A 141,236-nucleotide genomic window follows, 5' to 3' on the forward strand; every position below is an offset into this window, starting at 1 on the left:
CGGCAATGTTCGCAGACTTGTCTAATTTCGCTCCGGCTCACTTTGTTTTGCGTAACGCTCCACAAGTAATTCTACTGAATATAAATGAAGTTTCCCTTGTTCTATGAATAACATTTGCTAAGAGCGCAATTTACATTTTATTTAAAGCCGTTGCTGTGTATTGTATTCTAATAGCATATTTTTTTCAGGTTGAGCTTGTGAAGACGCCATTTCACCTTGTTACAACTAGAATATTTTGCCGCATTGAAGCTTTTGTGGAGCACAAAAATTACTTGTCTGAGAAATGCCCTGCTTTTATTAACATCTAAAAATATTGCCGAGTGGAGTGAACACGCCCATGATGAGACCGACGAGATTACCTGTGACGTTTTTCAAAGAAGAAAATAAAAATACATTTATCATAGTCATTTAGCAGAATAATGGGTTTTTAAAAATTAAAGCTTTTATACATTGTCAAGCTGAAGCAGATTTAACAATCGAAATGTTTAACAGACAGCGTAAATAAATATCTTCCGTTACTTCAGACGCGCTGAATATCTCGACTCTATTGTTATCTTTGTCTTTGAGAATTATACTCCATTAAAAGATGAATATTGTAACTTTCTCCCAAATACGTAATTGTGTAAAACCCTCAGCTTTCTTGTGTGGCTTGACTCGATCCTTCCGCGTCATAAGTTTTAATGATGGCTGAAATTATTCTAAAGATGATCACCTGCATGCAAATTATGATCGTCCTTTTACAGTTATTCCAAATTTTATTCGGAAACATTTTCGTAAATTCGCATTCGAGGCATATCCTTATTTTTTACGAAAAGAAAAAGTTAAAAATATCTCTTTGCTTAGAGATAAATTAATTTTGCGTTTTAATGCTCCGTCTTTTTTAGGTAGTCGAGTGTCTACTTAAAATCCGGTTTAATGTTTCGTAGCCTTCGTTCTTCCATTTCTTCTCAAATTACGGTGGCATTAGACTGAAATTACCTTACTTAGGTAACAATGTCCCGTTAATTAATCCGAAGCTTACAGTAAGCATTAAAAATACATAACTGCTGCTATTTTGTCTTATGAAACAAATTAATTTATTTCGAATGAAGCATTTTTATTATTTCAAGATATCAATAGTTTTGCGAGAGAGCCACAATTTGATCCGACACATGTCGATTAAAAACATACATTCCGAATGATTTCAGCGGCCCACACTATAAACAAATGTTATTGTGAAACTCGACGCTATGAATTATTCACGTGGGAAAGGTTACCGACGACGAACAACTGTAACAACCAACGATTCCTAACAAAAACTTTACAGTTTTGCTCTGAAACAATTATTTTATTCTGACAAATGTTATATCAAATAGACAATGGTATTATTAAAACAACTCAAATTGCTTTTTCCAGCAACAACTATTATTTTATTTTCCTTTTAATGTTTTAGACCTACCTACAATTCTGTTTCGCAAAATAATTGAAACTAGTTGACAATACAATAATATATAGCTTTCATTATTTTTTTATAGCAATCGATATACTTAAATAATAAAGCGTATTCGATAAAATGCTGTCGATATCGAACCGCTTCGATAAACCTTTCAATACGAGAAATTGCTACGATTTGCTATCGAGTCCGTAAGCTCTGTTTAACATTTTCAGAACTCTTAAATTCCATCTGTTGTTCTTAGATAACCACATTCAAGTACAACTAAGCTTATCTTCCATCTCAAATATTCATCTAATTTTATTTCCCAGAGAATTAGAATATTTCGACTAGCGTATTCCACGAACTCTATTCAATTTATCTAGACTGACAATAAACGGTCAAAGTTCGCCGTTCGGTCCTTATTTTATTTCCCTTAACACTTCAAAGGTCACCTAGTAGTGCAGTCATTGAAGCGAAAAATACGGTCTAACCTCCGAATTTTTTTACTGTGAACCGATTTGCATGAAATTTTGGAATTAGGTTCATCTTACCCTTAACTTCAAAAGTGAATATGATTTGAACTCCGCCACCCCCCCTGGGGGTGGTTGACACCCCTTCTTTGGGGTGAATATTTTTTTTGCAAAATAACCTCGGATATCGATAGAAGACCTAATTTTAAGCTAAAGTTGTCTTTAAAGTTTTCAAAAAAATCCAATACTTTTCAAGTTATTGGCAATTGAAAATTCGCAATTTTTTTACGTTTTTCATCGGTTTTTTGCAAATATCTGCAAAAATATAGGTTTTATCGAAAATTTATAAAGAACAAAATTGTAGCAGGTAAAACAATGAACAATTTGTTTTTTTATAAAAGGTCCTAAGTGCAATATTAAGCTAGATATTAAAGATCAAAGCCGTTTTTTATTTTGTCTGAAATTTAATCGACGTAGTTTATGCCATCTATTATTTTAGTAAGTTGATCAATTTACCAGTTTTATTATTTTCCGGTGACATATATACACATTACAATAGTTGTGACTCTTTATTATACTGCCTACTTTCACATTGCTCCAAATATTGACACTCCGAAGTTTTCAGTTACTAAGTAGAAAAAATTTGACAAGTTTTTGGACCGTAACTCCTTCAATTTTCATGCTATCACAATTTATAAAAAACCACTGTAAAAGTAATTAAGAGAGCTACAACATCCATCATTGCAATATATAGTAAAGAACTTTTTTCTAAAACGGTGAAGGGTTAAAGGGCTTAAGAGAGGTTGTGATTGCGCTGCCACGCGCTCTTTAAACAATCATATCTCCGTCAATTTTTGTTCGACAGAAAAAACAAATAAACCAAATTGTTTGTCAGAAAAATACCTATTTTTTTATCAGTACACTTTTATACGTATCTGTCGTAATTTTGAGATATTATGAAAAACAAGTGGGTTTTCTTTAATTTGAAATTTAGTTTTTTTCGTTAATCGTGACTTTTTTGAAAAATATCTGTCCTGAAGCAGCCAAACTGATACTATCTATCAAACTCTTCATAATAAAGTTAATCCTAGGCGGAATACGATTAATTTTAATTTTGGTGGAAATGGCACTTATGAAACCCATTGATTTAAAAGAAAAAATATAAGATGCTCCCCTTATTTGCAATACAGCTCACTTATTTTACGTGCAAAAGACTTTTAATAGTGCTCATCTTAAAGCTTATTTCAAGCACTACAAAACCCATTTGTATTAGAATGTATAAAATGCATCTACTCGCCGCTACATGGCATTGACCACAACGATTAAATTTCAGACAAAATAAAAAACGGCTTTGATCTTTAATATCTAGCTTAATATTGCACTTAGGACCTTTTATAAAAAAACAAATTGTTCGTTGTTTTACCTGCTACAATTTTGTTCTTTATAAATTTTCGATAAAACCTATATTTTTGCAGATATTTGCAAAAAACCGATGAAAAACGTGAAAAAATTGCGAATTTTCAATTGCCAATAACTTGAAAAGTATTGGATATTTTTGAAAACTTTAAAGACAACTTTAGCTTAAAATTAGGTCTTCTATCGATATCCGAGGTTATTTTGCAAAAAAATATTCACCCCAAAGAAGGGGTGTCAACCATCCCCAGGGGGGGGTGGCGGAGTTCAAATCATTTTCACTTTTAAAGTTAAGGGTAAGATGAACCTAATTCCAAAATTTCATGCAAATCGGTTCACAGTAAAAAAAATCGTTGCAATAATGCTTCAATGACTGCACTATAGTAGAACTATCGACAATTGTTTTGTATTCCCGTCATAAATCCCCTACACGTGTCTCACTTGTGCCTATATTTAATAAAAGCCGGGGAGGTACTTAGGATTTGGAATACGTACATGTAGGTAATCCACCCGAAGCTGACTGTCGATCCGAGCATGAAGTGCTCTGTCGCAATGATAAACCTTTGTTCTCTGTGACGAGTTTTTAGAATTGTTATCGGGTCTATTGTGGGCGGTAATGAATGTCGTTCCGCAGAAATTGCTCGAACACTGAGCAGAGATAAGTAGACGAGAACCGAGGTGAATATTGGGTAATTGCAGCTTTACTGAAAGCTATTGTTTATTCTGATAAATTAATATTATGTTTCAAAGTCGTGTTTAACAGCGGGCGTTCCGTGAACTCCCTTTGCCTTTATTAGCAGTTTCCTTGAAGTCTTGGAAAATACATTGTTTCGTGATGCAAACTTCCATTTACGGTGAGCAGTGTTACCAAATAATATTTAATTAAATGCCTTGCACAAATAGACACAAATAGTTTCGAATAAAATATTCTTTTAAAAATGGTTCCATACGGTTAAATAATTCCTAAATATAAAACATCGTCCATTTAAGAGGACAGAATATTGTGTAAGTACATTACGCACGATAAAACAAGACAAAGCGCCCTGTACCTAAACAAAGTGAAAAGTCAGCTACATTTGGGGGTTGGTTATTGTAGTGAACCATAATTCAGTTGGAGGGTAGATAACTTCCAGCGGTAAATATACTCGAGGGCCTGATACCGCTACTGCGATACAAATGAAATAATCTTTGACGAAATTCTGCTGTATTTCGCTCTCATCTAATAGCTTTAACCTTTATACTGTTTTTCAAGAAAATACTTCATAACTCATCTTTCACTACTTATTTTAAGACCTTTTTAGCATAAAAGCTTGTGTCTTTCAATTACAACTATAAGCAGACCTCAACAAACCCCCTAAAATCGATAATAGTATTACATATCTGAGAACCTACATATCCAGTTGACAAAAACATGGTTTCCAATAACCTCTCAGTCTGTGGCGAACTGATACCATTATCACTGATACGAAATAGGAAACAGGCCACTCAAACGACTCGATTGCAGGTCCCGAGAGAGACGGGCGCGCGGCTCGGGCGTCACAAAGGGCATGTGTGCAAGCAAACGACGCAACAGTCGCGAGAGGGACGTGCCTCGCATCCTACCTGACTGACCTGTCCGCCTCGCACGACCCACCACCGCTCTTAAAGGAGATTAGTTTCCCCTTTGCCTTTTCACAGCGCTAGATAAGTATCTGCGACGAGGAAACTTTGTGGCTAGTCAAGATTTTAAGTACGTTGAATTGAATTTTAACAAAAGAATACGCATTGCGCATGTTTCAGTGCTTGTTATCGACAATTTTAATCTGTGATTAATTGTTATTTCAAAGTTATGGAAATATAATAATTTTTTTGGATCACATACCATTATATTAATTTCCTCCCTGTAATACAATTTTTATTGAGTCTACAAATTGAAGCTGAAGAGTAAATGCGCTGTGAAAACACAATATCCTTTTAAACTTTCCTAAGAAGCAGTGTTTGTCTTAGTTTACAGCTAACAATATAACTGCATCTTCTTTATTACGAATTCTACATGCGTAAACTTACAGAAGCGACGAGGAGGCAGACTAATTAAATTTTCATAATACCTCAAACATTCTGCTCCAGTGAACTCAAGGAACGTGTGACACCTTCACCACATACAGAACCCTATTGAAGTAATGAAATTTAATTAATAACAACAACAAAATGTCCATAAATATTACCTTAATTTTTAGGTCGTTACGTTCAAAATACATGTTACAATATACGCTTGGCGGATCCCTGAAAGCTTACTGCGGCACCCGAACAATTTAATAAATCCTAGTCCAAAGTGTTTAGGATATAAAGCCACTTCAAAATAAAATAAGAAGGGCTAAACCTACTCGTAACTTATTCAAATGACATGTGGATGGGATAATGTACAAAAATATCGCTCGACGTTCCGTGATAAGCCTATTTTATAGATACCCTTCCAATTTTTGTATTCGTTTCCAAGACGTGTTTATCCCGTACAACAAAATATGAAGAAGTAGAAATTTATACCTAAGTAGCAAAACATTCAATGGAGATAAGTCTTAAAAAGTCCAAACTATTTTCATAAGATCAATGAACTTTAAGAGAGTAAACAAAAACAGTGTACTATAGACCCCCAATGAAAAACCATTAACAATGACACAAAAAAGTTTGAGACAACTTGCTGCAAAAGCAAGGATTTCCAAGAAAGTAAGGATTTGGGTTCAATAACAATCTCAATTCACAAATGGAAAAGCTCACAACCGAGGACTAGATAATGAAAAAAAATATAAGAGAGCCTCAATGGGCGAATCTTTTTAACAAAACTTCGTCCAACAGACATGTTTCAGTTCAATTGAACTTGAGATTCAATGAAAAACGCTCATTATTGGAGCCTTCTGAAAATATTGTACTTTGTATTTTAGTTTTAAAATAACCTATAGGATATAGCTACTTATTATTCGTAGCCTGTAAGTGATTAAAAATATATTTCGGTTAACCTGAACTTTTGATGTTTAAGGAAACTACTTTTTTTCAATTATAATTACAGGTATATCAAATATCTCGGTTGGAAGACATTTTCCAGAAAATTTTCATAATGAAAGAAGAGATAGCATGAACTCGTGGAAGCTCGTTTTAATCATATTTTTCTTAAGAATTTTTTAAATTCGCACTAAGATGTGTTAATTACACTAGCTTCGTTAATGAGTTCAAATAAAAGCAATAGCAATAGACATTAATTCGAATTAGTTTTGTAAGTGCGTTACTAAAACATTTTTTCCTAATATTTTTCTCTCTAAACCTAATAACAAAAATTGGTTCGCAAAAACCTGTTCCGGCCGATATTCATGACGATGGTGTTTTAGAGCAATTCTTATAACGAAGGGTATGACTTATTCATGCTCAGGAAGGTAGACGCAATAAGTTCGAAGACTTCAGATGGCGAGCTGTATAATAAACGAGACAATAACGAACGCTGAGTGTCCTGACGACGCGCCACGCGACTCATCGCAAGGAGGGGCCTACTTCACCGCTTACTACACTCAGATATATTATTATGTTAATGTAATCAAGATAAACAATAACAAAACGATTCATGTATCAAATATTCACTTTTAATTCGATTTTTTACCTGATTATTTTTCCGACCCAAATATCGACCAATAGACTTGCACCATTCGACGTCACGTGGTACAACCTACATGGTATTATACTGATAATTTTTTTTGAATATTTTCTCTGGTCGTTGCTACGTCAAACTGACAGGTTGTGGCCGACATTTGGGACGGAAAAATAATCTCCCGAATACCACACGAGCTTCATAATTATCTGGCATTTCCCTCAAGGTTCCCTGCAAACAAATAAAGTCGTCAAGTTTTTCAGGAAAAATCACTCGCGCTTCGCGCTCGTGATTTTTTAACCTGAAAAACTTGACTCCTTCATTTGTTTGCAACGAACCTATCGGGAAATACCCGATAATTTTGAAGCTCTTGTGGTATTATAAGTGAAAATCTGTCATTTGAAAGAAATAGAACCAACAATTTGTAAAACTTGAACGGTGAATATAGGTACTAATCTTATTGATTGGGTATCGGTATGTGAATTTGCCAAATATTATTTGGTAACTCCCGTCCATAAACGTCGAGACATGTTTTTATCAGAGGGGCGCAAACCTGCAATTAAATCCATTTAATTATTTCAAAATAAATCTTTTCACGTCAAATACAAATTTGGCGTCTATTACTAACTTTTCCATAGAATCCCATAGCCCAATGGCCCACATTAATGCCTAAATTACGATTTGTAGAACAATGATTTATAACGATATCTTTGTTGACCTGAAAATAAAGACGTTACGTTAATTGAATTCCGGCTTTTAAGGATCTCGTATTTAATATCAAAGGAAATATTACAAGTTGTAATTTACGTTGATGCTTGGTAAATACATAATAGCCTACAAAAATAATGGACTACGTAATTTCTTATTTGAATAATCATATTATGAGAAGTTGTTACCATAATGTGTGTGCCTTCTTGTTCAAACCTAGTGATATTGGGTTGCTGGATAGGCAACACTCTCCATCGCGTATTGGACACAAAATGCTTGCTCAGGTATAGTGAAAACATACCGCACAAGCCCGGGACAGGATCCGGATCATACCTTATGTATAAGGGCTGAAACACAACGCACCTTTCACAAAAACTTGCGTATCAGGTATATAAGAAGGGACAGAGCTTATTGACATGAATGGAATTTTCGTCCCTTACAAAATGTATGGTTCTCATCTCAAGATTAAATTTTTCCGGATCCTAGCAAATTTTGTTTTCCTTGTTTTGTTATTCTTGGTTTTCTGTTTTATTGGATAAACTGATTTTGATGAAGAGGTCCTAATCTCAGATCTGGGGAATATAGACGAAGTGAAAACTAAAAAACCCATCGATACCTCTTTCTTGAGAGATGAGGAGAGTGTTAAAAGGAATTCCTGATTATATTTCAAGGGTTCGCCTGTACGGTCACAGTAGTCGGCGCTGGTTATTACGAAGGTGTGTCTTTCAGCGGGTTCAGTATAGGGTAGTCCCACGACAGAGCAACCGTCCTCTAGTTCTTGTGAATACGTTATATCGTTTGAAGAAATGCGACCGCCCAAGAGAAGACCTGTCTTGCCTTCAACGGGGGGATCCGTGGCTGCAACAGGAGTTAATATCTTTAACTTTTTAATAGTAGTTATAATTTATTCTTCTTTTTATAGGTAGTTATTTTATAGCACTATATTAAAACCAAGGTACAAAAGTAACAGTCCAAGTACAAAAATTAATGTAATTACAAGGTACGTGCGGCGCTAGCAATGATATTTTCGATCCAAAGGCGATGCTTCCCGATGACTGAGTCAGTATGGTAGGCTTATTCAGATTCTCGGACATCTTTCGGAACCGCGCCAGCATGAGATCGCCTTTCTTCATTTGCTCAAGGAATATGTTGAGCTTGTACTGTAAGAAATCAACTTATTACATCATGGGGAAGCAATTTAAAAAACTGTTCTGAATTCTATCATTCTAAATAGTTCAGGAATTTCGGGGCTACATTATGTTTTTTTTCCCATCCCATCAATTACTGCTGAAATAAAGGGTCGTGACAGACGGACAATAAAGTGCTCTTATAAAAAACCCGAGCTTATAAGGTACAAAACCCTTAAAGTGAGTTCATCTTTATGTAACGTAGTAAATGTAGATAAAGTTCACCTCTTCCAATGTGGCCGCCTCATACCAGTTGCCGACGCGAACTCTGTTGCAATAAACAATACCTTTATCAGCTTCGATCGAAGACATTTTTGTAAATTAATATGTAATTATGCAATAAAAAACACAAAGAAAGTTTGTCGCGCTTTCAAAACACTAATGCAATGCATAGATCAAAGATTGAAAAAAAAAGACATTTCAAATGACGCAAACTGTCAAAAAAAGAGGTTTTACTGTGGACTTACTTAATGTCCATTTTATTATAAACTTTTTTTCAACCAGAACTCATTTATCGAAGCTCCTGGGCAAGCCCTACATCAGTGTGTAGGGCAGTAGTGTAAAAAAAATGGTTAAATTAGTACAAAACGAAAGAAGATATAAATTGCAACAGGCCCTATAAGATTTACCATTTACTGTACCTATGTATTCATATTCTGTGGTTAGGTGGTAACCACTAACGATCAGAAGGCGGTGGAATCAACGATGCGTAGATAGTATAACAGGCACATAGCCGCCTTTACCAAAAGCCAAGGATGCCGTAAGAATTTGGGACGTAGTGGGAACAACGTCAACAACGCGTGTACCTAACCGAAGTGTTACGGTGTTAATTTAATATAATTATGTATTATAATCCATTATATACTTAGGTAGGTACTTCCTTGACATATTTTAAATGCAAAAATATCTTTTAAACGGGGATCATATCTTACTATAAAACATTAATTGAAAAGCTTCGTTCGATATGAAGTAAACGAAACGGAAAGTAAGTAAGCATAAGTTGTTACAATAAAATTATATTTTATAAGAAGTACAGACATATTCTTATAATACTTCAGGCATTTATAATACATATTTCTGTACTGTTGATTTTGAATTGAATTTGCCCATTTTTATTTTATTACCTACATTTCGGTTCAGGCATCCATCCGTCCAATCCGTTGTCCAATTTGTACTAGTCAAACCATTGACTATATCCAGATCTAATTAGTCAGACTATAATAGCTATGTACACAATAATGAGCGAAATTAATTAATACCAGTACCCAATCATTTATTACAGGGTATACGTATCAAGTTCTGATAGGTCTGTAATGCAATCCACTAATGTGATTCAATATGGATTTAATTCATTCAAAATTATATCCTAAACGAAGTCTCAGCATTAATTAGGAACGTAATTTATCTGCAAAAAAATGAATGAAATTTTAGTAAGACTATTTAGTTTATGTTGTGTGTGTGTTTAAGTCCAATTTTTGATGCTTCGTCCTGATAATAAAACACCAAGAACAGTCAACACCAAGTTTCTATTTCGAAACCGTATCCACTAACACAAATACAATAAATTAACAAGCAAAAGTAACCTAATGAAATATTACAAATGGTAAAAAGCACGAAACATAAGTAGTACCTAATTAGTTCAAAAACCATTCGTGAAAACAATAACATTTAACAATAATTAGTAAATATTCAACTAATCTTTGGTTTTGGTCTCGACATCACTGACCAAAGTGAACACATTTTCCGCAGTATATCTTCCGTGAATATCTATGTAGTTACGGCAAGTCACTCCACACTCCTGTTAACATAGAGAGAGGTGTTTTGTAGAAATACATAAAGCTATTACTTAAAAAAGCTTTCACACTAGCAGATTTTCCGCTCGGCTTTACGGATGTATCAATTAATGTAGGTAGCTACCTGTTTATGCGATAACAATAGAAATCTTTTTTTTTTTCGAGGGAAATGAGTCGTGGATAGAAAAACCGCGCGATAAAATCCGCTAGTTTGAAAGTGGTCAAACGGGAAACTTCATAGAATGATAAAAAAATGTGGAGCCACATAAGGTTCGTGGTTGCAAGGTAAAAGTACCTAGATACATTTAATGTAGATATTTGGCAATGTTAGATTTAACTCACAGGTCCAAAAAATGTCTGCATCCAATTCTGATTCATGACGCATAAACTCTTGTCTGCGACACAGTTTTTAATGACAAGCTTGGCACCAGTCTAAAAAATATTACGAATTATATTGTTATAAATTTCTCTACAAACCATTGGTAACTCCATTTACACCCTTAATGAATATAGAAATAGCTAAGTAAAGAAAAGCTAAAAAATACCTTAACAGGGCTACCTAATCCTTCAAGCCGATCGCATGGCAAAAGCGGCATGGTAGTGAACCGGCAGTTGCTGTCTTTTGTAGTGCTCAGCCGCATCGGCATGCGGTCTGCTGGAGCGGGCGAGCTGGACGGCGAGTACCTCACGTACAGTGGAGCTGCCTGTCAAACAAACGTTAAAACTGTTCTACTACTACGTGAAAACAAACAAAGGTACCTACACAAAGCTCACGATGCAGTTACTACTAAGCCGCGAACCCTTCTCAAAATCATAGCTCTATTCAAATAAATTAACCTCAGGCTCTCCATAATTCTCAGCCTTCAACAGAAATTCATCACCATATTTCATTTCCTTCCCGCGAACTTGTTCATTTTTAGCACTGGAAGTAAAAGGAATTCTTTGTAAAGTAAAGAGCTCATATCATAATGAAACATAGGCGCTCCGATGAAATGTGTTAGCTACATGTCAGAGGCAAAAACATGCGTGTCTTGCTCAAAAGTTCACTTGACACGAAATTCTAACAAGATTTACATTTTAACGTGAGAAAATTTTATGCAGCTCTAGAAAACGAAACAAAAATCGGAACATTATAGGACAAAATTAGGCGATTCCCCAATAAGACTTCTTGTTACCTAATGATAACGAAAGTGTTCCGACAGCACGGCGTGACGATAGGCGACATGGTCATGAGACAACCATCGCATATATTCTGCACATAGTCCACCTGCCGCTCCCGCACCAGAATCGACATGGCCAACCCGTATTGCTGCTTGCCGTTCGCCATCTTCGCTTTCGCTAACAAAATAAGGAATGGCAACTCAAATCCAAAGTAACTCTGAATCATTGTAGCGTAATGCAGTAATGGTTGTAATATTATACCTGGCATATCCGACGCGACTACTTGTACATTAAATCCATATTGAACGTAAGTACCACTTATTGCCAAAGGTCTCTGCGAAATCATAAAAATTACCTACCTATTTATTAATGCCACAAAAACGCTATAATTTTTGAAGAAGGGCTTTAGATTTACCGTATTTTGTCTCTGTTTTGACCAGAGATCTGGTTCTCTTTCTTTCGGGCCTAATTTGCTAAATCAACAAACAACTGCAAATTATTTTCTTACGATGTTAACTACATATTTCTTCAAACTTTTACGTTTATAAAACAACCAATAATAGGTTACAATAATTAGGAAACTAGTAGGTAAAATACATACTTCTCTCAGTAGATTGCTGAACAACGTTCTAGACCTTTGTAGTAATAGTTCCCGCCTGTCACGTTTTCTGAGAAATAGTTTAAATTCATACTGCAACAAAAATACATTAACATGCTGTTTAACAAACCAGACTAGAAAATTCTATAGTAGGTATATAGTAGATGCACCTAGGTGCTCTCCGTAATCTCAGTAACAACCGTTCAGGGTGTCTTCACTTTGTGTCAAAACGATGGGTCTCAGAATGGTAGTTTTTAATGCTCTCTTGGTTGTAGATGCACGACTAAGACGACTCACTGACCAAGACATCAACACGCCTATTACTTCTACGCTACAGGGTCGAACTCAATAAACGATCGGCAAATTGTTAGCGACAGGTTACTCATTCATTATTTTAGGTTTAGCTTACCTCGTTCTTTAATCTCTCCTCGCTCCAGTTTCCAATTAATACTGAATTACTGTAATTCATAATTAAGTATTAAAATTTCATATAACCATTTAACTATGTGTAGCTGATTTTAATCATGATAATAAACTAAGTTACGGTAAAATTGCGTATTATTTAAAATTTCAACATGAACTTGTCATGAAAACTGATGTATGTAAAATGTATCACCCAAAGTGAAGAATACTTTAACATTTGACCTTCATGACCATGACATATTTATTTGTCTACGGTCGCGGTAGTGAGAAACATTAAAAACTTTTTTCAAAGCGTAGCATTTGTTGACGAGTACTTCGCCACGTAGGCGATCGTAGCAATAGCATAGAGTTTACGTAGCAAAATGCTTGCTACGCCAACTCATTATTGGATATTACTCTCGTCAAATAACTCCTTACACATTTCTTCCTACAAAGGCTAATTTTGATTTTTACCAATATGTAGGTATCATTCTGGGATTTCTAAAAAAGGTGTCCATTCAGCCTCTCATTATGATCAAGGATAAGCAACAACAAATTCCAAAAAAGGGAAAATAAATACAAAATCTGTATTAAACACCGCGATACAATTTTGCTTTAAAAAGTTTTAAGCTTCACTTACAATACTACCTACACCTACACTCCAAAAATATACTAGCAACCCAGGCACTACGTCTATGCCCAGTACGTGCTTCGCTACGTAAAATGTGATAAATAATGAAAAACCGCTCGAACGATTTTGTGCAAACTTCACATAAACCATCTAGGTACTAAAAAGTCCAAAAAAGGCCTAATTATTTTGTTGTATAGGTGAACCCGTTCTTGAGTTATATAATTAAGAGAAGAGATATTAATTTGCCAACTAAATACGTAGACAATGAGAGGTTTTCTTAAAAAAAAAATTGTTTCCAAGAAAATGATAGATGGCGTTGTACCTACTACGTGACTGGGCCTTTGTAAGGTTAAAAAAAACATTGCGCCTAGCCCTTTAAGTAACTTGGTTTTCAAAAACATTCGGATAATGACGTTCCTGTTCCTTCCAGTAACGTACCAAGATCAGCGCCATCTAGGCATCAGCTAGGGAAACCACTTGCTCTTACAACACCTTCAAACCATTTTAAGTTAAAAATGTACATTTCTCAACATATTCAAAATTGGCTTTACAAAAAAAAATTGAGAGGTAAATAGTAATCTGGCAAGTGGGAAATTCCCTGTATACGAGATGCAGAAACCATAAAAATTAACAAAATATTATATGATCTTAAAGCAAGTCATAGTTTTCCGCAGGACAACAGTTATTTATGCAAGCACATATTTTTCTGACAGTTGTATTTCGTTACATTAAAAAAATATATTAATTATTATTGTTATATACGTGACAACATTCCGCTCATTTGCGGGGTAAACATGGACTGCGCTTTCGCTGTTCAGAGTTTGGATTGGAATCCTGAAATTGAAATCAAAGATTTTAAAGATTTTAATTATGTGTATGAAAAAAAAAGTTGAGGAGACTTCTTGTTTATGATAGCGACGACTGTTGACGTTTATAATCTTTTTAATATGTCGTCAATTGTCAAAGTTGAAAGTTCATCAAAGTTCATCGGCACATTATTTTTTGGCAATGAGGCAGTTTGCCATCATTTCGTTTGTATTTTAGCACACACGCGTATTAATTCGTTGTGTCCTGTTTTTGAGTAAAAATGGCATCGCTGAAGGTTTATTTAATGGTTATATCAGTTTTTATGTGTGGAATACAAATTGGTGTTTGTATCACACCAACTTCACTGGATAAAACTTTTCAAAAAGGTATAAAAGCTTACTCGGACGAAAGATGGTCCTTGTGTATTGAAAAATTTGAAGAAGCTTTACATTTGTATAAACTATACAAGTCTGTTGTAATAAACTGTAGAATTAAGTGTAACTCACAAGTTTATGAATCCCAAGTTAAAGAAGATATTGATGATCTAAGTATATTCGAAATGTATTTCAATAAGCGTGACTGTTTAAATAGATGTCAAGATAAAGAGTTTGCTAATATGAACCTAAATAAAACACTTGATGAGTCTACTCTTCATGATATGCAGTCCAAGAAACCTTATGAGTATCTACATGTATGCTATTTCCAACAACGCATGTTTCAAAAAGCTGTCTCAGCTGCATACACATACCTGGTTGCCAATCCCAATGATGAAACAATGAAAAACAATGTAAAATACTACATCGAGCAGCCGGAAGTAGACATGAATGACATAATTGATATGGAGAGTGAAGACTATGTTATAATGTATAACTTGGGGAAGAAATCATACAAACAAGAAAATTGGGGTGAAACTGCAGCAAACATGGAAGAAGTCTTAAAAGGTTACTTTGCATCAGAAAACAATTGTCGGGCAGAATGTGAAAGGCAGCCCGGACAAGAATGGTCTGCAGAATTTGTCATTACCATGTCAAATAATATGGCATCTCTCTTACATTGCCGACAACAATGCCAAGACAAGCTTAGACCTCTCAATTATAATTCTGGAGTGGAGTTTATTGCTGATGTGCTTAATTATCTGCAAGTGGCCTATTATCATCTTGAGAAACTGAATGATGCTGCTCAGGCTGTTGCAAGTTATTTGGCCTTGATGCCTGAAGATGAAGATATGCTTGAAAATATTAAATTTTATAGTAAACAAGTTGACAAAAAAGCTTTTGTGCAGAGATCTGAAGTAGTTCATTACTTGAAACGTGATACTTACGAAAAGAATATACTGATCTTTTTTCACCAAGGACATAAGCATGACATTGATTTTGACTCCATTCTTAACTCTTATAATTTTTTGAAGTAGTCTAAAACATACTACTTCCATATTTGGTGCTATTGATTGATACAGTCTGTATTCAGTCTAATTTGATGTTCCTAATCTTAATAATAACAAGTAAGAAGTAGCATATTTTATATTGATATATTTTTTTACCTTTTTTGCATTTTTATAAAAACATTAATAAACTAAATTATAGTTACAGCTTATCTAAGGTGGAATTCTGCTCCACACTACCCCATTTATCACACAAGCAATGCACAATGCTATCATTTCAGCTTAGACAAGCTTAAAATTATGTACATGTCTACATAAGTAACAAGTGCGTTGTTAGTAAGTAAGGATAAAATAAAAGTGCCATAATTAATAACTTTGTAAGACCAAAGAATAATTATTAAATTTTTCTATGCATATTTTAAAATCTGGTTTCTTTCTCTACCAACACCTGTGTACGTCAGTATATTATTTGCTATTTATCAATTAATCTCGAAAACCATTGGTTTTGTTCGTGTTAAATCTTTCTTTTCACACACTGAAGAGGTGTTAAATTGACCTCACATTGGGCATAAGTGTCCTTCGGGCGCCGCGAGCGCGCAGCGTGAGCGTCGCAATCCCTTGAGCGCCACCGCTCGCTCGCTGGGCAAACGGCGCCAAAATGCAGCACGAACACGCTCGAGGAACGCGTGCGCCTAATTTGGGGGAGGTCTTCAGTACTAAACACAGATTATCATGTGTAGCAAGCTAGTACTAAAAAGTTGTGCGCAAGATTTTGAAGTGTACCTAGTCTGTGAAACCACAGTTCTTTTATACGTGGCGCTAGTGTCGACAAACAAACTCAACATCTCCTAAAGTTGCCCCGTGGAAGGGCGAAACATGTGTCGAGCATAGGTTCTTCGGTTGCATGTCAACTGTGTATTGTGCATATGGATTACCTATTCTGCATGGGCATATGCATAGGAGTATTACAACATCCTGCATCGAACCTTCGATTTATTGTCTCGCAGAGAGAACACTACATATTTTTACTAACATTTTATTTAATGGATTTCCGCAAAGTTGCGTCCGATTCCATAACACAGATGTCATCATCAGCGCTGTCCTTCCACATATTTCGCAAGGAGGGAATAGCAATTTTCATCTTAAGGTCATTAAGTACCTACCGGATTACATCTCATGGTCACCGATAGCAAGTACCTACCTACCTATTAAAACATATTTTATTATTCCGACTATTATTATGCCGAGACCCCAGCGAAAACGACGTGCAAAAGTGATGTAATGTCCAGCTTGCAAAATAAACGATTTCATTTCATTTCCCAACCTATTTTTTTAAGGAAATTACTAACATGATTTTAGCAAGCAATCCCATCATTGATACTTTTTATAAAGCATATAGCAACACCACGTTGCGGAATTATTTATAGGGGCCCAACAGGGCCAAGGTCTGCCGGGGCTGCGGGATGGCGGGATTGTTCGAAAGAGTTACCGCGGCCCTGATACATTAAAGGACTACGACGGAACACGACGATTTTTAGTCAGTAAGAGTCTGACACTCCCTCAACGCTGCTAACCCACAGCGGGTGCAAAAAATGGTAACACAGTTCTTTTTGTTAAAATAATATTTTATGAAATAATAATTATTTCTGTAAAAGTTCCTAAATTAGGAATAGTTAATAGGTTTATTATAGCAATCTTTATTTTATTGACTGAAATTAGTACTTTTATCATCACTTTTAACTACAAAGCGTGATAGCAGCGTAGGTAAATGTGATTCCAATGTTGAGATTTATGCAATTATCAAACCCAAAATGATAAGATGTGTATTACTTTCAATCATTATACGATTTAATGCCATCGAATCATTATTTGGCAGACCATTCGAGTATAATTTCTACTGACTGGCAACACCAAAAATTTTTCAGTACTGGCGATACTTTCCCCGTCTTGAGCTCGTCAGAGGGCGTTTTTGTGTTTCTGTCAATTGATGTTAAAATGGATAAAAGCTGTCGTTTGTGAATAATTTAGAAAAAACTGAAAGTCGAGATTCAAGGTAAAGGAATATTTTCATGATTTGGACTTGGTTTTAGCTATGGCACAAATGTCGTATACTTAAAAACCTAATAGTCAATAGGTATTGCCATGTTCCATACGTAATGGTTGCGTTGTTGTGCGCATGTTGTATATCCTGTCCGGATATGGTAAACGATGTAGTCGATAGATAGCTACTATGTATCTTCTAAGTATATTGATAATAATGATGGATACCTTAATAGCAATGAATTTAATGTTCTTTAATCATAGTACAGAAAGGACCTCTGCATTCCTTTTAAGAAATATCTTAGTCTACTTATGTACATATACCATGTAGGCATCAGTAGGTAGTATATTAATTTGGATGATTGTCATAACATATATAGAGTGCCAAGTCCGGTCCAATTAAGTATTTTCCTTAGACAGATGTAAGAAAATAAATAACTTTTACTCGCACTGCAATTATAGTAATAGGAACCAACTTAATGTACCTCATGATATACCTAATTTATTAACTATGATACCTGCATAAAATAAATTCAAGTAAAAATCGTAGAAAAATCATCAAAATATGTGTTTATTATTAAATTAAAAATTAAAATATTTTTTCAGAAAAATATATAAAAATGGATGTGGCAAATGACAAGCTGAGTATAAAAAATCTCCTGTTCACAAAAGCAATTCCAAACCATGTGATATCAGATCCTGTGGATGGTCATAAAATATTTTCATGTACGGACTGTGGTGACAAGTAAGTTTTTTCTCAATAAAAATATATTTAGGTACATTTGTACACTATAATTCCATAATTGTAAGTTGGATGGTCTATTAAGGATAAGATTCAGCAGGTATGGGTTGGAATAAAACAGTCAATGTTGGCAAGTCATATAATCTTAAAGAAAAAATTAATATGTGCTGTAGTTGTGTGCCGTAATAACCGCAAATGCTAGCCCTGATGTTTTTTTAAACTCGACTAGCTGTTTTCCCTCGGTTTCACCCGCGTCCCGCGGGAACTATTGTAGTTAAAATATAGCCTATGTTACTTGGGAAGAGTAGCTTTTCAAAAGTAAAATAAATTTTCAAATCAGTTTATTAGTTTCAGAGCCTTTACAAACAAACTAAATGTTTCTCTTTATTGTATTAGTATAGAATTATAGATGTAGATAAGAATCAGAAAAGCTCATGGTAAACTGGTAGTTTGCAGATAGTCCTAGGTAAAGCTTAAAGAACGTCTACTAGATGATGTGCATGTTTTTAAGTAGTTTAATTAAACTAATAGTCACAGAACACCTGATATTTTGAGTTTTGAACTAACGTTAAGTACTGTAATTTTATGCAAGATACCTACATAGAAAGGTTTACTTAACAAAGTTAATACACAGTAAAAAAGCTAAAGTTTTTGTGTGTGTATTTACTACTACATTTCTCGAAAATGGCTGACTGGTTTTTTAATGCAATTTGACAGTAAAATAGCTCATGCCTGTATCATATATCATTTTTTATTATTGGCTACTTTTTATCTGGGTTTCCTCGAAACACGAGTGAAACCATGTGGGAATGTTAAAGGCAAAACTTAAAGTAGGGTAAATACGCCAAATGTAGGGGCCCCTTTAGCGATTTTCTGACTGCGGTTCGCTATAGCACCGTCAGTTTCCAACGAAAGATAGTTTCTGATGCGGTTTTGGATAGTTTGATTAATCTATTTCATGTTTAAAGGCATAAGATTGATATTTCTACGAAAATAAAAAAGTAATAAGGCTTAGATGCGTCGAGAACAGAAAAACCCTAAAGTCGGCCATTCAGTGCCCAAGGTCGGTCGCGTTTTTTCCAAATGTCGGCCGGGTATGGGGTGTTTCAAATTAAGGCAGTGACAAATATTATTAACATGATTTATTTTGGCAGAATTCGAATATAATACTAAGTATACATTTGTAATTGTTTAATAGTAAAATATTTTTTTGTTTTCCCTAAACAAAAAAAGTCGTATTCACGACCAACCATTTATATTTTTTAAACTAATAAGATCGGTTTAATAGATAGCAAGTCCCAAACCATAAAGCTACCATAAACATGCCTACAATACATTTAAACTTAACTTCTTTACAATATAATAAATTATAATAAATAAATAATTTCGAGAGAAAAATTTAGAGAAAATGAAAAAAACATAAAAGTATTTTTTCATCAGCCTGTATAGTGGCGCTCGGGTTCGAGGCTGGTCGACATTACGATCTTTAATATTTCTAATGTCGGCCCCTATTTCTTGTACCTTATTTCTCGAGATTCGACTAATATCACCCCGGCCGTTATTAGGCTATTAAACGTCAAATAGATCTATTTGCCTATAAGTTTTGCAAATTCTCTTGTTAAGCCAACGGAATTAGTACAATAGGAATTTATTAAATAGACTGCATTTACTTTAAGTCGGCCACGGCCGAGAATCCGGTTTCAAGTCAAAACTGTTGTCCTAATGGCGGCCTCCTATTTTTCCTTGAAAAAATACGCAAAACGCTGAAAAAAACTATCTTAAAATATAGTAAAAATAACCCATTAATGATAATCAAGCTTAAAACAAAAATAAATAAATGTTTTATCGTTCTAATATCAATCCCCAAAATGTGAGTTTTCACTTCGAGTAAGCTACTTTACATGTTTTGATGTTTGAACGGCGCAATCGCTACTGACGCTCAGTGTGAGAAGAGTAAGTGGCAGAATCGGATAGTAACGATTTGTACGTATAGAGTATAAATCAAGGTTGCAATTCGAGGAGCAAAACTGACACTTAATTACCTTTTGAATGAATGCAAGCTGAAAATGTACAGACGGCCGAAGTTTGGGGGGAGGCCGACATTTGGCGTATCTACCCTAGGTAATAAAGATTGTGCTAGTATGTATAAAAATAACGCCATTTTTTTCTCGGTGTGTGAATACGACCCCCGAGACGGGGGTAAAATCGCTGGAAAAAGCTTGTTTAAAATCAGAAGTCGGTTTTATGTAGAGTTATTTATGTACCAACAACAGAAGATCAACCTACCTCAATCTGACAAATTGTCTTCACTAGACTTTCAACTTTATCACAATGGTCTACTGTCGTCATAAAGTTTAAGTTCGATTGGTAAAATTTTACAAATTCGGGTACGTTGACCTGCTGGCTGTACTTACACTGATTTCATACAATTCTCGTTGGTCAAGCTTTCGCAACCGCGGCTGCTGTGCACGCGGTCTCGGGTTCGATTTCTGGGTTGGGCGAAAATCGCGGGTTTTAGAAATATTCACGAAGCAGCTCAAAGGCTAAAAGTTGGTAATTAATACACCTGTGCATACGTACCTGCACCTGATCTCTCATTCTCTCTCCGTTCGTGTCGAATTACCGTCCCACCGGGTCATAAGGGTGAAGGAATGGTGATCACCTGTGTCTGCACAATAATATGTCCAGCACAGCTGGCTGATCTCATTATACGAGAACAGCTGACGAGGCCGATAGTCAGCTAGGAGGACATCAGTAGTTCGCACGTACCTAATATGTAGTTGTAATCCCCCTCTTAACATAACCCGTTCATACAAAATATTAAAAATCCCGGAAAGATCGATGCAAGTAAATATCGGGTGTGTCGTACCTTATCACATTAAATTAAATACGTAAGTAAAAATAAAATAAAAATAATTTTGCAAACAAAGTAAATAGAATAAAAATATACGAGAATTAGAACACCATATTATAAGTCATTCACAAACAACTGAAATTCTCCCTTGAAAACTGACAGCTGTAAACTGGTCAAAACATCCAATACTCCTAACTTTATTTCTGCTTTACCTACACATTATGATGTTATAAATTATGTAAAACGAAATATGACGAAAAGTATTTTTTTACAATTCGTCATAGAATATCATAAAGTACATTTGATAGGATTTAATGTGATTAGGAACGACACACCCGATATATGTAGGTACCTTTATTCCGACCTATGTTTAATGCCTTACACCTACCTATACCGTGCAAAACCGGAACGGGTCGTTGGTTTTAATATAGGTACCTTAGGTATACATTTTTCTCTGTAAGCGTGCTGCGTTCACACAAAAAGTCAAAATTTCAGGATCGTTTATATTTATATGGTTCATTATGGATGTAATGTTACCGCGTTCCTTATACTTATTATTATTGTGTGAACGCTCACTTAGGATCTGTGATTTTTTATGAGTCAATTATAAAATCTATGACAAGTCAATTAACATATTTATTTCTATCTTTTACAGGTTCATCTTTGAATCCAGTTTTCATGATCACGTCAATCGCCAATCTATGAAGATTACTTACATGTGCCGGCACTGTAATCAAACGAGAACGTTTTTCAATAGATGTAATTTACTGTTTCATATAAGATCTCACGTTTTCAAAACTGCGACAATCAATGTTACTGACTTAAAAATAGAACCCTTACCATTGAGTAATTTCATGATTCTTCCTACGCCACCCCGAACCACCCCGACCAAGATTGTAGACGTTGCAACACCTCAGGGAAACTCGTCACAAAATGCTACAGTTTGCTTGGAGTGCAAAGTAGTTTTAGATAACACAGGAATCGCGTATAAAGATCGAGCCGATCATTACATGCAATATTCAAACGAAGTCTATTCATGTCCTATTTGCTTATTCGCACTGCCAACTACATGCGCAGTGAGAACACATTTGCGTTTGCACTTAAAATGTCCTCCATATTACTGTCCAGAGTGCGGTTCTCATTTGCTGGCTCACAAACATATACATTATCCGTACAACCATGATTGTGAAGGTTTTAAGATGATGCGGGCAACAGCCAGATTAGCTTGTTCCATTCGTGAATGCCGTGTTTTCCATCCTAATGATTACAAATCGCACGTGAAAGAGTATCACATGAAGAAAGTTTACAAATGTCCGTACTGCGTTGTGGCTTGTTTCAATGAAGGCAGTATGCAAAGCCATTTAAAAACCCACCAAACAGACACAAAAGCACTCGTCTTTTACAAATGCGAAATGTGTCCAGGAAAATTTGTGTTGCAAAGTCGCATGGAGAGCCACTTGAAAAGTCACAAGCTCACTTGCGTTTACCCGTGTTGGCCTTGCGGCGTCGTTTTTAAAGATTTATCCATTTTACTTAAACACTTCATGGAAAATCACAATAAAAATGAAACCATGGCAAATATTTTAAACAGTATTTTGAATGAAAATGATCTGTCTGAAAAGAATTCAAAGAAGTTGAAAAGAATATATAGAGTTGTTAAAAGATGTGACCAGTGTCGGAGAAGTTTCACCTACCGTTGTCAATATGATGAAATACACAATCTACCTAACGAATGTCCATACAAATGTTCTTCCACATTTGAGTGCTCCGGGGAATTTGATGTTATGAATGAAAAAAACAATACATGCATCACGTGCTGGATTTGTAAAGCAACCGTATCTCAAGACTGGAATGCAATCAAAAAACATTACGCTTCTCTTCATAAATCGCATAAGTGTCTGGATGCTAAAATAGTCCTCAAGAGACTTGATGTTTCAAAATACATATCTCAACAGAACATTTTAGGCACCAAAAATGATAGCATAAAAACTACTGATAGGAAAATATCCAGAAGAATCCAGAGGCGTCGATATAATAGAAACTCGGTGGCCGATCATGTCCCGCTCGACACACAAACAAGTGAGCGTCAAGCTTCTGGCAAACAATACGTTTGTAACATATGCGGAGACGGTTTTAAACAAAAGCCATTATTAGAAAAACATATGGTATCTCATCGGGATCCATGCATGGCTTATCAGTGCATGGAATGTGGGCAAAGTTTTGTTGTTAAACCCACTTTTTCGAAACACATGTTGTTAGAGCATGATATATCAGATGTAGAAAAGTATATTAAAGAAAAAAATTGTTATAATGTCAATGCTCTCATAAAGTACCAAAGCAGCGAAGTTATTTCCAATGAGCCACTTCGTGAAAATCAGTGCACAATTTGTCGAGAAGACTTCGAAGGTCCAGAAGAATTAGCGAAACATTTCAGAGTTCACGGTATGGCGTTCTTAATGAAAAACAATTCGAATAAGAGTGAATGAAATGCAGCATCATCATCCTCCGAGCCTTTTTCCCAACTATGTTGGGGTCGGCTTCCAGTCTAACCGGATGTAGCTGAGTACCAGTGCTTTACAAGGAGCGACTGCCCTATCTGACCTCCCCAACCCAGTTACCCGGGCAACCCAATACCTCTTGGTTGGGCTGCGTGTCCACCAGAGCGGATCTAGGCTGCGGAGTGGAGAAACTGAGAAATATTAACCAATAGGATTGAAGAGCGTAGATTTTGTGCAATCTATTGGTTAATATTACTCAGTTTCTCCACTCCGCAGCCTAGCTCCGCTCCGGTGGACAGGCAGCCTTACACTGGTGTTAGACTTACTGGCTTACTAAAACCATCATCACACGGAAGGACGGTGAGCCACCCAGAACCCACCGCCTGCAGATCCGCGCATAAAATGGCCCGGATTCGTCTCGCGACACCCGGTGCCCATGATGCTTCCCACGTTTACAGCGGCGGCTGGGTTGAGAGGTGCGGTCTCTCAATTGAGACGTCGGCATCCCTCTCGCTCCAACCATAGCTTGAACAGAAGATAAGGCGGTGATCCTCCTAGGCAGGTCTTATTTAGTTAAGAAATTTTCACAAAGCTATCTTTCATGGAGAAAGCCGGGTTGATCTTACTTTTAAATCCAGAGATGTTGGCATTTTTTCTTTCTTTCGGTTGATATTAAGATATCAATGTAATAATAATAACAAAGACAGGCGATAAGCAGAAATATATTTAGGTATGTAATTATTATCTTTACGACTGAGTAGTAACAAGTGTCTATTTTAATAATGAATGTGTAATTGAAAAAATAAAAATTACTATTAATGATATCAGTCTTTATTTCAACACCCTAAAAACTTTTAAAACAAGAAAGTAAAAGACGAATTTTATTCTGTTCCAATTCCAAGCCAGAACATAAAACCAGTAATTCTTAAAAGTAGCCCATTCAATCAAATAAGCTGCTCAGTTTTGTACAATTTTATAAAGAGGAAAACTTTGTTTGTTTGGTTGTAATGGATAAACTCAAAAACTACTGGACCGATTTTAAATATTCTTTCACCATTAGAAAGCTATATTATCTGCGAGTAACATAAGCTATATTTTATCCCGGTGTAGACAGTAGCTACGGGACGCGGGTGAAACCGCGGGAAAACGGCTAGTATAACAATAAACATGAAAGTCAGGGCTTAAGTTATAGGTCCAGGTTCACAGACAGCATCATTTTAGCAGCATTAAATTTCTTAAAAAAAAAACTACTATGAATTTTCGCAATCGCTTTTAAAGGTAAACAGGTTTTTAAGAGAAATAGATGTATATTGTATGTGATGATGTGTAGGGAAAATGGACCTCAATCATCTAGATTTCATAAAAACCTAAGTTTGGCCATTAATCAACATTTTCCATGAACAAAAATAGGTACTTTTTACAATGATTTTGACTATATAGGGCCCGGATCAATATGTAAATACTTACATATTTTTAATTTACGCGATTTTCGGTCTTGAATGTGTTTTCTACATGTTATCGTATTTAGACTGTGAAAAACCAAGTTTTATTTTCCATATTTCCCATTTTTCAAGGTTAAGTCCATATTTTGCAAGAAAACGTCACAATCCATATATTCACAAAAATATATAGATTTACGGTCCAGCCATCACACGGCTGTGCGTATTTCGTTACTCTCGTAATTTTTTAATTTAATTTTGATACCTTAAAAAATATCTAAATTCTGTGCAGAAGTTTTTAGGGCAATGTAGACTGACTTACTCAATTACCGAATTATGCATGTTTATAAATGCAGCCGAGATCATTTAGAACATATGTTTAACACTATTCAGAAAAGATTCAGGCCAAATCGTCAGTTTTAGTTTTGATAATTTAAAGAAGTATGTCATTGTGTATTGCAACCAATTTCATAAGGCTAATGTAATTGAATAAAACTATTCATAGTTATAATTTTTCACAATACTACCTACCTATACATGTTTAATTATGAAGTCTCAGATCTTTGATCTGAGTGAAAAGTGTTGTTATTTTATACTATATTTTAGATTTTTTCGTCCATATTTTATATTTTCTAATACATATTTATCCGGGCCCTTGTGGCAATAGAATATTACAAATCATCTAAAATTAATTTTGTGTAATGAATGATGCCATTGATCCATTAATAAATTGTGCATTTTGTAGGCAAGTAAAGAAAGGGGAAACTCTTAAATGGTACTGATACACAATTGGGAAGGCTACAGTCCTAGCAGAAAGTAACTAGTATAGCATTTAATTATATTAATAAGCCATGAAATTGGCTAGTCAGTTACTAATGGTCTCTGCACACAGCGGGCGCGGCGCGACGGGACGGGACGGCGACGCGACGCTGAACAGTTGTAATGTACTAGATATTACGGACGACATTACACAGAGCCGTCCCGCTCGGCGCGACGCGACGCGACGATCTAGTACATTGTGTCACGTCGCCGTCCCGTCCCGCCGCGCCGCGCCCGCTGTGTACAGAGACCTTAAATGTGTGTTCAAATCGGCGATTTGACAACCGAAAGTCATTTCGTTATAGTTAAATGGTGCAACTCACCCCAAGGCTAGTACTGTTATAAAGTCAAAAGTGTACAAATTAATAAAAAAAACTAATCAGTCTTAAATATAACTTACTATATACATTCATGAATAATAATCTTTTCCTAACTATGCATGCTGTAGTGAACAAGAAATGAGAAACACCCTTATTTGTTTTGAGGTTCAGAGTTCGCCCACAGTGTATCTAATTGGTTGTTCACCACTGTATATTGTTGCAAATAAATATAAGAAAACATTGTAACAAATTAAAAATATTATTAAAACTATTATAAATAACTTACTAATTCTAATGATTGCATTTCATGGAACTTGTGGCAAATGTTCCGTGGAATATGAAAATATATTACTGAAGTTAACACATCACATGCAAGAATATTTTTTGCAAGTATAGCATTGGTAGGTTGTACATTTTGACTATGTGTGTGGTCAGTTTCTATAAAAAACTTTTTATAGATAAAGAGCATGGTATGCAGAAGATCCCTTTAAACTTTGTCGACAAGTGGGACATTTCTTTTGAATTTTAAGATATCCCTCTATACATTTCATACAGTACACATGTCCACATTTAGTAGATGCCAAAGGGTTTTTACCTAATTCGTCCCAACATATGGGACAGCCTCCAAACTTTTTGCTTGTTCCAGGTAATGAAGATCTCTGAAACATAAATAATATAGTCAGCTTTTGATATAGTTGGCAAGTTTGGCAAATTTAGGGATTAATCATTAAAATAGTCTGTGGGTGGAATGTGGAAAATTAATATTTTACCAGGTATTTTAAATTTATGTACTTGACCATGAACAAGCGGCCATTTCCATTACTTGGCCATAAAAATTGTTAAAGGTTTTTTAATTACCAAAATTAGGTACTAATTGTTTCCTGTGGTGTCACCCGCATTTCGGCTGAACTTTTTCCCATAGGCAGTTAAAATAAAGCTTGTAGCTTGTTCCAATGATTTCACAACTGTGAAACAGTGAAATCGGCTCAACAGTTTTGAGCCTTTATAATACAAATAAACAAACAATCCAATAATGTTTCCTCATTATTGTAGTAGTGTACAGACAAGTAAAAGTAGTCCATGAATTAGTGTAGATTTTCAAAATTTACCTCTTTTGCCTTTATGGAGGTAGGTGATTTCTGTTTTGCTTTTTTCTTTTTATTTGTGTTTTCAATTGCAGTTAGTCGTAATGATGGTTTAGCACCTTTCGCAAAGCACTGGGTATTAACCGCCCCTAAGACGACCCACTGACCAACAGATGCTCTGTCGTCACGTCGGTCAGTGTCTACTGAAAAATACAAGAATTCAATAGATTAGGTAAATACATAACTATGATAATAATTGTGTTCCCTGACTGCCCTGCTGTATGATATATTGTGGATCTATATCAGATCTATATCTGTATAGTATATCATTTTTATCTATCTTTTAAGTATATACTTAATTAATACATTTAGAAAAAAATAAAATAACAAACTTACCACAGAACGAATCATCTGAGTCCAAGTCAATTATAACGTTAGGTATACCACAATGATCAGCTAAAACAAAAGAATTCGTCAAATCAATAACATCGTCTGAATTAGACATTGTTTACATCAAAATAATTCGGTTCGGCTAAAACTTTCTTACAACAATTTTTATTTTAACGTTTTTTGGACTGTATGAATAGACCATAGAGTAAAGTACTAGTTTGGGACATATAATGTACTCTGTGGTTTGGGATGATTAGAAAATAAAATAGTAATATATAAACTAATGATAAAAATGTAAAAGATGTATGTTTGTTATTCTTTCACGCAAAAATGGCTGGACCGATTTATGTATGTACATAGTTGATACTCTGGATTAACACACAGGCTACTTTTTATCAACACACCACGCGGGCAAAGCCGTGGGCAGAAGCTAACTAAATAAAATAAATGAGGTATTTGTTTTCTTCTTTAGATAAATCTCTAAGTTCAATGTGCCTTTTGGCAAACGCCTCCTCTAAAGTTTTCCTGCATCCTGTATTCTACTATCTCTGGCAGCCCTCCTCCAGTAAGGCCCCGCGCTGTAAACTCATTTTGCCATTTCTTGTTGATGGCGTGTAGTGGCCACGCCTGGGGCAATGTGTACTGGGGGCTTAGATATGATATCGTTCCTTGCAGTAACATAATATAACATAACAAGATCGATATCACCTAGAAAGCGACATCAGCAGCACAGGCAGTAGTCGGTAGTTGCAGTCTCAGCAGCTCGCTTCCAAAACCATAGACGTATTATAGCTAAACGTAACTTTACACCTTTCATATTTTTTTACTTTGTGTTGACAGTTAGCTGTCAGTGTCAGTTCATTTTATCAGGGTTGGTTGAGTACTCTTTGACTCATCCATCATTCATTGTATAAATATTATTTTGATATTTAATGTTCAAATAATTAGCTATTCTCAGTTTTTTGGTACTTTGCAGAGCGGAATATAATTAGATATTGAATTATGAAACTGGCAGTTGTGCACGATTATTGGTGTTGTTAAAACAGTGTCTACAAGTAGACCTTAGAAGTGTTAATAAATATAGAAAAAACATATATGCTTTATTTTTACACATAAAGCTATTAACTGCAGACTGCAAGAGCTCCAAGAACAAAAATTTCGTAAAGTAGGATAATCTTTGAAATAATCCTCATTGTTTATATACACTTTTTGCGTACATATCTTAAACAAAAGTATTATGAAATTTTCAGAATGCATCTCGGAGTTAACATATCGAATGCTCTGCAACAATTAGAAAGCGTAAAAGCAGCTGTAGATCAGAGTGATGATCCTAAGTTAAAGGTAAATCAAGTTTTCTCTTAGTTAACAAGACAACACAATTCACAATGATTATTCATGTTAAGTTGCACCTGAGCACTTCAACATTTGCAACCCTTGCCTGTAAGTTATTCATGTAACATTCAAGTTCTTGGTTGTCCAATCCCTTAAATTCTTTCACTTAACAGGTATAGATGTACATTCTCCATTGTATTTATAATGTGTTATATTTTCAAGTATTATAAGTCACTTTTTGTTGTTGTTACTTAAAACAGGCTGCAACCAATGATGACTTGAATATGCTGATTAATTTGTTGGAAAGTCCCATACTGAAAAGCATAGCAACATTGCATGACTCTGTTGGAATGCTTGCAACGCAGGTTGCTCATCACCCTTCCATAATTCCTGGTGACTTTGACATCACTCCAGCAGGTAACACTTTATCAAATATATTTAAGAACTCAATTTCTAACATACAAAAGTGGCCATCTTGTTTGCATTTGTTGTATAATTGTGTCAACTATATGTACAACTGTATTTTTCCTTTTAATGGAATGAAGGTGATGCAAGATGTTGTATTTCTAACTAAAGAAATCCCACACTACTTTGAATGTTTTCCTTGCATGTTCGTATTTTGGACCATTTTATTATGGATTTTAGGTGACCTTGCTCTTCAAGCAAGGAACTTGTATGGAGGGCATGAGGGGGAAGAGGAGCAGCGTGTGCCTCAGGTGTCACCACCTCACAGCCTGGAGTTTGGCTCTAGCTCTGATAATGAGCGCATACTGGGGCTTGACAGTGGCTCTGTCGACTCCAATATGTCTCCTAAACAGGTATTTAGGTTTTACATCTCAGTTAAGAAACTTGACAAATAACACAACAGCTTTTTCCAGTTCCTCTTATAATTAACAAAATTAAATGTGTTTATACTTTTTTTCAGACTCGTGGCTTACTGGACCTGTCAAGGACTGATGAATCCCTCGGTTCTATGTCACACAGTATTGTGGGCAGTGACTGGGCGCAGGTTGAAATCATTAACCTTGTTAATGATGGCACAGGATTGGGATTTGGTAATGACCTTCAATTTATGTCAATGTTTTACTATATTAAATCAGTGTATTGTTTTTTTAAAGGCTACTGCTTTGTAGTATCAGTTTTCCCTATAAATTCTTCATTGTTCTGTATTGCTAATGTTTCCACGCGCTGTCAAGGTTGTTTGTAACACAATAAAAAGTATTTATGACAAATATTGACCAGCTTTATGTTTCAGGTATAATTGGCGCAAGGACGAGTGGCGTTATTGTTAAAACCATTTTAGCGGGAGGCGTCGCAGACAGGGATGGCCGTCTGAAATCTGGTGATCATATATTGCAGATAGGTGATGTAAGTAGTGGTTATTCGTAATACTATCGTTGGTAATAAAAAAAAATATATATGTACAACATGTAATTAAATAAGTAGAAAGTATACTTGCCTTTACAAGCCTTATAACTCTTTGTATTACTAGAAAAATTTCATTGGTAAACCCTCTCTAAATTAGCGCCCAAGATACAGGCTTTGCCTAGTTTGGGCCTAATCATAACAGAAAATGTACCTTTTTGGAAATAAATTTCTTATTCTTATTCTAATATATTTGATGTATTAGTTGTTATGTGTTGTTATGTATGCTATCTATTTATTTGTATTTCTATGAGCCCTACTTGTCGGAAGTATAGGAATAAATAAATAAAAACTACATGTAATATATGTCTACATATGATGTGGTGTATCAGGCGCACCTGATGGAGATGGGGTCGGAGCAGGTGGCGGGCGTGCTGCGCGCCTCCGGCTCGCGAGTCCGCCTCGTGGTGGCGCGCGCCGCCGACCCCGCCGCGCCGCCCGTCCACGCTGCGCATGCTCACCATCCCGCGCCGCTCGTGCCTGCAAGGTAGGGTAGCTAGCCAGAACACACCAAAAGTTACCAGCCCTATGAACATGCCCATGCCATCTTCTTTTGCCCTTTTTCACCAACAATCTTTTAACGTTTCCCTAAGTGTCACTAAAAAAGCTAAAGGTTATAAGGGACACTTAAACTTTGGTGAAAACGAAAGTCGTATTAAATGTTCCCTAAATGCTCTTAGGGGATCCCTAAATTTAGGTTTGTTTGTTGGTGAAAATGGGCATCGTAAAAATGCCAACATCCATATCCATCCAACCATCTATCCAAACTCAAACTCAAAAGGTTTATTCAAAGCAGGCTTATAAATCAACACTTTTCAAACGTTAGAAACAAATACAACAGACTTCCCCCAAAACGCCTCCCTTTCACCACTTCCTATGTGTTTTTGCTGGGAAGACGAAGTGGCGCAACAAACTTCCCAACAACACATGTACCACTTATCCATCACCTTAGTGTCCACTTATCAATCACCTTTATCTCATGAACTATAACAGTTTTCCCGATGGTATACATGTCGCATTTACTCTGCTGTTGCTAAGAAGTCTGGAGATTGAGTTTTTATCAAAAACAACCTGCAAGATAATGTTCTTGAATTTATAGATTGCTCTCAGACCCCGAGGCTCTGGACCGCTACCTACTGGATGCTGGCTTCGAGCAAGTGTTCCATACTCAACCTACACCAGTTCCTCACAACTCCAACGCGTCGCGATTCGTATTCGACCGCTCCATTACTCCACCACCTGAAGCAGGTAAAAACACGAAGAAGTTCTTAATGAATCATTAAAAAATGTAAAGTGGTATTTTTTACTGAAATATAAGTTTATTCACAGACGCCGAATCACCTGAGGTTGATAGATTCACGGTGCAGCTGAAGAAAGATGAAAATGGACTTGGAATCACCATAGCAGGTAAATAGTTTTTTATGAATATTTTTCACGGTCTGTGCCACGTTAAGAGCGTTTCAGCGTGTGTTAAAAAAAAAAAGTGCGGTAAAGCTAAATCTTTACAAACCACTTCCAACAAAGGACCATGGGCAAAAATGTATGAAGCCTGGGCTCACCCACCAACAGAGATGAGACCACTTTGAATATACTTGTAAAGCACTAAATATAAAGATTTAAACTCATTTTTGAGAAGAATCCATGGGGTTATTTTGCTATAAATATTTTTCTCCGACCATAAATAAACTAATATTCTGCAAAAAGTTGTGCTGTTATGGCATTGTAGGTTTTGTTATTGAACGCCTTTAACTAGTTTTAATTCCAGGTTTAATGTATACATGAAAAAAAAAACAGCTGCTATCAGTTAAAAATATTTTTGTTAACATTTCAATCAATATCAATAATAATGTCACCTAAATATCCTGCCGGTGGATTAAATTGTGTGTGCCTGCCTAACCCTAGATATCATATTATTGAAATGATATGAGCACAACTTCCTACTGTGCGTCTACCTATTAGACACGAGCAGTAATACTGAGCGATGGCATCTCGACACATTTCGTTTCTGTTAACCAGAATGTATACGTAATATGAACGTGCACGAACATGTCTTGACTATATCCTTCCTCTTAATAGCCAAATCGGTCTAGGAGTCTCCGAGTAATCGGTGAACATACAAAAAGAAAAAAAGATCTTGACGAATTGAGAACCTCCTCCTTTTTAAGAAGTCGGTTAATAATATAAATCCTGCGAATTAAGCGCACTACGACTCCTAACAATCGTCTTTTTCTACAAAACCTATTTAGGTACATATCTTTTTTTTGCCATGGAATTGAAGGTAGTGCCCATAGTAACAATTTTAGTACAAACAAAAACCTTCACAACGGCATATGCTATAACTCTGTTGGACAATGAGCCCAATTTGTCTCATGGTCCTTTGCTCTTTTGAAAGGCTAAAGTTATATTCGTGAACTGTACTTCTTAGCCAGGTTCAGACACAGTTACTTGTCAAGAGTACTACTGAGTGGGCGGAGACAAGATCTTTGAACATCGAAATTGTATTCGATGTTTAAAAGTTTATTTTTTCACGATTTTTTGGTGTCTGTGCCTGAATTATATGTAGCAACCAATATAAAATATTTTTTTCTCCCACAGGCTACGTATGCGAGAAAGAGGAGCTATCAGGTATATTCGTGAAGTCCGTGACGCCGGGCAGTGCTGCGGCGCTGAGCGGCAAGGTACGCGTCAACGACCGCATCGTCGCCGTCGACGGCGTGTCGCTCGCCGGCAAGTCTAATCAGAGAGCCGTCGATGCCTTGAAGCAGAGTGGGAATATTGTTACGTTGGAGTTAGAGAGGTTTGTCCAATTTAGTGCTAAGATTAGTAAATAAGACGTGACTAAGGGGCGGATCCAGCCCTAAAAAAAGCTGTGGGAACATTTACCAGATATAGCTAGAAAACATACTTTATAAAATTCAGGTATAATAAAGTGTACACAGGGAAAAATTAAAAGGGAGTACATGGGGGTAGTACATAAGAAAGGGGATTATGTGGGGGGAGTACATGAAAGAGTAAATTAAAAATTACCTAAGGGTGCATACATAAGGGACACAAAAAAGAGAGGAAACTACATAAGGGAAGTCTATACTCACCTTATGTATTTCCTTACGACCACCAATGTAATAGAGAGAGCCCCTTATGTAAAAGAGAGAGATTTTTTATTTGATTGGTTCCAAATTATAACCCATGTGTCTAATAACAGCAGTGTCCCATATAAACTTAATCCACATTGTTCCCAGATATCTCCGCGGTCCGAAGTTCGAGCAGCTCCAGCAAGCGATAGCGGCGGGCGAGTCGGCGGCCACCGCCGCGCCGCCACACAACCCCTTCCTGCACATGCACCGCCCCGACTCGATGGCGTCGCCCGAACATGATATACCTATGGCGCAGCTGCATAACACGTAAGCAAAACGACATTATTAACTATGTATTCGTTGGTCGGATGTAGTTAAGTACCAGTGTTTTACATAGAGCGACTGCGTATCTGACTTCCATAATCCAGTTTTCTGGGCCATGCGATACATCTTGGTCAGACTTCTGACTGCCAAAGATGTGTTAAAGCCAGGCGTGACCAACCATTTTATTGTGTCTTTTAAAACACAGAAGAACACCTCATGACAAAATGGTCACTCATCCAAGGACCGACTACGCCACGACAAGTGTTGCTTAACCTAATGATCGATCGATCCGCGCTGTTTTGACTTTACCCACGAGCTGGTCCCACTCCACTTCAAAGTGATACCTCAAACAAATCGAATAACTCTGATCGAATCATAAATTAGGGGTAGTGGTTCAAATAAGGCTTGCCTCAAAGATGTGTCCCCCGTCCTCCCCCTCCCTTAGTCGAGCTAACTATAACTAAAATAGTAAGTTATAAATAAATCCATGCTTCTTTGTTCAGCATTTCAGTGGAAAGTGCAGTAGAAGAGGCGGGTAGTTCGTCTCCGCCGGCTGCGCCTGTGGTGACGCGAGCGCAGCCCGCCTTCGAGATGCCGCGCACTCATGAGCAGAAGGAGGCCATCAGGAGGAAGTGGCAAGCTATACTCGGTATGAAACTAGTTGTTTTTTTCATCATTTATCATATAGAAATATAGAGTGAACCATGTGATAAAAAAAATACTACACTGGGTCGGCCTTGTCGGAATGGCTCATCCCGTGCACATTAGAGTAAAAAGTAAATAATATACGCACCTTGTAGATACAAGCCATTTGGTGTCAAGGCATAAGATTGTGTTATCTGGAGGAAGGCGTGCCAAATATCCAAAATTTTTAGATTTTTTTTTTTATTCTTTAATAATGTTTCAGTTCAAATTATTCAATACAATATTATTAGTTTGTGCTTGTGCTTGCTAAGCCTGGTTTGGCTACACAACTATTTCAAATTAAGAACACAAACAAACAAACAAGTGGGTATGTCGTTTCTCGCCGGTTCTTCTCCAAAAGACCTACTCTTCCTTCAATCTTGATGCGTGAAGAAGTGACATATTATAAGTGTGATAGCATAACCAATAATAACCATACTTACATCATTTTGTCTTCTCAGGTGACGAGGTGGAGATAGTGGTGGGCGTGGTGGTCCGCGGCGGCGGCGGGCTGGGCATCTCGCTGGAGGGCACGGTGGACGTGGAGGGCGGGCGCGAGGTGCGGCCGCACCACTACGTGCGCTCCGTGCTGCCCGAGGGACCCGTCGGCCGCGCCGGCGTGCATCGACCCGGGGATGAGCTGCTCGGTAACATTATAATCTATACTTCTATGCTTTGTTACAGCCTTTTTAACGTCCCACTGCTGGGCACAGGCCTCCTTTCACGGCTTTCACACGGAGAAAGATTGAGCGTTAATCACCACGCTTGCTCAATGCGGGTTGGTGATTTCAAACTTTATAGTCCAGGTTTCTTCGTGATGTTTTCCTTCACCTTTTTATCAGCCATTGGTGGTCTTCTATAGTCTATTTTTAACCAAAGAGTCTGTTTTAACAGATTTTCACTGGGTTTCTATTGTTAACGGTGAAGTTACATGGTGACGCCCATTTATTGTTTATTGGTTGTTGATCTCTTTTACGTTGCCAGATTTCTGGCTTCTACCTGTGATGACTGGTGAATGTTAAAGATATACAAATGAAAGCTGCCTTCCAACTTCCAACAACATATGGAGGCCTTCCAAAACGTAGAGATACTCTTTATGACAGAAAGTCAGCCATTCACGACCGCACCAAGAATTTTTTAATTTTCTTTTTCTCTTTTTAGTCAGCTATTATCTTTCCCTCCATCCTAAAGTCAAAATTCTTAACATACTCTTCACAGAGGTGAACGGGCACCGGCTCTTGGGCATGAACCACCTAGAAGTGGTGTCGATCCTGAAGGAGCTATCGAGCGAAGTGTGCATGGTGTGCGCGAGACCTCGTCCCGCGCCGCCTATCGATCTGGCGCCGCCCGCCGCCACACTCGTCAAGGTAAAATTATTTTTTAAAGTTATGTACAGACTTTAAATAACAATTAGAAACGGCATCATACAATTGAGTAGCTTAAAGCTTATTTCTAAAGGAATTCCTACTAGCGGACATAAAATTTTTTGTCAAATAAGTTTTCCTCTCTGAAGTAAGCCATGCGATGTCTTGCATGTCTCTTAACGCATGCGGCGTTGTAGTGTTTTGTTCGGACATTTTGACTGCAGCGCGCAAACTTGAGCTTAAGCTGACAGTACTACTGGCGGATCTACCCTAGCGGGCACTCTAAGCATGCCACTGTAGATAATCGTATTTTACTTATGGCACCAAACTTCTCGTGTACTCTCTTACATATTCCTCTTATACACTCTCTTATGTACATCCCTATAAGTTTTCTCATATACTCCTTCCATATAATCCCTTATGTACCTTCCCTATTTACTAAATAAATAATCGGTAGTTTCAAACTAACCAAAGTCCTCCTTTCAAAACAACAATATTTCAGGCGAAGTCAGACGGTAGTCTAGCGGGCGCGGGCGCGGAGGAGGGCGGGTCGCTGTCGGCGGGCGGCAAGGTGCGCTCGCGCAGCCTCGAGCCGCTCACTGGACTTGCTATGTGGTCCTCGGAACCACAAATTATTGGTAAGTCCTTAGTAGTTAACAATTTATCCGTTTCAAAGATGGCTTAAATTCTGCTATGGTATAAAAAATTTAGATAATAATTTGTCTTTGAAACTATTTTGATTTATATTCTATCGCGTGAACGGCTACAGAACTGTAGTCAGGTTCAGGTCATGGCTTTTTTTGCGTTTAATCGTGCATTCCTTGTCCATCGCGGCTGGCTCGGTCCAGTCGTATCACTACTGAAAGCCAATTATATTTTTTTGACAGTTTTGTGAATTGAACAGGATAATTTTATTGTACCTTATGTACATTATTGTACCTTATATTTTACTCTGCACTCTTTATTGTATTATGTACTCATACTGTATTGTCCCATAACCCTAATTTAACTTTCACCCAACAGAACTCGTGAAAGGCGAGCGCGGCCTCGGGTTCTCGATCCTGGACTATCAGGACCCGCTGCGGCCATCACACACGCTGGTGGTCATCCGCTCGCTGGTGCCGGGCGGCGTCGCGCAGCAGGACGGCCGCCTCATACCCGGGGATAGACTGCTCTTTGTTAACGATCAGGTAACTGGGGTTTACTTTAAAAATATAAATAAACGTTCATGACTTTTGTAGACGTTACATAGGTGTATTGCTAGCGAGACTTTGTAGGCAAACTAAGGTTACAGCAGTTCTGGATTATAGGGAACGACATGTACACTATGAAGTTTAGCAAGAATGGCGAATATTAGTTTTTAGAAGTTAAGAATTATTATACCAAACCTAGTGATGATGTGTACCTAGGGCTGCCATCCGTCCGGGTTTCCCCGGATTTGTCCTCGTTTCCGGGGGCCGTCCGGGCGGGGTTTCAAGAAGTGTCCGGGGAAAACCCGGACACTTTTCATATAAGGAAGCACCTCATTGAATTTAAGTATATGTCAATAGTAAATGGATTACAAATTAGGTATTATTTAGTTTTAAAAAAATCGTACTCGTTCGGGAAAAAATGCGATTTACGTAAAATGTCCGGGTTTTTTTAATATTTGTCCGGGTTTGGCGAAATTCGAGATGGCAGCCCTATGTGTACCTCCAGGACATCTTTCGACTGAAGATTGCCTAAAACGAGCAAGTTACAATCTTATTATAACTTTTACATTTGAGACTTCACACCAGCTTTTACTAGACGCCTTACTCTACCCAACATTACTAAACTATAATCTCACCACCTACAGAACCTAGAAGACGCGAGCTTAGAACAAGCAGTGGCAGCTCTGAAGGGAGCACCTCGCGGCGTGGTCCGCATCGGCGTGGCCAAGCCGCTGCCGCTCGCCGACGCGCCGCCGCCGCTGCCGCATACCGCGCCGCCCACACAGCCTTAGAGACACACGGAAGACGATACACGACAATGCAGAAGCCGACCTTGAAAGAGAAAGGTAAGGAATATAGCATTTTATGGGGTTGAAACACGGTAAAAAATAATCAATAAACGTTTCAAACATAATTTTCTTGTCGCTGGTTTGTTTAAAAAAAAAAAAGTTTTGAAAAACAACACGCTAGTCATGTATTGTCATCAGAACTCAGAGCGTGTGCAAAATTTCATCCGTATAGAAAACCGGGAAGTGGGTCAAATAAAGATTCTTACATACATATTTACAAGCGAAGCTAATATAAACGTGTTCAAAAATCCATCACCATATTCTAATCGACTAGGTCGAATTTGTACTAGGTCAGGCTTCTGCATATTTACGTTTTCAAAATATTTGCTCATTTAGACATTCCGATATCGGAGAGAGTTGTCATTAAAAGACAGATTTTATTAATTCTGCACTACCACCCATCTCTCTCTACCGATGCTATTTATATTAATAGTCTTATTATTTACTGCGATATATTACTGTAAGTTTAAATGTTTATTCTCTTTATTCTCTTTCGTGGCTAGTGTTTTATTATGAACATTACTTGTGTGTATTGTGGTTATAAAATACTTTGAAGCCTATATGTGAACAATGTATTACTTTCTGTAAGCACGTGTTGAGTGCTGAAACCTTTTGACCACCTGTAACAGTCATAACCTGCATTTTATTGTGCTATAAAGCCCAGATTGTAGGTATTTTTAAACTGTCATACATAGTTGTTTAAAAATGTCATTACAGTTGCGTACACTAGCAACAATTCGAAAACTAGCGATTGGTCGATAGGACCAAGATCGGCTAAATATTGTCAAAAGGTTAATTTTTATTTATCTTCAGCATTCCATTAAAATTAAAATCATGACTTAAACGTAATTGTGACAATATTGTATGATAATGAAGTTGTACTTAATCTACCTTTCTTGAGTAGAGGACATAGTAAGCGTTGGAATACACTGGATGAGCGGTGTAATGAGAAAAGACGAGTAAGGAAAATGAAGGCCTTTCTAAATTGTATTCATCCGATGATATCATTGGGATAGGAATTCGATTTTGATGTCCAGATAATCGAATAGATATCGATGACGGTTTTATTTACCTTTTCTCGTTGCTCCCCTCCTCCATTCTATCCCAAAGCTAATGTAGCTATGATAACCCGCCTTAAACTTAAATCAGCTTGCAAATAGACTTCTCGTTCATGTACTTAATTGAATGATATGATAGTATTATTCGTGTGATTTTGTATTCCATATAAGAAATACTCGTAAAATGTGATTCAAGTCGTTTATTTATAGACATATCAAAAGTTTACATAAATTGATCTTAACATTCTGTGATGCATTCCGACACTTTATGTACTTAACTGCCAATCATAGAATTTGAACAAGCCTTTGTCAATTTATAAAATGTTTAAAGTTGTTTTATTAATTAGATAGGTAATCATTACTTAAATGTATTGAATTTATTCATAGTATTTTAATGTTAGTTTATTTAAAAGTATTACAAAATATCTACCTGAATTGATTAAATTTTTCTCATTATCTTGATGTTAATTCCTTTACAAATATCATCGTCCATTCCAATTTTATTGGTATATGTAACTTGAGGAATAAATAAAACTTAATATTACAGTTTTTTGTTTTATTAAAACAACCTTTAGATTTTATAAAATTTTATATATTTTTTGTAACAAAAATATAACCTATTTACACCTTTGCGTAAAGTACTATCAATCACATTGATTCCGATGCACTAGTCCCTAGTTGAGCAATAACAAATTAAGTTAACAATAATTATTACGTTGTCCCTCGCCCTAAACACTAAGCTTATATTTTACTCTTTATAAAAGTCTTCTATGATGTCTTTGTACTTTTCGTAAACGACGTTTCTCTTGATTTTCAACGTTGGCCCTGTGAACAAATAACGCAGATTATAAACATGAGTAATTAACTGGGATATCCTAGGTTTACACGTTTTTTGAGACTTTGAACCATAAAGAAAGTTTCAAGGCTTATAATAATGAATTTTCTTATATAAATAAGTACATAATATTACATTGCTACATACCTAATTCTCCAGAATGCACTGAGAAGTCTTTAGGAAGGATAGCGAACTTCTGGATTTTCTGTGCGTTTGATATCGCGTGTTTGTTGGCCCGAGTTATACCCTCCTCAATGGCTTTGTATACCTGAAAAAATAAATTGATTTTTAATCATTCGTTCCTAGAATTTCTATAAAGAAAAGGTATATACTTCGGGGCCACTTACTGCAGCATCCTTGGTGTTCACAATTTCACTGATTTTGGTAGCTTTACTGCCGAGGCTGGCAACCCATTTCCTCGTCTCGTTGTCCAAATCGTCAGTTGCTTCACTTGTTTCAGAGTTCACTTTAGCCTGAAAGCAGATAAAAGTGAACAGTTACACACTGTGGTACACAATAATGCGTTTATCTTCTTTGTAAAAAAATATTAAATAAAAAAATAAATATTCTTCTTAAAGTCAAGCAATGCACATTATTTGATGGATATTTTAGTTTGAGACACTGATATTCAATAGTTACCTAGATGCAAATAAAATAAAGAAAACATTCTTTTGTTTGTACCCTGAAGGCTCCGAAATTGCTGAACCGATCTTAAAAAGGCTATCTCGGTACGGGAAGTTTCCCCGGGATGTGGACGAAACTTCGGCAAACAGTATTAGTACGTACCCTATAAGTACCTTCGAGCATTCTTAATGACAAAAGCAGTTCACATCCAAAAATAAACCTTACTACGAATACTAAGTACTTGATTTTCAACGTGTTAAGAATTTTCTCTTCTCTCCGAGCCGGTCTGTCTGAACGGACCCTAAAGCTGCCCCAACAGGTTCGAAAAAGGCTCGGCAGATGATTGGAGATGATTATAAGTAGGTATGTATACCTTCAATGTAAGCAGTACGGAGAGGAACTTGCGCCTGTCTCCGATGAGCACGGCGTAGCCCACGTGCAGCAGCTCCGCCTGCACCGCCTGCTCGATCAGCACCGGCGCCACGTTCTCGCCGCCCGCCGTGATTAGCAACTCCTGGATTATAAATACATTCATGTATCACCACATCAACAGATAGTTTTTAACAATTATGTCATTGTCCATTGTCCTTCTCAGTGTGAGAGGTATGTGCCCAGCAGTGGGACGAAAAAGAGGCTGTAACGAACGACGTTGTCCACGTGAAAAGGTATCAATTTTGAATAATTTATATACTAAAGTTATAAGCCAGCGACTGCCAAACGTCCAATATTTTATAAAGGTTGAGTGTGCATCTATCCTACACATCAATGATTTACTTCTACGAAGTGTGGATTTAACAGATATTAAAGATTATAGGTACGGACTTTTTATATGATAGCAATCGTTAATCTCTTTGGGGAATCGGGGAAAAATGATATGAGGTAACCTTTGCACTGATTTTGATGTTATACCTCTTGTCCCGTACAAAACCTCTTAAAAGATGTCAAAAATTAAAAGAAAAAAAATCATACCTTTATTCTACCAGTGATATAAAGGAGGCCGTTGCTATCAACTCTGCCGATATCTCCAGAGTGCAACCAGCCTTCATCGTCAATGGCCTCTTTAGTCTTCGCCTCGTCGTTGAGATATCCCATGAAGACGTGACGGCCACGCATCATGATCTCCCCGGGACCGTTGGGACTGACGGAACCACCGAACATGGTCTCTGTACCGTCCAGGAGAGCACCCGCCGAGTCCAGGGAGAATCTAGAAGATTCAGAATGGCATGTCGAATTCTCTTGAATGCGAAAATGACATTGAACTAAAAGAGATCTTCCTACTCGGTTGCTAAAAAGTACATTTTGAACGTCAAAATTTACAAAAGACAGCTCCTAAAATGCCCACCCTTCCCTATTCCTTATATATTTTTTGCTTGGATGTAGAAGTGATAATTATTATCTATCTCAAAGGATCCGTATTCCGACCCGAAAGAAGGATGCCTATCTATATATTTACCTATATTTAAATTAACTATTGACACATTTGTATTCGAATTAACTTTTGACTCATTTACTGCGGAACAGTACCTATCTGTTTAGATAAGAAAAACAGGTGCACACTTATTTAGGTAAATAGTTGCTCTAAATCACACCATTCTGATGATTAACATGATAAGCATAAAAATATGTGATCAATTACATTCCTACTCATTAATCATTTTATTGACGTCAATTACTTATGTATACATTTATATTTCCTGTTGACATTTTATTTTCTTCAAACTCGATTAACTAAAAGTGAAATAATCGGTTTATTTATCACACCTTAAATAATGTGTCAATTTGTTTTGGCATCGCATGATTTGCCAATTCATGTTATTTTGCTAAATACAACAACGTTAAATAGAACTCTTCAGTAAGCTTACAGCTGCTTTCTTACCAGCAGTTTAGCCAGCGGTTAACTTACCTATTCAATAAAGAATACCCCAGTAAATAATTATTACAACAGTAACATATTAAAACACTAACACAGTAACCCCCGCACTCAGAGACATTTAATGGTTACTTAAGCCATTTCTTAGCGAAGGATTTCTTTGGCAATCCGTCACTAAGGAGTGACTTAAGTAAGACAGTTTCCCACTCACTTGGGGTATATGCTGAGTGTATGAGCACCCGAAGCCTCGCTCATGCCGAAAGCGTCCACAATAGGCACATCCAGCGAAAGGAAGAACTTCTTGATGTCGGGCGACAGTGGCGCCGCCGCCGTCACGAACGTCGTGCACTGGTCCAAGCCTAGCGAGTCGTGCACCTTGCTGAATACGAGGGATTTCGCCATCTTGTAGCCGAATGATGAACCCTCCAACCTGAAGAAGTAAGCAGGATTAAAGACGGACGTTAAATTGAGGTACCCACAGGTACCTTTGTAGGACATAAAATCACTCGTTCAGGAAACATTTAAACACGCCATCTACATTTCTATATCTAAAGGTAAAACGAAATAAAATCATGAGAACGAATATGAACAAAAAAAATTTGAGCACTGATCCCAATTCAAATTGGGATAGGAGTAAGAGAATGACAGTATGTAGCCAGTTTATACTCTGGAGGATAATGATGCGTTTAATTTGATTTTACAAATAGATGCTTAGGTGTACTACTTATAAGTCACCTTCATTGTAAAGAAATAATAACAGCGAATTAACAACGCACTAATTTCAGCGTTATTACTGTGTATTACGTCAATAATGAGGGGTAACTCAAGCCATGTTTACTACTAATTGAACATTTACTTTGTTTTGTTCACAAACAATGCCAAAGCATGTACCTCAATAATAAGCTGTTATTCACGGCCTGGTATGTTGGTAAACAATTACTTAATTTGTTCATTAATTACACTCAATCAATATGCAAAACACATGCATCACTTATAATTAAAATTATTAATAATGGTTTTTTGTCTTTTCGTTGAGTGTTAATTTGTTAGGGAAAAGTACTCGGATTACAAAGTGCATGGGTTTTTCCTTATATTTTAACTAATATTACATGTCTGCGTTATCAGATTATTTTTTAAGTAGATAGGTACAAAGTTCCATAAATGGGAAATTAATTCGAACTACCTGTACATTTCTAAAGTTCAAACTACAAACGAATATGGTGCATACATGCTTTCAAAATACTCAAACTCGTAATACTACTTTCTCAGGTGATACATAATTGTCATGCTGCAAGCGCTACGGGGGTTCATCGACCTTACATACCAATACTTGATCATTTCAGGAATGGTGAGGTCTATTGGCAGACCGTACATGCCACTCGATAGCGCACTGATCGAAAAACATTGCAATTAATTATAATATGGCTATTTGCCAAACATCCAATCAAAAGGGATTAGCTATGCGTCACCCTGAACTGAACTAACGCTTATAGTTAAGTCGTAAAAACTGTAACAATAATCCCATTTTCCTCATAATTTTCCTCAAGTTATTAAAAACGGCTTTATTGTTAATCATCGTTGTCATCATTATCAGTGCGAGGCAGTTACACCCAGTTAACTGATAGTAGCTGAGTCACCCGTCACGACATTCGCGGAAGTTCGGCACGTGGGAAGAATTCTTAGGTAAATTCATTTAAATACAATCAATGCTGGTCTTGACCGCGTTTGTAAACCTCAACAAAACGATGATAACACTTTGACCTGCATTTGTGTAGCGAACGAAATAAGACAGCAGGGCATTGATATGCGCTGATAGAGAGGGCTGAGAAATACGCAAATTTTTGACAAAGCTTTTTTTAAAGGTTGCGATAAATTAGAAGTTCAAAGTATTGTCTTACCCGTTAATCCTGGCAAGATGGTACTTAAGCCCCTTGTCCTTAGCGCACATTGCGATCTGCTTCTTGATGTAGCCACTGGACGCACCCACTGCCATAATCTTCTCGTACATTTTCTCCCAAACACGAGGTACTCCCAAGAACCTGATAATATCATAGCATACAATTTTCTTCTACTCGGGAGAACAGTTTTTACTCGTAAAAAAGCAAAGGTGATTCAGCAAACAATCCAAGAAAACGTAAAACAACCATTAAACTTATCTACTGATCATATCAAAGAGATATTAGCAACAATCGGCTATCAGAAGATATCCAAAAATCTTTATTACACCGTTTACGTTGAAACAGGTGTTTTATTTTAATCGGAAGTTTGCGAACTGAGAATGCGAAACATACTTAAATGATTGATACTTAGTTATTTATCCGAAATACCAAAACGAAGTGTTTCATACCTCGTCGGCCGGACTTCCTTGAGAGTCTCCACCAAGCTGCCTTTGAGCGCATCAGGTTGCGCGAAAAACACTGGGATCGCATTTGATAGGGTCGTGTAGATGTCTACGACCTGACAAAGACACCAAACAAGGATATTTTATTCATCTCAATATTTAAAAAATCAAAATCATAAGTCATTTATTTATTCTAAGTAGGCTGAAAATCAGCACTTTTTGAACGTCAAATCTACAAAAGGCAGCCCCCAAAACGCCCGCCCTTCACCACTTCCTATGTGTTTTAAAAGTAGGCAGTTAGAGAGCAGACATGCCTTCCTCATAATTAGGTAAAGATTTCCATGAACTTCAAATTAAATATAGGCCTGGATCAGATAGCTATTATCTTTTACACAAAGATTTATATCATTAGGTACGAAGAAATCATAACCTGCGTCACGATTTGCTGCGGCAAAGATTATTATCATCAGTACGAAAAATTCCCCAATAAGTTTAGTGACTAAGTTGGAGTAGGTATAGGTTCGATTGCATGGCAACACTTTTATGCATATGCATGAGGGCGAGAGGGCATATGCATGAGATTTGGACTACGTACTCTCTGCATCTAAGTTTCGATTTATTGTCTCATGGAATTACCTAACGCTATTATATATTTTTCCAACATTTTTAAAACTATGCTTTTCATAAATGTGTGGTGGGGGGGTTAACAGTTAATAAATTACGTGATGTATGTAAACTAATTTGTAAGAGATAACTTCTCAGGCGACCTCATGACTTGACTGATTGATAAACGAGATATACCTATCTTATGTTTTGCTTTTACCCCTCGACTAGATACGATAGATAGATATAGCAATCCTAAGGCGCCATCAATGCAATCCAAAGAAGATGTACCTTTAAAAACTACTATCGTTAAAAAACTTTGGTATATTCTAATAGAGAACTGTGACCTAGGCATGGCGTAGCGCCCGAAAACTCAGCATGAAAAGGGCCTGTAAGAATTCAGTTCTTTTCCCATAGCGGTGTCTACATGACTTTACGAAACAACATAGACTATGATGACTTTATGCATTTGTGAAAGTTGGACACCCGTTAAACTCAAGTCTTGCAAAGACGATAAACGCGCATTCATAAGAGTCTTAGAGAATTTTGGGACAGTTAATTTGCATGATATTCCTGGTGTTCCTGTTTACCTGTGCGGCGACGTGGCTGAGCGGCAGAAAGGAGATGATGCGGTCGTGCGTGGGCTGCAGGTCGGCCACGCGCTCCGAGATGCTGTGCGCGTCCCACGTCAGGTTGTCGTGCGACAGCATCACCGCCTTCGGGGGACCCACCGTGCCGGACTGCAGAGGAAAGTCACCTTCTTAGCAAATATTTCAATATACTAACTCCCGCACTCCGAGCCATTTACAGCCTTACAACTAAAACTTAAACATCTGTTGAACACTAGTCTAAAAAAGAAGGTTGCGAAACGGACCTTGTTTCAGCGTCATAATCTGTCATTTTTTAAGACGAGTGTTCAACAGACGTTTAAAAGTTTTTGTGGTGTCGTACCACAAAAACTTTTAATGATAACTTACTTAAGTCACTCCTTGGTGACGGATTGTCAAAGAAATCCTTCGCTAAGGAATGACCTAAGTAACCATTTAAATGTCTCTGAATGCGGGAGTGAGGGGATGTGTTTCAGCCAGCTCTCCTTAAAAGGCTCTTAGGAAGAGGTGACTGGATTGGATGGAAGAAACTTACGGTATAAACTAAGGTACAGCACTCGTTGACAGCGATGGTCTTTAGAACGCTGTCGAGTTGTGCATTGGACTCCTTGGCTCCCATCTCCATGACTTGGTCCCACTAGAAAAGAGCAATGGAACTTTAAATAGACGTTCAACAATGTTCTCGTCTTTTGATTGTGCATGTCGAGAAGACAGGTGTTGATATATGTAGGTGTTCTTTAAACCCAACTTACACTGTAGACGCCAGGCACTGAGGTGTCGACAGTTCCCTCCCATTGTATGAGCGCCTTCAAATGCGGCAGCTTACTTCTGATGGAGAGGATCTTGTCCAACTGCTTCTTGTCTTGAACCGCGCAGATGTTGGCACGGGATGACAAGAGACAGTGGTAGCATGCGTCCGCTGAGTTCGTAGTGTAGATACCCGCTGCGTAACCACTGGGGAAACGGCATTAAGTTATAACTTACTTCGGTCTTTTTCTTGTAGGTGGACGCCACCTTTAACGATATTTGAATGCGGGATAGTTGGATTTGAGTAGGAAATATGACAACACAACATAACGATGTGGTGTTTGTAAAAACACAAAAGATGTATGTTTGTGAAAACTCCTATGAAGAAATCATTACTGCAATAGGGGACTGAAAATAATATTTTTTCCAAACTACATGTCTAGTCCTTGCAGGCTTGGATATTATGCTAGTAAGGCAGTAGGTTGGTAACAATGATCGGAAAAATCCTAAAAACGTAATAGATAAATAGTATCTTAATATCTTTCTGCGGCCCAAACTATGACGCACCTGGCCTTTGGCAATAAATATGTACATAAAAGATTATATAATGTTATAAAACAATAAACAAATAAATGGACAAGTATTTTGTTATCTGAAAGTGTTGTAAATTTTATGAAAATAAAATTGCCCTTAATCTATTGACCGAGTACAACGTTTATTTACTTGTGGGTACATAGTTTCATACGAGGTGCCTACATACTTTGTTGGAGTATATTTAAAAATGTAAAACAGGTGTGAAACAATGGATTCGCACGTTTAAATTACATACATATAATAGCCGTAAAACTGTGTTATTTTACTGCTTCACATTTATTATGAGAGAAAAATAATATCAATTACAAAATTATTCATGTTCCAAATACGTTTGTATACTAAGTTTTGTCTGGCGGAATTAGAATTGCATATAACTTGTCTAAAAAGATTTTAAGCATCAGTTTGTAAACAATCGTTTCAATGAGACATAAATATTTTCTCACGGACTGTTTTGGGTTTAAAACTATCAAGTAATTTTTATGTTTTGAAAAGTTATCTGATTACGTATGCTGTGGGAATGTCGCACTTATTATGTAATTAGGAAATGAGTTTTAATGACGTTAGTCGTCAAACTTTGAGACCTTGGAAACTATTTTTAGTAAAGTTATACCTAGGTAGTTTTATACTCAGATCAAAGAAATAGGTTTTGTAGATAACTAGCTTCTGCCAGCGGTTTCACCCGCATCCCGTGGGAACTACTTCCCGTACCGGGATAAAAAGTAGCCTTTAGCCTTCCTCGATAAATGGGCTATCTAACACTGAAATAAATTTTCAAATCGGACCAGTAGTTCCTGAGATTAGCGCGTTCAAACAAACAAACAAACTCTTCAGCTTTATAATATTAGTATAGATTATAAAATACTTACCCGGCATGAATGGCTGCTAGGTCGGCGACAAACCATTGTTCTGAGTTAAACCCGAGTATGCAGACAGAGTGGTGCCTCTCTAAGCCTAGCTTTATGAAAGCTTTGGCTACTGTGCGTACGCGTTCCTGGTATACTCTGGGAAAAAAAATTAAGTATGCAGGTATAAATAATACAAAAGTAAAAATCAATTGGTTGACCTCCCACTTTATTCAGGTGTATTTAATTAAATCGTATTGAAAAACAAGAGAATATACCTTCTCTCGAAAATGTAGAATTTGCATTCAAGTTTCTTGTAGGTATATTTAAATCTTAAGCACAATAAGTACAATTTCTATACCTATTGGTGTTATGTTAGAATACCTACATTTTATCTGTAGGAAGATAATAGATAACGCTATCATAGTGGTAAGCAGGAACCAAGCTAAGTCTCTCTATCTTCTTATCAAATTACGTAAAATAATAATGCATTTTCAAAAAAAGATCATTTATCTGGGATTAACAGCTTAGCAGCAAATTGATTTTACACAGAAATTAATCTAAAATTTCATTAATCTTTTACAAAAGTGGCACCATTTCGATATTACTGCTTGGGATTTTCCAAAATATAAAAACTGACCTAGTTGAAACTTACTTGTATGTGATTTTGTGCCATTTTCCGTCTGCTTTTTTTGTTGCTAACGCTGTTGCGTCGGGATACCTCGCTACTGTCCTATTGAGAAGGCCGGGCACTGAGATGGGGGGTTCTGCAGACACCCCTCGCGCCTGCAAGTGTAGTTTCACGTAGCCGCCGGGCGTTGAGTTTGTGAAACTGTCTGACGGTACTACCTGATCCGGCCCTGCAGAAAATAAGACGATGTTATGTAAACACGTCAAGAATGTTCGATGAACGCGTGCCCTATAATTCAGGATGTTTGTTATTACCTAGTCCTGTACTGTTTATAGTTAATAGTAATATAGCTATGTTCGACTTTGTTCTACAATGGCGAACGTTATCAAACAAACATTGAACTTGTTACGAAACCGTTCGATGAAGGGTATGGGTATAATTGTTGTTCGCGCCATTGTTATCGGATTACCATTTTTATAACATGATCTTGGTTAATTAGATCTATTATTTTCCGTACATATTTACACCATTGCTCATCGATCTCTACCTTGCTTTCTGACTTCGCCAGAAGGAGAGATAGAGCAGAAGATTTTGATATTGTACCTACTTAACTTAATTTAAAATGTATGGAGCCTCTACGAAAACATTAAAAAAAACAACGATTCGGAGAAACGTTCGTATGCTAATAGCTAATGATAATAAAGAAACCGCAGCTCAACTAAGTATATTTTTTCTCGAAGGTTATAGAAAAACTTTATATTAATACATTTTTAACCTTCTGCACAGACCTTTGAATAAATTTTTTTAGAGTACCTAGGTATGTAAGTAGTATTAGAGGGGTCTATGGCCAGTCCCGCTCTGAGTCATTTATAGAGCACTCAGAACAAGTGGGGTCACCGTGTTCTGTCTACCGGCCACTCCAAAACGGAATTTGTACGTTGATATTAGACTCTACCTCAAATAATGTCGGTAATGGTTGAGGTCCTCAATCCAGCACCAGTTTCCAGTCCTTCAACTTTAGGAGGTCAGACGGACAGGCAATCGCTCCACGTAAAAATACTGGTACTTAGTTGGATCTGCTTACACTGGAAACCGACCCCAATATAGTAGGGAAAAGGCAAGGCAGATGAGGATGTAGTTCATGTAGTTTGACTTACTGAAAATGACACTGAGTTCTACCTTTACAGCTGATATGTGGATATCTTTAATCTAAATCTCAAGTAAAAAATATGACGAAGTTGACAGATTCATTGACTCACCGTTCAAGTGTTTCCCGTGACTAATTCCATTTGGTACTTGCATTTTATTAACTTTTACAATTTCTTCGCCGTTTTCCACGATGACGGTCGTGTTACTCTGAAAATAGCAAAGTTTATAAGGCTTGGGTTTGTACTTAGGTGCAGTTACCTAATTTCTACCTAGCAATATTCTACTAAGGTACCCGTATCGAAAACCTTCTTTATTTTTAACACGCTTAATATAAATATCAGCGGAACAAAATATGTAAAGAGGTAATTGCATTGTCTATTGTTTGTTTAGTTCGAAGCACATTATACCAATAGGTACTATATCGCCATTTCGTATATTTTCTGCGGTTTGTCTTTCATACCTAAGTACACTATTTTCCGGGCATAAGCGAGCAAATAATTATAGGACAACCCGTAATAATATGCACGCAAGGAATAAACGACTATTTAAGTGTCTATATAATTATGAAATTAATAACTTTAATAGGTAAAGTACATATAATTGAAGTTAATTCTGTAAATCATCAATTCGTTAACAGTTATTTAAAAAGAGATGAAAGTACAGCAATTTTCTTATTTTTGCCCCTATTTAAATATATTTTGTTGATGCCACGGAGGTTTTTACACCGAAGTGTGTATTCGGGTATTTCCCGTTCCCCCTCACGGTGGCAAGTGGTCATCTATCTACCTACATGGGGTTTTTATGGGTACTTCCTAAAAGGAGACTGGTTATAAAAACGAATCTAGTTTTAAAGTTGTTTTAGGTTACCGTAAAGGAAAAAGGCACATCAATTTACGATAACGAGTTTTGCCTAGTAAGATGCTATATTTTATTTAAATGTTATTTTTTTATTCACATACAAATGTGATTCTCAAATTAATAGTGTATTAATATGCCTTCACGTTTGAGTTAAAAATACGAAATGAGGTAGCAAATATTTGAATTCCTTAGGACTATTAATGTTAGTACCTACTCGTACATTGCCCTAGCCATTCTAGTGGCAAAGAACTGCCGCATGCATGACAAGCATAGCCCTAATAAATCAAGAGGTAAATTTAAGGACATGGAGTGCTAAATCACGACATGGGGTGGGTAAATGTGGGGTTCATTACACCATGGGGGTAAGTTCAGCAAAGTGCGTTAACCCAACCTTTATTAAAATAGAAATCAATCCTACAATAAGATTCGATTTTTACCAACACGTACCGATGAGAACTGTAAATAAAACTTTAAATGAAAATTTGAGCAGCGATGTGTAGAAAAATGTGCTTATTTGATTTCGTAAAAACTGGTGCTGGGCTCTCGAAAATAAATCTGCGTAGGTAAGTATGGTCAAGATACCTAGGTGCACTATTTACCTTCAGACAAATAATGAAGCACTTGTAATAGCTATCGAATACAAGGTGAGTGTAATTATAGGGACGTGGAATGCACCATTCAAGGTAAGCAAACAAAATTCTACACAGTTAGCAAGTCTAGAGTCCAGACTAAACGCAATGGGAAGGAAGAAGCAGATATTTCATAATTTTTTTACCGACTTCATAAATCAGTTGAATTCGAATAAACATTCAATTAATTTAATAATCTTTATATAACAATAGAATGAAAAACGAGGCCAAAATACTTAAATTAATTCCTCTTCATACCCGGTCAACTTACTTCATTTAGAATTCGGTGTATAAAGAAACTTTGTACCAAAGTTTGACCTACCCAAACATCATTTTGGTGGCAAACAACAACTGGGCATTTTGTCGAATACCTTTAAAATGTTTATCTTGTTTTTGCTTTTGCAATTCTTTTCCATAATTATATTGATTTAATGGATAACATTTTTCACGGTCTAGTAATAATTTTGAATACGTAGGTACCTCCTTAATTTAGCAGCTATAATTCTAGAAAATCATTATAAATATGGCATAAAACCAAGCACTAATTAAGCTTAATTGCTCTAATCTCATATTTAAATGAAGGTAGAACCAGTTTGCCTAAAGTCAGAGGCTAGGTTAACGCGACTCTAGTACTTGAAATAATTAATCTTGGAAGGTAATTGACTCGTGCTGTAGATTCGGATTGTACCGAATTCATGTGCCACTTTAATTTGGTCCTAATCTGCAAACCACACGACCATGACATAAACCGATCAAGTTTTAAGGTATTAAAGTTATCTACGTTTACCAATTTTATATTAGAAACGTTCTAGATATTTAAACTTGGTTTCGTATACGACGAATTATTATTAACTTTATCTCTGATGGATTTTTTCGTCATTCAATTTTATATGGTTTTATTTATTACTTGCTTAATCATTTTGATAACCGAATATCTTTAAGCATACGCACTTAGTAATCAGACGGCCAGATGTTTGTTGGAGTCCTATTTATTCACGGAATACTTTAATCGCATATAATCTCTTGCAAAGTGATAAGAAAGTTTATGGCTTGACATAACAGGTATTATGCAGGTTGATAATATTTTATTACGTACATCTATAAGGGTCTTTTTACTGGTAACGGATCTATATGTACTGGCGCTTGATAAGAAGTAACGCCGATAATGTTATGACAAGCTAAATGGAATAAAAAAATCCATAATTATAAGAATAGGTACCGTACATCAACTCGCTAACGAAGTGGCATAAAACTGCTTTTATATTATGTGATGGTATGGTAAACCACAGAAAAGCGGAGATGATTTTCTTATTTTTATATATTCAGAAGCCACTGAAGGAATACTTTCTTGCATTTGTTTGTTATCGAGACTAATAAAAAACTACAGTGTAACTTATTTAAAAGTTAATCACTTATGATTCACACTTTATTTACAAATTAATGCTAAAAATAGCTATAGGATGAATCAGATTGGGGAAGGTTTGCGATAGTAGGTTTAAAAAATTGGTGCGATAATTATGAATCGCGGAAACAGTTTTATCTTGATTCTTGAAGATTTTAAGTATTGATTCATATTGAATTAGACATATGACTCATATAAGGATTAAATTATGGCGCTAACTTGATATGCGTCATTTCAATATTATTAGATACCTACTAATTATATTATTTTTTCTAACGCCTGCGTAGCGAAAGCGTAGACTTCCGTAGCATAATATGACAAAAATACGCGTAGCGCGTAGGGATGAGTTTTTTTTTTGTGTTTCGTGTTATATTAGTAATTAAACCAACTATTTACATAACCAGTGGTAAAACAGTGCTGCCTGTGGCTAAGTTTGAATAACAGACTACCTATAGCTATTTTTATTAATGTTCAAGTTAGTAGACATATTGTGACTACCAAAATAATTATTATGTAAAACTGATAAGACTATTTAAGTTGAATGTACGTGGAGCGGATTTTATCTCAGTTTATTTTTGCAATACCTAATAGGTAGGTACATGCCTACTACAAATCACTACGTTTGAATCTGTCAGCGTGATTAATTAAGATTGCCAGGGGTGATCAATGAATCATAGTGCCGACTACATGCGTAAATGAGCACAATGTGAAGGAAAATCTAAAACCCATGTATTTTACACTTCACCTGTCACAGGAACCTTGCAACCATAGTCTGACGACACCGGTAAAGACACACCAAGAATCAATCAATGATATGAAAACTTGCTGATTAAGTACATAGACTACAATGTCCAGTTGTGAAGAAGTTTAATTCTAACAACAATTATACGTCGAAGGGCACGTTTTAAAATTGTGCGACTTTATGACATCCGGCAACATATTTATAAGATGATAAATCATTTAGGTACATTCGAAATTAAAGCTATCTAGCTATATATAGTACCATCTCCGCTATGCAATTAATCATAAAGAATTTTCATATTTTAAATACTTAACTTTACATATCATTTTAAGTTTTTTTTTGACATAAATAGGCATGAGTGTGTACGATGATAGATATATATTTATTTATCATAAATGATTTGCGTATATTTTACTACAATGTATGGAAATTAAGACATGTGCAGGTGCGTCACATTGTACTCAATATGTTGATGCAAATTATTTTTAAACTGCTACAAGCTGAAGTGCTGAATTCCAATACTTATAGTGGGTGAGTACTGTTAGTATACATGTGTAATATTAGACTGGATTGCTGGAAACTAGAACATCTGATGGCTCAATATATTTAGTCCGTATGGAACAGAAAATATATCGCAAACTTTGGAATAGATCTTCAAGGTGTTATGAGAACGTTACTCATTGACAAAACTTATCTATCATTAAAAAAAACCCCTTAAAATTGTTATCTGAATCATTAAATAAAACTGTTCAGGAAATTCCTATTTTTCAGAATTGGTGAGACATGGCTTGCATGATTAATTTCATAGATTATTTTTTAGTTAGACAATTTAGACACTTTAATATTAAAGTAAAATAATTAATCTTTATTGTATTGGTTACAGGTGTTAGGTACCTAATAATATGTATTTACCATTTTCTTTAGCAGTTCCTCAAAATACAGTACCATTTTTACTATTCCGAAATTCAAAGACTCGTTGGTTTAAAGTAAACGTCCTATAATTCTCGCTGTACTTTGGACACAAATTCACTCCTAATAGACCACTGCCCTTGATAAGTTGTTACTTTAAAGTAAGCCCAGTATAATGTAATGAGACGGAGAATGATTTCATAGAGTATCATTCTATTGTTTTATTCAGTAAACACGCAGACGAATTTTAAACAAACAATTGACAAAGTAGTTGTAAACGTTCAATTAATAAAGTCATTAGTTAATATACCTAGTCGTTTAATTTATTATCAAAAACTCAGATAAGTCCTGTCTATACCGAACTAGGCACCAGACAGGGCCTAGATAACAATATGATTTATTTTCGTTTAAGATTAGATTATCATACATCATTTGGTTTCCAAGGTAATCTGATTATGGTTTATTTCAGCAATGCAATCATATTTAGTTCTTAAGTTACTTATACATAAATGTTTAACAAATTATATTTGTACATCTATATTTTAATTTACATATCATATTTCATAATCTGGGTGAAGCTATTGAAAATTAATGGATGTAATTGGCAATATACATTCCTAAGTATGTACCAAGTGACAATTTGAAAGCGGATATGAATTAGTAGTAGTTAGTAGTGGCTGTATAATTCTGCTCAGCATTTCGTTTCCGTTGATGCAGACATTTACAAATAATAGCAGCAGACACGTGTTCAGGGTTTTAAGAACACAACGCGGTGCGTGCAATACCGAATGCCTCTGACATAACTTGCACATAATATTTTTATGATATCGTAAAAACAGTGAAAGGTTGTTTTATAGAAACTAAGAATTGCTTCAAGATTACGTGTCTATAAACAAGATGAGGCAACTGAATCTTTACACCGATATTTATGATATGAATCGGTATCTCGACAAGTATTAAGTAACCTTTCTGTTAGATTGATTTTTTTAAACGTAAAACTACTCTGACTAAGGATTGTGGCCGTGAGAGTTCCATAACTACCTCTCGCAGCTTCCGTAATGCTGCCCAACCCAGCCCTACCGATTTTTTTCTACTCGTCTACTTAGATATGCTTCTCGAAGTTAAGTTAAGGTTAGTACGGTAATTAATATCATGTTATTATTGTACTACTGTAAGTAAGTGCGTGTTATTTATCATGAAGAAAGTTGTTAGACGCGGACGCGTATGCGGGGTCACCGCTATCTATCGCTATCAGTAAGTACGGTATCACAGATATACTGAACGAATTACATAAGATATATATCACAGTAGGAGGATTGAAATTCTTTGGAATTATTTAAAATCTTTAGCATTGATAAATTTATAGGAAGATATACGCAAGACTGGTGGTAATTTTGATGCATTTTATAAGCGGAAGAGGGCCTTACCCAGTTAAGGGACAGCGAAAATCAAATCAGGATCAAAATGATATTTAATCAGGTCACTAATTAAGTGCCCTGTTCGAAGACAAGTTTTAAGTCGCCCTAGGTTAAAGACATGTCACTTAATCCAGTTTTTAAATATAACCCTTTGCATGGTGTATGTTTAGTCGATAACAACATGATAATGAGAGCGGTTATCACTTATCAGCAAATGGCGTGATATAGGCTTGGTTACGTACGAACATGTGAAATGCAGAGTTTTAATGCTTACGTCAGTTGTGCGTGAATTTACCGAGGCATAGAGACAAGAAGAAGTAGCCATGCCTGATAGACTAAATTTCGATATAATTAATGACACTGTTCCATTTAAACTCAAGGTAGACCGATGCGGAGCTAAAGCAATGAGTTCCAACTGTTATCTCAATGCAGCAAAAACAAAAATTCACGTCATAGAGCGTTTTCAGTGCACCTATAGCATTTCATGAAGACGTAAATACACTCGTCCTTTATTAGTTCTGTATAGGTCGACGTAATAAAGATTTCATTAAGTAAGTTATGAAGTATTTTAGAGATAAACAGAGGCAACACCGGTTCTTTAGTAATGTTAGAATACCGGTTTAACTTCTTACGTATTTTTAATACCTTTGGGCGCTCAAATTTTATTTACGTCACGCGTTTTTTATATTGTACAAATAAAATAACAATTATAGACCGAACAAGGAAAATAACGTATGATTTTAATATTACGTACATACGTATAGACTACTGTTTAGCTAAATAATTATATAGACGTCGCTACTAAATGTGTACAATTCACTTCATTGAATCATGAGTTTGCTAGACTGGAGAATAGATGTATCAATATAATGCAGTAAGATCAATATGATATTTATTGTGGATGGCACTTCGCATCATAAGATGTTGTACTAGTGTGACGTTCGACATGCAAAACATCTCATGGCTATGTAAATTTTGGGCAGTCGACCGAGTAACGGTGTAACGGGTTATTGTTCGCAGCGGTACTGACTATGTCAACTTTGGACAACTTGTGTCAGAGAAAGACCCGTGAACATAAGTCGCTTATCAAAAAGCAGCGTTAGAAAATAAAATACTCGAATTTATGTAGTTTCGTAACTAAGAAAAATATCCTAACTGTTAGTAGATGCAATACTCTTTCATACTGAAAAAATAGCGTACTTGTTTACTTAGACATCTTACTAAAACGTATTTTAAGCTTACCTAAACAAAGACTGAATCATAAAATCAAATGAGAATATTTGAGCAATCCTTCACTGCACTTTATAAATAGCCCGACTGCACTGTGGGTAATGTCATGACCCGTTCTGGATATAAAAACTTTTAATGACAATTTTGATTTCTAACACCGTATAAAGTAGCGATAACCGCGGTCTACAGCTGACCCTGTGTAGGTCGTCGTGTAGACGGAAAATATATGAATTGTGGCGACCGAGGTGACGCGAGTGCCGCAGCCAACTGGCGACTTGCCCTACTGTGCGACTACATACAGTTCGAGTATAAAGTTCACTTCACTGATCGCGAAGACATGGTGAACCACCTTCAATTTTTCGCGCGCTTGCAACATCTAACATCAAAGTGATTATGCTAAATAATTGGTCGGTTCGATCGAGGAAAGACAGAGAGAGAATATACTGAAAATGTTAATAAAAAATACGTACGGCAGCATGGTTCTGTTGGTCCACGTCCATGGTGAGGTGATCTGTCACACTTATAGTATCACGGCGCACGTGCTTGGAAGCGACCGCGCAGATGACTGAGTGCGCGTCGTTTACACGCGGACGTTGTATTTCTCAACCGGCTCTGATAAACAACACTATAGCTTCGGCTAATCAGAGGTGATTGCCACATTATTAGTAATTTTATAGGTACCTATTCCTCTTTCGTTTAAAACACTATCTTATCTAATTTTTAATTCCGTTGCATTCCAAGCTTAGCAATTTTTTTCGGAATAGCGACTCTACTTCTAAAACTTTCTAAGACTTCTACAAAATTTCATATTTTATATTGCTCATTTCAATTATTTACTACTTGCTTGAACATAGTGTAAGCCGATGGGAGAATGTAGTGAAAAGTTAATGTAATTAAAAAAATAATAGGTAGAACCTATTGATTAGAAAGGTGCTTAACCGATTTATCTACATAGGCATCTAAAATGTGGCTTAAAATCTTGAAAGATGATGAAGCTTTTGTAGCCCATTTTGTAGGTCCAGTAGACACCTCAAGCAAACTAATATCCTTACAACAAACAAGTATATGTAAGATATTCGTGCATATAATATATATTTTAAACATAATCCAAGCTTTATTCTCACCAAGTTCAAATTAAGGTCATCAAGCGACCAGTCTCAATATTAGCACTATATCTTGAGATAAATGAATACATGGATTAATTGGTAATTATTTTATCATAAAAGACCCCCTCGTTGGTAGAGATATGAAATTTATAAGTGCACAAAGTATCTAAGATCGTTTATAAGTAATCAATTTATATATATCGAAACAATTTTTTTAGCCCCGATTACACCCATTTACTGACAGAATTGATGGACGATTTCTTGGAAGAAAAAAATCTTATGGATTTTGGTCAGGCCATAGAGAAGAGAAGACTGAATAAGATTTTTAGTAAGAACTTAATGTTATTCGGCGTTATTAAATAAACTCTTTTGCAAAAAAAGCGGGCACCTATGCGAAATCTGAGTTTTAAGGACTTTACGTGTATTTCAAAGGGTTTTAATGATTGGAGTATGTTTCTAGCATCAAAAGGGTTAGCCAAACATGCGTGAGAGTGTATTCTAAATTTGAATTTTGTACAATTGCTAAGAAATTGGTTAAACCTTGTTTTGGACTAATTGCTGGCAGAAAGTTCGTCGGGGTTTTGAAAAGTTTTTGAAGTGATTTTCAGAAAACTGATAATGCTGTTTTAATTAATGATTAATGTACCTTTTTGTTAGATCAAAACATTCTTGAAAAACTATGCGTATTTCATAAAATTTTTACCTGCTCTAAATGGGCTATACTGATGATTGATGGCAATGTTAAGAGTTTCGGTATTTTAGTGTAAAGCGTTCTACTGTTAAGATATTGTACCCACGTGTTTTAAAATATCGCTTTTACATAATGAAACACTATTTAGTGGAGTATCAGTACATTGGGCTGCGACAAAACCAATTTAAAGTAAGTAGTGCCGATCACAACTCGTCTCCTTTCGGACTTTGACATTAAAAAAATACCAAATTTAGTGATAAATGTTAAAATTAACCACATGAAAAATGGTGAGGAGGGTTTAAGCTATCTAAAAAGTCAAATTATTGCCGCGTTGAAGCTCTCCATAACTCCACAGGTATCGGGTACTAAGCGATGATTTAGCTGAAAGGGAGTCAAGAATTCAAAATTATTGGCCAAACGTATGTTTCTTAAGAAATGAGCAGATAGCCAATTATTGTTATGATTTAAGCAGGAAAGTGCTGTAGATGCTAGAAAATCTCGGTGCAGGCAAGTTTATTTAATAAAATGTCAGTGGGATGAAAACACGCTTTCGAACGCTCAGACTCATAGATCTTCGGAGGTTTACGGAGTTTCCTAAGAGACGAGGATGTTTGAAAATCAGTGATTACGAGACCTTAAGACATCGTGCTCATAGTCTATGCACTATTTTCTGTATTTAGTAGAATTTCAAGACTTTTAAAAATGTCAAAGTCCGAAAGGAGACGAGTTGTGATCGGCACTGCTTACTTTAAATTGGTTTTGTCGCAGCCCAATGTATTGATACTCCTCTAAATAGTGTTTCATTATGTAAAAGCGATATTTTAAAACACGTGGGTACAATATCTTAACAGTAGAACGCTTTACACTAAAATACCGAAACTCTTAACATTGCCATCAATCATCAGTATAGCCCATTTAGAGCAGGTAAAAATTTTATGAAATACGCATAGTTTTTCAGAAATGTTTTGATCTAACAAAAAGGTACATTAATCATTAATTAAAACTGCATTATCAGTTTTCTGAAAATCACTTCAAAAACTTTTCAAAACTCCGACGAACTTTCTGCCAGCAATTAGTCCAAAACAAGGTTTAACCAATTTCTTAGCAATTGTACAAAATTCAAATTTAGAATACATTCTCACGAATGCTCGGTTAACTCTTTTGATGCTAGAAACATACTCCAATCATTAAAACCCTTTGAAATACACCTAAAGTCCTTAAAACTAAGATTTCGCATAGGTGCCCGCTTTTTTTGCAAAAGAGTGTATGTAGAATTGTAGATGTTCCGGAAAAGTTGAGTACCTATATAATAATAAACTAGGTAGAGTGGATAAAGCACTAAAATTATTTTACCTGTTTACAGTGTTTTTATTAAAACGAAAAATAATACAAGAGAAATAGTAAATTTTCATATAAACATCCTTTAACTTTAAAAAAAATGTTGGCGCCTTTGAATAAAACTGCCGTAATATATTTTCACATTTAATTAAATGGTAATATTTGCTCTTATAAACAAATAGGAACTTGACTCTACATAACGCATATGCATAACTAATAGACATGATAGAAATTAACGTTTAAAATCATTGTATATCGTAATTAGGTAAGTATTTAGTTAATGCACTTATAGTCGGGGAGTATACAAATCCATAAAATGTTAAGGAAAAAAGTTGTCCGATCTAAAACGTGACCGCAGCATGTCCCACAGTTCGAATTGCCACGCTAGGACCCCTAGCCATTAGTCCCTCCTGTAATACTTATGTACCGGACATCCCAGCCTTGCTCGCAATTTTGTAGCGGGATTCGCTCTCTCCCTTGTACCTACTCTATAGTTAGATCAGTTGTCATACCAACAGAAAAGTGTCACGATCCCCAATAACAGCCAGATTTGTCTAGGAATTTGGAAGGCACTTTGAGTATTGATAGCTAAGCTCTAGAAGACACAGTTCTGGTCGATATCTTCAACCGGTTGACAGTTTCTGTGGTAATATTTTATATCCTGTCGCCTTTTTAAATCCTACTTCTTGTTAGGATGTATGACTCTTTCACTCAAAAACGACTTATTCGATTTGGATGAAACTTTGTTATACAGATTAATAATCTGTAGTAGTAATAAAAAGTAGCCTAATTTAGGCTACTTTTTATTAGTTTTTGAGTTAATTAATACCTTATAAAAAACGCGTTCTCCATCTAAATTTGAGACCGCTGAATGATCTTGAAAATTGATCATGAAAATAATGATCGGACTTAATTTGATAGACAACATTAGATTAGGTAAAATTGGCTAACTGTCCGATTAAACAGTTTTGTTTGATTTCTGCAAACAATAGTTAATATCTTTTCAGTTACAACTGTGAATGAAGACTGCACGAATATAGTTATATAATATCAACCTGCTAATTCTATCCAATAATAAAAAAGGAGGTACCTAGATTATGATAGTTGGTTTCACCGTTAAGCTTATTCAGATTCCAGTAGCGCTTCTTATCCTCGTGGAATGCCGTGAAACTTACACCAACAATAATATATTTTATTTTGTTATGAATGAAAAATGTTGCATATGAGCTATGTAAGAAATATGCATATTAAAAATTTTAATTTTCAATGATGGCGCGCAGGCGACGGCTGCAACGTTCCAGGCAAAGCAGAAAATTATAAAGCACAGAAAAACACTGCGTTCAAAAACACGATGTGTGTTGGTAGACAGCTTTGTTAAATAGCTAAATTGTAAAAGGCTCTTATTTTTTGTTATCATAATGAATACTAATATATTGCATCATGATATTGCCATTAACAATTTGTGTAAACGTTTACAACAAATTAAAACGATTTCAGAACGAACGGAATGTCTTCTTCGTCGGCCATGTTTTGCACAACAACATCACGTCGCATAGTAAACGTCAACCATTCGTTTACGAATTTCGGAAAATATCCAAATATTAGCTTTTATTAAATCAATTTGTTTTTATTTTGCAATTTAATTAAATGTCAAAATGAATCGAGCTGAGGGGTTGGTGCAACGAAGAAACGTAAACGTAAATAAGGACAATGCAGAATTAAAGGAAAACCACGACGTCGATGATAAGAAAAATGATAAAAGTTATGATGACGGGGATTCAAAGGAAACACGATTGACACTAATGGAAGAAGTATTACTTTTAGGATTAAAGGACAAAGAGGTAAGGACTTTCTTCGGCCGATGTGAACGAAGTGATGAAATGAGAATGTCGTGATCATTCAATCTCATATGATGATGATTTCAGGGTTACACATCATTTTGGAATGATTGCATATCCAGCGGCTTGAGAGGATGTATTTTAATCGAACTTGGCCTGAGAGGCCGCGTAGAATTAGAACGAGCTGGTATGCGTAGAAAGGGATTGTTATCTAGAAAAGTAATAGTTAAATCAGGTAAGAGAAAGGTTTAATTAATCTTAATTGCTCATTATTTTTCTTCGTATTTTATGCATGTTATGATTATTTTATGAGAATTTAAAAAATATATATCTCAAAAGTTCATTGACTGCTGTATGTTAGACTCAGTGCTAGTAGTAAGGATGGAAAGTAGTTATTTTGTTCACAAAATAACTGATTATTGATTATATCATTAATGTTTTCTCAATTAGTCATGCAATCTGCCATCACTGCACATGAACTGTGTGTGATAATTCAAATTACATGGTTTGGGCTATTCCCATAAACACATTAGGATTTGTGTTATTTTAGCTTAGAATTCAAATGATGTTTAGTAAAAACTTAATTACAAAAAATATAACACTCCTGGGCACAATCGAGTAAATACAGGAGAATGTATTGTCTTTCTTTAATATATGTGAATATGTTGAGGAAATTAACATATCTATAGTAGTATTTTTTACAAAACCTGCTTTTGCAAATTCCTTTACAGATACGCCCACAGGTGATGTTTTGCTAGACGAGGCTTTGAAACACATGAAAGAGACAGAGCCACCAGAAACAGTGCAAAGTTGGATAGAATACCTAAGCGGTCAGTATCATTATGTGCATTAATGGCTATAATGTAGATGTGGAAGAATATACAGAGGGTGAATGTCAAAAAAAAATCCTCCTTTAAAATTGTATAGAGATGATATAATGTGTCTGGCGTGCAAGGTACTTTAAGATATTACATTACATAGTTCTCATCTGATGTACAATATAATGAATTTCAAGCTATCATTTCATAATTTTTTATTGCAATCAAGATCAGGCGTAGAAAAAGCTATAAAACCTAGACCAGTGTGTATTTCATAACTCATAAGTAAAACAAACTATTGCACTAGGCACTCATAGAGTGAGAGTGGTGTAATATAAACAATGGGTATATATAGACTGCATGCTATAGTCTTGTTAATGTTTGCCCTAGATTGAAACGGTAATGTCATAACATGTGGTGTGCGAACTTGTCTTGTGACTTTGAATAATTAATTAACTAACATAAATTCCAAACTTTCAGGTGAAACATGGAATCCCATGAAATTAAAATATCAACTGAAGAATGTCCGTGAAAGGCTGGCAAAAAATCTTGTTGAAAAAGGAGTTTTGACAACAGAAAAGCAGAACTTCTTGCTGTTTGATATGACTACTCATCCACTGACCGACAATGTCGTCAAATGTCGCTTGGTCAAAAAGGTAATAAAAAGGCACATTTTACTCATAGTTACTGTTATCAATTGAATATGATATATTGATAGTATTACTTCCTACAATTATAATAGAGTTGTTTACATGATTTGATAATAAATTTCCTTTTGGAATAATTGATTTTATGTGTAGATTTAAGATTAATTTTATATGTACTCTAACACATTAGTATCACACATTATATTGTGTAACCAAAAGTTGTCATTTTCTAAAATAAGTTTTTACTGATAATATGATGATTGATTAGAAAATAAGTTGACTATGTTGCTATAAACATATTTCCTCTTTGTAAAAGTGTCTGTTGCTGTTTTGAATACTATTTGCATTATGTTTCATAAAACACAAACAGGTGAATTTTTTCAAAACAACTTTTTTATGAATATGTAAGCAAAGTCAGTGTTGGAGTAAAAGTTATTCCAAACAAACAACAGGTATATAAGTATTAACGTTGACATGCATGGTTGCAGGTGCAGGAAGCGGCGCTGCGGCGCTCGATCACGGACGTGGCGCACGCGGACAAGCGGTCGCTGGCGCTGCTGATGCTGGCGCACTCGGCCGACGTGCTGGAGAACGCCTTCGCGCCGCTGTCGGACGAGGACTACGAGCTGGCCACGCGGCGTGTACGCGCGCTGCTAGATCTAGACTTCGAGGCCGAAGCCATGCGCCCAGATGCCTGCGAAATTATGTGGGCGGTGTTTGCGGCGTTCACTAAATAGCGGTAACGTGTGTCGTCATCACTGTTGGCAACTAGAAAATGGTAAATTTGTGTTGGATTAAAATAATACTTTTAGCCCATTTTGTAAAATCTAAAACGAATATAAATAAACATGATTCCCTTTAAAATATCAAGCATAGAAATTAATAATAATAACATGGCAATAGATTTTTTTTATAATAATGGTTTAAAGGGTTATTGAGAGTGTTACAGATAAAATGAATTTGTACAAATAAATCATACATGTATGTAATATTGTTAACTGTTTCAATTTCTTTACCAGTATTAAATTATTTCATTCAGATCATGAACACAAATATGGGAGGGTAGTATATTGAGAAATATCTATAATTGAAACTATACAACATTCATAGTCATTTAAAACATTGTCATATAATTATGATTTTATTTTCATATAAGTGTAGTTTCTAAAATTATTTTGTCTTATATATTAGCACAAAAGTTTGCCTTAACTTATTTGATGTCTAAATAGTTTCTGTTTAAGCTGGTACAGCTGGACGATTGCAGGATTTGCAATGATTGCTTTAAAGGATTTAATTTGCCATTTTGTATGTAAATGTCTATCGTCACAGGTGCTAGGAAGGGTAGGCGGGTTGATTTCAGACACTGATCTGAAGGGAGTGGGAATAGGGTAGACCTACTCACTGTGATATACAGCTGCAATAAAGTGTATTATCTGTTTATATTAAAAATGCCTTTAACTTACACATTAGTACATAAATTGCCTGCGACACTGTATAAGGCGAATATGTTATTCACGTGTTATTGGCACCAACTGTACTAGTTTACACAAGCTTGCGTATTATTTTGTATTGATATAGTGTAACGAAATGTTTGTTGAAATTTTTAATTAGTAGGTTTTTGTATATTTATGTATGTTGATCTGCTTTTCAGTAATAAATTGGATAACAGTTTATTAAATGTATATTTAAATTATATAATGTTCTTTATTACTAAATGTCCATAATTGATGTTATACATTTGTTTTAGTGTTTTGTTATACATTTTATAATTATTCAAATTGTGTCTGAAGTGTGAAATATAGTAAGTGCCCAGTAAAATTATTTGGATCTAGAACTAAAACTCGGAATGAAAGGTAATAAATAGAACATTTCTACACACCTTCATTTTACAATAATTTATACTTTCCCTCCATAGTTTCATAAGATCTCATGCACCCGTCGTGAGCTATAAGTTTGAAAGTTACATTAATATATCCCATGCTTCATATAAAATCCTGCTTCATATAAATTTGAAATTATGAGACATTATCGAAGGTTTAAGTAGAGATGAAGATATTTATAAGTTTGTTGCTTATAACCTTTCATTTCGCGTTATAACACTAATTTGACTGGGCTATCTGCAAAGTTCTTTCTAGCATGAACGAAGAGAGTGCATGTTTTGTGGACACTTAATTAATGATAAATATGATAATATTCAGGGATAAATTTTATATGTGGAATAAATTATTGTGTTTGTGCTAAACGAATCACTAACATGTGGATTATTTTAGTGTCAAATGTACGAAAATTCTACCACTGGGATCGAAATGAAGTTATTTGCGCATAGAAAGGTTAGCACGCGAGGTTAGTTCCCCAGTTTACTTTTAAGTCGATAGCTCTTTTGTTTTATCATAATTTTAATTAAACTTTAGTTATACATGATTATAATATACCTAATAACGTGTGAAACATTTTAATTGTGCTTGCCATAAATGAAGCAATAGTGTAATTACAGCTCATTTGTGACAAGTGTCTAATGTAAAATTTGCCTGTTCCAATTGATTAAACTGAATACCATTTCCTGCGGGAAGTATAACAAAATCATACAAATGTGACACAGACGCGCCTTTATTTATTGGCTATCTTGTTTGCGTTTGTACTTTTGAGGTTCCCAATCAATGAAGGGTGAGGTAACTCGAAGGTACGTTGAGACAGGAATAAATTACTGATCACTACACAATGTTTATATACATTTTTTGATGATACGATGTATGGTTTACATGCGATTCTTATAATCAAGTTTAGTATATAAGTTACTATTTAGATTTGGGTTTGTATATAAATAACGGTATTATTTTGGTTTGTATATTACCATAAAGCCGCAACTATAAAAGTTGAGAAGAAATTCAAAAGTGATGGAGACATGTATAAAATTAAGGTAAATAACTATGTATCATACACATACTATAGTATTTAGAAAATTACTCAAATATATTCCTTAGTAAATATTATAAGCACTTTTTACTTGAAGTACGTCGTACACGAAAGTTGACCTTTTATATAATATCATTGACCCACTGGAGAGTAGGTCACGCACGATGGTCACGCAGAGCTTTGACTGACGCGAACCATGTCTGCTTTATAACGCCGTATCCATCGCCCCCAAATAAATACTATAAAATAAACATCGCATCTATACCATAAGTATTGAGGTGAATGGTGCATCCATATCTATCTAATCCTATTTGTATCCGATATGTATTTTATTTAGCCTATTTAGGTTAGGTACCTATATTATTTGTGGGTACTCGCAAAACGTGAAACCGTTAATTGGGGTTAAAAAAATAATAATGCATAAATAATATTTTTATATGTTTTATTAAAAACTCACACTTCTGCCTTCGCACGGTGGATAAGTCTTGTATCTCTTTATATGACATAATTTCAATAACAGTAATTCAGTACACATCTCGACATTCTACTTGTGTGCAAGATTTTTCGATTTCGTAGGGATATTGTCAGACAAAATTACAATTGTGAAATAGCGCAATACACATCTAGCATTGTGGGTGCTATTCTAATGTCAATATGATTGTATTTATATAGGATCATTTAGTGTTATCTAACAAACAGTTTCCGGCCTTATTCCGGTGACACGACACTGCCAATATATCAGTCACAGCTAGCTGGTTCAAATAGCTATTTAATAGAACAGCTGGATCTTTGAATGAACAACGACATTCAATCACACGTCTAGCTTTAAAATTAAATAACTAAGGCGCTCAAATTGATCAACAATATAGCTGATTGATTCGCCAATTGACTGCTTTTTCTTTCGGTCAAAATTGTAGCTGTTTCATTGCACGTCTATTTTAACCAGATGGCTACGACATATCTACTATAAAGAATCGATCATTTTTATTACTTATCTTCTAATGATGTAAATTTTAGCATTGAATAAAATACCGAATTTACAAAATACTGAATCATTAAAATGTATAATGGATGTGTCACTGTCACTAAAATGTGCTCATTAGTTAATTAATTAGTTTAGGGTTATTTTATTAAGGTGTTGTAAAATTATTGACTTAGGCCGGAAATCATTATAACACATACCATCTAATTAACATGTTTATCAACCCTTACAAATTATAGACCAATGGCAGTAATAAATTAATCAAAAAAATTGTGCAATGAATTACATTAACTTACATAATTTACGGATAAATCGTCTACTCTTTAAAATATTGATTTATGTAGTTAAAAGGGATAATGCTAGTAACAGATAATGCAAGTAAAAAAAACAATTATTTCACTCCTCGACATTACTTCTATAGATTTACCGGTTGGTTCTCTTTCTCACAGCCCAATGACTCAAGTCCTTTCATTTATTCCACGATACTATACTTAATGCATTATTTCTAACTATAACGTACTTACATCTACAATGCTGGTGTTTAAAATAAATAAATAATCTTATAAATAACACATAGTGGCTGTCGTTACCCTAAAGCGTTTACATGTTTACATGGCAGACCTAAATGTTTATATTTCAGTAACATTAGGTTCTAAAACTAAGTTTAAACTAACACAAATGCTCGTTTGACTTTTAGCCCAAAGATGAGAATGTAGAACATAATTGGACCGCGACTTAATCTGCACGAGTAGGTATACACTTAACCCTAAATAATTAAAACATAACTCACCTAATGTTTTATTCGAATAAATTCTCCAATAGAGGCTGATAAAAGAACGGAGTAGTCGGCGAACAAAACTAATTTTAACTTTAATATGGCATCATGTTCCTGGCAATATTCAAAATGCAATGTTATAATAAAAGTTATAACACACAGTAATAATATCAGCATCAGGATTGAAAAAAAATAACAATTTGATTAACGTAGAAAATAATAAAAAAGTGAATTTATTTAGTAGGTAGTATTGATATGAATTAGGTAATAGAATTATGTGAACTTAATAATATTCGGGAGTTTGGATATTTTTGGTATTCGTGAAAATTCATTGAACATTCTAATACTGGGATAAAGCGTATTGAGATCGTATGTGAATTTATATGGTGGAAGTGGAAGGTGTCCTGGCGGCAGCCCGCTGTCACCACGCCTCCGTGTAGCGAATGTCGTACTCCTGGAGGTGGGGCAGGCGCTGCCGCAGCACTTCGAAAGCCTCGGCCGACAACTTGGTGCTGTTCAGGTTTAGACGCCGTAAGTTCGAGAGACCTGAAACATTTTATTCAGTTTTATTGAATCTTCATTTTGCTTACACGGATTACAGTTTAGTTTTGAATAATGAATGAGCAATGATTGTGTGATGTTCAGTCACCTCAAGTAGTCAAACAAGTCAAACAAAATACTTAATACTTAAAAGAGCGAAGTATTAAGTTAATTATGTTTATTACCACGCTTCACTTTCTCTGTTATCATGTCGGAACAGTTTAACAGAATCTTGTGAAAATAACCACTTGTTCAGTTCCATCCTCCGAGCCTTTTCATCACAATAATCAGTTTTTTTACACTTTACATACTTTAAATTCTTATTTTTCTTAGAGATATCTAATTGATGATTACCTGATAATGCCTCTATTCCCTTGTCCGAGACAGGCGTTTCGCACAAGTTGAGGACCTGAAGCTTTGGAAGATGCTCAGCAATTAGCTGCACACCACTATCGCCGAACTTTGTAGCCCACAGGTTCAAGTAGCGAAGAGATGGCAACTGTGGGACAAGTATTGCGTCAAAATCATCGTGGAAATGTTAATTTTAAGGATAAAATGATGAAAGAAGGATATAATGACGTAGATACTGTATTTTGTAAATATGTTTTTTTTCCTCGCAGTGTGTCGTGCGTCAGTAATTTGCACATAGGTAGGTTACCTTAATGAGGTGATGAGCACAGGCACTGGTGACGCTAGTGAAGGCGAGCGAGAGGCACTCGAGGTTGCCGAGGGCACCGGCGGCCAGCAGCTCGGCGACGTCAGCGTCCGTCGCGCGGACCGGCAGCGCTAGACGCCGAGGACCACCTTCGGATTGCTGGAAGAAATATAAAATGACGTCTATTATAATAATTTGCATAATTATAATCTTTCATAGACAGGTTTTCTAGATGCCATGCTAAGTCCGCAAAAGGACGTCAGATAGGTGTACCTATATACCTATTCTCGAGGTGTTTTGAACTCACCAGTCGTTGAAGGTTCTGCTGTCTTTCACACAAATCCTTATAATACTTCTGGCCAAGCTCGGTGCCTTGCAGAGCAGCAATGATTTCTAACTGAGTTTGCTCGCCAGTCGTCACTTCCCACTCCAAAAATAAACATAGAGCCTCTATAGCACCTGGCTGTAAGTATAAAAACAAGTTACTTCTGGAACTCATAAACGTTTTCTATTTTGGAAAATAAAGAAAATAGAAACTTACGTGAGCAGTTAGAGCGACCAGAACAAAATCGGGCAGTTGTTTGCTCATACTCTGTAGAAAACTTTTCCTTTTACAGCAACAATTTAATAGACTTCCAAGCTGAAAAACAACGGTCACTGTTAACTTCTTATTTTTAGAAACAATATCTACATAAGCCACGCCTAGTGGCTGGACTGATTTATGACTTACCATATCTCCCCAAATCTGACACAAGTCTTCATTAGGCAGTGCCAGTTGCGGGTCTGATGGTGCGGCTGCTCTCAGCCATGACGGTGGGCAGAGCCTAGCGGCTCGGGCGGGAGCTACGCATGCATGAGCGGCACAGCGAGGGTCATGGGCTAATGCGTTCAGCAGTTTGCCCAGCCGTTTCGCAACACGTGGGCAACTCATTGCACCAGCGCACAATGGAACTGGTTGCAGTACGGCACCAACCACTACGAGCCAATCTTCATACTCGCACCTGAGGATAAAAAAAAGGTAATTGACTTCTTAAATGTTGCCGCCACAACTGGACACCAGTGGGTCAACCTTAACAGGACCCTTGAATACCTTTAAGATTTCCAGCTAAATAATGTGATTCTCTTGCTTAAGATATTTCTTATAATGACTTACATATGCTCCAAAATGTCAGCAAAGCACAAGACTTCCTCCTCAGTGTCATCGCAGACGTGCGGTGTAGCAGAGTCGCGGTAGTGGTCGTCTAGAGCGGCGAGGGCCACGGCCGCCAGGTTCGGAGCAGCTCTGGGGTAGGGGCACGCCGCTCGGTTCCCGTGCGTCACCTCCACGAAACGACGGACCAGGGAACTGCCTGAGTTGTGCGCGCTCAGAGCACTGGGGAAAGGAAACATTCATAAATGATCCAATATTTTTTTATAACAAGCCAGACAACCCAGACGTTGTAATCTGAGTAACAGTTGCTTGAAAACAAATCGGTATTTATTTTACCCTAATTGTGTTTGTTTTAATTCCAATAACTAGGTAGGCTACTATGATTAGATAAGTGAAACGAAAATAGCTTCTTTGAACGTCTAGTTGTGCTATAAATACGATGAGATTATGAATAACTTATGCTCTGTTTCTATATTTAAATCAATAACGAATTGTTTTGCTAGCCAAAAGCATTATGTGCTGTGCACATTCATCTTACGGATTTACCCTCACTTCATAGGTACCTACTATTAGTTATCTTCTCTACTGGTACCTTCCTAGTTCCAATTCCACTGGGTTTGTTTAGTTCACAACCATAATAATTATGATCCTGAGCCCCGAAGCTATCTATTTATAGATACGTAACATTATCGTTAAATCAATTGACGTCACTTAAGTACTCCAATTGATTGCCTTCGCTAAAAGCAATTAATGTTTTGAATTGAGAGCAAATGAGTTACGAGGCTAATTCAATGGTGCACAGGTCACTAACGTGATGGGAAAATAAAATCTAGGTACTTTTTGTTAGGAAAATTAAGGCTCTGAAGCTGTAGCGATTAAGGACAATGTAACGTTTTTTCAGTGTTTCGTTTCAATTATGTCAAGGTAGTCATGTTTTATTTGCCGTCCTGCATCAGCTCTGGATCATGCATGACCCACTTACATAATTAAATGTAACATAATGTATTGCATAAACTATTTAATATACAACCAGGTTATACGTACACAATTTTTCTATCAAAATAAGGGTTCACAGTACCTAAATAAATCAAAAGTAGTAGCAACCAAATATTTAGTGAAGATGAACGTAAAGTGAGCTAAAAACTCTTAAATTGTAAATGGTAATCTACCTGATATAATCTCTAACAAGCCGCCTGGCATTAGGGGCTCTCGCAAAGTCGACATTGCGCGTGAGCACACGGCGTACGGGCGGCGCCAGCGCCGGCAGCGGGGCAGCCCGCGGCCGCCGCCGACACAGCCGCGCCAGCAAGGCACACAGCTCGCCCGTAGCACACCGCTCCGCTAACAGGGGCGCCGCAACGCTCGTCACCTTCTCTGCCCACTCCTCCCAGTCGTCACTTTCCTTATTCTAAAAGAATTGACATTTTTAATGGTTAGTACCGATGACTCAATCAGATTTCTTTTTTCTACTTAAACGTTACGTCAGTCGAAATTCGTGCGTCATGAAGAAAGTGGGTCTGCGGTTACTCAGTTTCGAAAACATGCTTTTACAAGCGTACCTTACATAAAACTAGTGCACCTACTTAGATTCCCTATTTGTATATCTACGTATTTACGACGAATACATACGTACTGAACCGAGGAAAAGTCTGAATATGCCTAAGACTAGGTACTTTCAATAGTTTTCAGACGGACACCTACTGAAATACTGAGTCACTCTGGAGTAAAAGTTTTTTAAAGCGATTTATTGCTATAAATTGTTTAGAACTGCAGTAAATAAGCGCCTCAGTGACGTTAACTCATAACCTTGCCAAAACCTCTACAAGTACTTATTTCATACATGCTGAAATGTTAATGCGTTGAGAGCTACAACGTACAAACAACATTCAACGTGTTTAATAGACGAATAAATGAAAATCTGAAACTATTACGTTTTATTGTAGCTGACATAGTTTTCTGTTTTAATGTTTGTTCTGGATAATCGGTTTATGGATCTGCAGCTCGTCAGATAAATTGTGCTCTAATTTTCTTCTATGCCCCAGATAATAGTGCCCGATACTCAATCTAAGTAGGTATACTGCATCTCATCATCATAATTGAATCATTTGATTCGAGTTCATTACTCTGGATATTATGAAAATTACTTCCTTCACCAAATAAAACATTGTCGATACCAAACATCGACTTGACGACGATTAGCGACTTACTTCAAATTGAATAGTCTATTCTATACTGACATACAATAATGATAGAATGTATCGTCGCGGGGATATGTAAAACGGGCCCCTGTGGAATACTACAGGTTCACTTACATAAAAGTTTATTTTACTTTTTAATCATTTCTTAAAATTTTGCTTTAATAGCACCACTCAACAAAATCCTTTAAAAATAATTGATTTAAAAAAATCTGCTAAGAATGTTCTGAGCAAATATTATTAATGCATTTAATACGCGTATCAAATGTATAAGCACGAACGTCAATATTTGGCCACGTGTGTCGTACATGATTGCTGATAAGAACAAGAAACAATCCGTTGCCGTCATGAATGGTGAAATTGTTCATACTTTGCTAAGGTTATATTATTAAATATTTGTGGAAATACAGAACAGTTATTGCGGCAACGATTGAATAGCAAACGTGGGTGCAAGTATCTGGTGTTAGATACCGTGCCTACGTCAATCGATTACATGAGGAGATCACGAATCACATTTCATGTAGTAGATTCAAACAATATATGTAAGTATATAATAATGTATGTGCAAACGTATCCGTGTACAACATTCCTAAGTGGAAATGCAGGATTTTCACGTGTTTTGATTTTCATTTCGCACTTTGAACTGTTTATATTAGGATGAAAAATTGAGTATATTATTTATTATTATCCTTACCTCAGAGAGTAAATCGGTGAGGATCTGCAAAGGCGCCCGAGTAACACTTTCATCTTGTAAAGGAGTGGTCATGACGAAGTCTACCATATTCTGGAATTAAAGAAATAATTTTAATAAAGTAATGACCTTTATAAACTAAACATACACTTTTAAATGTATTAAATAGTGTTTACCTTCAATTCTTTCAGCACGACCTCTTTTCTCACAGTCTTTGTTAGGAAATTTCTGTACCTTATCATGTTTCTCTGAAAAATAAATGCACTTATTAGAATATGTACTAAATAAACAATAAAGCAAACCACAACAGGAAGGAAACGTAAATAAACGTCTACTCACCCTCCATATAATGGAATGAAACCATTGGTCCCGTGTATATGCGTCGTTTGCCTAGAAAATACAAGCATCATCGTGACTTAGGTACATTGTTTGGCTAGTATTATCTAGGGAGGAAACTAGACAAGGTACAATATGTATTATTCCTATGAAGTAGGAATAATTCGAGTTATACATAATGAGTTGGAATATCATAGGTACCTGTAGAAGTAGCGAGCCATGAGGCATGACTATTCTGAGGCAGTACTTCCTGGCAGGGTCCCAACGCGAGATGCAGTACACCTCCTGCATACAGCTATACGATAGCGGGTGCTCCAGCAGCCCGGAAGGCTGAAATAATATTAATAAAATCAATAAACATAGGTAATTCCGTTCCACATTATTATTGATAATGTGTTATGAAGTAAATAATGAATTGCATTTTAAAATAGAATGTTCTGGTTGCATATTTAACCGCAGGCAAGCTCGCAATTTTAAGGGAGTCCTTTTATCCCAAGAAAAAGTTAGACATGTATACCAGTGGGCGAAACCCATTAAAAAGGTAAGAGTACGGCTTTGTACGGTATCACGATTTCCGGAAAACTTCGTCCGAATAAACAAAGTCCTATGGAAAATAGTTATTTCAAATCCTCTGATCAAATGTTATCTCCTTTAGAATCAAAAAAAGGAAAACCTATTTAGGAAAAGAGTATACGCGTTGGTAGAGATATTTTAAAGATATTAATAATATTCAATCATAAACAGTTAGGTAAAAAACAAATCTTAAAATACTGATGACATTACTATGTGTAAAATATAGAGGGAAGGTAACTATAGCAAATTCCCCAACATGTAGAATTATTTATAGGGATAGAAACAAAAGCTAAATTTTCCGAGTTGCTTTTGTAACGAGATTATATCGAAAGTCTATTACGAAAAATAGTACTATAAACTTTATTCATTTTATTACCTTATACCTATTATGATATATTTAGCTGTAACCTCTAATAAAACAACTGAAAATCAACAATTGGAATCTGTGTGGTCATTAATGAAGTCATTAGTAAGTTCATTCACTCGAACTAGTTTTTTAAAGACATGAACGAGGCTGATTCATCTGAATTCTAATAGCATTACGCGTGACTCCATTGATATTCATTTAAATAAGTAAACGTAGCGAGAGTCACTGGACAGTTCGTGAAAGCTCTTGAAAAGGTCAGCATGGGAAATCCCTACAGTCTACGCAAGTGACTGAGATCACTGTAAAAGTAAATATTTCTATTCTTCATGTAAAATGACAGTGTGAATATAGAATGTATGCAATACATTCGAACAGACAGATGACAGAACATACATAGTTTAATAATACTCTTATTATTTTAGGTGTGTGTGGTAAGTGTGTGTGAGTAAAAGTGTTAGGTGACTGAGGTAGGTAACTAAAGTTTCCAGGACTTAACTAATAAGTACGTATGTGCATGTGATACGTATCCACAAATCCCTAAAACTGCTAATAAACAGCAATCCACTTTAAGATCTTGTTAGGTGCCTGTAGTTTAGGGCATAATTGTAATTCTAAATGTAGGTTCGTGTTATTGATAACATAGCAAAGGTGGTTTGGTCTCCGTACGATACATCCTTCCTAAATAGGTATATTTATTATTATTTATGCTGGATTTAGTTATGGCACTATACCAAATATGTGTTTATTAATTAATTAATTTTGAATATAGATTTATGGTACTAATTTACCTGTTTGATCATATATGAATGTCTGGTATGCATTCATCAAATCCGTAAGTGGTAGTCAAATTGTCATTAAGGTAAATTTTAGTTCGGTCATTCAAAGTTGTGTGCTTTATATTTTAACTAGCAAACTGCCTCGATTTGACATGAAAATAACGATGCCTTCAATGTTTATAGATAGCCTGATACTGAAACTACCCTCAATATTAATATGGATAAGAATATTATCAATTCACATAAAATAAAAGATAATAATATAAGTAATATTCCTCAATACAATGACGCCAATCAAGCACGATTAATTTCTTTAGGAAAATAAACACAGTTTTCCTTGTAATGTCATTTACTTTTCCTCAGAAGTCTCCATGATAATCTAACCTATGATAGGTGAGAGCTACGTACGAATTGCACTGTAGCGGGTAGCAATTATTGCAAGCGTACTAAAACGTATAGTACGAAAGCTCGCTGAAACATTGCATTTTCACGACATGCGCAAATATAATGCACCTGCTGCACGTCCATAAATATTGAACATTAATAGTTCAATAGACGTTTTTGAGTTGTAAATAGCTGGCAACCTATTTTCGTGTCTCGTTTGGATTCGATGTAGGAATTAGGTCAACTATGGAGAAGGGCGCGCAGCCATCGCTTTGTGTGAAGAATGCTTGGTAGGCGGGGCACTGTACGGCGATGTATGACGTAGCGGAGCAATGCCCCTGCGCGAGCCGCCAGCCACGGCATGTGACGTCACCAGCACTCACGAGCTATCCTTGCCCTGACACCGTACAACGATATTGGGCTCCTACTGCTACGCTAGTTCACAATGTCGTCCTAATGATTTTTATAGCTGCAAAGTTCAAACATTGAGACTGCAATGATATCAACCTGATAAGCAAGGATATGTAAATTGATTCCGTGGAAACAAAGAGACGCATGAAAGCATAATTTTAATTCTTATTGAACTCTTGAAGTTTTTGAAAATTTTCGACGTCTCTGCACAAAAGCACCAAGTGATTGCATCAAGACAATAAGGTACCGATAACGCGTCTATTGCCATCATGTATGCTTATACTAGTGTAAGCTGATCACGTAGCATTGTGACGACGCTTCGAGCAGCCTACCAAGCCTAGACCAATTCAATGATCCCATACAAATCTAATATCAGTAAACGATGTGAGCCCACCTGATTGGAATAAAAATACATTCAATAAGTGCGTCCCTACTATCATCTAATGAAGGTAATGCTATGTGTACCTAAGAATGACAAGGAAACCTACAAATAAACCATCATTGTTTAAAACCACATTAACTATTTTAATTCATTATTAAATCAAAGAGTTGTCGATGATAATATCAAATGAGGTAATGGGATAAAATTAACAATTAAATATAATGATGTAAATGACAACGGTTTGACGTCAGACCTTATTGTTTATTTTGCATTATGAAAAAAAATAATTGAAACTGGTACCTATGTATGTATGTAACAAATTAGCTCTTGTGATAGAGGCAGAGCGGACAACAAAAAAATAGGTATTCTGTATTACAGATTGACGTCAGAGCATATTAATGACATTTGTGGAGTAACTTTACGATAGCAATAGCAGAACTAATGATTATTAAAATAACAGTCACGCACGAGTGTGATCCCCGAATAGTTAGGGATAGGTACGTGGTCGTACTCACGTAATCACTCATACCTGCTCTATTAAACCTAGGCACCCTTCGCATGTTTAATAAAATACTAATAATAAGTTATATTTGATTTTGGAAAAATATGTCATACTTCCTCCCTGCGTATTTTAAATAAATCTTGGCATCATGCTTAATATTAGTGCTCGTAATTTTCTTTTTAGAATACCTACGTTTAATTTATTTACTTAATTTTAAATCTACACACAGAACATCATGTGTAGTATTTAAATAAAACAACTTCATGTGTAGCGCTAATAATTGTATTGTAGATATATTTAGCGTAACGAAATAAACGGTATTTGTGTTTACTTACGCATAAAAATGGGTTTTCCCATCTTATGACAACCGAAGATTATACGCATGCGGATCAGAAAAAACATCCGGACAAATACAATCCATCGTAGTAAATTCAAAGTTTTATCAAATTACAGACTCAATTATTAAAAGCGTGTACTTAGTTTAAATTTTTGAGTATTTTTTTAAAGACAGATTTCGTGGCATGCCTTGTGTCATATGAATACGAAATTTACGATAATCGCCGGGCATTGTCGGGTGTCTCACTGATACATAAATCATTATGATAGCTGGTTGACGTGCGCACACTGCTGCCACGTTTTTCTGTCTTGTGTTTTGTGTTATTAGTGATAATAAGAAGCCGTCACGTGATGCCAGTCACTCCAATTGACTGCCCAGTGTCCACACAAATTAGTGAAATATCATTGATCTCATGCTGAACTAATGTAATCGTATGAACGCAATGTGCAGTAAATGTAGCAATATACTGTACCTAGTATTTTATTATGGAATTCCCATATTGTAAAAAGCGGTTGACGATACTCCCTAATGGGCTGGACATTGTCAAAGTACTTATGCCTATATTACCTACTTCAGTCCTTCACAATGCGAGGTAAAACATTGTTTACTCATTTAACTCCACAATAGGTATGACGTTTTGGATAGGATTATTATTATCAGAGCATCTATTTTTATTGCACTGGTAATCATAATCTTCTATTTTTGATAGCTTGTTATTTTTATGTAAACAACTTTAAGGAAAAACAAACATAAAAAATCTTATTTTACAGTGTGCATCACACAGGTGCATCACATAGGTGCTGTAATAAATAACCACAGATTTTAATTAGGTCATATACATGCACATTACTCAATAAAATGGTCGGTACAACGCCTGCCTAGCTAGCCACAAGGACGTAGCATAGTTTTGATTTAGCCGTGTACGTCAGTGACTGTTATTGCCTATTGTTTCTTCAACGGTTATTATAGAATCTGCTTCAAAATAAGCAGTAAGTATTGAAACGTTAAAGTTATTTGATATACTTTATAACTGAAACATAATAATGATTGAATATAAATTTTCTTAATGGCATAAGGCCCCGTAAGTCTGACGTTTGTAGTAAAATGTTTAGTCTAACAGCGGCCGACCCCTGACATTAGCGTAGAACTCACGCGTCTGACAGTTCCGGCTCCACTGCAGACAAATGGCGAATGCAGATGTTTGTCTTTCACTAACAACATCACCATAGAACTAGGATTCCTCTCAAACTGAAACAGTTGCTGTGAAAATTACTACCTTACTTACAGAAAAAAAATAATCCTGGTTTAATTCTTCATATCCTTAAATATACTTGGTTGTTGGTTCCTACAAAATCACAGGAATTAATTTATTTCGGATATTGATCTTATTACAGCACGTGCTACCAACGCTCTATAAGAGGTACACTATCGTACAGCATGCTTGATTTACGTATATACATCGATTTAGAATTTATACAGCGTCAATAATTTAAATTACTGCAGTAACAGTACCGTGCATGTTGGCAATACCACAGATTACCTTACTAGGTACCAATAGTTACTGGCAATAATAATGGTTTCTTTGCAATTGAATTCTAAATCATCGATCCAGAGTTAACATTTTGACAACGAGATAGCACACGTGTCTGTTTCACAACATTCATACAGAACATACTTACAACTAGTAAGTAACAACTCAAAAGGCCAACGATTAACATCGAATTTGGATACCAAATGCAAATGTTTTCTGCGTATGCATGACGTCAAAGAAAACTGTTTTGAACACCGAAAGCCGTTTATGTAGGTAAATGTAAACATTTATGTTTTCTTTCTTTCAGGCAAGTTTGGCTCTTTACTATTCTTTTTCTTCATAAAGTTATTTGAGAGAGCTGAGTATAATCCTTGGGGCTATAATGCAGCGCTGCGCATTACATAATGCTGTGAACAATCACATATCGGTAGCCGGACGTTTAATATAAAAGTGGTGACGCACGAACGCTCTCTTATCTTCGATTGACCTCGTTGAAGGGTTCGGACCGAAGCTGCAATCTAATTTAAACACTAAACGTCATAATAGTGATTATTTTTAACAATAGTTTGAAAGACGTACTGGATTAGAATACATTTCATAATTTTATCCAGAAACGAGTCATTCTTAAATAATTTTAAAGGGAAAAAATATTTATTGGATAATGACTTTAATTTAATTTATCTACAATTTACACTATTTTATTATTTTCCTTTAATTATGTGCATTTAACACCATTTAAGTGCTTGCGTTATACATGGTTTTGCATAATTTATGAAAAGGGGCGTCCATTGAAAAATAACAATGACCGGCTCAATGATTGGTAGCATCACTTTGTTTTTGTTTAAGATTGTGATGAGTGAAATGTTTGCTTTGCAAAACGTATTTGTAAATAGCACTTTAATATTGATTGCAAACAATGTTATCAGACGAGGCAGTATATACGTTATTATAGAGAACAATGAACACTTACGACCTGTATACCTAGTGTAAATACGTGCTATACATAGATATAGGCCTAAGTGGATGAGTCGCAATAACTTCAATAGCCATCTGATACCACTGATGGCTATCAAACAAAGATAAAGATGGGTGTGGCGTTTCATTTTTAGTCGCCATTACGGAAAATGATTAATTTATCTATTTACGTATTGTTCAGAGAAACAAACATATGTCGTTACATAGAAAGCTTTACTACGAAGTTGTTCATTTAAATTGTCAATCACTCTTAGTAGTTCTGATGTTAATTGCTTACATAATGACGTCATGAGAAATTGAATAACGTATCAAAGTGTACACTTGTTTTTTGACTGGCGAATTCTTGTCATGAAAACAACTTACCTACCGAATATTAAAGGAAAAGTTTTTTATTTTGAGTGGGTATAGTAAAACGTTACTGTCAGATAGATATGTAATCGTTATCATAAGTTGTATTATGTAGGCGTACTTACAATACATACAGTTTGCATCATGTGACGCATATGGAATTTTAGAAGACCCGGATCTCCTGTTCTTTATCTGGTTGGCTTTAAATAAATAAATAATTAACTAATAGGAAATTCTATCATAACTATGTATTTGATAAGCAAATATTGACTTACTTATGATGGACTTTCCTTTGATGTCATAGTAAAGCCTGGAATGAAGAATGTGATTTACCTCTATCCTGCTTTACTCATCAAATTTTACTTAGAAATTACTTAGGTAGTTTTATAAAACTGTATTTTACTGTGCTAAATTATCCAATAAGTAAACTTTCTACGCTCTCCAAAAATAATTCAAAATGTAGGTAAGTGCATTTATTTATTTGCGATATTTTTTTTCGAAAAATTCTTGCCTTTTAGATTTTCATGCAAATTGAATAAAAATTACGTGAATAAAATTTCTTAATTATTACGCAAATAAGTGCGATGAGTAATCGTTGACGTATTTATGTATTTAAACAGTTGGGATGAAGATTACAAGCTATTTAAACATTATGTTCGATTGTTTCATACTACTAGGTATGCGAAAATAACATCGCCTAGCTTTGCTTAAGAAGTGTCAAAATGATGGTTGTGTGACAGTACAAATAGCAGATACATCTTTACGTCAAAGCAATTATATGTAATGGTCTAGCGAAACGCTCATAAAAATAGTACTCAAGAAGGTAAATATTTGAGACACTCTTTCGTCATTAAACCTCGTTACGATATTGTCGTAGAGTCACACACAGATAAACATGTCAAACTTATTCTTCGCCTTCTCGCTGCAGACGAAACTTATTACAATGATTGAGACTGAAATTAGTTTTACAATCAAAGTTTTATGGTGCATTTTCGCGAATGGCACTCAAAATAATGTTTATGAAATAATCACTAGGAAATCTGGCAACTCACGTGTTATGTTGAAAATAGATTATAATAAAATATCGAAACATACACTGAACATATTATTTCAGGGACAATGTTTGACATCAGGGTGACGTGTTTGTTACGTAACCACAATTTGGAATTTGCTCCCAAATTTCCCGCTTGCGCATGTGGACGTTTCATAGAAATAGGACGTTAGTGTTTGTAAACAGTCAAGTTAAACTCACCGTTTTAGAAATAATACGTTGCTCGTCTAGGCAGAGCACGTGGGTTTCCCATCGCCTGAGGAACTTGGCTGCAAGGATCTTGTCTACTACAGTCCTGGTGTGCTGGAAGCAGCAGACCCTGAGGGAGCCTTCCGTGGCCAGTTTGTATCTTGGCCCTGGAGGGGGTGCAGGCGTGCCGGCGCTGTTGGATAAGTCCAGGCCTGCATTGTCAGCACAGCATTCAGGACTCGAACCCTGTAAAAGATATAGTAGTTTAATGCTAAAATCCTATGTTATCTACCATATTAACTACAATTTAATTTAATTTATTTATATTCACAGTTATAAATTGTATGTATTTGACTATAATTTAGTTAATACAAAATGGTTACGCAAAAAACATTCAAGTCACGTTCAATTCGAATCATAAATCAACATGAATGATGATTTTTTAATCTGAAAAATGTTATGTGACTGCCGTAACCGCAAGCGTGGAAAATTCATTTCTCCTTTAAAAGAATTTTCAGTTAGCGAATAAACTATATAAACTATTTTTCCTGACAGGTAGGTAACTATAACTTTTATAGTTAGAGAGCTTTCACAATAATGGATTTAATACTACCCGCGCTGAAAAATTAGCCAGTGTGAAAGCGCAGTCAGGTAGCTTGACTGTAAGTTTTTATTTTATTTTACCAATAGCCCGACGATTTTCTAGGACATAAAATAAATGCTAAATTAAATTACCTAGCACACAAAATTAAGTACTGGAACCCTTTCCTAGCTCAACCAATTTAAATGTAGAAACCATAAGAATTAAAAATAAAAATATTAGTTTTCCCAGCATGCTATGAACTATGTAATTAGTCTAAATATCTATCACGATAAATTATGATAACATTATAAGTAACATGAAATAATAAAAATGAAATGTGAAAATTAACCTGAAACTAATCTGAAAATTAATAAATATAGCTTATAAACAATTAGTATGATAGATAAAATAACATACTTTATAAATAGCTTTGGAAGACATTTTAATAGACACGCTACACGCTGCTTATTGGTCCGTACGTTAAACCGTTTCTGATTGCGGCAAATAAATACAGTTAATTATATTTATTTAATATAATATCCTATATATAACAACGATGACGTCAGTTGCGGCCTTGTACTTTAATTTAAATGCAGATATCTTAAATGATATCAAAGTCCTATAGAAATTATGACATGGAAATACCTAGTTCAGAAATCGTGCACTTTGAACTTTCTCCACAAATACAAATATATTGGAACAAGCACATTTATAAACGGGTAAATGTTAGTTAACAGCCGCATAAGTAAAGAATACTGTGTCGCAGCCGTTAGCCCACCCCCTAGAGGAGAGACTTCAGCGTTCTGGTATCGTATATATAGACTTAAAGAAGGAACAAACCTAAATATATGACAAAGTTTGTTGCCTTAGCTTGAAACGACAATTTAATAAATGATAACGTACTAAATTGAACGCTGCATAAACGCTGGCGTGTGGTTGGAATCAATCTAGGCTAAAAATACATTGTTTTGTTTCACACCAACTTTATCGCATAATTGTTTCTATATTTTCAACCAAGCATCGCCTTGTAACTTTTGATTTCTTTAGGTCATTCGTAACTAACCTAGAACGTGTGATCACGTTATTATATAAACTAAAATAATTTATATAAACTGAAAAATAACAGGTATATTTTTCTATTGGTTTATTGTATCATATACCCAAACCACAGTTACCTTAGTTTAGTTTAATAATGTTACCTATATACGTGTCAGGGCACTCGTACTAATATTGAGCCGGTGACCACTAACAAACAACTAATAAGTACGCATTGACGCAATTAATTTACCTTGGTAACTGTACGTACCTATAACAATGCTTTACAGATTGTTATAAGCATGCAAACTCGGCTTTAATATAAATGTTAAAATAACCAAACATTTTTATGGTTTACGCTCGATTATATTCATGAAGGCATTAATTGAATTTAATTAAAACATTGTTGAAATTGGTTGAAATAAATATTCTGTAGTCATACTTGACGATTAAAATGCTGGGAATTCGTTATAAGTAGGTACCTGTATTATAATATAAAAAGACTACAAATGACTGACTTAAGGATTAATAATCTATTTACAAGATTACGAACCAATCCTAGAATCTAGCTGGATTATAGCTATATAGAGGAGTGGTCAGTCATCCCCACACTGACCTCGGAGAGGATCAAATGACCCGCGTTGCTATTTACACGCGAGTTCCACAGCGGTCGTAATTCCATACAGACCCATTAATCTATATTGCCATAAATCTGTATCTGTTGATGCAGATGTTTACACTACAGTTTTAGCCTACAATTCGTAGCGTGTAGCCCAAAACAACAGTTTTTGTGTAGACTAGCAGCTTTGTTCGTGCAATCAAATGTTTTAAAATTTTACAATACACGCTTTTCTAATTATAAAAAAATAACTTTTGTCAATATTACAGAATAACAATATCATGAAGCGATAAACCACCAAGTTCCAAGTTATTGAATAAGCTTGTTTTAACATTTCCAATAAAGAACATTACGCTAAAAGCTAGGAACAAAATAAGCACGATGTCGGTGGTCCTAATGGCAATGTGTAAACGACAATATAACTCTTGGATTGCGACTTTAGAGGCCGTTATGTACCCATGTTTTGAAACTGCATACAAAGAAAATCTAAAGAAAAGACGTCTATACATGTGTAAAATTTCAACGTTTCTAACTGAAATTCAGAAAAATTTTAAACACCCATAAAAGTTGACATTTGAAAATAATTATGAAATCAAAGAATTACGTCAATTATACCAAATACATCTTATTAAAATGTACCTCCCTATGCTAATCTTCCTAGGTTCGAAATTGAAACCTACATTTTTACCTATTTTTCTGTTTTAAAGAATCCTCACATTATTATGCCAGTGGCCAAATACTGAGCAAAATCGCGTGTGATTATTTAAACTGATATACTAAGTATACGCAGCCTACGAAGAAGGTAACGTGACCTAAAATTATATCTTTGATTGTTGCTATCTTATCTAGTGCAATATCCGAGTGCAGAGTGGGTCGGTGGTGCTGGCGCATGACATGACCCACATAGTGGTCGGTGTTCGGTGACGTCATTGCGAAAATTTGGGTCATGAGGGCGCGGATACCGAGGCACCGCGCTCCTCCGCTTGAGGAGATCGACCCGAATGGAGAACACCAGCGTTTGAGCGCGTACATCACACTGCGCTGTCAATACTAATACAGAACATCTCACAGATGCTAACAAACACCATCATTTTCCATAAGTACCTATTACTATTAATGGACCTGTGAATGTAACCTATTCCAGACTTCTGACATATGTAGCGCGCTCCATAAGTAGATGAATATCATAACATGATGTTTAAACTGATTTAACCTTCGCTCTGCTACTGTATTGAATCTCTCATGTCAATTACATAGGAGTACCTCATGTACACGATTAATACTAATAGATACTGTAAACGTAGTCAAATGAGTACGTTTGAACGTCCCCACCAAGACGGTTTAAATAAGCATAATTCGTTGGATTGTGCTAATCCATCTCATGTTTTTTTTTGAAGATATGCAAGTTCGAGATACCAAAGAAACCAACATTGTAATTTTATGTTTACAGCACCAACATGTCCTTAGAATTTAAGTTATGTAATTCAGTGTGTCACCTTCTCCGTGAAGGTTGTAAAGTGTGAGGTTAATAAAATCCGAGGTTGCCACTAATCTGATTTAAACAGATTCTGACAGTGACACTGAAACAAACTGAACATGAACTTGCTTGTAAATAAAAAGGTATGTAGTTGATAGGGGATCAGTTTTGGTTCCGATATTCATGTCCGTCAATACTTCAGCGATATTTTATGCCTCCATCCTTTTTTATGACCGCAACCATAAACTGCTACGAAGATTGAGGATAATAACATGACACATGGACTTTCTAAACTGCAATTAGCTTTAACTACATCATCGGAAGCTGATTTGTCATCGCATGTTGATGTTATGACATACGTTATTGCGCAGCCCCTTTAGTCATAATAAGTTACGTCAGTAAAACTGTAAAACTTACTACGGCATCATTTGAACGTCGTCAGTATACTGTTTTTTTTGGCCAATACCATCACTGTTACTTGGTAATTCACAACTTAAAGTTTGATCACATCCCACGCCCCCCTTGACGTCTTTAATTTGAAAAACAGTGGGTATGTATGTACATGAAATTAGTCATAACGTACAGTGACTGTTCCGAATGCTGTTTTAATGAACTACCGTGCGTGTCATCATATAATGGTATGATGTTCATAGAATTGATGAGGAAGCACGGCTTGTGTATAGATTACATGGAATACCATTGCAATAAAACTATTTGTTATAATAATATGTTCAGGAATTATTAGTATTTGTATCCAGGAGCAAAAGTTACTGCATCTATTTTCCCGTTTCATTCTTATTTTAAATAAATCATAGCTATTGTTAAAAAATAAAAATATATTGGCATATTTATTTACTATTTATAATAAGTATCCTTGGACGCAATGGGCTATAATTATTTCACAAATAAGTATCTTCTTTATGTGATGAGTGTGGTTTATGCACCGAAGCACTTAAATGATGAAATTATTTTGTTTCCATCATCAGATAAGTAATCAGTAAGCGAGGGTGCTATAGGTACATATACATGATCTCAGCTGTTCAGTGGATGTTAATCTCCCGAGTTGCTGACCTATTTGTAACGATAGTCAAGCAGTCAACTTGCTTACCAGAGCACGACGATCAAATCTGTAGGGTATTTTACGCTCCTTAGGTATTATACACTAAAATTCTTTCAAAATTGAGGTAGGTTCGTCAGAGGTTTGATTTTCAAAACCTATTAGTTTTAAAGAACTTCACGTTAGAATGTGTTTTCATCACAATATCTTGTATTATTTAAGCTAAATCTATATTTACCGAAGATATAAACTTTTCGTGCCTTGATAACTACCCGATCACGTTTTCTCATAGCCGCATTGGCTTGAGTAAAAAATAATTGAATGTTGTATCCAAACAGTTGAGTTGGGTCTTTTGTTGTACAGATTTGGTGACGTACAGTGAGTGGTCAAGATTAAAGTGAATCGTTTGGTCGAACCAATCGATACAGCACGCTAGTTGTGGCGATGCCGCGTGAGGGTCATGATGTGACCGCGTGCTCCAGCCACACTATACACATCGTATATGCACAGACCAACCGTCGTCCCACTCAGACGGGGGTGAAGTACACTGTCTTGCAATTAAACGGTTCACACGGATAAAAAAACATGATTCAAGCGAATGCTACGCAGCCGCTACGAGATATGTTTTTAAGGAAAATTTCCCTCATTTTACGATATTGCTTGGCTGAAATTGCCTTTGTACGTAATATAGTAGGTGTTGGCCAGGCAGCTATCACTACATACACACTTGTTATCTCTCACTTGAACACGTTCTATTACATGTAGTTTCAGGTTTTTGTTGCGCGTAGCGGCTGTAATTTCAAGTCGTAGTAATCGTAGCATTTCTAAGAATTAAAAACTTTTTGCGCATTTCTTTTACAAAATAATATTAATGTTAAGACTATGATTAAAATAAGGAAAAAGGTTTTTTTACAAGTTTTTCAAAGATACTATGTATATTCATCTGAAGAATATGTCAACATTTCCGAAGCTCGTAATCTCTTTTGATAAAAATAGTTTGCAGAAGGTGATAATGAAGGAATGTTCCGTTTATTTATGTTTTATGCACGGTTTATTTATTTTTTAAGAAAATAATAATTATTTAATTTTAGTGAGAGGTATTCATAATATTCTAAAAAAACATAAGATTCTGAGTACTGAACGGTCGCTTTCAATCGGTCATATTGAAAATCTAAGTGAAGGTGTATGTTAATTGTTCCAAAAATTAAACATATGAATATTTGATCCTTTAGTCGTTATGGCCCGAGTACGTGAAAATAAATAAACTCAGAAAACCCATAAATCACTTCATAGAATTTATTTACAAATGAGTTATTATCAGATAATGATTGATCCACGCAAACAAATTCTGTGAATCCAAGAAGGAAATCATATTAGTGAATGACTGAATAAAAACAATTGACGTTTACATTATTATCTTTCAAAGATACATTAGATAAAGGTATTGTACAGCTACCTGTGTCATATTAGTTGTAACTGAAAGAAATGTTTCGTATATCTTTACCACGAGGGAAATTGTTTGTTTATAGAAAAATACTGTCGTGATTGATCATCAGTTTTTATTTGGCTAACGCGACATTATCTCAGATCCTGTATTTTCTTTGCTCGTCAGCCAAAATAAGCTGTAACCACGGTCCTTATATCGTAAGTTCGGGATTACGAAACAGCTGTGCGACCCGTGTTGTTGATACATTTGTAAATAAACACCATAACCGACGACTCGCCGATGACGTCAGCAACTTGATTTATACAATAATGTTCTTACTTATAATGACGTACTTTTTATGAGAGAAAGGCGGTAGGATGTGCTCAAGATACTGTTAACAGTTTACTGCTTACTGCGCGACCAACTGAAGGTTATTTTTATTTTATGTTTTGTTGAGCGCGGTGCATCTGTGCAAAACACTTATTTTCTACACGAAAAACTGAAGTTAATACAATATCGTTAAGGCATAATAAACAGTGACTAGCATAAATACTTAGTCGAAGTTTATGGGATTTCGCGGAATAATTTAACAAAACAAGAAGATAAATTTTCTTGTTGGGGAAATTTTTTGATTGTTTTGAATAGAATCTGGAAGGAACTTTCTCATCGGGAATCCCGTAACTTCATGACTGACGGTTTCTTCTAGCTGCTTTTTGTGGTTTACCAAATTAAAATGTACTTAAGTATCTAACACCGCTACAAAAAAGTGGGACTAACATTATTTTGCTCACGATGCTACTGAGTATAAATTTTCGTAAACAGGTGTAAATATTTGCAAACGGAAGTAAATATACACATAATTTTAATTAATGCTCTATGTTTACTAATTCTTATGATTACCTACATCGTATTTCGTAATCAGACAAACCCACAAAATATGAAACCGTGCCAGTAAATAATACTATATGATCATACCTATGCTGTATGTTTAATAATATCTGTGTTACGTTACAACCAGCCTCTGTAATGTGGTTTAGAAAACCGCGAAAGTTGACTATTTGTATAAATAAAGTATAACATGTCCTGAAATTACTGATCATTTTCGTTACGGTTCGTACCTACGTCAAGATGACTTCTATAATAAATAGGTATGTACAATGACATAATTAATAGCAGTTTAATATTATGGTTCCTTTTGAATAATTTATAACTATAAACGTGAAGAAAATGCTTTGTTTTGTATGAGGTGCGTGCGTCTGCGGTACGCAAATACTTGCTTGTGTACGTACTTAGGTGTTATGTAAATAGTCAGCCTCCGCGCAGTAAGTATATGACTTTTGATAAGAACATACAAGTTACTATTTTTCAGCTACCAGCAAATGTAATTATGATTTATGATATTATTAGGTAAGGAATTTTGAGTACTCACGAAATATTCTGCAGAACTCTGATCTGCTAGGGATGGTGAGAGCAGACAGCCAGGCGAGGGTGGAGCGGTGGCGGCTGGCGGCGGCGGAGCCAGGGACAGTAGCTCGCCGGCCGAGGCAGACATGCTGCCGGCCGCTGCCAGGCTGCGCAGCCGGTCGGCCAGGTCCGTGTGACCACCGTTACATACTTTGCTTATGTTCCCATCCTTATCATCTTTGGAGCTCAAGTTATTAATGATCCGCGGCCGGCGCAGCTTCCTTGACGCTGCACGCCACCGCCTGAGGCGGCAAGCGGCGTTGTTTAACACGTCCTCAGTATCACGGCACTGTGTCTGCTCCTCTTCGGAGTGCGTGGCCTCCTCCTCATCTACCTGTTCATCTATGAAAGGCAGTGTCTGCGAAAGGGCAGACGGTGATGGCTCTCCATCACTAAGGGCTGTATTCGATGGACTCAAAAAGTCCCTCAAAGCAAAAGCTAGCCTCTGGTCGGCATTCAATCCCACCGGCGCATTATTCGGGACTTGTTCGCCCGACATATACCGACTCTCATCGATTTTGCCATCTTTGGCATCAGTCTTCAAGGCACCATTTTCATTAGAATTGAGATCCACGTTGATTTCTTGATTGTAGGAAGGCATTTTGAAAAATCGGCAGTTAATAAAATTCATTTGTAGTTTTATAATACCGTGAAGGCAATGGGGGTATTTTGAATTAGTTTTTTATTTTATTTTACGATCTAAATATCTGAATAAAGCGTCTCTGATCCCGGCATTGATGGAAACTAAATTGTATGATATTTAACAATCCGCACATTTTTATCAATAATGTAAACGATACACAATTTTTTTACTGCAGATTTTAATAGGCACGGTAAATTGATTCGTCTCAAACGTCAACTCACTGAACTAAACATGAACTTATTTATTTTACGTACATCACTCGAATCTGTCATAGTTAAAACTCGCGGCAATATTAAAATTATAGTATGGATTGCATTCACAATCGGCCTCGAATTACACAAGCAGTGTTCGCAAACTGAGCGGAGCAGTACTGGCTGGCGCTATCATCCTAAGCTATACATATACGTTCTAGACAGTACACCTCTTGTTTGTATATTGACGTATTGTAGCTTGCGCAAGGCGAGTGGCGCTGCCGCGGCCGCGGACGTCACGGCAAACTTTTGCAGCGCCATCTATACACGACGTCGTTTCATTGAACCCTGCCTTACTAAACAACGTCTAGTACTTGCGAGTACGTGCATCTATCTAGGTACAGAGCATTTTCAAGAGGGGGCAGTGATACAAATGGCCTATTATTTTACAATTGACAGAAAAGTACAATCGAAATCAGTGGAATACTGGATACTTATGCCTAAAGAACATGGAATCTGATGTTTCCATAGTAATACCTAATTCCAGCCACCAGAAACAACCCATGATCACGATCACTCTGCCAAGAGTGTCCGATTAAGAAGAAGAAGAAGTAAAACCAAGATTTTGCTGATAGTAACATTTCTTTTGGTGTACTTGCTTAAGTAGATACTATGAGGATCGGAAGACCATATAAGTATACGATACGTATAACTCAAAACAACGATGAATGAGTGTCTTAAAACCTAGTTCGGATGTATATGATATACTAATATTTTTACATGCAATTTTAATGAGTACCTTACATTGAAAATCTACGCTGTTTTATTTTACAGCACGAAGTTTCATAAACTCAGCTTGCAGTAAAGTTGTGAACAGGCACTATGCAAGGTTTTTTTTCTTATATAATAAAAAGTTTAAAGTAAATTGGAATTCATCATTAGGTGTAAAACTGAACTCAGAATTGAAGAAAACGTAAATTGAAGACAAAAGACTAGGGCCTGAGGTGGAGGCAGGTATAATTTATTTAGATCCTGGATTTTTACAAGTTGGTACCTAACTAATAATTTCCTAATTAAATTCTAAGTAAGATTATGACGATGATGGCCTCTCCCAATAAAATACCACGAATGTTTCATATTCATCAGAATAAGGTTTTACCTTTTTCTCTTACCTATAGCTTAATATCTTATCAGACAGGCAATTAGGTATCTATTACGTTTCGACTGAGATATACCTTCGTGCGACAGCAAAAGAGTTCTACTACAAGGCCGAATGCATCAGGCATTCGCAACCCTTATCTAATACCTAATATTAAATGTTTTATATTTTTTCCTCATTTCAGTATTTCTATGGCTGACTCAATGAGCTTCATCTGCATAATTTCATGGTGTGAATAATATACGTATTATATAGGCAATATAATAAATTATTAAGGATGCAAGTATTAGGTAGGTACACATGAAGATGACACATAGGGAAATGACGCACACAGTTGAAAAAAAACGGGAAATAAAAACAAACAAATCGACTTTATTCCGCATCTCTTCCCTTTAACTTTGTCCCTAACCTCCTGTGTCTGACAGGAATTTGTTACAAAATAATGACTTATCTATAATATAAAAATGAATTGCAAAATGTGTTGGTAAGCGCATAACTCAACAACGCCTGGACCAATTTGGCTAATTCTTTTTTTGTTGTGTTTGTTATTGTCAGGAGAAGGTTCTTATGAAAAAAAAATAGGGTAAAGTAGAGAAGTCAGTTGACGGGAGCGAAGCCGCGGGCAAAAGCTAGTGTTTAAGAGGACGAATTGGAATTTTTGGCGCCAAGGTTGTCAATTTTTCTCAGTAAATACAAAACGGATCAAAATACAACTTGGTTACCTGAAAGTTCATGATATAAACCTTATTTTGTTAGTTGTAGAAACATGATTAGGTAACTTTTATAACAGAGAAAAATATATCAAACATACCTCTTTTTAAAAAGAGATTCAAATCAAATCAAATCAAATCAAATCATTTATTTCATGTAGGCCTTTACAAGCACTTATGAACGTCAAAATTATAAATAAGTTTGCTTCTAGTTGCCCATTCCAAAAGTAGCTTCCTATGGAGAAGAACGGGCAAGAAACTCCATGGTTACTCTTTTTAAAAACATAATAAGTGTTACAATTTGTATGTATTGATACATACGATAATAACATGAAAAAGAAATGTTTACAATATTTTTTGGGTTGACTTTGAGAAAGTTATACAATGCAAGTTGAACTAGGAAGTTATAAGAGAAAATTAAACAAACTATTTTAAGAAGTTAATAAATTAAACACACCAAGTTATATAAAGCAAAAGAAAAAAGAAATAATAATAATAACAACATGATAAGAGCAAGAACATTAATGAGGACAGAGATATTCCTAGACAGCCTGCCAGTCGCCAGGGAAGCCACTTGTGCAATGTAGGACTAACGCCATACATCCTTGTCGTCAATATAGTCTTTGATTTTATAGTATGCTCTCTTAATAAGAGTAGACTTGACGACATTCTTGAATTTTTTATCAGTAAGGTCTGTTATACATTTAGGTAGCTTATTGTAAAACCGAACACTATTCCCTAGAAACGATTTGTTTGTTTGTGATTCACATATTATGGGCAAACGGGACCGATTTAAGCCTCTTAACTTTTTTAGTAGTTGAGTATATACATACTCTTTAAAATTGTAGTAGGAATTTTTATTAAATTATCATTTCTAAATATTAAAATTACAAAACCATTTTGTCGCTTACGACTTTTAGTTATAAGCTAGCGCGCGTATTGTTATCCTCGCCCCGCTCAGACGCTCCGACCCCTTTTGGCGCCTTAGATGCGCGTGCCGGTTATGGAATTATTGTTGACCACTTCCTCGCCTTAATATATGAGTATAATGACATATCTCTTTAAAGTTCTCCGTAAACCGAATCATATTCGAATTTCAACAGTCGGTGTACATCAGTTTCCTATAAAGAGAACTGGACTGTAAGCTACAAAAGGAAATAATTTAGCATAAAGTGCGTACGGGAAATCCATCCAAATTCCATATAATTTGGCTACATCCGAAATACGCGCGTTGGTTTACGTCAAAATGATTTCCCACTTCTGTTATTAAAAAAGTCCCGCTTACTGCGAGTCTGACTCAATAAATATGAAAGAAGAATATTTTTTGTTTCTAATATCTCTTCTAATCCCCATTCAGATCATATCATGATGATGCGGAAATACCCTGTATTTAATCTTAGGTCATTCTTTTCTGAGCTTAACCACATCCGTGAAACGTAAGGTTAATCTTAAAGGAATGCGCTTGTACATTCTTCATATAGTTGATATAATTTTCCTTTTTTGTTTTACTAGGAAATTCGGATTTGATTAAATCGATTATGACATTATTTTGATACGTGTTGACGGCCCTCTATTAATTTTGAGGCGCGACGCCACGGTCTCATAACTTTGCATGCTCAATGGCTTTGTTGTTACCTCATTGTTCACCTGTCAAGGACGTTCTTGTTTATTGTACAAGCTACAACATAATATGCATTTAATAAAATGCATGTAATCTAAAACAACATACCTACCTAAAAATGTAGTAAAATTTTATAACTTGGAATTTACCCACAATGGTCTGTACTTAGTCCAAAATGTTTTAATTCAATATGTAATTCTGTAAATTAATGATAAGGAACGGTACATAAGATAGTAGGTTTAACATGACATGCATGTGCATTATTCATGAATTACAAAATGAATTACATTTTGCATTATATTGCGTTTCACAACAATTATAACAAAACATAAATCTTATACGGCCTACCAGGCATTATAAAATGTAAAATAACGAGTGAAGCCAGCGCTCACGTGTTGTTATTATCTATTGTAAGGGTTCTATACTAGCTATTACGGTTCAAGAGCGATGAGATTACAACAATTTACTCTTTTAAATGATGACGAAAATTACGACATTTGCGCACCAACAAAAGATTAGTAATCCACATTTCGTTGATTACAACAATTTGTCGCTATATGATCAAGCGCATTACACCATGAAGGCTGCAATTGTTAGGGAAATACCATCAATCATTATTTTAAGGACGTATTTAATGTTTAGCTCATCATCACCTTCAACCATATCAATCAGTGATCGTCCGCGGCGGACGCCGCTCAGTTAGTCAGATTATCACGTTTTATTATAACATTTCCAATGTGTCTGTGGATTTTGACAGCATGTTTAGGGTTGCTCCCTGCCAACCCATCACCCATCGTTGTAGTCCCCGGTGTGCCTGCACCAATCATTGTTCCTACGGCGGCTCCTACAGCAGCGACCACGGCAGCCGCAACTACAGCGACCACAGCAGCAGCAACAACGGCGGCCACCACGGCGACTACGACTCGGCCCCCCACGCCGGCTCCTACCACGGCACCTACGACAGCCACTACTGCAGCTCCTACCACCGTGACTCCCACTGCCGCGCCTACAACGGCGTCCACGGCAGCGCCTACCACTGCTACGACCGCAGCTACAACGACCACGACTTTAGGTGGAACGGATTTATCTCTTATAATTTGTATCGATCCAGATGTAGTATGTGTATTTAATCCTGATGAAACCATCGCAGGCCCGCTCCCGATTGATCCTCGACTCGGCACCACTTCGGCCCCTTCGGCAGCCCTAAACGTACCTCCAATAAGCGGGTATAGTGCACAATTACCAACGTATGATAGCGCTGTGAAATTTCCAAGGCAGCGCAGAAGCCTGGACGATGAGCACGCAGTAAACCTGAAAGATTTTTTATGTAGTGTTGGATCAGGTAGAAAGCACAATATTGTGAAAAGACAAAGTAATTGTGCATGTGTGCCTACTGGAACCTGCGTTCGAGTTGTTAACAATAATGGAGCTGGGATGATAGACATCAGGATTGTTACTCCGGTAAGTGGAAGGAGAAATACGATTAACGTTTGCGTATACTTGATTTTTGAGACATCGGATGATATGTGGTTGAAACTGTGTAGGTAGCAACTCAGTGTCCATCTGGTCAAGAGTATTGCTGTAGCGGCACTACGGGCGGCACGTTGATTAATTGTGGTACTCTGCAAACTGTCCCTACTACTGCCATCACTCCAGCGGCCGGACAAGCTAACTTTGGAGAATTTCCTTGGCAGGTATGTACTACTCGAATCTCGAACCCACAAGGTTGTTTACGATAGTTTTTTTTTTGTTTGAACGATTTATTTTATTACTTACTACTATTAAGTCAGTTTGGGAATAAGGAAGCTTATTTTTTTATTACAGGCATTAATACTGACGAAACAGAACGATTACATTGCTGGAGGTGTTCTGGTGGACCAATTAAATGTTCTGACGGTTACACATAGATTATTGCCATATGTGTGAGTATTGTCACGGTTATGTAGTCATTACTCGTATATACATTTCTTTGTAAAGTAAATGCTATATTAAGAGGAGTGACGACGTAATATAAATATCAGTGTTATTTGTTTTTATGCATATATTCTCGATAATAAAGGTCTAATTTCCACTACTGATCAAGATTATACCTTTAATCCATAGTCATCGACATTTTATCTTAACGCCAATATTAGCATATTTTGGTTGTACCTATAAGTTTCCTGAGTCTACCAAATCTATAGTATAAATTGATTTGAAAAGTTCACTTCAATTAAAATACGAAGACAGTGTTTCAGGAACGGCGCCAAACGTCAAAGTACGTCTCGGCGAGTGGGATGCTGCCGGTACCTATGAGCCAGTAGCTTTCCAAGAGTACACAGTGACCAAAGTGTTCAGCCATCCGTCTTACAACGCCAACACCTTGCAGTATGACATCATGGTGCTCAGGCTGTCAGCAACTGTGCCAATCACGCCAAATGCTGGTGCCGCTGTGACTATCAACAGGGCGTGTCTACCTCCCTCCTCGACTACCACTTACACGGGACAAAGGTTGGTTTAGCATCCCGTGTGCATATTGACTTATATGGTAATTACTTGTATGCTGAGAAGCAGAATTGTTTTTTTTCCTCTAATGATGCATTCTTTTCAATTGTCATTTTCTATACTTATGTATAGTTTAAATACTGACTAAAATACCAAGAACTTGGCTTTTTAACTTTTACCTTTTGCCATAAACTAACTTTGCAATTTTACGTCGTTGGTTTTTTGTGTTTTCAGGTGTTGGGTGTCAGGTTGGGGTAAAAACATGTTCGGTTTACAAGGCCAGTACCAACAGATATTGAAAAAGGTTGACGTACCGATAGTGGCACCTGCCACGTGCCAGAGTCAGTTGCAGACAGCCCGTCTGGGTGCCTCCTACGTGTTGGACACTACATCCTTCATCTGCGCAGGAGGGGAAGCTAACAAGGATTCTTGTACAGTACGTTTATTTTTAAACCTAAACTTTTATATAGTTATCGGCACGAATCTTGAGCTCTGACCTACATCTGCGCAGAAGTTATTTATTAGCAAAGAACCAATCCCGAGTGACGGCTATGACGCGATGCACTACGGGCCAATCACCGCTTTAGCCCGTTCCCAAAAAAATAGCAAAAGGGACCCAATAAATTACTTCTGCGCAGATGTAGGTCAGAGCTCAAGATTCGTGCCGATAACTATACATCACAAAAGCAAAGCGGGTATTTGCAAAATCTAGCCATGGTCTACGGTCGTGATAGTCTGATAAGGATAGCTTGATAAGAATAGTGATATTTGCAGGGTGATGGTGGCTCGGGGCTGGTGTGCCAGGTGAATGGCCAGTGGGTGGTGGTAGGGCTGGTGTCTTGGGGGCTTGGCTGCGCTAACGCCAACGTGCCGGCTGCCTACGTCAACATCGCTGGACTACTGCCCTGGATACAGCAGCAAATTGCCACCGCTTAGAGTAATTTATGTCAAATAATAATTTTCTTGTAAGCTTTATTATGTTAATTTTATAATTTGACATCGACTTCTTTTGTACAATAAATGAGATCTTTCTGTAGATACTTTGTAGAATATTCGGTTCCTAAAGGAAGGGCAATAAAAACTAACTGGTATTGAAGCTTAACACAATATATTAAGTTAACAGTTTATACAAATAGCCATGTAAACATTATAAAACATACTCCTAGCCAACATAAACGATAGGTACCTACGGACTACTTACAGGAATTACAGCGTTCTGAACGCAAAACTTTAACGACTAACATTTAACGAAACTAAACACTTAAAAATAGCTCGTACGGACGTAATCTAGTATTGCAGCGGGATCCATGCCCGCGTCAGGGACGACACATTCACTGCGAATCGAGGCAGCTCCGAGTTACTCCTCGTCGGGTTTCTCTTGCTTCACTACGGGTGCGGGCGACGGCGGTGCAGGGGGTGCGGGCGGCGGAGGCGCGGGAGGAGGTGATGACACCTCAATATACTCGTCCGTGCCTCGCTCCTCTTTTATCTCCGGTTCTCGCTTGACCTCAGCTTGCGGCGGAGTCGTTCGAGGCTCCGGTGGTGCCAAAGCTGCCCACGCAGTAGCAGCGCCTCGGGCGTACGCTTCATAAAATGCTCGCTGAGCTATTTCAGCCTCTTCAAGATGAACGAACGCATGATTATCTAGCTCTGCTCGGAAGAAGAACTTGAGTCCACAGCGAGCACAATCGTAAGGTCGCGGTGCGGAGGAATGCTCGGGTAAATGGCGCTGCAATCCTGCCGCGCTTGTAAACACGGCCGAACATAGGTAGCAGGTGAACGCGCCGATGCCAGCAAAGGTGTGTTCAATTAGATGCGCTTGTAGTCGTGTTGGGGAGCCGAGTGCTCTTCGGCACAGACGGCAGTCATGATCCGCGGGTGGTGGGGGGCGAGGGGCGGCGTGACGCGCATAGCAAGCCGAGCATGCGCGGGCTCCTTCGCCTGCCTCGCCCTCCGGTAGCGCTCGAAGACAAATCGCACACCTCTGTTCATCCTCTCCTGGCCTCAGGTGGAACCTCGCATGCAGTCGTGCCTCGGCTTCTGATGCTAGCGTCTGTCGGCAAACCACACAGGGTGCCGGCAGTGCTGGGTGGTGCCGCGCCATGTGACTCAGGAACGATTCTTCGGATAGCAGCCGAGCACGACAACGAGAACATGTGTCGCCAGATACCACCTGTAAATTATTGGATTTAAATTAATTCACTGCTGGTAAACACACTGGTTCACAAAAAGAAGTTGAATCAACTAACATATAGGTAAAACTATGTTTTTCGCATTTAACTTTGAAAATTTATATAATGCTATACAATAATATAATGCCTATTATAGTATGCCTTTTCGTTACCTTGCAATGCGTAAGTTTGTGCTCAGCGAGCACGGCAGCAGAAGGCAGCACTTCGTCGCAGATGAGACACTTGTGCCTGGCGGCGGCGGCGCCGGAGTGCGCGCGCGTGTGCGCCTCGAGCTCGGCGCGGCTGCGCGTGCGCTCGCCGCAGTAGGCGCACTGCAGCGCCACGGCACCGTTCTTGCGGCGTCGCTCCTCACTTGCTGCCACCACCGCTGTAGTCACACCGCTGTTGTCCGTCCCAGGAGTGCAAGGCGATCGGGCGTCATCACCCGCCTCGCCGTCGTTGTTGCTGTCCATTCTTTTTGTCCTAGTCATTTCTCCATTTAGGACCTGATAAAAAGAACATTTTAGATTAAATAAGAAAGCTACTTAAGTCTAAAAAAATATCTAACCATGAAAAGAAAAAAATATAGCTGACCTGCTGCTGCATTGCATGATGTGCCTGCATGTGTCTTTCAAGCAGATACTGTACGGCAAAAGCGTCATTGCAGGCGGGCACAGGGCAGCGATAAGCCCGATGCGGTCTTGGCGTTCTGGACGCCACTCCACTGCCGAGCAAGGCGCCGCACGCGCAGCGCGGAGCCGCGGCGGCGTGGCGAGTGCGCACGTGCGCCGCGCCCTCTGCCTCCGAGCGCAGTGCACCTGCGCCCGCGCCGCAAGACCGGCAAACCCAAACTTTGTTTTCCCCACTATGTGCCACGGCAAAGTGTACCTGGAAGTAGGTTATTGCTTAGTAAAAGATTATAAGAAAATAAAATCAAGAATATTCCAAAAACTTTAAACGAATTGTAGTTTACCTGAATCGCAACTTTCGAATCGAAAATCTCCTTGCAAAGAGCGCATCTGTAGAGGTGGTGCGCGTGCAGTTCGAGGAGATGTTTCTGTAGATCATCAGGCGCAGAAAAACTCCGAGCGCAACTATGACAAGTGTACTCGCAGGATACTGCCAGATAATGTGCTGTGAGGTGGCGCTCAGAGGCTGCAGCGTCTGCGAAGGTAGCTCCACAGTGAACGCAAGGAGCTGGGCTGGACCGACCTAGTTCACCACCTTCTTCAAGATGACCTTTCAAATGAGCACGAAATGCTTCAAAATCTGGTAGAGCAGCATCGCATTGATTGCAAAGAAGTGTACTAGGCGATAGAGTTGTTTGTGGTGTGCCAGATCCGGAGCGAGGACGTTTGACAGGAGGCACTTCGTCGGGTGCTCGTCGACTGAGGTCCGTGGGAGCTGGCTGATCAATTTGTACCGGTCCTTCTCCGTTCAGTAGAGCCGAGTGAGCTGCGCGGACGTGTAATTGTAGTTGTTCCATACTGGTGAAAGTATCGCGAGTGCAGTAGATGCAGGCGAGAAGTGTGGGTGGTGGTTGTGAAGCAACGCGTCGTGGGGGAGTCATTGCTGCAGTGTCAACACCGTGCGCGCTCACCATGTGTGCCTAGTAGAACAAAGCATATTATTATTTAAACTGTATGCTAATGAGTATGCAAATTAGTCAAATGGAATTTGATAGGTATATTAGGTACCTGCAGCAGGTCAGGTCGTCGGAACGCGTCCCCGCAGCGCAGACAGCGCAGGGCTCTGCGTCGGTCGGGCTCGCGGCCCTCCCGGTCTCGTTTATGACCCTGCATGTGTGACGTCAGAGCAGCCGCCGTGTTGTACCCGCGGTTGCAAACCGTACACTGGAACGGCTTCTGATTGTCATGCGTCTTCATGTGGATTTTTAAATGGTCGCTGAAAAAATGGAAAAAACACATTTTTTAAATTATAACTTTCATCTGAGATCTCTGAACTCAGCTGCTAAAAGCTACTGAATATAAATAATCTGAAGGAATTCGTAAAGGCGCCAAAGTAGGCAAAATGCCGTCACAAAAAAAGGGTTTTTAAGGTTAGATATTTAAATATTTATTTTTCAATGTTAGTTTAATTGACAACATGCCCATTGTATATTATCTACTATCAAGTTATTTTTATTAACAATCCACCCAAAAACTTGCTGTTCCCATTGTTTGAATGATAAGTGATACAAAATAATTCTCATAAATAATAGAGCTGAAATCCGTACAGCGCACGGCAATCGGCAATAATCGGCATCATACGGCGATCGTTCGCTAAGATCTGCCATTTACATCCACAATAATAATTATCAAGAGGCTTCAGCGACAACTGCGAGTTCATGTTGGAAGACTACATCCAGGTGCTTCCAAAGCGGCCGGCATGTTAAATACCACATTGTACACGAGGCTCAGACTATTTGCATATCGCTCACACACACGTAACAGCTCCCTGACTGATCCAGCTGTTGGGCCCAGCAGTACCATGTCGTCTGCATAACTAAGTATAAAATGTAACAAGTCGTCCTTAGTAACTTTACTTTAAAAAAAACCTTTAAAAACTGTAGGCTTGGTATGCGTATAATCATGCCTTTAACAGCAAAACATCCGTATAAGGAATTTAAAATTGAGATAAATCGTCTTTGTGTGGCCAAGCTGCGACGACAATTTGTCATATGAGACATAAGAGCCCACATAAAGCACGGACCAAACAGAACTTACAAAGAGGCTTTTCACGCAAACTACAGAATAGAGGCGTTCGCCCAAACACCTCCGCTAATGGCCACGCTCGCCGTGCCCGTTTAGGTACGGGCCATTATTTCATTTTTGTGAGACCCTCGACGTCATTTGTCAGCGCATCATCTCTTTTCAGTCGTCGGCGGTTCGTTGGGCCGACAAATTGCATGGAATTAGTCACGTGGTCGCGGTAAGGTGACGAAAAAGGTGACACGTCGCCTTACGACCGAGAGTGCGCGGTGCCCGTGACTTACGGCAATCAATCTTACTTGGAGGCTTTTGTCATGCACGCATCTCTTGAGCATTCTTTTAACAATATATTAATCTTCAATGGCTTTAGATTAACCGCATTAGCAGTATCTTTGTACCATTTATAGTCGTGTTGAATAGTCAGTTAGCTAGGCATGTCCAAGGTTTTAACGAAGTTTATCGCATCGTATATCTGGCGATCAACAAGACTCACCTTCTGGAGAAAGCAGACTCGCAGTGTGCACAGCGGTACTTGCGGTCCCCCGTGTGCAGTTTGACGTGGCGATCTCGAGAACGTTTGTGCTTGAACAGTCGTGAGCAGAACTCGCACCTGAATGGCATCTGATCCGAATGGGTCTGAAACAATTCCATTCCACAAATGAGATCTGCTATCCTCAAGTTTGAGGCAAAATTAAAAATTATGTAAGTCTTGTACCCGACTAAAATAGACTCAGTCATAAATAAAGTCTGATAGCTGTATCTTCTATTCAAATAACTGAAACAAATTTATATTTGTATTAAATGAGCGATTTCATTTAATTTTGGCTAGGCTTCCTCCGTATTCTCATGCATGCCATCGAATCTAACAACATTAAATCGATTATATGAGTACAGATTACAATGTGTACACATTAACGTCACACAATATCGAATCGAAATAACTTCGGGTGCGCTGATCATAAAAACTATCGTGAGAAAGATCTCTGAACAATGGACTGACTACCGATCCGCCTGCGTGATCTGGCCAGCTTACGATCTACCGGCATTTTGTGTCAATAGACAGAAAAAACACGAAGGACCCAGTAAGCTGGTCGTGACGTCCGAATAAGATATCAACCTTTGGGAACCGCTGCTTCATCGCGTCGATCGATTACTACTGATAATTGTACAATTAATTATCTCCATATCGGTTCTTTTGATCTTCCTGGTATACATTTACGTAGTACAGCAAGCAATGACATATAATTATGTTCACTACTAACGTTCTTAAATGGTAAATTCCTAAGAAAACTCAAGTTTATATATACCATTAGTTTCGTTGCAGTGCTAACAAGTCCTATTCTTGAAATGGTAGAGTTTCACAACGAATCCGAAGCTGCAGTATAACGAATCGATACGTGTAAGCGATAAAATTCCTGCGCGGGAGCAGCGTGCTTATCACAATGAGATGGATTTGATCGGTAATGTTCACCGGAACGCCTTTGCTGCGAACAACACGTTTTGAGTTGCGTCTCCTTGTAACGGTAGATAGAAATAAAAATAATGTCCAGACTGGACACTGGACAGGTTATGCAATGCCAAGTTTTTAACTATGTAGGCTGTTTGTAGATTTGCACACCATAGTCACATTGTGATCTGGGTGACACATAATTATTCTATGATGACCATGTCCATATGGTATATGGTATGTGGTATATGTGGTACATGTGGTACATGTGGCATATGGTATATATGGTATTGTAGAAAACGCTAACAAACATGAATATGGCCTCTTAGTACTTACTGTGTGCAAAATTATGCAAATTCCGTGCTTATTGATTTAATATGAGAACACAATCATTAAACGTACGCAGTCATATAAGAACTCCAAAGTTATTTTGTATCTAACGTGACGAAATACGTTTGGTTGTAAAAAGCGAGTATTATTGGGCTTACTGAAAAGATTATTCATGAGTTAGGACATAATGAGGATGCTAATGCGGTGCTGATGAATAGCGTGTGGCAGGGAGATAATGAGAGCCGTCCACGTCGCCGGCCTTCGCACCGCCGTGAACTGGACCTGGACACAATAGACTCCCAAACTGACAGCCAGTTCACGCTTTTACTAATTGACCACCTCCGCGACATTCATTCAGAACAACGCTAAACAAACGAATGATTGACTCGACAACTTATGCTAACACGTTTAGCGTTTTGCATTTGAAATATAACGTGTTTTTACAATTTGGATTAGGTTCGTAACAATGGAATTGAGTTCCAAAAAAGATGATGTGTTCGGGTGAGGGTTTAGCAAGGTCGTGAGATCCCAATTACTGCGGGAGCGATCCTTTTAGCGCCATATATCAATTTGTTAGCGTTACCTTGTTACTGACACACCTCCTCATGGTATAATATTCGTTATGCATGTTTAGCACTATGACAACATCCGTATTTTTTCTGAAATTAGAGCATTTTTTTGCTACGTAAGCAAACGTGTCGATAAATTCCCGCATGTTTGACGCAAAATATTGTTGTAAATTACCTATACGCATAATTACCTCGCTAACCTTCGACATAATACATGCCATGATAACTTGCAGACCTAAGAACTGTTTGTTTTGATTGAAGTGATAAAGTCTCGACTAAGTATGCACTATAATTCTATGGACTTACAAAATTTATAAATAAGCGACCGTCCGTAGCATCACCTAGCCTAGGATATCGGCCGATATATTTGTGGTCTACATGGAAATCGAACCCAAATCCCATGCACTAAGAAATTAAGCCTAGAATCACAAGGCGAACGAGACATCAGTAATAAAGCAGTTGAAGGAAAGATAGGTGCTCCGGCTTTTAATTAAGCGTTGTATATCTAGGATGTTCAGTCATTTGCGTTGAAGATGTTTTTATTACTCGACAGAAGAGCACTATCGAAGAGCAGAATCGGGCCCGTGGGGCCCTAAGTTTTAATAATGTCAAAATCGAATAGAAATTGAATAGCAATATGATCGCAATAGCAGTTTTAACCATATCGGGCATTCTGCTACTAATATAAGACCAATCGTATTCCATCGACATTCGATTGGTCTGCTATTTTAGGTGATTTGAGACAATCATATTGCAATCGTAAATCATTTGCAGACAAAATAATTCGTTATTGAATGACAGAAAAGGAGAAAAACGTTTATTTCAAAGAAAAAATAGCGGAATGCCACATACGCTTCAATCGTAATTGAGTCGGGATTGGATCTCAGTCGAACGTGAATCGTATGTCGCTTAAGTAAAATTAGGAGAATCGGGCCCCTGGCTTAGGTATGGTTAGGTATCAAGAGTTGTAATCCACAGATTGATAAGTGCCGCGTATCCTGGTGCAGTCAGCAGCAATTATGAGCACAGAGTCCGCTCTAATTGGGCTAAGTGGGCTCGCTTCCGCCGCCACAAAGCTTTCTTCTTAGATCTACTGTTTTACTATTAATTTATGACAACTATAAAGTTTTAAGTTAACTTTCTTATGTCGTCGTCAAGTTTAACGTATTTATATCGTCAAGTACATATTCAGTCTAAGATTGGTTTTACATTTTCAAGACCTTTATTGTATTAGTAAAACCCATAAAAACCTCAACATCCGTTTGTCTGAGAGAGGTCTTAAGATCATGGCGGCGGAGGACATTCCAAACAAACAAAAACGGGGGTGTGTCTTGCAGATGCCACCTTCATAAACATATATCGTGCCTGAAAAACATGCACGAGCAATACGAACGAAGATAGATCTTATAAAAATCTCAAGATAACGTAGCAATCAGCTCAGTAGCAGATCACTTATCTCCGGACTTTTATAGCCCTAGTAGCCCAAGCACTTAACTACGTATTCATTTAATCGTACTGATTAAAAACCAAAAAGAACTAAATTCTAATTAAATTCCATTCACATAAAGCAGTGACGCGACTCGCAAGTGATATTTAAATCACATGTTGTGATTAGCGGTGAGTGACGTGCGAATTTTACCGCGAAGCGCCTGCGCACGGAGCACTCCACATCGGCACCGGTACGGCAACACATAAACATAGCAGCGGCATGTTTACTCCACTCACTTAATTGGAGCAATCGGCCCCTGACAGAATTAATAAATTTGATCGTCCGTGCACGATAAATCGCGCCCCGCTCCGCCAGCGCCCATGCCCACGCACTCACTTAAGAGGAAGCTACCCTCAGCGTAGGCCAATTAGACGCTCGCGAGATTGACAATCGATTAATCTTTACTCGCTTTCTTAAAGACGTTGTTTTATTGTGTTTGCGATATTACTGTCTGCGATTGATTGTCCTGCACTTATGTTAAGTTCATAAAAATGTTTTGTTACTTCTACAAAATATTGGCCCTTGTCATCATGATGCTTCGTGCGAGAATTCAATAAGCGAAACGATCCGGAGACGCGACGGGGGCCCGGCCCCTGGGTGCACGGCGGAGCCCTGCTGTCCGCCGCGTGCTGCTCCCACCATGACACTACACGGCGCTTATGGTAAAAAGACACGCGAATGGCATGTATCAAGGTTTGTTATTTAAACTGGTAACAAATACCGTGAGAGCGACCGACATTATATTCCTAATGGTGGTGTTTTCCGAGTAAAGCTCACCAAGAACATTTTAAACTAGTTTGAGGTGAACATGATAGTCAATAAAAGCTTGGGAATGGCCAGCGGTTGACTACTGAGCGACTTTCTCAGATGAATTACAGTGCGACATCGCCGGTTCACATGGTCAGGTGCGGGCAGACCCCGAGGTCAACCGGGACGGCGCTATGGCCCTCATCGCCGTGGCGATAACACCAGCTGACGAGACCTCACGCGAGCTCCATTTTGATATTGTTTGTAGTAATGTTCATACGAATTAAATGTTGCCATTAACATAACTCTGTTTGTGTTAAAACCGGTGCTCACCACAAAAAAACTTAAGTACTACACGAATAGAATAAAGTTAATGTAACCCCTTCACTACGCGGTGCGCATGCAGAAAAATGTTAGGCTTTATGATAAAAAATCTTAATATTCTCGTGAATCACAAGTTCTCCGAAACAGTAGCTCTACTTCGTTGGTGCTCGTACCTACTGTTATTAAGATGTGAATCTTGCCGCGCGGTCTAATTTTTTTCTTTGTATATTTAAGTAACAACTGCTAGTATGTCGAAATCAGCATTTTGTAGCCTAGCGTAATACCATCGTTACTAATAAGTACAACAGTAGAATAATATCGTAGGTCATATTGATCATGACCATCATCATGTCATGACCATTTACGAGCAGTAACGAATTGACAGTAGGAAGGAGAACTGAGTACCTTTGCAAGGCACGAAGTTCAATTCGCCATTCAGGTATAGACCTAAATTATGAGATTGATGATCTTGCTAAATTCAACTCAAGTCAACTAAAGTAAATAGAAAACTTCCGTTCTGTTGCACTAGAGCTAACAGGCTTTTGTTCAATTTCTTTATATTCCTACCGTACAAGATTTTGCGGTACTTACATATATCTCTCTGGTTGGAAAGTTTTACGATTTCGATTACGTCTATCGAGTACAATACGTATCGGTCGAATTAATTAAGCTGGATGGCAAGAACAGTTTCAAGTTATCAAATGTGTTTCAGCATTAAAGTTATATTTTACAGTAGAGGTTTTACTGCTTAACGATTTCTCCGGAGGCGCAACGAGAACAAGACGAATGGCGAGTATGCGCGGACTCTGTAATTGATTTATTCTTATAATGATCGCCTTTCCCAAGCAGCGGCGCGATGATAAAGGTGTGGCGAGCTAGGCTAGGGAGTTGTTATCGCGAGCCTATTTCCGGCCGTCACCGGGCTGCTGTCGCGGCTCGCGACGCGATCATCGCGCGATACATTTGTCGGCGCACACCCGACACCAGCAGCGGTCGCCGCGATGCGCTGATCCATATCGACGCGAGCGCAACACGCCAATTGCATACCGATAATCTAATGAAATCCTTTCTAGATATTCGTCTCTCTTATCTCGAATTCATATGAGCGAGACCTCCCCTAATTTTAATTTTGAACGAGGTGACGGTTTTGCCACTTTGAGAGTACGTGAAGATCCATATCCGTATGTAGGCGAGCAGCTCGCGGCGGCATGCAAAGTGACGTTTCTATTTGTCGTATCTCTGCTAGATCTGTCTCGGCGTGTGTCGTAATCGTAACGCGGCGAGATCGGCGCGACACAAAGGAGCCGAGATGTACGGCCGGCATAATGGCCGCTCACGTCACAGCCCTCACCAGCGAGCGGTGCAAGCCGAGAGCGATGCATATCTACGCACCGGCTCTGTAAATGGGCTGTTTTGGGTATCTACTTGCTAATGAAGCACAGGCATGCATGGCGAAACTGGCCTGTGGATGCACAGATATGATTGCAGCCTCAGCAGTCGTATTGTCTGCGAAGCTGTTAGCTTCGTTACTTTATGGAAATGAGACGACGGCAGGCAGACATACATTACCTGCAAATACTACTCGCTGGACTAGATCTCCTGTGAATATGTCTCACAGAGTTTAATGAAGATTGCGGGTGTAGGCTGGTTGTGCGTTGGTTAACTGTCATTCAAGTACTTAACTGAGATCATAAACCCACCTGTTCATGTTTTTTAAGATAAGAGAGCCTCGGGAAGGCCTTGTCGCAGAACTGGCACTGGTAGGGGGTGTGCTCGGTGGCGCCGAGCGTGAAGGGTGGCTCGGCCTCGGCGTCGGCGGCGTCGGCCGAGGTGGGCGTGGAGGCGGGCGAGGGCGAGGGCTCCGGCGTCGACGACGGCCAAGAGCTGCCCGCCGTGCTGCCCACGCTGCCCAGCGCCTCTGTCAACACACAAACATCAAACATTAACGATCATCAGCCATTTCTCAGCTCTCAACAACAACTTTTTAGCTCTTTAGCTATCGATAGTTGTGTTTCTAAAGAAAGGGGAACAACTCAAATCCAGACAACGCTCAAACTCTATTTTATATTTTCAGAGCTTTCACATCAATGATGTGAACAATAAATTAATTTTTTTACATTATTTTACATTTATAGGTATATTTTAATATTTTACATTATTTAACATGAAAGATTTTCTTTTCATCGATTAATTAAAGAAAACCATAACATTTAACATAAACGGCAAACGTTTAAAGACCTCCCTAAAAACCACTTGACAAACGATCAAAACAAAATTCAGCACGCATTTGGGTAAAAGGTATTTAAAAACTATGAAATTATTTTGGTTATTTTATTTATACTTAAATAACAAATCTAGCAAAAAAAATGCTATAAAATTAAGACGAGAGATTTTTACATTAAAAGCCAGCTTAAACATTTGAACTTGGAACGTCATCAATTCGAACTCTCAATTATCGCCAAAAATAATCGAATTGTTCAAAAATCGAACGTTGCTTAAAAAAACGTTAGTTAACAAAAAAGGAAGAGATTTGATGATAAATACATTTAGTAGGGACTAAAAAGGTAAATTAAAATTATATAGATTTTAGTAACTTTTATGTAACAAAATAAAATGCATTTAAAAGGTGTATTTATAAATAATTGCCTTTATGTATTGATTGTTTTGAAATTTTCCTTTTTTTTTCTTGCAGCCTTTTTTTGAGCAATGACCCGCTTTCAAGTCCTTGTAGCCCGTTCATAAATTTAGGTAAAGTTTTAAAGATTTGTCTACGATATGGAGGTCCACATAACACATGACTACTCATAATAGTTGACCAAGAAGACCTTATGGCTGTACCATCGCCTGCAAATAACTTCTTAGTTCAGTCTTTAAACAATAATCATAAAATCCCATCAATGACTTGCAATCTATAACTAGAAAATCACCAATAAATACAGATAGTCGTTACCTGTCAAATTCTAGAAAATAATAATAACAATTTGAAGATTTTCCAAGGATAATAAAGCACATTAGGGGAGACAGTCGCGTCTCGGATAAAGCTATCATAAATATCGGTAAGGGCCCATATTTCGGTGTTAGGGCTTGTGGCAATATGTCTGCGGCACCTCGGAGTGCCGTGAAATATAAACAAATTGAATGGGCCGAGATGATGAGCCGCATCAGCGCAAATGATGACTAATGTCGAAAACTAGCGAGGCGCGAGGCACAAGTCGCGAACCTGCCTAGATTCTAACAATCCAGTGGCCAAATATTTCACTATCTGGTTTATTACCTTCACTATTTTTGTATTAAATGTGAACAGGTGGATTGAACTTAGTGATATACGGTAGTATTAGATTCTAGCTTCTACATAAAATATTTAAGTATGTTAGTATTGATATCAAAGTAACCTAAGGTGACCATCCACTTATCACAGGCATTTAAAACCTGTAAGCAATAACATGTACTTAGATAGATTAATTTCTCTTAGATGAGATAAATATAAATATAATTAACTACATTAATTTGCCATATATCCACATTTAAATCCATCGAGTAGGTGCTTAGTATAATACCTGTAATTTATCATGGGAATAAGCTATTCATTACGTTTTTCGCAATATAACATTTCTTTTACGACTTATTTCCCTTCCAAGCAGCGCAGTTAATAGGAGGAACTATTTATATCAATCTGTCGCCCTCCACGCCCCGGACGCGGTAACGACTTCCAGTAATGGTCAAAATAATGATATCTGAGAATACAACATTTGATATAGGATAATTTAATTGCATAATTTGATAGATCGTTGTAAAAATCCGGATTTTCTTTCCTGTGAATATTGAAAGCATCGATATTCAGATATGTCGACTTTGCGTTTAAGTAGGTATCCCTGAACTTAACAATAACAAGCGAAACAACACTGATGACAGTACATGGAAGGACGAGTATAATAAAGCAGCGAGGCGGCGACTGGGCCACAAATAACACTTGGCGCAACACATAACGGGACTGGTGCAATTTTAGCAGCGCTCGGTGGATGTGGCCGGTCACTGAGGATAGCCGTAATTAGCAGCGATTGCAGGCAATTCCTCGGGTGACGGTGGCGCCGCCGCCGGCGACCGGTGGGCGGCGGAAGCTCACTTCCTAATTGCGCCGTCTACGAGACACCTCGACCGGCGCCTCGGTAATCAACGCCAATCGCTAGCCGACATGGAAAACCGACAAACCACTTTATAATGCTCGTAGACCTTGATTTCGCTAATGCAAAATTAAGTCCTAATGAGATACGGCCTATTTTTGTAATTATTGAGCTTAAAGCCAGGAAGGTGTCAAGAACAAAATCCTGCGCAAAATAAACTGCATCATGTATGATGCAAAGTCACATTAATAAAGCAATAACACTAAATAATTATGCATTTGAGCACCTATAGGACGTAGGCACCTATTTAACAATATACGAATTCAGAGATTTGCCTGAAATATGTTGCCAAACTTGTCTCTCGACAGCTCGACACAGGAAAACAAGTCTTGCTCAACGAAGGTTTCGCCTGAAGGATGTAGACCAGACAAATTCGACAAGCAGTGAGAACTAAATTACCAAACTGAGGAAGTCACAAGCATGTTCTTATCGGTGATGTAAACCTACCATAACACCTGGCACCGTGATTGATTCAGATTTGTTTGCACGCAATTTTAAGGCTGATTACTCGCGACGACACGGATAGGAGATTAACGACTTGATTAAAGTTTAATTGCAGCGGCAACATAAGTGGAGAGAGGAACGGCGACCATTCATTTACATTAAGATAGCCGAATGTTTTTTTTACGATCCTGTATCATGCGGCATCCTAGATCAACCGGTCCACTGCTAACTAGATATTGAATGATTATCTCAGAACGTTTTAATTCTTGTTTAAATGGATTACATAAGATGGATTGTATGTATTTTGATAGACGTATATGCAAATTAAATTGTAGTAAAGTTAGATCGCTTTAGTTATTTGTTTTGGTCGTTCAGTATGTTTTCTCATCTTTCAGTCAGGTATTCGATTATCATGCAAAGACGTTATTAACTAGATCAAATAAAAACTCTGTTTTGCTATGTTATGACTACCTAATGTTTTACTAACGCGCAAGCAAAGTTGATAAATTTTTAAATAAAAACCTCCAAGTGCTTCTGTAAGTAGTATCATTCATTCATTTCAGGACAGTTTTAAATTTTAGTTGTTTACCCTTGTAATTTATATGAACTTTTGCAAAATTTTACTTCTTAAAGTGTAAAAACTATTCCAGTCCGTATTCATGAAAAGTAAGTTGTACTGCAAAAGCATTCTTACAAAAAAAATCCCTTGTTTATAATTATAATTGGGTCCCAATTCATTAGAGATATTTTACCACTTTTAGATAAAATAAATATAGTTTTTGATAGTTTCAAAAACATCTATATAGGTAAACCAATGTAGGTACATCGGTATTATGTGTATTAATGACAAATTACGAAGGAGCCATGGCGATGCGTGTACGTCGCACAATCGGTCGGAATTTTAAATTAAATTTTAAATCAATAACTCAATTTGTAAAGCCACCTTGCGGCTCGGTATTTTATTATCATCTTTGTATGCGCATTTATTACCAATTTATTTAAATTACCGAATGTGCTGGACATTCTGTATTGAAATAGACTTACTTTTATTTTTATGTGAGTAATGAAATATTTGTTTCAAAGGTGGTAAGTATTCAAACTACAGGTCATATGAAAGCTCCTGTGAAAGTTACGAAAATAAATCACTCCTTTATTCTTCTCTCTTATGAGAAAATGATTAAACAAACAACTTTCTTTCTTATAGTACACTAACAGCGCTTTCACACTGACGGATTTTCCGCGCGGATTTCCCGAGCCGATTGTCGGCCGTGTATGTACTTATAAGACCTACGTGCATGCTACATACATACCTACATGCGACACCTAAATATTGATAACTACAGGTTCAAACACTGACACGTGAAACTGAACGACGGGGTTTTATTACTTAAACTTAGAACTTTAATTTAATATTTTTTAGCAGAGATACCTATTTAAATTAAGAAGAGTCACTTTTTGTTTATATTGCCATAAAAAGCAATTATTCAAAAAGTTAAACTTTGCAAAGAAGTGTTCTCTTAATTTTTTTCTTCTAGCAAATTTGAACTAGACGTGATTGGCATTTTATTCAAATGCATATAGTGCAGGGACCAGTTTTTTATCTCAACCAACTTGTCGCTACCTATCATAAAATATCCTTTATTTGCAAACTAACAAAGGTTGTCCTGTTAAATGCCGCCAAGATCTTAAATAATGGCTTTGTATGGCAACAACAAGTGACTTGTCTTAATTTTAATATGTCTACTAAAAAAAATTATACCTAAAAGCTTAAGTACCTATGTAATTTGGAAACTTAACGTAGTTCGACTACGAAGTGTGCTTAAAACGTTCTATGCCCTAGTGTGCTTAAAATGACTAAGAAATACGTATTGATTTATTTATTCAAGCATATCAATCACATCCAATTTGCTAATGTTTTCCACATCATATATATATACTTAGATATTACATAACATTTTCTGTTGACTGGCTTGACGAATTTTCACGTGAAAAAAATATATTTAAAAGTAGGTTTACTTTTTGTTAAATAGGTATATGAATATATTTATGTATTATTTTATTATTACATCGATCTTAGATTCTTATTATTACCTAGTTAAATGTATCCGTTATCGATTATCACCAATTTTATAGTAGAACAACGGTTTCTAACAAGCTATTATCAAGCTTTGTTCAGCTTTATGGGCTGTAAAAGCATTTACCGCCCTGCAAAGGTTTTTAACACTTGAATAGAAAATGTAGGACTGCACGTAACTATTGTAGATTTGTACTTAGACACGTGCCAATCTTGAATTCCTACTAATATTATAAATTCTTCAAAGCTGATTTTCTAAGGATACATATATTTTTTTCTTTCAAGTCCGCAAAAACTACTTACTGGATGGGCACAATATCCGAATAAAGTAATTTTATTATTGGCTACTTTTTATCCATGTGCGGGTGCAGCAGTGTCCCCGGCATCTATGTAAATGTAAGTACATTACATTTTCTTGTCTAAACATCTATTTATAATTATTTTGAACATTAAGTATGTTTGCTGGGGATTTACGTGCTCATTAAAGAAAATACTGGTAAGGTTCAAAAATCTTTCAGTGTTAGCATTCTTCATTTAACGAGTAAGGCTGTATCAAATAGAGAGAGATATTCAAATGTGTCAAATAGTTACCCCAGGAGAAACCACGTGAAACCGTTAGTACTTAACAGGATTTGGCAACATGAAAGGATATAACACTGACCTGAAAATTGATGACGAGGTGCTTCTAAATATTTAATCTCTATATAAGGCTAAAAGTATAATCATTCTAGTATTGTAGAGATGAATAAGTATTCAAATAGGATAAGTAAAAGTTCAAATATTGCCTCGTAATATTTACTAACTTTTTTGTGAAAAATTTAAATTATGTAATTTCAAGCTAACATTAGGTTTGGAAGTAGTTTTCTCAATGTTTGTTGCTATGGTGAATTAGTGATAAATACTTACGTCGCATCGGTTCCTTATTTGTAGTATCCATCAAAGAGCATTTTGGTGTTTAGCTAGAATAACTATGAATGTACAATAAATGTTAAGTAAAAGTTGTTAAATAAGTGTTGAGTTACAGTCAACCCTTTTATAATTTTACCATGGAGTTTTGGAAAAATAATGAAAGATAACGGTAACTGGTTAATTAAATACACGATATGTTCAATTAGATGTAATGGAAAATTCATTGTTTTAGTTGAATTACGTTTAATACGGAAATCCCTCGATTATCCAGCTGTTCCCTAGGGTGCGGAAAAGTGCAAAGTAGTAGCAAAATAATAAGAGACAAGGTTACTGTAAAAAAATCCGTTCAGTAGTTTTGTCTTAAAGAATAAGAAACATTTATCATTCCATTCCCGTTCTAACCAAAAATAAGAGGTTTCTGAGATATCGAGCTTTTAAGATTTGCGTTTTATTTACTTTACGTAAATGCAATTTGTTCTTTAGTAAAATCCAATTGATTGTTCCTCCAATAAGAAGGCTTGTTGTGAAAAGTAATCGTCTATTCAATTTTTACAGGAAACCAATACGACTCTTATTGAATACATAATGAAGTTTTTATAATGCAACTTTTTCAGCAGGCAGAAGCTATGCAGGAAACTTCTTTAATACACTTTGTATGGCAAATGAAGTACCATACGCAAGGTCCTCAAGTCATAGACTCTACGGACAAAAACTTTAAAACTAATGAGCTTATTTATAATGTCCTAAAACATTTCATTATACATACTTATTAGTTTCGAGCAAAATTAAATCCTGACCTTTTAAATCCTCTGATGTGACGTCGTGATTTTCTTTATTCGCCTGGATCTTCTCAATAAGATGCTCCAGACGACTGCTGTTGCCTTTGAATAGCATGATCATATCTCCAGAAGCTTGGAGGCTCTCGATCCCGGCTGTAGTTGCTCGTGTACCCAGCTCACACACTTGTTCTGGTCCGCGTCGGCCGCTGATTGCCGCAGGTGCATCGGTTCCAGTTTATTTTGGAATTTTTTGCGGGTGCATTTATGCGAGTGCGAATGAATGCGCGGCGCGTGTCCGACAGGTGCCACTAATTGAAGGGGCGCCCGTCGCGGGCTGCGCTTCGTGCGCTTCCTCCACGCCAATTATTTGGGTGCCTGCTGCCGATCAGCTTAATTAGCGACAATCATTTGTGGCACGCACCTTTATTTCCCGATTACAGGTGGTTATACGCTCCGGGGCCAGTGTCGTCCGTATCGGTGAAATGATATAATAAGGGAGTAGTGTTCCGGTGGTGGACGTGCTCGTGTCGGAGTGCAGTGATGCAACGGAACGCGCGCCGAGAGCGGCGTGTGGTGCGCGACTGCGAGGAGCCGAGCTCCGGTGGGCGAGTCGCGCCCGGCCAGCACCGAGGTGCTGCACCCTGCGCCCCGCCTGCCCGCCCCGCCCACACGACCTCCCCCCACTGCACCCACTCCCTCTTTCTAGTCTTCGAAGAATGGACATTATGCTCGATAAATTCTAATTATATACTGACAGTAACCGACACAAGAACACTTCCGAAGAATATCCACATTACATTTCATGATATCACAAAACTTACCTACACTAGAAAACAAGATATCCATTTGGCCCTGAATACTTATATCATAATACGAGTAATTCTCGGCGCACTTTGTTTTGCCTAATACTCATAAAATTGTTAACCCTTAAAAAACTATCTAAGTACTATTTCTTCAGGTGCCTACCTTCTTAACTACTTTTTGATTAATAATCGGAACAGTACCTACCTACATACGTCATCCTTTTTCTTTCCAAAATAAAGAAGCACGTACCTAATTGAAGTATCAGACAGGCATCGTCGGGTACAAGTTCAAGGAGTCCCCTGCGTATCAAATCAGACGGCACGTTGACGTATCGTTCATCAGTTTGACAGTCGCAAATACGGCACGCGGCTAAAGTAATGAGTCAAATGACAGAAAGATGACGCTAAAAGCTTTTCAAATCTAGAGCGTCGAAGGAAAACTGGTTTTAGATTTTCCTCGTTCCACCCACGGTGTGGGCGCGGCCAATGGGCGCCGGCGCCCCGCGCGCCTCCACTCCGCCACGCTCCACTAAACTTCGCTAAACACAATGCACTCCGCCAAATACTTTATGTATTTTTTTTCCTTTTTTTGCGACGTGTCTTTGTCGAGAAGAGGCCGCTTTGTAAGCCTTTTAGCTTTGTAAGTAGCAATAGAATATTATATTGGATGAGCGTGTATTGTTTGTAAGGAGATGAGGTTTGTAACGGTATTGTAATGTGGATTAAAGTATGATTTAAAACGAGAGTCGGTGTTGGTCACCGGGTGTCCGCGGATCGCTCCTCTGGGGGCGATAGCGCGGGCGACGGTCGCGGTGTTGCCTTTTAGTTGCGCATATATTAGTGGGATTACGCGGACTCCGCCGCAGCTGTTGTAATTTATCGGATAAACTCGAGAAATATCCGCACTGAATGACCGTCACATTTGGGTCTGTGGGAAACCTGCAGGGAATAGGAAAAGCAAGATTTTATGTTGACTAATTTTAAATTCTTAATCCGTATTAAGTATGGCTTCCTCCTTACGTTATTTATCTTAAAAAGCTTTAGCCTAATAAATATAAAAAATAGTCCTAATTATTTGAAAATAATTTTTTATGCAACTTGAGGGATATTGTTTGAAAACTTACCTAAATCGAATGGCATAGCTCATATTTGAAGGGAGCGATAAAAGCATTACATCCTTGTAATTTGTAGCCCATACATAACAACCTTAGTTATGTCATATATAATACTAAGATAGATAGTTAGGTAAAATTAAATAAAATACAGACCTGAATACCAATACCACATTATCAGACACAACAATGTAGACTCCACAACCGTTCAACAAAGTCGCACATTTCATGTGGATTACAGAAACTTGACAAATTAATGAACATCAAATATGTAGGAGGCATTCGCGGAATGGGATTGACACCGAGTTGTCGGGTGCCCGACGCCATCGCCGCTGCAAAAGGGTTAAACATTAATACTTAAGCGAGCCCACCTCACGCCTGACGCGGCCGATTACTCTGTCACTGAGCTGAATCTCCGAGCCTGAATAAAGTATTATGAAAAAGTGCTTCTTATCTACATTGCGACGTTGGCAACGCGGTCCACTTTGATGAGGGTCTGAATATTTTCACAAGATATTTCCCATTCTTTATGTTTACTTTTCATATTATGATGTTCATATAAGATGGGAAGTTTAGGATGATAAAATTAGCATATTTTCTCAGTTTCAGATTCCCACAGCCAAGACTAAAATTAAATTACGCTGGCCTAGTTATTTACCGCAAATATCGTGAAACACTTAGGTATATAATTTATCATTCACATCCCACTGAACGTTTATGTCTGTTTCAGTGTGTAGGTATCGAAACCCTTTCTTAGCGATACACGATGTATTTCCACAATAACAATAATGCGATAATTCACCAACGTCCCGAGTTCCGGACTGCCATGGAGTGAACAGGGCAACACGAGCATCTTGAATATTTGATGGCAACTGACGGCGCCCCTGCTTCTTCCGAACTTACCGTAATGTTCAACCCTTGATTTGTATTAGGACTTTACGACTCGTGAAATCTATCCGTGATCGTCTCATTAAACTTTCATCGTTTGTTTACAATGCAGAGTTTTATGAATACTTGCAACATTGTCAATTTAGAAGTTATCTGTACCTAGTGAGTGCCCATATGCGGTCAGTACAAATCTTCCCTTCTAAAGCTAAAATACCAGTGACTCTAATTTATACTTCGACCATAACCACAAAAACGTTTTTTTTTTGCGTCTGTATTCAAATACTTATTTTCAAGCATGACGTTGCGTTGTCAACAAACACCCAAAAACACCCAAATATTTTTTGTGCGTACCTGCGTCCCATGAGGCCCGACAGAGTGGGACATACGTCTGTTCACGTCCTAATAAATCAACGGGACAGCCGTCATTCCGATGGATTAGGCACGTCCCTATTCTCCCCTTTGCGTCACTTTTTGCGTCATACGCCTTTCGTACAACTCTATCATGAGCTTATTTCAATAATAGCTTTTGTTAATGCTTTACAAATGATGATGGAATGATTCCTTTCTTGTATAACATATTCTGCCTTTTTGTGGTGTTTAGTAAATCGATTGAAAAATGGGTTTTTATAGGATTATAAAGTTATCTTCAAAATATTCTTACTTGTTATAAAGATATTAAATACCTACGTGATGTTCAGCAGTGGACGTCTTGTGGCTTAGTTAGATGACGATCAATATTTTTTATAAAACGTAAGTTAAATTAATTATTAAAACAGTCCAGCCTACATGACACATCAGAAGGAGCTAGCGAAGAAAGTAAGTAGTTACCTATGCCACAAGAAAGATCTTAGAAAGTTTTCTTTCCCAGTTCTTGAACCCTTAATGTTAACACAAAGGGTAGTTCACGGTTTATTCGAGAGATAATTGGGAACGCTTCACAATCATCGAAGAGCGTAAAATGAAGGCCACACAACACAAACAAATCGATGGGGGTGACGTTTTTGTAAAGATTGCGGAGATAGCGACAGCAGGGTGGTCCGCCCATGATACGCCACTTCACAAGACACGTGACTTTTTAATGCTTGTTTAGCTAGGAAATTAGAACATCCTTTATAATATAGGCTAGTTGGTATAAATGCTACAATTTTATTCTTTGTTTTTTAAGCTTTTATGGTATCTAGAAGGACTGAGCTTTTTGGTGTTTTCATGTTCCTGTTTCCAGTCACAGGCTACCTATCAAGTGGTCCTGAGAAGGTATATTTTACTTAGCTAATGTGTACCTAATAACAATGACATAACAATGTATGTTAACTATAATTAATAATCCGTATGCATAAACCTTCCTTACCCTCAAGATTGTAACCTGACACCTACTCGAATCTATTGTCAAACGCATTATAAATGCTGCACGTGGTTCAAGCATCAACACACCCTTTGCTAATTGAAATTAACATAATAATTACACCTTCTAATTTCTTGCATTTGAATTACTACTGAGAATTCATAACTAACTATCTATTCTTGGTTTATAGGTCTGCTGACATTGACGATAAAACATTATTTTAACATAATTTACAGAACAGTTGTCCAGTACAAACTACTGTTGAGTCCCTTCTAGGATTATTTGTACATCTAAGTATACTGTGGGTGACGAAATCTACAAGTTAAAACTAAAGTGTTAAGATTCCGACACGGGCGTGTAATGTGCGTAATAAACACTGTCGGCCACAACATGTGACCGCCCTGATATTATCAACGTGCCCTCTTGATCCTTCACCATGGCTGCGACACTACTAACCCGAATTAAAACTAATTTACATAAAATCATAACTACAATCGCAAATGCCTCTCTCGATGTACCGTTTCACTAAATTAAGTAATTAAGAATATTTGTAATAACCCACGTCTCTGCAAATATGTTTTCTCGATTTTGTATATAACGTACGATGCTCATGACAAAAGTGACTCATGTTCGCAAAGATCAAGAGTAATTTTGTGTTGGGATATGTCTCAGCGAGACAAGTTACAGCGAGCAAACAATAATAGAGGAGCTTGCCATCAAATATGCTTAGCAAGAGTATCTACAAATGACAGTTGAATAGTGTGTGTTTGTCGATAGGCGGAGTCACGTCCCGCGGCGATGGTATCCCTGACGCGGCTCGCTGTGAGCGCTACATATCACACGAAATAGGTCAATTAAGACGTGGGAGTGAGTCTGACGTGACCGTAACGCCTGATCGCCGTACGAGATACGGCGCGGTGCTACGTTTCACGCCTTCACCATCGTAAACTGCTGCTGCCACGATCTCATATCGGATACTCGTGCGTTGTAAGCGTGATACCTACGTAAGTATCATGCGCGTAAGCCCCGCTGATATTTACACCATTTTATTGGGGGCATTAAACGTTTCACTTAATCGCTTATGCCCATTAAAGTCGCCATAGAATTCAAGTGACCGTGTGTGGGCGTGAACGCCAAATCACTTCCAATTCCGAAAGCAATAATGAGGAGACTGTTCTGTTGGGAAGAAAGAAACCCAACAGGCAACGTTGCCAGTACAGCTAAGTATCATACTTTTGTTGTTCGAGTTTCAAAAAACTGGACACTCGAATATTGCCAAATGACACGCTTTTTGTGAATTGCTAAGGAGAGATATTTTCGAGCACAATGTTTTTGTATGGTCTCCAACAAGGTAATGTTCCGTGGGAAACAGTTCGGCAGCAATAGTGCAACAAGACCCGGGCGGCATGAGCGTGAGCGCGGTGGAACGAACCGAGACGCATGCGCAGCTTGGTGACAGTTCCGCGCGGCCTCTGCGCCTTCTACGCCGAGGTCACTTTGACGCCCGAAGCTATGGTGACCAACTTAAGGCATTTTAATGGGATCACCAATCAATGCCATCGAGACCAAATTCGTAAGCATCCATTTGCAACAAAAAACGGAATTTTACATTAATCACGTTCGTATCTTCGATTACAAAAGTATCAATTGCTCAATTGAACATCAATTCTGTGTAAATAAAACTAGAAAGTGGTGAAGCACCTCTGAAAGACAATTTCCTAACACTGTTACATAAAAGCAGAACATTGAGACCTATAGAAAAACTGCTACGTAGGTCATGCCAATAAAAAGATGGAAGTTAAATCGTAAATCGATATTCAACGCCTAAGTAAACATTTCCTTGTTGCATTTATACTGTCAAACAAAAGGTTTCTTTATCAACTTTATTGTGATGGAAGTAGACTGTTTGTTAAAAATGTGTTTGCTTAGTCACAGTAGTGACAATATCTAATCTGCGACAAATACAGTTGTGAGTTGGGCCGTGGTGCGTTCGTGATCTGCAATTGTCACGGCGCGCGGCGTCTCGCGACTTTTTACCGACTTTGGTGAGTTATGCCGTGTTACTGCACGACCCTCGATATTACCACGCTCTGGCTGGATTACTGCAGTTTTATTAGGTATATAATTTTTTGATTCTAATCTGATATACTAAAGTTTAAATAGGGTAGCTATGAGTACCGAAGTTTAACTTAGGGATTTGTTGGCAGGTTAGCTATATTTGATTGAAGAATTGACTTAGCAGCACGTTCTATAGGTTCCTGAATAGCAGTTGGTGCAGCTACCAGAATTTTATCCTTATGTAGTTTTCATTCTACCAGTTGTAGATTGAAGTTATTCACAAAAATCAATTTATCAGTATTAGAGGTAGCTGGTACGTGCGCCAGGCGAATCGGCACGTAGTTCCGGCGCTGCGCGGGCGCAGGTGGCGGTGATGCTGCGGTTGTCGACACCTGCGCTGCACGCTCGGTGCCCACCGATCAATTCCAACACACCTATCAGCGTGATTTGATACCGTTGTCCAAAATAATTGACGTTGACAGTCCTCATTGAAAGACAAAGAAGTGTTCAAATAATTTATGAAAGCACGTATTATTTAACACACACTTCAACATAAAAGCCAAGCATAGCTAAGTTGACAAAAGGAAAATAACTGAAGTCGAAATTGGTCTTAGAAATTCTAAGAGCAAAGTATTTGCATAAAAGGGACTTGAATAACGCCCTAAGCGAGGTTTGCAGGAAGCCTCGCCCTCGTAACTGCCGGCAGTGGGCCGTGCGTCCGGCATCGTCCGGCCGTCCGAGCCGCGCTCCACTCGAGATCGCCACTAGATGGACTTCCGCCTTTTAACTGTTCTTACGAGTCTGTGGGCCATTTCATTCATTTATTTAACTGTGTGCAAGAACAGCGTAAATCACCTCTGATTTATTAGATCGTACACCATTGTTGAACAGCTTAATTTTACAAATAATGAGGTGAAAGCTTGTTACAGTGAGACGTTAAAGCTGAAATTACACTTAGTTTGAATAAGTTAATTACACAAAAAGAACATTAAGATAAAAAATGCACCTTTACTTTGTATTTTTTTTTAATTTTCTTTAATGCCGTCACTACTAAGCCATGAGTTCAATTAGTACCTACATGGTCTGCCTTACTAATAGTTTGCTAAAATTCCCAATCCAGTTGAGTGCTATTTATTATTAAAAATCAGTCAATGTACCTAAATACCTTCTCAATTATTTTGCGAGTGCCATTGTATTCGTAAAGATAAACCTTAAAAGTAGACAAAGTCCGATTTACAGAAACGACCCGTTACTCTTTTTCTAAGCAATATGATATTTCCTCAAGTAAACTCACTAAGACATACCTACGTAACTACCGTTGTTTGCAAATAATCGGATATGCGTGTTCGTTGTATAGAATGTCAAACTATAAACTAACTCAAAACAGGCAGAAGCAATGAGCGAACGAGCCTAAACAATAACAACAATAGACGTAGGGCCGCGCTGGAAAACGGCAGGAAATGCCGAGAGCCGAAGATGAACCACTATGGGTACTAGCGCGCACAATAGCAATCACAAACAATAGAACTCGCGAACATCATGCGTACCAGCTATTCTGTAAACATCTTCCATAATTACCTGTTTATCTTCGACGAGTTTCTAATTATCCGAAACTAAATAAATTAATCGATTACGGCTCTAATATCATTCAATGACTCGAACCTTCATCAATAAAATCGTAACAATTACAGCTGTAAAAAAGCCACCGACACAAACTACTCAATTTAACACCATCCATTTAACTGTGAGGCGGTACAGCCATGAAAAAAGTGCGGAAGTGGGTTTGATTGCCGCACAGAGTACATAATAGCCAGCTAGCCGATAACTGATTACATTTAAATTGTTTCTCAGTGACGATGAGTTAGGGGTGAAAGGAGATTAGTTGCGCACGCGTCGATGAAGACGTCTGCGCACCGTTTAGTCTATCACCTGCTTTATGATTGTTGCGCCGCATCCACCTGGCTAAGAAGTTTGCGGTCACAGCCAAAATAAAACTTGATTGCATATTATTTTGGATATCGACTACCTAATAGAGATAGTTACCCAGAAATTATTCGATAAAGCAATTTTCCGTTGCACGTTTTAATACATTATATATATTTTATTTAGATTTGAATTTCATGATGTTAACAACAAAAACGATTTGATAAAGTTAAATTGTTTGTAAAGCTCGCCGTCTCGGTAGAGTACACTACTGCACGTAATATGGTCTCAGCTAAAGTTCTCACAAGCTCTGACTCACACCCATTACGGTCTCATTTAATCAAAGACATAATCATTTCAAAAAAACCAGTCTCCCATTCTGGGAATTTGGCCTCTAACTTCGAGCGTGAAATATTAACGTTTACTACAATTTAAATAGTGTTTGGTAACGTAAGATAGTTTTCTATTAGAGAATGTAATCTTGACCACAATGAGGTAGTTGATGAGTAATAAAAGTGTGATTGTGTAGTGGTGACCGATGGAATCGTGACTGTTGGTGCTAGCCACAGCACCACGAAATAGTAATTATGTGTTCCCATAAAATGTTTTGAAAATGCCTCCGTGGTTGATGATCATGTGTGGTAACACCTTACGATGTTAAAACCGCAATGTTATGAGGTGCTTACTGGTCCATTTTTTGATGACTTGGCAACAAGGTTAAATACGAGTAGAACTACTATCATTTGAAACAAAATCTAATTAAGACTCATAAGTATGTGTTTTACTGCATAAGAGCGTGTACACCATAAGCCTGGTAATTTCTTTAGTTAATTAAAAAAAATACAAAACAAGTGTTTTGACCTGTGTCGTGACAGTCAAGTGCTTGAATCTTAATAAATGAGCATCCTACCTTTGGGTGGTCTCCCAGCATCCGTTCATTTCACGCATTTTAGGCATCATTATATCACGGCCGAGCTCCCACCATAACCGAATAAACACTCATAATAAATACTTATGATAGCTAATATTTTCGGATATTGTATTGGAATAAGTATATATTAAAATTTTTATTTGAATTAATTAATTATAGTCCTAAAATCAAATGCAATTGGTAACTTTGTCAAACCTACTAGTGTTTCAGAATACTTTTTCAAATGGTGAGAAAACAACATTTAACTGACATAGGTCCTATATTAGAAAAATATTATTTCAGACGTTTACTTTTCTCAGAAAAAAAACTTTCTAGTACCTACGTTTAAGAATGTTATTATAGCTAGGTCTTGAAAGAAACATATGAATGCATCATCAATATACGTCAGTATCAGTATGCATGCACCATGCACGAGTGTCGGGCGCATGGGTGCTGGGTGGGTGCTCGCGTGGGTGCACGGGGCGGGGCGAGGACCGCCCATCGCTACGCCCATCGCGCCACGCCCTACTGCAACTATTACTAATCTTCAATGTTTCGTAAGTAATTTATATAAAACTTCTTTTACACGGATTTTATTGCGGCTACATAAATATTATTTAATCCCGACGTTTCGGATCTTTTACAGCATCCATGGTCGCAGGCAGACTAAGGTATTGGTCGTCTTGATAATATCGAGACCGTGGATGCTGTAAAGCAGTGGTTCTTAACCTTTTTGACGTGAGGGACCACTTTAACTAAGTTTGTCTTGCCGGGGACCACCTCATCGGTTTACCTAATTAGCACTCATTTCTTTATTTTTTATCAAAAAAAATCTGAATTTTTGGGTCAGTTCTACTCAAAGCTAAACGCATATCGGCAGTTGTGTAGGTAAGCAAATGCAAATAAAGAAAAACTTGTCCATGTAGATTCCAAATGCGCGAGCGAAGCGAGCGCAAAATTTTTATCGGACTTAAACCAAATATTACGTAAAATATAGCCCAAACGTACTTAACTTTTTGTTTGTTGACAAATGCAAAAATGAAGGACATAATATAGTTTCTGAATACGCGAGCGAAGCGAGCGCGAAATTTTATCGGACTTAAACCAAATACCTATTATGTAAAATTTAGCCCAAACGTACTTAACTTTTTGTTTGTTGACAAATGCCAAAATAAGTGCATATAGTTTCTGAATACGCGAGCGAAGCGAGCGCGAAATTTTTATCGGACTTCAACCAAATATTACGTAAAATATAGCTCAAACATACATTTTCATGAATGGGGGACTAGGTACGACACACCCGATATACGTCCATGCGAAAAATCCCGCTCGCAATTATAAGTCGATAAAAATTAAGTAAGATAACGTATAGCAACGTCGCGAAGCTAAGCTTCGCGGACCACTTGGAATGCCTCCAGGGACCACCAGTGGTCCGCGGACCACCGGTTAAGAACCACTGCTGTAAAGGATCCGAAACGTCCGGATTAAACAATATTAATATAACCGCGATAAAATCCATAAAAGTACCTAGTTTTATTTAAATGTCTAATAAGTATTAAATCAATATGTTTCCTAAGTAATTTTAATGAAAGCCTGTCAAGATTGGGTCACCTATTTGATTCTACTATGTGTATTACTTATGTGTAACTAAGATAGAGCTGCGTTCGTTTGTATCTTGTAGGAAGAAAATGTTGATGATTCGCATTTTACCAACGAATAGCGAGCTAGTTTGCATATCTACTGAAGTGATATAAGTGGTCATAAGTGCAACTTTGTTCAGGGTACAGACTGCAAATCTTTTTCAGTCTTTGTTGGTCAGGGTTGTGCACAGAAATCGGTAAGATTTCTGTTGCTGTTACAGTAATTTGCGGTTTAAATTTTTCAAGACAGGATACTAGGAAATACTTTAGAGTCCGAACATAACAATAAGTCCTCAACATATGCATATACTTTGAGAAGCAGAGTTACCTAAGTATTAGATTCTTGATTAACAGAATCAGAAATGTTAGTAATATAAGATTTGTTTGTGAAAAGGGATCTATTCTACTTTGCAAGAACACTCATTCAATAAGTTAATATAGGTATATGAAATATCAAGTCCAATAAAATCTTTAAATAAGCCGCCATAAAAGAATTCTACCACAAAACCTTCGACAACTTTTTCTTTGTGAAGCAGTTTTTACATTACCTCTAAGTGGTCTTATTAAGTGACACCACCGAGTAAATCGCCCCTTGGTTAGTAAGACCCCAAGGTACAGTAAACTATATTACCCTAACCATAACCACTAAATAAGTACCTACAATAACGCCAAACGTAGTGGCCATTGGTGCGTGCACTGTATTGGAATCGGAAATAACAAAAACAAAAGACAATAAGTACCATTGAATGTGATAGACTTTGGACAAATATTTTCATCTGCAACTTTGAACTGAGTAGTTTGCGCATTGCGAAAACGTTCTAACTTGATTCAGTTTACCTACTTACATACATTATTGTCTCAAATGAATTACTTATCACGTAGCTGAAAATGCCAACATTCACTGAATCTTACCCGTGGCAAAAAGTTCGAATACCCAAAAGTTTTCCTCTACACGAGGAAAGTCATGTTAGTAAGTTGATTCCACACTTTTCCGCTAGATGTCAGTATTCAATGTTGTTTCCGAGAGCTTCACCCTACAGTTCACAACCTCCCCTCAATTTTCACTTTTCCACAACTCGTCGACAGATCGCGCTACAAATACTCATGTTCTCGAATTGTTAAATATATTATTGTTGTTACCGTTCCATAATGTGGTATTTAGAAGGTTTTCTAAAACTTCCATTACTAAAGAAAGATACGCAAATAGCTATTAATAATTCCGCGTGGCTTTAAGCAACAATAAAGATAAAGCAATACGATTTAAATAAAACGATTATGATCAAGTAAATTCAGTTAGCAAAGTGGCGATCCACGAGTGTTGTGAGGCGGCGGCGACGGCGGCGGTAGGCCGCGGCGAGATGAAGGAGCGCCCGATACCATCGCCGGGGCTTTGCAACACGTCGCCGCCGCCGCGCGCCACGCGCCTTGCATCAAATAACTGATAAAATACTACGCACATCTTTAATTTCATCTGCACAGATCCACGTACTCAATTTTGATTAGTTCTTTTAAATTAATTGGCAGTTAATAGTAATGTGGCAAATGCGGACGCGACCTCGCGATGTAGCGATTCCCACGCCGCCGCGCCACCGCCGTCCCCGGGCGATCGGCGACCCCGTCGTGCAGCCATTGTCACTCACTCTAGCTACTCACAGTTATTGCCTTTACGTATTTAGCATACTGCTGTGATCACTCAAGCAAAATTTCATAGCATAATCATCGGCCAGTGGTGTTCCGCTGTTGATCAAACCATACAGCCCACGCAATCGAATGATCGGTCAAGGTGAAAATCGATGTCTGCTACGATTTCATGGCTTCGGAGCCATTATAAGAATTGCCAGTTTTTGTTTACATAGCAGTATTTTTTTGTTTTTTTTTTGTCAAATAAGGTAAAATTATAAACTCTCGGGTTTATAGGAAAATACCGTAGCACACATATCTACAGCGATATTTACGTACTAAGTATTCTTATTAACTTTCAAATTGAGTGTGAAACTTCGGCAAGTTTCGTATTCGGGAGTCCGGTATCTCTGTCCATGCATAGTTAAGTGCATCTGTGTCAAGTGTCGACGCAATATCAGAGATTCCCTGGCGGCCGGAGGCTGTCGATTTAACTTCTTGGCTGGGCGGCGCGCGGCTGCGGTGGACAAACAATCATGAGCTAGTGATGTGCACACGCTGCAGACCTGCTCATGCATAGATAAGAAGGCTGTTGCGTCGCGCCTGGACCACCTCCCTAGAGCCCGCCGCGTGTCTTGAGATATTACTTCTTTCGCTGCCATGACAAGTTTTAGGTGAAGCGGTGCTGTTATTTATGAAAATTTAATCTATAAAATATTATAAGCAAAAACTTTGCTCACATTGTTCTCGACTTTTTTTCCTATTACTAAATCGTAGACTATTTCAACTATATTTATAGAGAAGCAAAACGAACAGATGTGTTGGATCTAGAGCACGTAGATATTATTGAAATTTAGACTCAATATTTTTGAGAGCAATAATTATTCAACACCATTGATATCAGTCTTGACTGATTCGTAACCGATGCCGATGCGTCGTGGTGCTCTGAACAACAGCATGTTGAAGTTAAATTGAACTGAGACGCTTCTGGCCCGTCCGGGAGACGCATCTCGATTGGCACACGAGACAGACCTCTATCACCTAACTGATACACTAATAGTGTTTAGTTTAGACTTAGGCTCAAACTTATCGACAACTGTTGGTTTTCTGAAAACAACTGTACTTATATTATAAATTTTCACGTTCAATGAACAGAGTCAACAGTTGTTTTAGGAAAAACTGAAGTTTTATGTAGTCGGTGAAAATTACATCGTTACGAAAAACCTAAACTACTTATGATTGTGAATTAGTATTTACCAAATGTTCATTCTAATCTTCTAATTGAAGCTTCGCATGGCTGTAGCGTTACTATACATATAAGAACAACTCTTTCCATTCTTTATTTTATTGCACCGCAGTCTAGCAGAAAAATTATAATAGGGCATTTATTCAATTGGTTTTAGAAGCTTTTTCTACAATCAATTGTAATAAATAACAATTACTATTTACAGCAACTTTAGCTTTGTATTTTAATGACAATCAAGCGATTCCTGCATCGTTTCCACAAATACTTCTTAACTGATTGATATAGATTATAAACAGACATTAAAAAGAGGAACTTCGAAACTATCAAAGTAACCTATGTATTTATAGCTTTAGTATCAGTTGAAGCCCTGCGTGACTCCCCCGTCTTATCTGTGACACCTGAGCAGAGCTAGCACCTATCGACGCCCTTCAAAACAAGCCCTTTTTACGCTTCCATAGTTTTTTCCAATGTCAAATAAGTGAATTTGAAGTTACTCAGCAACAATGTCAATTTTTTGTAGTGCAAACTTCTGAAAAGCTGTAAACCATATATAGCGCTTCGAACTTTCATTGGGGAGCTAAAAAATCGTAAGTCAAAAGCACGGAGGGTCAAAATGCTATAGATCCTCATCTATGTATATTAATATTTTCTGGTTCGAGATATCGTCGACCAACATGTTTTTCCCATTTTCAATTTTTGCACATTTCAAAAAATCTTGAGATATGATGGAATTAATGATACAACCTAATCGCGTTTTTTTTGGTTTACTGCACAGAAGACTTAGTTTCAATGAGAACCCATTGTATTGAAAACGTAAAGTTTCAATGTTAGTAATACTAACTACAAAGCACTTTCCTAAAATACAATGCGCTTACAGAAACCTTTCAACAGAATAGTACTATCGAACAAAAAATTACGAATTCATCTTATCAACGAATTATGAGTTCTCGGCGAAATGCTGATAAAGTGATAACGTTTCATAATAGCTTCAGGCATATTTATGGTTTTACTTCAACTTTCGTGCCATATATGAACAATCTCCTTCATAGGAACTTCCTTATCACTGCCAAATAGTTAGTGCAAGTCCAAATTAGTTACAAGAAAAACTTAATGAAGTATAAAATTGAACGTCTTATTTAATTATAGTGATTATGTTTGAATGTTGAGTAGGAGGTTTGTTGTTGCCACCTCAGACGTCCCTGGTCCGCCCGAACCCGCCTGCTCCGCATTATCTTCCTCGATCTCTAAGCATTCAACGCATAAATGCCCGGGACCCATTCATCTGCGCAATTCACCATAGAAACAATAAGCGTACCCTTCGCCGCGCCCGCTTGAAAGACTACAAAACGCAAAAAAAAACATTATTTTGTACGTACTTCTTGGGAACCCTTTATTACTGGCGAGGGCAATCGAATGCTTAAAACATTGCAATTGAATACTCGCCGCCGGTAGCGGGTGAATGGTGTCGGCACAATGAGGAGCAGCCCGCTGCCGCGGCTAGGTGTCGTATGTCGGCCGCGCGTCGCCCACGCCGCACCGCGCCGCACCGCGCCGCGCCGCACCTCTCCGCCGACATACGATATCACCTTTTTATTTCATAATTTCTACACAATAGAATCGCTGCAAAGGCGTAGGGTGAAGACAATGATCCCGGAGGTAGGAACCGCTCGGAAACCCTTTATATCCAATTTATTGTCTCAAAATAAAATCGGGTGCAAATTAAAATATGTATTGAGCCATACGACCGGTACTGCCAAGGTTTTTATAACCGTCCTTTTATATGATTAGTAGAAATAATAGATAAATAATGCATAAGCATACCTTCGCATGATAAACGGCTATGAGCTGCATTTGGGGTGAGAATAGAAAGTACTTATAGGAAATAACAGATGCGATAGGGATAGGAAGCCCTAAGAAAAGGAAAACATGAGCACAAAGCCAGCAAAACAAGAACGTGGCAACTATCTGTTTTCTGGGTATTAGACACATCACAATACCGTTTTAGTCTGTTTTATACGGTTAATGAGATAAGAGTCGAAAACAACTCGTCAGAGCCGCTAATAAATTGTGGGGGGGCTTATCGAGATTGGCGATCCGGTGTAATGTGTGTGTTTGGGTAATCAGATGTGAGCCTTCCAACTTTTAATTCCCCGAGATCGGAGGCGCGGGTGGCGGGGGGTCCGGCGCCAACGCCGATATCGCATATAAAAAGGTTGCGGATCGCTCGCTCCTCCATCCGGCGATTGGCTAGGCGGCGCCCGCTGCTCCCTGGGGCCCTATACGAGAAGCGAAATGGGCCCCAGAACACCCATAAGAGAGCGACCCCGCCCGCCACGGCCGAATAATTAGGGCTCTTTGTTTAGATAGCGGCAATTTTATTTGGGAGAGAGCGGGCGCTGGGGACGTCTTCGGCCATTCCAACCGCCTGATATTAATAAGAAACGTGTGTGCCGCTGCCAACTAACAGCCATCGCTGAATGAAAATGCGGCTCCGATTTTATTTTCCTTAGAAACAGTTAGTAGATACTGCGACTTAATGCTTTTTTACATTTCACCTTCTCTATATTTTCAAGAGTTGGAATTTTCTTTTCCAAAGAATGTATAAACAAACACCTCGCGTTGCTTTTGTATTGATAGCAAAAGTTATGAAAGTGTGAATTACAACGACCACAAGTTCATAGGAAAGAAAGGGGAGCGTTGACAGTGCCAGGCAATATCACATAAATAATGCAGCCAACAAAATTGGGATTTTGATTTGTTTTCTTCCCAAGTTTTATTTGTCTTTAGCCCGAATGGTAAACACAAAGGTTTAGTGATCACCTTCACTGGTTCTTTAGAACTAAAGCTTTGAAGTATTGTTGTTAACCAAGTGGAAAATTTTACGACTTTCACAGGAAGGTGACTGTAAATCACCTTCGACCCAATGACGTTATTGAATAGGACACCCAAATATGTCTTGTTTACAGCTCATCACAAATACATATCTACTCACCTAAACCTTCGCTTTTTGAAAAGATACTGACACTTATAATTTATAAAAGCTTGTAGGTATATAGGTATGTAGCTGTAGTTTCCACTTTGTTTATTGTAAATCTGATAAAAATCCATACATTTATTTAAACAAGACAACTAACTATTAACGGTATCGTTACTGAAATTGTAGATAAAAGGTATCCCAAACCGGCAGGCTGGTACAACGGCCACTGCATATTGTAGAGATATGCATAGTAGTGAGGACTGCGGCGCGCGAGTTCCGCGGGGGACCCGCTCGCCTCGCCTTTGTCTCGTCCCCGCAAACTTGCCATAAATGTTAATATGGGATCTTCTCACATTTGAATATCTATTTCTTCGCGAGGCCGGTTCGTTAACGCGGCCTTGAATTTTAAATTTTATCGCCGCACCGGGAGCTCCGCAGATGAGGTGCGCGCCTACGTGCTCTCCCCGAGAAAATAACCGAGGGAAACTTCTTTTTGTTTGTCTCTTTTATTTTTTGTAAAGTGAAATAGATGATCTGGGGTGAAAGTGTAGTGTTGTTACGTACAAAGCTTATAATTCTCTTCAATAGAAAATGAGAACAGCATAATGACACCACATCCAAATTCAAATCGCTTGGCACTAACCGACACACTCGCACCTAAACATAATGAGGTTGTTAATTAGATGTCTCACAATGGGAACCTGGCTGATGCTGCTCGTAACTACAAATTGCGACTCAGTTCGCTTAATTACTAATTTTCCTGTTTCTGTTTCGCGTCTGTCACGTCTGGCGTCACGCGTTCTGAAATTGCAAAAGTCGTAGCAGATGCAGCAGTCGGTGCTTCGGTTAAGAAAATCTTAACTTTGAGTAGGTACTTTATAAAATTATAATCAAAGTGATTACTCTTGGAAAAGCATAACTACATTAACTACTTATCTATTTTCAGGTCTCAATGTAACAGTTATACAACCTTCTCAAAATTAAATTACTGTAGACTGCTTCTAAGGTTTTTGGTATAGTATAGGTATTATATTCAGTAGCATCCCAGTAACCATTAACTATTTAAATTTACAGTATTAATTATTTGAAATTAGTTCACCTGATAATTAAGTATGAAATCAATGAAGCCCCTCAATTTGTAATCACATCACTTGAAACATGCTTGAAACAATCATGTTCGCGCAAGCTTAGCACTTCATCGTTGTTCGTGGGTCCATTAGTCGGCAAATCCGGCGCGGCTGTTCGATGTCGCGGCGCTGTGACGATCGGAAAGTTTAGCTGTGAGCATTTTAATGCACCCCCACCTCCCCGTCTGACCCTCAATTATTGAAAATGCATTTCTGTCCGCGCCCTGCGCCCGCTGCACCGCACCACATCGCAAATGCACATTTTAAACTGCACCTGATTGCAGAGTCGTGTTACTATCCACGGCTAAAAGTCGTGCTGTCGCTTTATTTAAACTGAAAATTGGCTTTATTATAGTGGCCAGTTATAACGCCTGCGGAACGTCAAACCGACGTTGATTGCTTAATTGAGGGTTGGCTATAGATTTATTGATGACACTAACCGTAGAGGTAATTTACATTTAACTAAGCTAATATTATAAATATATAAAATAACCTTTACACAGATAAAAATGCAGAAAACCCAAAAATGTAGATCTTACAACATCCAATTAGAGCTCAGGTTGAAAACTCGAGCACTATAATTGAATGTTTGAACAGATCGTACTTTTCTTTTAAGGTGTTGAGTTTTTGTCAAGATATACTTATCTAGTTGATTTTATGTATAGAGCTGCAGGAGCTCTATAGGTACGTACTCTATATAAACATAAAAAGAGCTTGTAGTCTTTATTGCATAAATAACAAATAAATACATTTCATTTCATAAAAAGACACTAAATAAATAAAGATGCAAAATAAAGGTGCAAATGAAAAAGTTAAAAAAATCTTCCCAATAACGCCAAGCTTATGATAATAAATGGTCATCTATGATAAGACATGTCTGAGCCCGCGGCCTCGCCTGGTCCCCCATTCCTCGGGAGCTAAGTGACGAACGATGTACACAATTTCGGGCGTCCGTTTTAATTGTAAGTTCGGAACGGTCACCGTCCGCAATGCAATTTTAGCTTCCACATTTTCCGTTAGAACTGTATTTGCTGTCAGTACAAGTCTCCCCTTTTAGACCTATTTTAGAATACGTAAAATAAAAGTGTGGGTTTTGAGTTTCCTGCCACTGAAGCGATTTTTAACTGGACATTTTTGTTTGGTGATACTTTCTAGTGGTTTTTTACTTGCACATCATTAGTTAACTCGATTAGGTATATTATTTATATAGCAGTTATCAATTTTAAAAAAATATGTAAATCGAAAACCTTAGTTAGTTTTATAATCCGAAACTATGAAACAGTTACAGAATTTTCGTAGACTTAAACACTTAACGAGCCATATAAGTGCGGCTGGCCACAAGACAACGTTGCAGATGTACCTCTATAGAGCGCACGCCATAAAGCCGGCCGCTTCCGCAAACTGCGTGTAGCGAGTACGTCGCCAGTCGTAGCCGGTTTAGTGTCGCCAGGAGGGAAACTACGATTCCTCTGAGCGAGAGTATCTGCTCCTCAACTTTATGTTCATTTTATCTTTTCGGCTGTATTGCGAAACGGGGACTTCGGCAAAGGCCCTCCAGGGCTCCGTTAACGCCGCGGCCGGCCCTATCACCTCCGACTTCAACACTTTTTTACACTTCTCTATTCAAATATTAATATGGGAGCGCCATTCCGTAGTTGTCTTTTAAGTTTAATTTTATTCTTACGACGGGTTTATTATGAGCTCGTGCTTTTACATTATGTCTAGATAAAATTATAAGTTCAAACTTACCTGATTCGAAACTGTCCATGCTCTCGGATTTAATATCGGCAACATCTGAAACGATATTAAAATATTAATTATTTATTCACTGCAGTGCAGAAGTGGCAGGTGATAGAGATAGAAGATTCTTATGTCCGTAATTTCATAAGCCCTACTCCCCAGCAAAAGTAAACTATAAGTGTTATGAAAGTTTAAAAAAGATTTGGTTTCAATGTGAGAGCGGTAACCGCAGAGAAGTTTGAGTGTCCGTGCCTCAGGCGCGGTCGAGCCACGGGCCGCGGTCGAAGGCTCTAATCCACTTTGGCGCCGTATCGAGTCGGTACCCTACCCGAGACACTTTTACTCTGTTTTAAATTCGGATAGGTGATCCAGTTTAAACTTTCAGTCTAATTTTGTAGTTTGGCCACTTTTGAATATTCTGTTTTAGATTTGGGTAGCTACCTACATTGTGTTTCTCAATATTGTTACACTAGGGTTTAATATGGTCTAGAAACTACTTGTACTGAGTAAAAAAAATAGTTACAGCATTTGAACTTTTTCAATACTTATTTACAATAATAAAAAAATTACGATATGTTTTTCCTTCTTCCTAATATTATTCTGACAAGAACTTAATCAAAATACACGTAAAAGTTGGCATAGTAACCACTTTCCCCATAGAAGCCACACAACACAAACATCCAGAGAGTAGCACTGTACAAATTATGTATGTTACATAGAAGGAAGACAGTGTGTGTCCCCCGACGCCGCCCGGCTCGCGGGACTTCGTTACAGCCGAGATATGCAGCCGCTTACACGATGACCGGTACCCTCGCGGGACGGTAGGCCAAGGACCCATGAACGATATTGACTCGACTTGTGCTGATGCAGTCGTATTATACTTATTGACAGTTGACACACAGCCTTTAGATATATACCATGTTTGCAAAAAAAAATGCTTCTTGTTATCAAGTAAATTAATTGTAAGTTACTTATTCAAAACTGTAGAATTTCGAAACCTTATTCTTCCCTTACCTTATCCTTTATATCTTATCCTTATAAAAAAAAAAAAATTTTTCATCATTGACCATCAAGTTACGCTGCATAACCGAAAATCCTAATTCGAACGTGCTACGAACCTATTTTTGTGACTACGAAATTATCTCGTAGCAAATTGCTACGGAACTGTAAACGATTAAAACATATCGAAATACGATTCTAATCAATATAACTATAATGGTTAGTTCGATACGTCGTCTAAGTAAGTAGATAATAGAGGAGCACGGGGGTGCTTGCAACATTAATGTGCAGAGGCGCTGCTCACCGCCGCGATTGGATCTTGTGAATTAGTAAGGCCGTACGAGACGCGGTCTCCTTGCCAATGCTAAATTAATTCTGCGTGAGAGTGTAACTCGCGCTAAGTGTCCCCGCGCTGCTGGTAATTGATCGATTAGCTTATTACTTGTATTGTGACTTGTGGTTGATTGAACCATGATTGCCATAAATATTTTAATACTTAAGTTGTAAGCTGCAATGCTCAATGTAACTTTATTGAATTATGATGACAAATATTGCCTGGTCTTCTTTACAGTAATACCTACATAATTAGCTATTTATGAATACAAGTATATAACGCACCTACGTCCTAAAAATCGAGTAAAGTTTTAGGCACTGGGTCTGCGTCCAGTCGGTAACAGCAGTCAAAGTTCTATCTACTGTAGACATTTTTTTTCTCGATTTCATGGAAACAGGCATGTCATATGTTTACATGCCTGTCAGGGTGTAAAAAAATCGTTAAAAAATATTTTAGGTCTAACCATGTAGGAATTTGATACCTAGCCCATTGTGATAGATGTGGGAAACTGGCTAAGTTTCTTTTGAAGTGATTTGCCAAAAATAAAAAAATAAAACTAATTTGCTGTCGTTTCCAAAATAAATCTACAGCCCGTACAAGCTCATTGCAACCTACATATATGAACAGACTTGTTTTCCGTGAGCAGTCACAGCTAGTAAGTAGGTGTCTGCGGTTGTGTGGCGGTGTCGTTAGTCGTCACCGTGAGCGCAAGATATTAAATACATCCCGGCGGAGTGGGCGCGGCCCGGCCGGGCTCTAAGGCTGCCGGTAGATTTCCCGCGGGGGCACGTTAATTTTCTGCCGCCTTGAGCATAGTGCCCCCCGGGGGCGCGCTACCTTTCGCGTAGCCATTCAGACTGAAGGTGTTATTCCTCTAACGCCGCGGACTGATGCCGATATGCCTCTCAAGAGAAAACTTTTTCACATAGCACTGAATAAAAATAACAAAGCTCACTGTTGTAGTGCTCAAGCTGTTTTCCTAGCTTTACGTAATACCTGAAAATGTCACGTTAACGCAGAATAGGTGAGCGGCACGTTGCTGTTACGTATAATGGAAATGTAAATTGTAATCTTTGTTGATGGCAATATAACCTACTGTTATTGATGTTATAAAAGTTTACTTTTCGAATTGATGACACACGTGCAAAAAGTTTGTTTGTAGTTAGTAAGTACATGATTAAAAGTTTTCTAACATTTTATTTCATGATTGTTTCATTTGTTTGCAACAATGCATTGACATTTGAACTTTTCTGTTTTCCGGACATTGGATAGGTACATTGAAAAACTTTTCCAATCAACTCTCTCCTATGTATCTTCTGGACATCACCTTATATAATTTTTAAATTAATTTCAACGGCAATGTATCATTTTTTAGTCAACATAGTTAACAAGTGTAAGCTTTAACGGGGGTTGTTCCATAAAAGAGAAGATTACCAAAATATTTTTATAATAAAACTGAAATATAGGTATGTGTAGTGGAGCCCGGGGGAGGTAGAACGGCAATCAGTTCGTCTGCCCCGGGAGGCTGCATTAATCACGAGCCGAGCCGCCGCGCCACCGCGCCATCGCGCCACGAGTACTTACGCGCCACGCGAACACAATACGACACACACTAAACTGCGTTTAATTGCTAATTAGAAACATGCAACAGAGATCGACTTATTCGTCACAACTTTAGAAAAATGCATCAAATATTTTTGTAGTAGAAATCATTACAATATTGGTTTAGTGTTTTCAAGAAATAATTTAGATTTCTTCATCGGAAAAGAGTTCAACGAAGTCGTTGAAACAATGACAACGGGAATAAAGATACACAAGTATTTACAGCGCTATACGGATACAGCATTTCACACAAGCACAGAGCGGCGGTGTGTGCGTGGCCGGGTCGAGGAGTATTCCCAGGAGACGGAAGGAAGTGTGGCCGGAGAGCGCCACCTGGGACCCGCGCTCGGCTGAGGGGAGCTTACACAAGTAACAGACGTAAACGATGAACGCCTTTGTAACACAAAAACTGAACAAAGAAGCTAACTTGGCCGATGACGAAACGATATCCACGATGTGGATTAAAATCCTGTCCCTTGTGTAAACAACAAACACTTTTAGTAATTAAGCATTGAAACAACGGGCTCAGGTCGCGGGTCATCCCCTCGTGGCTGTTGATAATATCTAAATGCCTAATGGCTGCTGGGCCTGTGACGAATGTATCGGGCCACCCCGCGGCCCCCGCACCCGCCCGCTCCTCCACTATGTGATAATTCCAAACGCTGCGGCCGCGCCACCTGGGATCATACAGAGCCGCACTCCAATCACACCAATATTTTTTTCCAAACAAATGCAAATAAAATAATGTTTATTTGTTTTAGTTCCAATTATAAAACCTAATATCAAAATGAATTGTAGGAAATCTGATAAAGGTCGAAGGTGGCTAAGTATAATAAATCAAAGCAATTTCAACGGAACTGGTTACCTAACAAGTTTATCACAATTATTGGCTCGATTTTGGGTCCAAGTTCGTGAACAATTTGGGATTGTTGACACAACAGCAGCAAGGCACGCCGCGCGGTGTTGTCGGCACGCGCCTCGGCGCCGCCTGGAATTCCGAATGCACCCCCGATGTCGAACATCGGCATTTAATTAGCCACATGCCGGCCGAGACACAGTCCTACACCAGACCGACATAGCGAGCATTGTTGACCGTCTCACTTCACAAAATAACTTACATATTGTTTACGAATAAATTAACTTATTTAAAAAGTAGAAGGGCTCGCATAGTTGTACGATCAAATTGCCTAATGATATTTCTAATTTGCGAGTAACTGATGACTGCCTTTCTAATTTGTGAGGCGCAAGGCTTTTATGTATAGGTAAGTAAATGGTTTCCAAATTCCAGTTTCTACAGGAAAGAAAAGTTAAAAAAATATAAGTTGGTTTGGAGTGCGGTCCCTGCGGCAGTGTCCCACGGGAGCAAGCCCGCGCGCCCAACTTCGGGCTCAGCGGCGGCGGGCCCCCGCGCGCTCGCCCCGCACACCACCACTCACCCCCGCAGAGAATACATTTGCGCAACACGAGTGTTGGCCTAACAACGACTGCGACACCGGGAACCACTCACTGGGAAAAATTACTCATTTTCCAATACCGCCGCAGATAGTTCAAGACTGCAGTAAAACAAAGCGTCCTACAGTCTGGTAGTCCCGCGGCATCGCATTTGTCCACTCGCGTAACAAACTACAGTTTACTGCGTACAACTGCTTTAGTACTTGCCATCAATCTGAACAATGAGTAATTTTTATGATTGTAAGGGTGCCTTAGATGAAGGGTCCATTGTTTGCCACCTGTTACTTTCTTATTATCCAATTGTTTTGCCTACACTAACTATGCACACCAAATATTAGTGAAACGCCGTATTTTTTCAGCCAAAACATCCTTTTGTCTCCTGTGAATAAATGTCTCATACTTTTACTAGACATTGGGTAAATATAATGCCAAAAACTCACTGTTAAAAGAAACACAAAGAAATACTTCTTTAATATCTTTTCTATGATAAGTAGAGCAGATAATATAAAGTTTATAACTGTAGTAATTCTTACAAAGATTTTGTTACGACTACGTAACATAAAATCTAAATTATCTGGGTGGTATAAAATTAAAACGTCAACGTCGCGGTACGGCCGCTGTTTTAAAAACTTCTTAAGTCATGAAAGATAAAGAGAAGGTAGCGTTGGTCGATGATGGGGCGCGGTGGCCAATTTATTTATAATCTCTGGTACAGAATTGGCTACGAATTAGCATGTAAATATTTGAGGTCCAAGGAGCCTGGTGGAGATTTATCGCGAATGGCGCGAGATAAGCGAGGACGGAGTCGTAAAGCACCGGCGGTACAGCGCTCGGCTCGGAGCGACCGCGCCGCAACACAGCACACCCTTTGCCGAAGTTGTAAAAAGAGCATTAAACCGCAGTAAAAACGCATCGGCGGCCTGCCCGGTGACTGAGGCTGCTCGTTATTTTAGTGGCCTCCTTATGAATTTCAATGAGATTTAGACATAATGAGTCTCCCTCTGAGGTCTCCGCGATATTAAATAGTGCCTCTAATCTTAACTCGGGAAAGTTTGAGATAATTTATTCAGCGTTTACATACATTTATCTTACGTATCTTGTGCCATGTAAACAAATAAGGTTCAATGGCACTGCCAATATGATTGCTTATGCGACAATAAGATTCTTACCTGGCAGATCTTCCCTCTCGAATAGTTCCTCTTTCGACTGATTAGGATCTGCATCATCTCCGCCTAGAAAGACAACATTTCGTTAAAGACGCACTTGAAGATGCTATTCGGTGTCAAAAAGGGAAGATAAAGAAAAAGCACCTGTGTCGCTTGTTGTTAACTCATTTGTTCTAGGAAAGAATATCTGTTCTCATGTAATGTATATCAGATGTGGGGGCGGCCTACGTGTGTTTATCCACTCTAGGCAACAAACGCAAAACTACTAATAACTTATGTAACCCTTTAGATTATATTTGAGAAGGTCAGTTTACAGAACAACCTTGAAGTCTTAGTTTATCTAATGAAAAAAACATGAATTTTTGCACATCCTTAAAAAAGTCTCAACGTGAATACACATTAGTAGGTCGCGGTGACGATCGATCTTCCTAAATTCTAAAGTAAACCATTCATTATACATGTAACATGTAGGTACTCAACAATCATAAAACCCTTCGCGTGGAGCGCTGAGCGACGGATCCGTCACCTGGGGCCGCATATGACAAGCCAAAAGTAAAGACGATAATGTAAATGCATCGAACTCAAGAGTTTTTCTTCGTTCCCCACAATTCACTCGAGGACGGATGTCTTCAAGCGTAAGGAGGCTTCAAACAAATGGCTCTTTTGAATGTCACAACAGAATGTATTCGAGAATGAGTGTTTAGAATTTTAACTGATCCGCGGCATAGCCAGCGGCTGACTAATCTGACGATGGATGTGAGTCGATAAACGCGACCAGTGAATAGAGCGGCGCATCAAATGCATCTGACATGTGACTAAGTGCTGGGTGCGGACGCTACCACAACTATAAATTATTTGCATGTGTGCCAACTCCGTATTAAATACGTTTCACTGAGCCATTACTCCATGTACAGATATTTCATTAGTATATTATTATATCTGGGGAATATGTGTTCATTATAATAAATTATTTCTCTGGAGGCATTATAGTAAACAATAAACTAATAGTTTATTTATTGAACAAATACATAATTATATCCTTATCGATAAAAATATTACTGTTAAGTACATTTTGACTTCCCAGAAGCTTTACTAGATACGTAAGTAACTTTAGCATTCTTATATAGTTCGTAATTGTTGATCCAATCTACCAAGCTGTAGACGTGCCCATCTATACATCATCAATCTACCAAGTTGCAGACGTACCCATACATCTTACAACATTAAATCCAATTCAATCTCAGTCCTACACCACGATCCCAGTCAAAACCTCTATCTGGGAACAATTCGTAAATCAGAGCGTTAGGTTCGCAGTGTCGCGTCGTGTGTCATTCGCAGACGGACGTCGTGCACCCAATGCGCCGGCCGTACGTCATCCGTTATCGGCGCCTCTACGTCAGTGTCAGCCGAAACTGCACGCACCCCCATAGCCTGCCGCTTCATCGAACATACACGGGTATAGAGGACTAGTCGACTGAGCGCAACACATTTATCGTCGCACCTATTTTCTGATGAGTTAACGACTATCTGGAGTATGATTAGATGAAACAAAATAAATATACTTACTGGAAGATAGTTAGGCATAGGATGAATCAAACCTTTATGTAGATGAAACTAATATTCTTATTGCCTTCCATATCTTGGTGAGTAAGATTAAAATATATTGTTGAAAAATTACCTTCAAAAGTTTCATCAGCATTACATTCTTCATTGTCATCAGTTTTGTTGTCTTCATTACACCCTTCGTCTGGCAAGTCATTGGATTCACCCAAATCATTATCATCGTCATCTTCTTGACGTTCACTGTAAGTTCTCTTTCTCCCACCGTTGGCTGTAGTAGCATCGTGATTCCATTCTTCTTCTTCAGCTGTGAAAAAGATAATACATTTTTAGGAAAATAAATTAAATATATTAAATGCTTTTTTCGCATTCAATACCTAGTTGATCTAACTGTGCTTAGAATAAAAATACATTTCACCTTTTATGTAAAAAAGTGAAATGTAATTTTTAAATACTAATAACTTTACCAAGTTAGCCTTTTTGTTACCTACCT

General features: G+C 37.5%; 11 protein-coding genes across 14 annotated transcripts; 5 read left to right on the top strand and 6 right to left on the bottom strand.

Moving 5' to 3' along the window:
- Positions 1–7,313: 7,313 nt before the first annotated feature.
- On the bottom strand, positions 7,314–9,192 carry LOC110375148 (cilia- and flagella-associated protein 161). The gene is made up of 6 exons (XM_021333154.3): positions 9,031–9,192; positions 8,616–8,778; positions 8,235–8,476; positions 7,807–7,965; positions 7,539–7,628; positions 7,314–7,463 (listed from the first exon to the last, which is right to left on the bottom strand). Exons 1-6 carry the CDS (start codon positions 9,115–9,117, stop codon positions 7,368–7,370), a joined length of 837 nt encoding a protein of 278 aa, XP_021188829.2. The 5' UTR covers positions 9,118–9,192; the 3' UTR covers positions 7,314–7,367.
- A 1,121-nt stretch (positions 9,193–10,313) lies between these two features.
- Positions 10,314–12,989, bottom strand: LOC110375149 (cilia- and flagella-associated protein 161). 2 transcript variants are annotated; one of them, XM_021333155.3, is made up of 8 exons: positions 12,767–12,983; positions 12,361–12,450; positions 12,021–12,093; positions 11,774–11,936; positions 11,436–11,520; positions 11,144–11,302; positions 10,941–11,030; positions 10,314–10,603 (listed from the first exon to the last, which is right to left on the bottom strand). In XM_021333155.3, exons 1-8 carry the CDS (start codon positions 12,824–12,826, stop codon positions 10,499–10,501), a joined length of 825 nt encoding a protein of 274 aa, XP_021188830.1. In that variant the 5' UTR covers positions 12,827–12,983; the 3' UTR covers positions 10,314–10,498. The 2 variants fall into 2 exon arrangements, with proteins under 2 accessions (XP_021188830.1, XP_049692210.1); XM_049836253.2 differs by lacking the exon at positions 10,941–11,030 and having other exon boundaries at positions 12,767–12,989.
- A 1,340-nt stretch (positions 12,990–14,329) lies between these two features.
- Positions 14,330–16,002, top strand: LOC110375152 (cartilage-associated protein). The gene has a single exon (XM_021333157.3). It carries the CDS (start codon positions 14,478–14,480, stop codon positions 15,606–15,608), a length of 1,131 nt encoding a protein of 376 aa, XP_021188832.3. The 5' UTR covers positions 14,330–14,477; the 3' UTR covers positions 15,609–16,002.
- A 1,505-nt stretch (positions 16,003–17,507) lies between these two features.
- On the top strand, positions 17,508–24,534 carry LOC110375151 (zinc finger protein 532). The gene is made up of 3 exons (XM_064043586.1): positions 17,508–17,631; positions 18,225–18,363; positions 21,870–24,534. The coding sequence occupies exons 2-3, from the start codon at positions 18,239–18,241 to the stop codon at positions 23,698–23,700; spliced, it is 1,956 nt and encodes a 651-aa protein (XP_063899656.1). The 5' UTR covers positions 17,508–17,631; positions 18,225–18,238; the 3' UTR covers positions 23,701–24,534.
- A 419-nt stretch (positions 24,535–24,953) lies between these two features.
- On the bottom strand, positions 24,954–28,284 carry LOC110375130 (E3 ubiquitin-protein ligase RNF4). The gene is made up of 3 exons (XM_021333127.3): positions 27,772–28,284; positions 27,400–27,578; positions 24,954–26,949 (listed from the first exon to the last, which is right to left on the bottom strand). Exons 1-3 carry the CDS (start codon positions 27,878–27,880, stop codon positions 26,743–26,745), a joined length of 495 nt encoding a protein of 164 aa, XP_021188802.3. The 5' UTR covers positions 27,881–28,284; the 3' UTR covers positions 24,954–26,742.
- A 324-nt stretch (positions 28,285–28,608) lies between these two features.
- LOC110375105 (patj homolog) lies at positions 28,609–39,613 on the top strand. The gene is made up of 17 exons (XM_049836531.2): positions 28,609–28,930; positions 29,016–29,106; positions 29,358–29,514; positions 29,743–29,915; positions 30,023–30,152; positions 30,353–30,465; positions 30,855–31,009; positions 31,622–31,770; positions 31,852–31,929; positions 33,118–33,319; positions 33,762–33,923; positions 34,424–34,569; positions 35,066–35,251; positions 35,823–35,971; positions 36,471–36,606; positions 36,992–37,158; positions 37,806–39,613. The coding sequence occupies exons 2-17, from the start codon at positions 29,017–29,019 to the stop codon at positions 37,950–37,952; spliced, it is 2,340 nt and encodes a 779-aa protein (XP_049692488.2). The 5' UTR covers positions 28,609–28,930; position 29,016; the 3' UTR covers positions 37,953–39,613.
- A 24-nt stretch (positions 39,614–39,637) lies between these two features.
- Positions 39,638–57,736, bottom strand: LOC110375114 (long-chain-fatty-acid--CoA ligase ACSBG2). Of its 3 annotated transcripts, none has more exons than XM_021333095.3 (16): positions 57,570–57,736; positions 50,022–50,118; positions 48,787–48,991; positions 48,156–48,290; positions 46,701–46,902; positions 46,484–46,585; positions 45,931–46,080; positions 44,744–44,853; positions 44,295–44,435; positions 43,721–43,786; positions 42,608–42,826; positions 41,496–41,730; positions 40,900–41,040; positions 40,250–40,375; positions 40,050–40,170; positions 39,638–39,892 (listed from the first exon to the last, which is right to left on the bottom strand). In XM_021333095.3, the coding sequence occupies exons 1-16, from the start codon at positions 57,597–57,599 to the stop codon at positions 39,816–39,818; spliced, it is 2,157 nt and encodes a 718-aa protein (XP_021188770.3). In that variant the 5' UTR covers positions 57,600–57,736; the 3' UTR covers positions 39,638–39,815. The 3 variants fall into 3 exon arrangements, with proteins under 3 accessions (XP_021188770.3, XP_021188773.2, XP_021188772.3); XM_021333098.3 differs by lacking the exon at positions 57,570–57,736 and adding an exon at positions 57,112–57,384; XM_021333097.3 differs by lacking the exon at positions 43,721–43,786 and having other exon boundaries at positions 57,570–57,735.
- Positions 57,737–61,748: 4,012 nt separating this feature from the next.
- Positions 61,749–66,530, top strand: LOC110375115 (Golgi phosphoprotein 3 homolog sauron). The gene is made up of 5 exons (XM_021333099.3): positions 61,749–62,075; positions 62,160–62,307; positions 62,804–62,902; positions 63,371–63,546; positions 64,026–66,530. The coding sequence occupies exons 1-5, from the start codon at positions 61,890–61,892 to the stop codon at positions 64,272–64,274; spliced, it is 858 nt and encodes a 285-aa protein (XP_021188774.1). The 5' UTR covers positions 61,749–61,889; the 3' UTR covers positions 64,275–66,530.
- A 345-nt stretch (positions 66,531–66,875) lies between these two features.
- On the bottom strand, positions 66,876–90,375 carry LOC110375113 (C-Maf-inducing protein). Its single transcript, XM_021333094.3, has 14 exons — positions 89,227–90,375; positions 81,613–81,846; positions 73,976–74,104; positions 73,778–73,828; positions 73,615–73,686; positions 73,442–73,531; positions 71,722–71,960; positions 70,556–70,774; positions 70,133–70,403; positions 69,944–70,042; positions 69,710–69,865; positions 69,406–69,561; positions 69,102–69,246; positions 66,876–68,753 (listed from the first exon to the last, which is right to left on the bottom strand). Exons 1-14 carry the CDS (start codon positions 89,890–89,892, stop codon positions 68,629–68,631), a joined length of 2,652 nt encoding a protein of 883 aa, XP_021188769.3. The 5' UTR covers positions 89,893–90,375; the 3' UTR covers positions 66,876–68,628.
- Positions 90,376–93,942: 3,567 nt separating this feature from the next.
- LOC110375104 (phenoloxidase-activating factor 2) lies at positions 93,943–97,022 on the top strand. The gene is made up of 7 exons (XM_021333080.3): positions 93,943–94,657; positions 94,736–95,046; positions 95,130–95,279; positions 95,410–95,507; positions 95,815–96,075; positions 96,304–96,505; positions 96,844–97,022. Exons 1-7 carry the CDS (start codon positions 94,321–94,323, stop codon positions 97,003–97,005), a joined length of 1,521 nt encoding a protein of 506 aa, XP_021188755.3. The 5' UTR covers positions 93,943–94,320; the 3' UTR covers positions 97,006–97,022.
- A 138-nt stretch (positions 97,023–97,160) lies between these two features.
- Positions 97,161–114,847, bottom strand: L (Lobe). Its single transcript, XM_064043585.1, has 8 exons — positions 114,263–114,847; positions 107,558–107,775; positions 101,445–101,587; positions 99,938–100,145; positions 99,214–99,849; positions 98,835–99,128; positions 98,414–98,746; positions 97,161–98,242 (listed from the first exon to the last, which is right to left on the bottom strand). The coding sequence occupies exons 1-8, from the start codon at positions 114,363–114,365 to the stop codon at positions 97,427–97,429; spliced, it is 2,751 nt and encodes a 916-aa protein (XP_063899655.1). The 5' UTR covers positions 114,366–114,847; the 3' UTR covers positions 97,161–97,426.
- Positions 114,848–141,236: the final 26,389 nt, after the last annotated feature.

Source organism: Helicoverpa armigera, chromosome 3 (assembly GCF_030705265.1).
Source record: "Helicoverpa armigera isolate CAAS_96S chromosome 3, ASM3070526v1, whole genome shotgun sequence".
Taxonomy (NCBI): domain Eukaryota; kingdom Metazoa; phylum Arthropoda; class Insecta; order Lepidoptera; family Noctuidae; genus Helicoverpa; species Helicoverpa armigera.

Bases quoted from the DNA above. Each gene is read 5' to 3' on its own strand.
- LOC110375148 (XM_021333154.3), bottom strand. From the start codon at position 9,117: ATGTCTTCGATCGAAGCTGATAAAGGTATTGTTTATTGCAACAGAGTT. The intron at 8,477-8,615 runs GTAATTACATTA...CTCCTGTTGCAG, and splicing joins GCTAGCGCCGCACGTACCTT to CCACGGATCCCCCCGTTGAA. The intron at 7,629-7,806 runs GTAACAACTTCT...CTTTATTTTCAG, and splicing joins AAGAAGGCACACACATTATG to GTCAACAAAGATATCGTTAT.
- LOC110375149 (XM_021333155.3), bottom strand. From the start codon at position 12,826: ATGAATTACAGTAATTCAGTATTAATTGGAAACTGGAGCGAGGAGAGA. The intron at 12,451-12,766 runs GTAAGCTAAACC...TTTTTGTTGCAG, and splicing joins AGGAGAGATTAAAGAACGAG to TATGAATTTAAACTATTTCT. The intron at 10,604-10,940 runs GTGAGTTAAATC...CTATGTTAACAG, and splicing joins TGCAGACATTTTTTGGACCT to GAGTGTGGAGTGACTTGCCG.
- LOC110375152 (XM_021333157.3), top strand. From the start codon at position 14,478: ATGGCATCGCTGAAGGTTTATTTAATGGTTATATCAGTTTTTATGTGT.
- LOC110375151 (XM_064043586.1), top strand. From the start codon at position 18,239: ATGGATGTGGCAAATGACAAGCTGAGTATAAAAAATCTCCTGTTCACA. The intron at 18,364-21,869 runs GTAAGTTTTTTC...TATCTTTTACAG, and splicing joins TGTACGGACTGTGGTGACAA to GTTCATCTTTGAATCCAGTT.
- LOC110375130 (XM_021333127.3), bottom strand. From the start codon at position 27,880: ATGTCTAATTCAGACGATGTTATTGATTTGACGAATTCTTTTGTTTTA. The intron at 27,579-27,771 runs GTAAGTTTGTTA...TGTATTTTTCAG, and splicing joins CTCAGATGATTCGTTCTGTG to TAGACACTGACCGACGTGAC. The intron at 26,950-27,399 runs GTAAATTTTGAA...TTTATGTTTCAG, and splicing joins CCTCCATAAAGGCAAAAGAG to AGATCTTCATTACCTGGAAC.
- LOC110375105 (XM_049836531.2), top strand. From the start codon at position 29,017: ATGCATCTCGGAGTTAACATATCGAATGCTCTGCAACAATTAGAAAGC. The intron at 30,153-30,352 runs GTAATGACCTTC...TTTATGTTTCAG, and splicing joins TGGCACAGGATTGGGATTTG to GTATAATTGGCGCAAGGACG. The intron at 33,320-33,761 runs GTTTGTCCAATT...CATTGTTCCCAG, and splicing joins GTTACGTTGGAGTTAGAGAG to ATATCTCCGCGGTCCGAAGT.
- LOC110375114 (XM_021333095.3), bottom strand. From the start codon at position 57,599: ATGGACGTGGACCAACAGAACCATGCTGCC. The intron at 46,586-46,700 runs GTAAGTTGGGTT...GCTCTTTTCTAG, and splicing joins CAGTGCCTGGCGTCTACAGT to TGGGACCAAGTCATGGAGAT. The intron at 41,731-42,607 runs GTGAGTGGGAAA...TGAATCTTCTAG, and splicing joins ACACTCAGCATATACCCCAA to ATTCTCCCTGGACTCGGCGG.
- LOC110375115 (XM_021333099.3), top strand. From the start codon at position 61,890: ATGAATCGAGCTGAGGGGTTGGTGCAACGAAGAAACGTAAACGTAAAT. The intron at 62,308-62,803 runs GTAAGAGAAAGG...ATTCCTTTACAG, and splicing joins AAAAGTAATAGTTAAATCAG to ATACGCCCACAGGTGATGTT. The intron at 62,903-63,370 runs GTCAGTATCATT...CCAAACTTTCAG, and splicing joins TTGGATAGAATACCTAAGCG to GTGAAACATGGAATCCCATG.
- LOC110375113 (XM_021333094.3), bottom strand. From the start codon at position 89,892: ATGAATTTTATTAACTGCCGATTTTTCAAAATGCCTTCCTACAATCAA. The intron at 70,775-71,721 runs GTAGATTACCAT...TCCTTTCCCCAG, and splicing joins CTTGTTAGAGATTATATCAG to TGCTCTGAGCGCGCACAACT. The intron at 69,866-69,943 runs GTAAGTTTCTAT...TTATACTTACAG, and splicing joins TGGTCGCTCTAACTGCTCAC to CCAGGTGCTATAGAGGCTCT.
- LOC110375104 (XM_021333080.3), top strand. From the start codon at position 94,321: ATGTGTCTGTGGATTTTGACAGCATGTTTAGGGTTGCTCCCTGCCAAC. The intron at 95,508-95,814 runs GTGAGTATTGTC...ATACGAAGACAG, and splicing joins CATAGATTATTGCCATATGT to TGTTTCAGGAACGGCGCCAA. The intron at 96,076-96,303 runs GTTGGTTTAGCA...TTGTGTTTTCAG, and splicing joins ACCACTTACACGGGACAAAG to GTGTTGGGTGTCAGGTTGGG.
- L (XM_064043585.1), bottom strand. From the start codon at position 114,365: ATGATCATGCTATTCAAAGGCAACAGCAGTCGTCTGGAGCATCTTATT. The intron at 100,146-101,444 runs GTGAGTCTTGTT...CCATTTTTTCAG, and splicing joins GAGTCTGCTTTCTCCAGAAG to CGACCATTTAAAAATCCACA. The intron at 99,850-99,937 runs GTACCTAATATA...TTGTTCTACTAG, and splicing joins GACGACCTGACCTGCTGCAG to GCACACATGGTGAGCGCGCA.